Source organism: Neomonachus schauinslandi, chromosome 1 (genome assembly GCF_002201575.2).
Source record: "Neomonachus schauinslandi chromosome 1, ASM220157v2, whole genome shotgun sequence".
NCBI lineage: Eukaryota > Metazoa > Chordata > Mammalia > Carnivora > Phocidae > Neomonachus > Neomonachus schauinslandi.
Window position 1 is genome coordinate 12,769,010 of NC_058403.1, and position 144,179 is coordinate 12,913,188.

At 40.8% G+C, this 144,179-nt stretch overlaps 2 protein-coding genes and 1 pseudogene across 4 annotated transcripts; 2 read left to right on the top strand and 1 right to left on the bottom strand.

Annotated features, from left to right (window-relative positions):
* The first annotated feature begins 27,013 nt into the window (after positions 1 to 27,013).
* Positions 27,014 to 85,075, top strand: SCAF4 (SR-related CTD associated factor 4). Of its 2 annotated transcripts, none has more exons than XM_021678084.1 (20): positions 27,014 to 27,249; positions 49,125 to 49,208; positions 50,315 to 50,359; positions 51,870 to 52,031; positions 53,114 to 53,249; positions 53,528 to 53,667; positions 54,291 to 54,467; positions 59,321 to 59,508; positions 60,170 to 60,278; positions 62,024 to 62,188; positions 62,722 to 62,807; positions 63,695 to 63,885; positions 64,787 to 64,887; positions 65,316 to 65,429; positions 66,588 to 66,744; positions 67,897 to 68,054; positions 69,592 to 69,757; positions 69,845 to 69,931; positions 70,085 to 70,276; positions 83,750 to 85,075. In XM_021678084.1, exons 1-20 carry the CDS (start codon positions 27,220 to 27,222, stop codon positions 84,676 to 84,678), a joined length of 3,417 nt encoding a protein of 1,138 aa, XP_021533759.1. In that variant the 5' UTR covers positions 27,014 to 27,219; the 3' UTR covers positions 84,679 to 85,075. The 2 variants fall into 2 exon arrangements, with proteins under 2 accessions (XP_021533759.1, XP_021533760.1); XM_021678085.1 differs by having other exon boundaries at positions 70,151 to 70,276.
* Positions 85,076 to 87,208: 2,133 nt separating this feature from the next.
* On the bottom strand, positions 87,209 to 95,896 carry SOD1 (superoxide dismutase 1). 2 transcript variants are annotated; one of them, XM_044919472.1, is made up of 5 exons: positions 95,669 to 95,896; positions 91,435 to 91,530; positions 89,689 to 89,758; positions 88,742 to 88,859; positions 87,209 to 87,647 (listed from the first exon to the last, which is right to left on the bottom strand). In XM_044919472.1, exons 1-5 carry the CDS (start codon positions 95,739 to 95,741, stop codon positions 87,540 to 87,542), a joined length of 465 nt encoding a protein of 154 aa, XP_044775407.1. In that variant the 5' UTR covers positions 95,742 to 95,896; the 3' UTR covers positions 87,209 to 87,539. The 2 variants fall into 2 exon arrangements, with proteins under 2 accessions (XP_044775407.1, XP_021533761.2); XM_021678086.2 differs by lacking the exon at positions 87,209 to 87,647 and having other exon boundaries at positions 88,009 to 88,859; positions 91,435 to 91,528; positions 95,670 to 95,896.
* Positions 95,897 to 117,796: 21,900 nt separating this feature from the next.
* LOC123326941 lies at positions 117,797 to 117,897 on the top strand (annotated as a pseudogene).
* The last annotated feature ends 26,282 nt before the right edge of the window (positions 117,898 to 144,179 follow it).

Here is a 144,179-nt window from a genome sequence, read left to right on the forward strand (position 1 = left end):
TCGGGCCAAGGGTAAATCACAGCCAATCACAGCCTCTGCATCACACATGAGGGTCACTGTGGCTGTGTCTAGTCACCCCAGCTCAGAGATCAGTCCCTCAGTTCAGCTTGACCTTGGTCAAGGGCAAGATTTTCTTTCTGCCTCGCCCACCTCTTTTCACACAAGGAGTGTCCACAGTTGTCCACCATCGTTAGACTTTGGGGAGCCCACACGTCGATCCCAGCGTGTCCCCTCTGCTCTAGGGACCCCGCTCCCTCCACACCTGCCCCTTGCATCCTACACACTCTCTGCTGCCACTTCTTCCTGCTCCCAGCCCCCAGCTGTATCTGCTCGTTGGAGCAAGCATCCAGATCTTTCTCTCATCCAGGAATCTGTTCGTGCTCCTGAGTGACCTGGGGACAACCCCAGCAGAGAGGAAGGAAAATGCACAGAAAACTGTTTCTCTGCTCTGGTAGAAAACTCTCTTCCCTGTCCATTAGCTGCGTTGATCCTTCCACACTTTGAGACGTGGACTTTGCTGTTACTGCTACTTGGCAGGCGAGGGAACCAGGGCTTTGACTCTACCCCATGTCTGTAATCACTAAGGAAAATTCCCATCTCTTTCCTTCCTCCTCCCTACAAGGAGAATCTGTTGGGATAGAGACCTGGGAGGATATAGAGAGAGGAGCAGAAAAACGAGAGGTGTGCAGGGGACGGGGCAGGGATGGGAGAAGTCTTTTGGGTGAGGTTTTTTTGAGAACAGTACCTGTGCTGTACCTTTCGGTGAATGGGAGAGAGACAAGCAGGATTTCAAGGGCTCCTGGTAAGTGATTATGGGTTTCCAGGTGTTCGAGAAACAGATGGAAACAAATCTGAGTCGTTTTGAAATTATTTTCGGTTATTTAGACTGTCTTGTCTGAAGACAACAGCATATCGCAGCTGATCCATGAGGGTCACACCTTTATAAGCTTTGTGGTAAAAAGTGAGGGCTGGGATCCAGCCTGAGGCCTGGCGCTGAATCCTTTCCCCTGGTCCTGGGTGCCTGGTCCACTATGTGTGAAGCCTCAAGCCAGCCCCAGGGCAGCGGGCTTGTTGAAGAGTCCATCAGTTCATGTTCTGTCTCTGATATGCAGAACCATGCCAGCAAGGCCCCGGTAACCCCGGCTAGTGCATGGGTGTTCTCCTGCAGGGGTGCGGCTGACCTTTAGCTACAGCATTCTCTCTGCAGGAAGAAATTCTGCCCCTGGGTCCTGAGCCTCGGTCTCCTCTTACACTGCTCTACTTCCCCCTCAAGGCCTCTGCTTGACCAGCCAGGGGCCATGGAACCAGGATAGGGCAGGGACATTTCTCACTGAAACTGGCTAAGCAAAAACAAAACAAAACAAAACAAACAGAAGAGAGTAGAACTTAGACAGGTGTGGAAATAGGAAGCCAAGGACCAAGATGACAGAAGGAGAGTCTGAAGAACCAGAAGCAGGTCCCAAAGCTTACAGTTCCAATAAGCCTTCACCCATCCATCTCTCCATTCATTCACTCATTCCCTCATGCACTCATTCCTTCTACAGTTATGTCAGGCACAGAACTGTGTGCTGGGGACACTATGGAGAACTTCACAACGCCCCTGGTCCTTGAGGGGCTCATATGCCAGTGGAGGGGGCAGACATCAAACAGCTCCTTTTGTGAGAGAAGGTCAAGCGGTGGTAAGGGCTACAAAGAAAAATACATCTGAACAAGGGGGACGAAGAAAGCCTGGAGTGAGGCTGGCTCCTTCAGTTTGGGTGGTGTGGGAAGGCCTCTGAGAAGGTAACATGGCTGCTTGGATAAAGGAGGAGGATGTTCCAGGCAGAAGGAACAGCAAGTGCAAAGGTCCTGAGGCAGGAAGGCACTAAGGGACGCTAAGAAACTAGTGCTGTGGCCTACAGGGAGCAAGGAAAAGAGTGGTGGAAAATGAGAAGAAGAAACAGCAAAGCTTAGGCCACGGAGCCTTTGTCAGTCAAAGGATGGGGATTTTCAGATTCTTTTGTTTTTAAGTGAGATGGTAATCCATTGAACAGTTTTAAGCAGTGGAATAACATGATCTGATTTTTTTTTTTTTAATGTACCGCTAGCCCAGCCACACTCAGGTCAGCTCTCCTCACTCTGGAGTCCCAGAAATGGAACCCACTTCACAGTCCTCCTGCGAATTTCAAATTTTCTACCCCTGCCTTTCAGCTGTTTGCCTTGGGTTCCTTGCGTATTGACTCACACTTCCTGCCCCCGAACCCTGCTCCCTGCCACTCCGGCTCCCACAACTGTTCTGCCTCCTGTCTATCAATTGGGGGCCCAGGCGAAAGGCACATTTGCATCTCACCCGCATTGGTAGAGCAAAAGGGGGGAAGGATAGCTGCAATAAACAAATATTTGGAGTAGGAAGCGCTCAAGCAAAAAGAGAAAGGAAAATTATCCAAACACAACTAAATCAAGATTCCACTGCGGCCCCGTTGCCAAAGTGCAGACATTTAAAGTAAGCGTTCACTTCTGCTTTGGACTCTTTGCAATCATTCTGAAGCCATACAGCAAGGGGGTCCTTAGGGAAAGAGCCCCGCCCTTCACTTTGTAGATGGGGAGCTTGAGAAGCAGGGAGGTGAAAAACTCACCCAAGGTCGCACGGCTGCCAAGTGTGGGGGCTCAGCTCCATCCGGGGCTCGTGACAACCAACCAAGGCTCCTCTCGGCAAAGATCTATGAAAGGCTGGGCAGTAATAAGGACAGCTTGGACCACCCTTCCCCCTAATGCAAATGAAGAAGCTGATTTGAGGAACAGAAACCCGGTTTCTGTTCAAGGCAAGATTTGCCCACCTACAAACAACGCTGAGGAGAAAGTTGAACACCGAAAATAGAAGGAAATACAAGAAGAAAATAGCCTCTCATGTGACAGAGCATGAGTTCTACTCTGAATAATGGAGGGGTTGCCTCTGAGAAGCCATACCCTCAAACCAAGCAAGTTCGAAGTCTGATGCAAGCCTCCCCGAGTTACCATAAAATCATCGATATTTGTAGAGTTCGGTGGTTTGCAAAACGCTAGCATCAGCTTCATCCTTTTATTTACTCTTTGCAACACCTGAGAGGAGATGAAAGTCGGTATCATCATATCCGCATTCTACAAATGAGGGGATTGAGGCTCAGCACAATTAAATGACTTACCAAATCAAGCAAAAGAGCCTTGAACCTTAGGCTGCTGAATTCTTCTGATGAGGTACAGTAGAAGAAAGGAAGGAAGGATGGAAGGAAGGAAGGAAGGAAGGATGGATGGGAGGGAAGGAAGGGGAAAGAAGGAAGTTAGGAAGCCACAGATTGGAATTCCAATTTTGCTACATACTTACCACACCAAGCCTCGGTTGGTTCATCTGTAAAATAGGGAGAATACATAACACCTACATGGCAGCCATTGTGAGGATGAAATGGGGGAATGTGTGAGAAGCACCCAGCTCAGTGCCTGACACAATGTAGGTCCTCATGGTTATTAATATATACAACTTCTTTCTATTAATATTTTGCAGACTTCCCAGCTACCCACTGCCCAACACAGGACTGGAAGACACAAATGGGAGACTCTTTTCCTATGGTGCCACTCCCAGATTCATTGGCCTGGTTTCTTATTGAGAAGGATGTTGGCCTAGTTTAAGCAGAGATTCACTTATCAAAAGAATCCATTGAGGCGGTCACCAGAAAGCAAATGTGCAGGAGAAGATGACCAGAACTTCATTCCTTCATACAATACATATTAATGAAGTGTTTACCAAAGCTGAGCTTTAGGGAGACCACAGTAAACTAGGTGGGCCTCAGGGAACTGAAGTTATAACTTAAGTCATAGATGACAAACGTCAAGCAGGTCATTTGCATCACCAACATGGCTGTCTTCATCTGCTATAACAAAATACAATCTACTGAGTGTCTCATAAACAATAGAAACAATAGAAATTTATTTCTTATACTTGGAGAGGCTGGGAGGTCCAAGATCAAGGCGCTGGCTGATTCTGTGTCTGGTGAGAACCCACTTCCTGGTTCACAGGCAGCCATCTTCTTGCTGGGCCCCTCACGTGGCAGAAGGGGTGAGGCAGCTCTCTAGGGCCCCTTTCATAAGGGTAGTAATTCCATGATCTAATCACCTCCCCAAGTCCCATCCCCTGATACCACCACCTTGAGGATTATGACTTCAACATATGAATTTGAGGGGACATGACCATTCAGACTATAGCAATGACTTAGATATCTCTGGTCTCCCCTGGCTCTTTGAGGGCTCAGAATTAATCAACAAACAGAAGCACCTTCCTTCCCTCTGTTTCCTCCACTTACCTGCAAAATCATCTCCCATTAAGTGAGCATCCAGCCAAAGCAGAGAAAATAATAGTCCTTGGTGATTCCTATCACTGCTGCTCAGCTTCCATTGCTGAGAACTAATCATATGACTGTACCTGGACATCATGTTTTGACTGGGCAGTCACTTTCCACACTAGGGAGGGGGAGCATGACTTTTTGGTGGTCGACTGGCCACCTCTGCTGCAGCCAGAAAGGAGGCTGACCGTACCAGTAATCATAACACCTAATGAAAATAACCCAGGGAAGTCAAATATAAAGACATGGAAAGAGATTGAGAAAAGTATGCCAGGTACATATTAACACTATTCATTTCACACAAAGTAAAATTCAAAATGAAAAGCACTGAAAGGAATATATCATAATTACAAAAGTACAACCTACCAAATGTGTCACAAACCTTGATGCACCTAATATCTTAGCCTCAAAATGTACAAAGCAAACCCTGATAGAAACACAAGCAGACACCGATGAGTTCTCACAACGGTGACTATTTTTTTAAATTAAGTTTTTATTTTAATTCCAGCATAGTTAACATACAGTGTTATATTAGTTTCAGGCATACAATATAGTGATTCAACAATTCCATATGTCACCCAGGACAAGTACACTCCTTAATCCCCATCAACTGTTTCACCCATCCCCCAGCCACCTCCCCTCTGGTGATCATCAGTGTGTTCTCCAGAGTTAAGAGTCTGTTTCTTGGCTTGTGTCTTTATTTTTCCTTTGCTCATTTGTTTGGTTTCTTACATTCCACATGTGAGTGAAATCATATGGTAGTTGTCTTTCTCTGACTGACTTATTTCATAGCCACTGTGGAAAACAGTACAGAGAAAAACTACTATTACACTATACTTCAACTAACTGGAATGTAAATAAAAACTTGAAACTACAAAACAATTAAAAATAAATAAAATTTTAAAAATCTTAAAAAAAACAGCACGAAGTTTCCTCAAAAAGTTAAAAATAGAACTACCCTATGATCCAGTAATCACACTACTGGGTATTTACCCAAAGAAAATGACAACACTAATTCAAAAGGTTATACGAACCCTTATGTTTGTAGCAACATTATTTATTGTAGCCAAACTATGGAAACAGCCTAAATGTCCACCCACAGATGAATGAATATGGAAGAGGTGACATATATATATATATATATAATGTTGATTATATATATAGATAAAAAAGAGGTGATATATATATAATGTTGATTACATATATAATATTATATTATATCTATGTTATATATAATAATAATAATGTTATATATATAATGTGGATACATATAAATGTTGATTATATAAGAGGTGATTCCATAAGAAATGGAATATGATATTCCAATAATAATGGAATATTATTCAGCCATAAAAAAGAATGAAATCTTGCCATTTGCAACAACATGGATGGAGCTAAAGAGTACAATGCTAAGTGAAATAAGTCGTGGTAAGTGGTGGCTTTAAATAATTGGCTGATCAAGTATTACAGAAAGGAATAAGGCTCCAGAAGTCCTGGCTAATAAAATGAACAATTATGATCTAATAATAGATATATGGAGAGAAATAACTTTGCATCCAACAGCGGTTATACACTGTTTTCAAAATCATGAGATTCTCCTGGTCTATTAGGTCACAAAAACACTCACAACAAATCCCCAGAAGGAAAACTCTGCCAGGACATACTCATGAGCTATAATGGAATAACACTGGAAAATAATAGCAAAAGGTGACCAACAAAAATCTATTCTCTTGAGTATTTTACATGACTCATGAGTCATAGGCTTGAAAGAAAATAAAACCAGAAATGACAAACTATTTAGAATCACATTAAGAGCCCTGCATACATACCAAAGCCCATGGGCTATGCTGAGGCAGCATTCAGAAGAAAAATAGATAGCCTTAAATGCTTAGGGTAGAAAACCAGAAGGGTTAAAACTATATGAGTCAACCAAGCTTTCAACTCAAGAAGCTGAGGGCAGAGATGGGGAGGGGGAGAGAGAAAATAAATCTAAAGAAGGTTGAAGGGAGAAATCAAGGAAGATAAAAGTAGAAATTAATAAAAATAGAACACAAAAAGGCAATAGAATTGACAAGTTAAACTGGTTCTTTGGAAGAACTGATGGAAAGACAAACCTTTGTCATACCTGTCAAAAGAAAGAGGACAAAATCACAAGTCGAAAATTGTAAGAATATAAATTACAAAATTATAAAAATTGTAAGAACCTTTATGGCAAGCATTTTGAAAATCACTAGATGAAGTGACTAATTTCCTAGGAAAATATTTGTTATAAAAATTCATTCAAGGAAAAGTAGGAAACTTGAATAGAATCTTAACCATAGGAGGGGGGACCTGGGTGTCTCAGTTGGTTAAGCATCTGACTCTTGATCTCAGCTCAGGTTTTGATCTCAGGGTTGTGAGTTCAAGCCCCATGTTGGGCTCCATGTTGGGTGTGGAGCCTACTTAAAAAAAAAAATAAGCGTCAAGTCCAGAGGGCTTTCCAGAAGGTAGATTCTACCAGAACTTTAGTGAAGAGCTAATTCTTATAAACTATCTCAGAGCCTAGGCAAAAACAGAAAGCCCATCTAAATCATTTTATAGTTTCAATATAATACAGATCCCTGACATATATATCTTTATCTCTATCTCTCTATCCAAACACATATATGTACATTTACTTAAAAACAAAGATGCAAAATTCCATATCCAGAAGTGTATTAAAGGGATAACACAAAATGGTCATTCTAGGAATGTAAAGATGTTTCAATGTTAAGAATCTATTAAAGAGATGAAAGTAGAAAAGCAATATGATTGTATTAACAGATGCTTTAAAGGCATTTGCTGAAATTCAACACCTATTCATGATAGCAACCCAGGAAAAGAAATGCTTTAAACCTGATAAAGTGTGTTAGTAACCTAAATATGTGTCACATATAAATCCCTCCCATAAACGTCATAGATAAGATGAGATTCCTATTCAACATTGTACTGCAGTTACTAGATGTTACATTAAGGGTAAGAAAAGCTAATACTATTCATCTTTTTTCTATTCTTTGGCTTAATGGAAGCAATCCTGTTTGCACTTTACAGTTTACAAGAGTTCCATAAGCCCTATCTTTTGTGACCCTCACAATGACCAGGTGAGACCAGGTCAAGTATTGTCATCCCAACTTTGAGAATGAGAAACCCGAGGATCATAGAATTTTTAGATTTCCCTAAAGACACATAGCTAGGAAGCAGTGATGGGGAATAGACCCCAGGTTTTCTTATTCTTAATCAAGTTCAATTAGGAATAAGAAATCAAACTTTAAATACAATACAGTTGACCCTTGAACAACGTGGGTTCGAACTGCACAGGTCCACTTACATGCAGATTTTTTTTTGATAAATACAGTACAGTACTTTAAGTGTATTTTCTCTTTCTTAGGATTTTCTCCTGTTTATTGTAAGGATGCAGTATATAATACATATAACATACAAACTATGTGTTACTCCACTGTTTATGTTATCAGTCAGGCTTCTGGTCAACAATAGGCTATTAGTAGTTAAGTTTGGGGGGAGTCAAAAGCTATGCATGGATTTTCGACTGTGTGGAGGTCAGCACCCCTAACCCCCGTGTTGTTGTAGGGTCAACTGTGTATCTCATTGCTACCAGTGACTGACCCTGAGCAGGTCATTGTCCCTCTAAGCAAACTAAATCAGAGCCCCGGGAGCTGACTGGGGTGAGGATGGGGGGTGGGGCATGCACAGTGAGTAAAACAGAAGGAAGAGAGAGAGCACTGAAGACAAACTTCTTGGTGTCAGGGCGTATGTCCCTGGTTGCCACCTGATAGATGGGGCTGGCCAACACTCAGTTTCGTTCCCATGATGCTCCAGGTACTCTTCTGAGCATCTATGTATGTCTACCCGTTGATCCTCATAAAAACTCTCATGAGGAGGCGCCTGGGTGGCTCAGTTGGTTAAGCGTCTGCCCTCCGCTCAGATCGTGATCCCAGGGTCCTGGGATCAAACCCTGCATTGGGCTCCCTGCTCAGCAGAGAGCCTGCTTCTCCTTCTTCCTCTGCCCCTCCCCCATTCACGCACGTGGGTGCGCCTACACACTCTCTCACTCTCTCTCTCTCTGTCAAATAAATCAATAAAATCTTTAAAAAAAAAAAACTCTCATGAGGTTGGCACTATTACTATTACCTTCATTTTACAGATGATAAAACTGAGTAATGTTCCCCAATTTATAGATTTAATAAGTAGTAGTGTCAGGATTTGAACCCAGGCAGCCTGGCTCCAGAGTCTTTGCTTATAATCACTACATTACAGTGTCTTTAAGCCAGTCTCCTGGTTCTGGGAGTGTGAGTAGAAACCAACCTTTCACAGGTGTGTTTTAGATATAAAAACAAAAATCACTGAAAGAAAAAAGCCTTAATTTGCTCACTCAATTTTTTCAATATTTCATGAGACCTGGAGAAAAAAAGTTCACACACACACACACACACACACACACACACGATCTGCTTAGAAACACCCGTTTTTATTAAGTATCTGTTTCGCTGCTTCCTAAAATTAGACTTAACCCAAAAAGAAAGGAAGAAATGTTCTCCTTGGCTTGTTTCCTTCAGTCTGTAGACCTGTATGCTAAGAGTCTTACTCAATAGAACTGTAAAAGAAAATCAGGAAAAAAAAATATGATTGCCCAGTTAAGAATCAAGACAGGGACCATAAAGAAGTGTTATTCTAAATAATTACCTACATAATTATAATTCATTGCTCTAAACTTCTTTTATCTTCCACTACACTTGCTTTTTTATATCAGAGGTCCTTGTTTTCTTTCTTGGCCCTGAAACCTGTTCTAGACCTTGCTACATCTCCCAGAGAAAGTGTGTAAGCACATATGAGTGCAGAGTTAGATAGTCTGTGTTCATGTGGACCTGCTGGAGATTACCCAAACAGAATTACTTTACTTTGCACAACCTGTTCCTTTATCCTGGGATACCTGTCCCAATCCAGCAACATCCTATGCTTCCTTTAGGACCTGGTTCACCTCTTCCAGGAAGCCCTCCCTGATGATGTCATCACACCAGTAAAACCTATAGAACTCACCCGGAACAGTAGCTTCTTTAGCACTTCCCATTTTGCTAATTTTTTTAAAACTTGTCAGACTCTCACGTGAAATTATGAACTCCATGAGGGTAGGGACTCTGCTCTATTCAGATCTGGGTCTCCACTGCCTTTGGATTAGGAAATAAATTAGTATTTCAAACTTAACAATTTGTTGTGAAAATTGAAGATCAGTGCTTTCAAGATATGAAAAATATATTATAGGAGCGTCTGGGTGGTTCTTTCGGTTAAGCGACTGCCTTAGGCTCACGTCATGATCCCGGGGTCCTGGGATTGAGCCCCATGTCAGGCTCTCAGCTCAGTAGGGAGCCTGCTTCTCCCTCTCTCTCTGCCTGCCACTCCCCCACTTGTGCTCTCTCTCTCTCTGTCAAATAAATAAATAAAATCTTAAAAAAGCAAAGAAAAATACATTATAGTCTTTTTTACAAATGGGCTTTAAAGTTTTAAATTTCCACAAATATTAAACTTTAGATAGAGGCACCTTGGAAACAATTTAAAATGCTTCTAATAGGGACATTATAAATAATATTTATAAGAAAATAATAAACAATGGTCCTTTATCATTAGCCGTATTTTTGGATACTTCCTTAAAAGTTTGTTATAAAAGCCCATAAACTATCTCAATAAATCAGAATGCAGACAGGGATTGGGACAGCTACTGTCCCTTAGGTAAAAGCATTTCTTTACCAAAGTAGTGATTAGAGAAAAATACACAAGGAAATAGGTTAAAAAGAAAAATCTCTGAATTTAAACTTTGCATGGAGAGAGGGGGAAACTTTGCATCTATCTTCTGATAGATGGATGGAGGGAAGATCAGGTATTTGGGGCGCCTGGGTGGCTCAATAAGTTGGACAGCTGCCTTCAGCTCAGGTCATGGTCCCGGGGTCCTGGGATCAAGTCCCACATCGGGCTCCTTGCTCAGCGGGGAGCCTGCTTTTCCCTCTGCCTCTGCTCTCCCCTTGCTTGTGCTCTGTCTCTCTCTCTCTGACAAATAAATAAAATCTTAAAAAAAAAAAAAAGATCAGGTATTAAATCTTCCCCAGGCTGGGATGGCAATAATGTCACTTTGCAAAAGAAGTCAATGAAAATGTCACAGATATTAAGTACAAAATCTGTCAATCTGATTAGTAACATACATTAAAGATTTATGAAGCAATGTCATTGTGTTACAGAATGATAGGAATTATGTCTAGGGGAGGCAGATTCTCAGAGTCGCAGGTCCTGCAGAATACCAAGATAAATCTAAGAAGCTTTAAAGACAAATTGCTGAAAATGATCTGTGAAAAGCAATTCAACTAAAAGAACCAGCGTGGGATGATTTTCCCGCAGCCACTGTCTAATAGATCACTTTAAGCCATGAAACATTGAAACCTTAAAAATACACAATGATACAACCACATGCCAGGCACTTACCGTGGGTCTGTTTATGCAAGAGACACATGTCACGTGCCCCAAACTAGTTTCCCAGGGGAAAAATCAGAAGGGATTTGGCCTGATCCACCCCAATTCTTGTTGAAGCTCTTCTAAGCACAGATTGAGAAGACCAATACCCAAGATGAAGGGGGTGGCTGCAATCATAAGAGAGCAGAAAGTTGACTGGTATAGCCCAGGATCAAACTTGGGAACTGCTCTGCTCCAGGAAGTATGAGTGAAGTGAGGGGTGGGGAGGGCAGGAGACCTAGCCCACACTCTGGCTTTGATCTGATCTCAGGGGGAAATGAATCACTCCTTTGATCTCAAGGGAGAGCCTCTGATCATAAGACATGTTTAAGGAGGGATATAAGCCTCCCCAAATATGGAAGACCTGAATCCACAAGCTTCTTGGCAGGCATGAGCTGGGCAATGACAATCTGTACTTGATATAATAATAACAGATTGATGATAATGATAATAATAATAATTGCCGCTTATCTGTGATATAGGAAAGGTGGGTGAAGTTTTGTGGGAATCATTTATATTTGTAATCCAATTGGAAGAAAAAGGAAATATTTACTTTTTTATTTTATTTAAAATGTGTGAGATTTCCTCTCTCAAAGGCTTTTAACACTTTAAGTGTGTCTCTAAAAAAATATGTATCTAAAACAGGGGTTGGCAAATGTTTTATGTAAAGGGTCAGATAATAAATATTTTAGGCTTTCTGAGCCATACTGTCTCTGCTGAACTACCCACCTATGTCACTGTAGCTTGAAAGCTGCCATTGGTGATATGCAAATGAACTGGCCTGGTTGTGTTCCAATAAAACTTTATTTATAAAAACCTGCAGTGGGGGGTGCCTGGGTGGCTCAGTTGTTAAGCGTCTGCCTTCGGCTCAGGTCATGATCCCAGCGTCCTGGGATCAAACCCTATATCGGGCTCCCCGCTCAGCGGGAAGCCTGCTTCTCCCTCTCCCACTCCCCCTGCTTGTGTTCCCTCTCTCGCTGTGTCTCTCTCTGTCAAATAAATAAATAAAATCTTAAAAAAAAAAAAAAAACCTGCAGTGGGCCTGTTCCAGATAAGGAAACTAACGCATGAAGAGGCTAAGTCCCTTGCCCAAGGTCACACAGCTAATCATCATAGAAATATTATCAGAAGACAGAATTAAAATTCTCCTTTCCTGAGTAACTGGACAAACTAGTCTGCACACTTCTCCAAGTACCAGTTTTCTTCTCAGAAAGTTTTGATCATAACACTGCCCTCCCTCCCAACTCCACAGAGTTTCTGCACCGCTGAAATGTGATTAGGCATTTGAAAGTGCTTCATTCCTTCTGTTTACCCTCCCAAAATATTAGTTATTATCAACCTTCCGTTATCTAACAAAAATAGAGAGAGAATATCAATTAGGAAGCACCGGGATATACAACACACACCAATAGACCCGCTACCTTTTTCAAATATACAAATCAGCAACCAAAATATGAAATGAAGTGTGTATACTCGAACTAACATTCATGGATGAAGAGTGTGACGTAACAGCCCTCCAGGATCCAGACAACCATAAAACCTGCCTTTTCACTGCCCTTTGCTCTATAACAATTTTTCACCTATATGAATTAATTTGATACTAACAATTGTTTTTGCAGACTAGAAATCTAAGATTCAAAGGACCAAATTCACCTGCCTAAGGTCATATTACAAACCAGTTCCCTGGACTCTTTCCAATGACTCGTAATAATAAAGTAGCTCAGTGGGAGAGAACGGGTATGGTAAGGCATAAGTAGGTTTCTTATTTTCCTTTCATAAGTGTTTTCTAAATGCTTAGGGGTGCCTCATTTATTTATATTACTTGGAACTGAATTGTCAATACCCTTCAAATTTTGGGTAACTAAAGCTTCTCTCTTTCATTATAAAAACTATACATCTCAATCTTCCTTCAATCAATATTTACTTCCTTTCCTATCAATATTCACATTTTTTATATTGCCCTCTTAGTCCAGATTTCAGCCACCCCCATCTTGCAGGACAGTAGTGATTATTATAAAAGAATATCAATTCTGGAGCATGCCATTAGGAGTTATAAACAGAAGATTCTATATTGGATCAATTTGGATCTTTTTAATCACTGAGAACAGAAAACCCAACTCAAACTTAAACAATAAGGAAATGGATTGGCTTTCAAAACCCCAAGACCAGAAGTGCAGGCTTCAGGGTTGGTTTCATTCAGCAGATCTAGTTCAGTTTCTCTTGGACAATCTGCTTATCGCCCGATGGCAGCTTCATACTCAGGCGAGTATCAGGATGGTCGCAGGCATCCCATAAAGAAGATACTACTATCTTTTTTTTTTTAAGATTTTATTTATTTATTTGAGAGAGAGAGAATGAGAGACAGAGAGCACAAGAGAGAAGAGGGCAGAGGGAGAAGCAGACCCCCTGCTGAGCAGGGAGCCCGATGTGGGACTCGATCCCGGGACTCCAGGATCATGACCTGAGCCGAAGGCAGTCGCTCAACCAACTGAGCCACCCAGGCACCCAAGATACTACTGTCTTATCTAGCTCTCTGGAACACAAGAAACTTTTCCCTCAAAATCCCCCAGAACACATCATTTTGCATCTAATTAGATCAAAATGTGTCAGATGCCTATATATAAACCAACCTTTGAGGTCAGAGGAATGCCCTGTGCTATCTAGCTTAGGTCTGAGTTTGTGAACAAATCAAGGAAGGTTACATTATTAAACTTGGCTTGGATAAAGCATGGAGTACATTTGGAGCTGGGATTAATCTTCTAAGCCTCGTTGTTGTTAAACAATAGTGGGGTGAAATAGATTAGGGAAAGCATTTGTCATTGTTTTTGGCTGAGCAAGCTCTGAACCTCCTTCTTATGTTTGGGATAAAAATCTGGATTTATTTCCCCAGATTATAAAAAGCAGACTCTACTTCCCACAACTGAAACTGAAAAACAGATCTGTGACTCCCCAGTTGCCCACTAGTGGGCAAGTGACCCAGGTTTGACCAACTTAATACCTCCCTTCACCCAAAGCCACCCTTAGAGAATCAAGAGAAAGTGACCCAAAGAAGCGGGCCAAAATAGAATCAGAATGGTCTGCCTTGCAGGGATCTTTCACCATGGCTAACTGACCATAGAATCTCTAGGACCAAAATCGTAAGGAGCTCACTCAGGTCTGATAAAGAGAGGCATGATCTGAGCACTGCAATAGAGATTCTCAAATCCTGGGCTTGAATAAGTTCACAGATGCAGAACCTCTTGAATGGAGGAAAGACCAGAAACTCTTGCTGAAGAATACTACAATAAGATCACAAATATATATTGTAAATCTTCATCCTGATCTTCCTCCAGAACAGATACCATCATTAATCAGGATAAATGTGTGCTACAGAAAAGGAAATACCTAGATCTTTGGAGAATTAATGGAAACTGGGTCTATTACTAATGCTAATTCCTGTGGACCCAGAATGCTACTGTTGTCCTCCAGTCAGAGAGGAAATTTATAGGGAATAAGGTAGTAAATTGAGTTTTGATTTAAGTTTATCTTCAGTAGGCTTAAGGAGCCCCCAAATCTGTGTTTATGTCCTCAGTTCATGAAAGTATAAGTAGAAGAGATACACAGAACAAACAGCAAATCCCCACATTGACTCTCTACCCCATGGAGTAAGGGCCATTATGATAGGAATGGCCCCATTTGAGCTCATAGAGCTCTCCTTAGGTGAAACAGCACATCACAATGGATACCACATCCCTCATAGAATTTCAAAGATTAAAAGACTGAAAGATCCAGAGGTGATGACTGCTATCATATTCCCATTTAACTCTCTAGTTTGGCTGGTGAAGAAAACCAGATGGGTCTTGGAGAGGACAATGGATTATCATAAACCTAATCAGTTACATCTGCTGTTCCAGCTGGCTTCAGTTGACAAACACAAATATACAGAGCCCCTGGCACATGGTATGCATCTACGGATTTGCCGAAGTCATGTTTTCTCTGTCCCAACACAAAGAACACTGAAAGCAAGTTGTTTGTTTGTTTGTTGTTTGTTTGTTTGTTTTACCTGGCAAAGACAATAGCAGGCCTTTATTGTCTTACCTGAGTCTCTGGTGCTCTGCCACAGTTTGGTCTGTGGGCACCGGGTCATCTCACAGGACATCCAGCTGATAGACGCCAAGGAGCTGAAGTAGCAGACATGCAGGATGCCTGGATAAGAAAGTTCACCTCGAAGCGTGGGAAATAAATCTCACAAAGTGGCAGTGGATGTGGGGCAGAAATGGGGGAAGGTTTCCAATAACGCAGGGCAGGCAGGGCTCTGTCTCCAAAATGAACAGGAGGCTGCTCTACCTTGCATGTCCTATCACTAGGAATCAGGTGCAATGTTTGTGGGCTTCTACAGGATTGTAGACCTGCATAATCCATTTGGGTGTGCCATCTGAGTCCATGGGGGACTCAGCTGACTCTCGGCTTGGAGAGTGAGAAGGTCCAGAGCTGGTCCAGGCTGCAGGGCAAGCAAGCAACACTCTGCTGTTTAACACTTGTGATCCAGCGGATCCAATATGGCCTGAGTATCTCTGGCCCACTGGGATGCAGCAGAGCCCGTGGCAGGTGCCAAGAGGAGAACCCAAGTAGGAGACCCTATAGTTCCAGGGAAAGTCAAGACCCCTCAGCAAATAACAAACCTTTAGAGAACCAGCTCTTGGGGTGCTGTGCTGGGCAGCCTCACATAGTGACTGAGAGCTTCTCAGCTCTGAGCTGCCCAAGTTTGAATCTCTTCTCTGCTACTCACTAGCTCTGAGGCTGTGGACCATAGCTTATCTTTCCTTTATCTTGATTCCCCATCTGTAAAACTGGCTTAGTACTAGAAACTTGATGGGAAGATTAAACATGCTAACGCCAAGTGCTTGGTGTCTGGCACATGTGAGTGCTCAATAAATATTATTGTACCCAGTATGTTGAACAAGCATGAATCATGCCACAAATAAAACCTTAGTTCTATGTTTTTCCCCTCACCCTTCAAGCTTTCTTCTGCGGAGGTCGTCTTTTCTGAGCCTGGATGAAACTCTAGCAGGTCCCGTAGCTTATCAACTCATTTCTGGGCAATACATGAGTCACATTAAGTCATAAACAATTTTGATTTAGTCATTAGAATCTCAGAGCACTGAATGTGACAGTGTTAAAACTTCCTTCCCTGACTTTTTGGCTGGGAGCTTGCAGTGGGGAAGAGTGGTGGCCCTCTGCCCCTTCTCACCCCCCTGCTCACGTTCTCCTCCACTTGCCACTGGTTGACAGGCCCACCCGGGTGAAGCATTCGTGGAGAAGATGGAGAGGGAAGGGTCTAGACCAGCTCTACAGCTTTACCTTGGCAGGTGGCTTCATGCTGAGGCTCGGGGCTAGCAAGATGATTAGTGCTAGCACTTTCTCAAGGATGCTTTGGTGGGCTCTTCAGAGATCCTCTTCTGGATCCTTTCCTCCCCCACTTCCTTTGACCACAGAGGGCACACCAATTCTGTGTGGTCTCTTATAATTCTTCCTTTAATCCCTGCACATGCAATCCCTGGTCAATTCCAGGCTCTTCCTCCTCAGGTCTCCAGGTGGCCTATCCAGTAAGACCCAAGATGAACCATATCACTGCTGTCTCCCAGTCAGTCCTGAATGGGCCTCAGGAAACAGTCAGTCACTTCCCCTACTTATCCTGGCTCCCACTGTCATAGCACCTGCCACCAAAGTAGGTATTCAGCCCATTGCTCACCCTCTGGATTTCCTAGGAGTCAGACCCCAGCCCAGAGGCTGCCTTAGCCACCTTAGACATGGCTTAGGCACCAGTACTCTCTCTCTCTCACTACAGAGAACACATTTCAAAACCCTCCTAATGACACCTAAAGTCTTTCTCATGAGTCATGAGGTTAGAATAGAAGTCAGAAAACTTTTTTCTCAAGATAGCCAGTTGGTAAATATTTTAGGCTTTGTGGACTATCTGTCTCTGTCATAACTAGTCAACTCTGCCTTGTAGCTTGAAAAAGCCACAGACAACACACAATCTAATCAGTGTGGCTGTGTCTCAATAAAACTTTATTTATGAAAACAGGCAGTGACCAGATTTGGCCTGCAGGCCAAATGTTTGCCAACCCCTGGGTTAGAGGTAGTGTTCCTCCACCCCTTCATTTCATGTCCCATTCAGGGGAGGGATAGGAGCCTGAGACAGGCAACCACTTTCTCATGAGCAGCCTCCTTACACCAATTCCTCCTGCTCTGTGCTCTGGCCATTTTATTATCTGAAAGTGGGGGAGGGTGTTTCAGAGTGGCGAAACACTTCCTCAGACCCTTCCCTTGAAAACCTGCATTTATGGATGTCCCTCACAATCACTTTTGTAACTGATAAGAAATGGGCACCTGAATTGAAAATGAGGCAGGGAAGAGTTTCAAGTGTGTTGAGCCTGAAGTAGCTGGGGACCCGCGCCGGGGCATCTGGTAGAGAGCTGGAATCTCTGCCTTAAAAGTCACAAGGGTGACCTGGGCATAGTTCGTTTCTTGCAAAAGGCGTAGCCATCATCCTCCCTTCTAGCACAGGCTGTCTTGCTGTCTTAAACAGAGAATGCAGTGCATACCCTCAACTTCTTTGTTAACTGGGATCTGACATCACAGCAGCCTTGCTGTGACTTTGCTGTAAAAAACATGCCACCCAGGGGTGTGGCGGCTCCTAGAACGAGTTGCCTTTAAACCCAATGGCCCCGACAGCTTTGCTTTGTGCGTTCTTGCAGCTACTGTCCAGATTTCTCTCTCCTCTCTCGCTGTCAGCCTGTCAGCAGCCGCTTCTGGATGCTGCAGTCTGCCTATCTCCAGCAGCCTCCTTCCCTGTTTTGCTACTTTTAATGTGTTTGTACTTAAAAGACTCAAGGGGTTAGAATTGTTAGATAATTATTCTAGGAGTGAGTGCTGAGTGTCCACTGGGTGGCATGTGTGACCTTAATATATGGACAATATCTATTTTGGCTGTTTACAGACTTGATTTCATTTATTTGTTTGTTTAGATGGAACATGTACTATGGCTGCTTACAGACTTACTGATTTATTCATTCCCTCATCTTTTGTGTATTTATTTTTTGCTTGAATTCAGGTACTCAGCCATGTTGCTGATATGTTGCCCCAAAAAGGACCTAAGGACCTCTGTGTTGGAGGGGGTTGGGATCCCCTTTCTAATCTTTTGTTGTTGTTGTTGTTAAGTTTTTGTTTATTTATTTGTGAAAGAGAGCACACATGAGCACAAGCAGGGGAAGCAGCAGGCAGAGGGAGAAGCAGGCTCCCCGAGGAATAAGGAGCTTAGTGTGGGACTCGATCCCAGGACCCTGGGATCATGACCTGAGCTGAAGGCAGATGCTTAACCAACTGAGACACCGAGGTGTTCCCCTTTCTAATCTTCTAATTGATGTATATATTCACATACGTACAGAATTTTATATAAATGCATACATGTGATCTATGTATTTTTAAGGCACTTTTTTTTTCATTTTTGCTTGTCTCCCCTCCTGCTTTCACTTGCATTAAGGCGTCCCTTTCCCCACTGTGATGTAGCATGCCAACAACTGGGTATCTATCCTTTCAAATTTTCTGCATGCTTATACAATCACAAACACACCCTCACACGCATAGGATGTCTTTGTTTACATGGGATTCAATCTTGCCCACTCAACAGCCATACTTTTGCTCCTTTCCTCCCCCTCCTTCCTTGCAGACATAATTTATTTGTTCACATGTAGGCAATTATCTCTTGGTCTGACGGAAAGGCACCCATATTTTAGCCAACAAATCCTGGTTTGGCTTTAAATAGACAATCCCATTCTTCTTTTCATTTGTTTAGGGATGGGCATGTGGCTCAGTTCTGGTCAATAAGAAGTAAGGAGAACTCTGGAATAGCTTCCTTTCCTTACATAAGGAAATGTAGTGTGACTGCTGGATTTCACAATGGGCCCACTTGAGATTCATGGTCATGAATATCAATTGAGAATCAGATATGTCCATTAAAATACCAATGGATTTTGTTTTTTCTCGAAAACTGACAAGTGTAAGCTAAAATATATATGGAAAGGCAAATGAACTAGAATAGCCGAGATAATCTTGAATAAAAAAAATTGGAGGACGTACACTTCCAGATTTCAAAACTTTAACTATAAAGTATTATTAATCAACTGTGGTATTAGTGATCAAAGGAACAGAATAATGATTTCAGAAATACAACCCTACATATGCAGCCATTTAATTTTTGACAAAGGTGCCAATGCAACTCAATGGAGAAAGAAAGCTTTACAGTAAATGGGGACAGAAGAACTTTTTTAAAAAGTGAAACTTGAACCCTATCTTCCATATATACAAAAGTTAATTTAAAATGGACCATAGAGGGGCGCCTGGGTGGCTCAGTCCGTTAAGTGTCTGCCTTCAGCTCAGGTCATGATCCCAGAGCCCCACATCAGGCTCCTGGCTCAGCGAGGGGCCTGCTTCTCTCCCCCCCCCCGCCTCTCCCCCTGCTCATGCTCTCTCTCTGTCTCTGTATCTCTGTGTCTCAAATGAATAAATAAAATCTTTAAAAAATAAATAAATAAATAAAATAAAATGGACCACAGACCCAATATGAGCACTACAACTTCCAATAAAGCTTCCAAAAGGAAACAAGAAGGATATCTTCATGATTTCAAGGCAGGCAAAAATTTCTTAGGCAGAATACAAAGAACTATAAAAGAAAAAATTAACAAATTTTACTCCATAATAATTTAAAACTTCTGGAAACTTCTAATCATGAGGTAGTAACAAGGTCCAGAATTACCCTTCCACCATAAAACAAACAAACAAAAAACCCAGAAAACTGGAAAACATACAGGAAACAGTACTAATACTAATAAATTGTGGGTTTATAAAACATATGTAGAAGTAAAATATAAAACAACAATAAGCACAAGGATTGGAGAGGACACAGACAGGTTAAAAGAAAAAGGATGGAAAACATATGTCATGCAAATACAAATCATAAGGCCAGAGTGGTTATATCAATATCAGATGAAACAGATTTCAGGGTAAGGACTATTACCAGACAAAAAAAGGAAATTTTCCTAATGAAAACAGGGTCAATTCATCAAGGAAAAATAATAATCCTAAATTTGTACAAACCGAATAACAAAGATTCACCAAAATACATGAAGAAACTACTGACAGAACTGAAAAGAGAAATTGAAGGGGCGCCTGGGTGGCTCAGTTGGTTGAGCGACCAACTCTTGATTTTGGCTCAGGTCATGATCTCAGGGTTGTGAGATTGAGCCCAGTGTAAAGTCAGGGCCTACTTAAGATTTTCTCTCTCCCTTTCCCTCCGCCCCTTCCCCCACCCCACTGGCACTCACTCGTGCTCTCTCTCTCAAAAAAAATAAATAAAAATAAAATACATTAACAAAAAAAAAATAGATCCATAATCACAGCAAAAGATATCTAAGTAACTGAGAATAAGTAGAAAATGAAGAGATAAATACTTAAATAATACTATCAACCATCCTGACCTAATTGACATTAATAGAACATTCCACACAACAACAGCAGAATAAACATTATTTTCAAGTGCACATGGAACAATCATCCAGAGAGACCATAGGCTGAGGAATAAAACAAGTCTTAGTAAAGTCAAAAGAGAAATCACACAAAGTCTGATCTCTGACCACAATGGAATTAAATTATAAATCAATAACAGAAAGGTATTTTTTAAATCCCCAAATATTTGGAATTTAAACAATACATTTCTAAGTAAATGTGGGATAAAAGAAGAAATTATAAAGGAAATTACAAGATATTTTGAAGTAAATGGAAATGAAAGCACAATGTTTTGAGAGGGAAATTTAATGCTTTAAATGCTTATATTACAAAAGAAAAAAATGCCTCAAATCAATGATCTAGGCCTCCACTTTAAGAAACTAGAAAAGCAAATTAAATACAAAGCAAGCAGAAGGAAGAAAATAATAAAGGTAATAGTGAAAATTAATGAACCAGAAGCACATAAGCAATAGGATTAATCAATAAAACGAAAAGCTGTTTCTTTGAAAAGATCAACAGAATAGACAAACTTCCAACTACACTGAATAAGAAAATTTTTAAAAGAACATACAAATTACCAACATCAGGAATGAAAAAGGAGACATCACTACAGACATAAAAAGGGCAATAAGAGGGCGCCTGGGTGGCTCAGTTGGTTAGGCAGCTGCCTTCGGCTCAGGTCATGATCCTGGAGTCCCTGGATCGAGTCCCGCATCGGGCTCCCCGCTTGGCGGAGAGTCTGCTTCTCCCTCTGACCCTCCCCCCTCTCATGTACTCTCTCTCATTCTCGCTCTCTCAAATAAATAAATAAAATCTTAAAAAAAAAAAAAGGGGCAATAAGAGACTATCATAAAAAACTGTATGGCAGTAAGTTGTCAACCTTTAAGCAGACGGATTTCACAAAAGATACCAATTATCAAAATTGACACAAGAAATAGAACATCTAAAGAGCCCTGTATCAATTTTAAAAATTGAATTATGAATATAAAACCTTCTCATAAAGAAAGCATTAGGCCCAGATGACTTCACTGGTGAATTCTACCAAAATCTTAATGAGGAAATAATACGGATTCTACACAAACTCTTCCAGAAAATAGAGAAGGAAGGAAACTGCTCTCAATTCATTTGATGAAAACAGGCTGCTCAGATACCAGAACCAGTACAAGAAAGGAAACTACAGACCAATATCACTCATAAACATAGAGGAAATATTCTTGACAGAATCTCTACAAATTGAATTCAGCAAAACATATAAAGGGTAATACTCCATGACCAGTGGGGTTTATTCAAGAATGCCAAGTTGGTTTAATATTCAAAAACCAATCACTAGAATTCATATTAACAATAAAATAGAAAAACCATATGTGTATCTCAGTAGATGGAAACAACATCTGACAAAATTCAACACCAATCCATGATTTAAAAACAAAACAAGGGCGCCTGGGTGGTTCAGTTGGTTAAGCGACGGCCTTCCGCTCAGGTCATGATCCTGGAGTCCCGGGATCGAGTCCCGCATCGGGCTCCCTGCTCGGCGGGGAGTCTGCTTCTCCCTCTGACCCTCCCTTTCTCATGTTCTCTCTCTCTCATTCTCTCTCTCAAATAAATAAATAAAATCTTTAAAAACAAACAAACAAAAAACAAAACAGGGGCACCTGGGTGGCTCAGTTGCTTAAGCGGCTGCCTCTTGATTTTGGCTCAGCGTAAGATTTCAGGATTCTTTCTCTCTTCCTCTGCCCCTCTCCCTGCTCGCGTGCTCTCTCTCTCTCTAAACCAAATAAATAAATCTTTAAAAATAAATAAGTAAATAATAAAAAATAAAAACAAACAAAACAACCTCTCAAGAAACTAATAGAAGGGAACTTCCTCCACCTGTTGTTATAGAGCATCTATGGAAAACCATTAGACAACAACCTAGGTAATGGGGAAAGAATGTCTGCCTCTGAGATCAGACACAAGGTACACTCACTACTTTTATTCAACATTGTGCTGGAGGACTAGTGATTGCAGGGAAGAAAAACACATAAAAGACATACACAGTGGTTAGGAAAAAATAAATAAACTGTATTTTCACAAGACATGATCATCAGCAAATGACCAACATGCAAAAGAAAAAAAAAAAGCTCAACCTCAGGGCCAGGTGTTAGACTCTGGGGGAGTAGTTCCAGGAGAAAGGAACTTCTGTTTTTGTTTACCATAGTATCCTAAACACCTAGCACAGTGCCCATCCATAGAAGCAGTCATATTTATTTTGTGAATGAATGAATGAATGAATGGGCAAATATTAGATTGGGGTGGCTCAGTCCTGGAAGGTGACATTTCACTTCAGCCAAGATTTGATTTTAATAACTTTCAATTTTGGAAAAAGTATCTTAGATCTCAATCTTAAGTCAAATCGGAAATTGCCAAAAGAAGCTGTCTTCCTTTATCAGTTACCTGTGATGGTTAATTTTACGTGTCAACTTGACTGGGCCATAGGATGCCCAGGTTAAATGTTACTTCTGGGTGTGCCTGTGAAGGTGTTCCTGGGTGAGATCAGCATTTTAACTGATGGAATCAGTAGAGTGGATTGCCCTCTCCAGTACTGGTAGGCATCATCCGGATCTGTTGATGGCCTGAACAGGACAGAAGGTGTAAAAAGGAGGGATGAGCTTCTTTTCTCCTGCCTTAGTGCTGAAGCTGGGACATCTCATCTCGTTTTCTCCTGCCCTTGGATTGGAATTTATACCACTGGCTTCCCTGGTTTTCAGGCCTTTGGTCTGGGACTGACTGCTAGTTTTCTTGATTCTCCAGCTTGCAGATGGCAGATTCTATACACACACACACTAAGGGTATATATATATATACACACACACACACACACATAGAGATATTAGAATATATATATTCTCTCTCTATATCCCAATATATATATGTACAGAGAGAATATATACCAGAATATGAGAATTAGAATATATTATTATAAATTATATAATTATATAATTATACATGATTATAGTTGTATATTATTAAATATAACAATTATATTTGTATATAATTCTAAATTATATTAAAATTATATTAGATATATTAGAATATATACATAAATATATTCTGTGTGTTTGTGTTTAGTCTAATAGTTCTGTTTCTCTGGAGAACCCTGATTAATACATTACTCATACGCTCACTCATATGCTCCTATGCTTACAGTCATAGCTAAGATTATCAATCCAAAACATTATAGGTTTGCTGCACACTTATCTATATTTCCTTTTTTAAGGAGCTCATGCCTTCTGATTACAAAAGTAATACATGCCTTCTTTTGGGAATCTAAAAAATGCTGAAAAATTAAGAAGGAAATGAAAATTCCCTAAAATCCCATTGCCCCAACTGCCACTGAGCTCTTCCTCCTTCCGGTTCCTGTTTTCCTCATAATCTGTTCCACTAATTTGGCACCAAAGGCTACAGGCATGGAGATAGAGGTTGATATGAAAAGGAATCAGGTGGGTACCTTGGGGACAGAGGGGGACATCCATGTGGAATTTTCCAGCAGGAAATGCTGTCGTAAACCAGGAGAGATTTCCAGTCCCTATGTGGGGAGGGAGAGGGATCCCACTGGTGTCGGGTGAAATCTCAGGAAGGGAAGGAGGCTAGCCAGAGAAGAGAAGCAGACCAAGGAGAAAGGAAGAATCTCTTACAATATAATTAGTTTATACTTGCTCCAGAAAGTATATGGAATAAAGCATTAGAAAGAACTTACTTTCTCTTGAATTCTTATCTATAAAGGTTTTCCTAAGCTCTTCAAGAGTGAGATGCTTTCTGTATTTTCTACACCTGTGGAATGTGGCCAGCATTCCTTTCACAAAAGAACAATTTGACATGTGAAGGACACAGAATTAACCAGACTATTACTTCCTAAATGCCATCTTTTCCTTCCTCTGAATATTGATTTCACCTACTCTTTATAAACACGAATTTGTTTGGAATGGCTTTTCAGAACTGTCTATTTTCACACCCACATTAAGAACAATGAATCTGCTTAAATCTATGTTCCCTGAGAGAAGGCAAGTTTGCAAGTCGATCAAATGCCTTGCTGAGTTTTATCAGTTGCATGTATTTATCATCTTCCAGCCATCTTCTTAATAGGCTGCATTCCTACTGCTTCAAGGTCTGCTCACAAAGGACAGCCCTCCTGAGTTTTTGTCACTTGCCAAAAATTTCCTATTGGAAGATCTGACTTGTCTGCCCAGACAGAGACAGAAGTCCAGCCGTAGCTGTACGAATGGTTGCCACATGTCCCCTAGCAGACAGAGGAGATGCCATCTTCCGAACAGAAAAATGGGAGAAAATACCACCAAGGCACCCACGATCTAGCTGATAACCCGTTCCCCCAAACAACCTGTTTAAAAGACTTCCCGAACAAAAGCAACATAAACACGAACAACCCTATCCAAAAAGAACCTTCTAAATGTAAATTGTCTACCTCAAACACAAGAATCATAGAAGCCAAATCTTCCCCCTTATACGTTCAAATCTCAGTAGGAACACAGAAAACGTTCTCCTTCAGGCCCTCAATCCAACAGTCATTCTAGGGCCCAATCTCCACAATGTGTTGGATCCCAAAACAACATGCTTTTTTTTTTTTTTAAGATTTTATTTATTTATTTGACACACACAGAGAGACAGGGAGGGCATAAGCATGGGGAGCTGCAGAGGGACAGGGTGAAGCAGGCTCATGACACGAAGGCAGACACTTCACTTATCTGCCCCAGGGGCCCCTCGAACTCCACAGGCCCCAGAAGCAAATCATCTGGCTCTGGGCATGTTAGTTAACGGAATTGGGCCTCCCTTCCTCAGCTATAAAACAGGGCATTACTGATAGCCACCTCATACAGAAGTCTGTTACAGAGATGAAATGAAGTAACACAGAATTGTATATTGCATAGACTCTAGCACAGGGTGAAGAATCTACAAGTGTTTACCATTATTATACCTTCACTCAAACCCATTCCTTCCTCCCCATATAGTCCCCAAACTGACTCACAAATCCACCACCCTCTCATCAAACTAGAACCTTGAGCATTCTCCTTGACACCTCCCCCTCCCTTAACCTCAGTCATTCTGTCCCAGCTGGTTCATTCCACTTCTTAAAGATCTAACCTTGTCTTTCCCTTTCTACTCTATTGCCTTAAGTCCTCGGCATCCCCTGGGACTTAGAGCCATTCTTTCCCTGACCTCACTCTTGCTGCTGTACACCTTTGTTCTAAAGAGCACATTGCATGACACCACTCTCCTCTTAAAATCTTTCAATGTCCCCCCACTGCCCCGGGGCCAAAATCCGAACTCCTTGGAAGGGCACAGAGGCTCTGCAGGACCTGGTCTCAGTCACTCCCTCTCAGTCCACCCCACTTCCTAAGCTCCAGCTGGTCCTCCTTGGGGGAAGGTGATGCCAAAGTACTCATCGGCCTCAGTCAGTCCACAACTTCTCCAACAGCTGCTGCTTCTTCCAGATGTAGCTTGGGTGCCACTTCCTCTGACAAGCCTTCCTGGACTTCTAGTCGGATGAGTATCTTTCTTCTTTGTTCCGCCTGGGTCTCTGCCCTAACATTTATCATGCTTTAGTTCTTATCTGCTCATTTGTCTGTCCTCCCCACTAAACGGAGTTGTCTGCGGCACAAAGATCGCCTTTTATTTCCATATCCCCAGAACGTAGCACAGTGGCCAGCAGACAGTTGGTACTCAAGGTACGTGAACCAGGGCAAAGTGTTTCCACCAAAAAGGAAACGTCTGGGGGAATCTGTATCAAGGGTTAGCGAATCTTCACAGGGGTTCCTTCGGGCCTGTGTGGGTAGCCACTGCCTGCACGTCCTTCTCAGTGCTCCACTCTCGCACAGTTAGAGCAGACACAGGGCGGCACAGGCGGAGGCTGCCCCGGCGCCTGCAAATGCACGCTAAGCGGGCTGAGGTTAAATCTTGCGCCCTTTGTTCCAGGCAGCGGAGAGTGAGTGGGTCCGTGCCCGCCCGCCCGGCCCGCTCTGGCCGGGTGCAGGGCCTGCTTGGGCAGAATGGCACGAAAATGCACGGGGGAACGCCGCGTCGGGCAGGGGCGCGCGTGTGCGCGGGCCCTCTCCGTGCCAGCCTCCCGACTTCGGGGTGCCGCGCTCTCCGGCGCCCTCGCCGGGGCCCAGCCTCAGTGCCAGGCAATCTCCCGGGCCCGCCGCCACCGCCGGCGGGAAAGCGCCCGGCGTCCCGGCGTCACGCGCCAGCACCCGGGCGCGCGGCGCGCGGGACGGGGGCGGGATGGGGGCGGGGCCAGCGCGCCCGAGGCTGGGCGGGGCGGGGCGGGGCGGGGCGGGAGCCGGGCACAGGAAGCGCTGGGAGGCCCGAGCCGTCCCAGGGTGCCCCGCGCGGCGTGGACTCGGGCCGCTGCCGCCATCCCGCTGGCGAGAGGGAGAGAGAGGCCCGCCCGCTCGCCGGTCGGGCCAGTGTGGGCCAGTGCGTGAGGGCGCGGGGGGCCGTGTCAGCGAGACGCAGAGCGCAGCCGCCACCAGCAAACGGACATGTTGGAGCCCAGCGCCACCGCCGCCTCCTTTTCCTCATCCTCCGAACGGGACTGAGAGGGGGCCCGCCACCCTCCGCCTCTGCCGCCCGCCCCGCCGCCTCGGCCTCAGCCTCTTCCTGCCCGGCCTCTGGCTCCACCGCTCGTCGCTTCCCCCCCGCCCCTCAGGCCCGGCCGGTTCCCCGGCCCCGCTCCGCCGCGGCGCGAGGTCTATGTGACCGGCGGGCCCGGAGCAGCCGCCGCCGCAGCGCGAACATGGACGCCGTCAACGCCTTCAACCAGGAGGTGAGGAGTGCTCGGGGCTAGGGGGTGCCGGGCCTGCCGCGGGAGCCGGGGCTCCGTTTCTCCCGCCGCCGGAGGTTTAAAGCTTTGGTCGGGGTGGGGACGCTTCCTGCCCGGGTTCCGGGGCAGCGGGGCCTGCGCGGAGCGGCCTGTGGTCCGGGAGAGGTCGCGGCGGCCACGGGAACCGACCCCACACCCCTCCCCCATCGCCCACCCCCGGGCGGCGACCTCGGGCTGCCCCCCTCGCCCCCTTCCGGCCTTCTCCAGCCGCGTCTGCGCCGGTGCCTCTAACTTCGCCCTCTTTCAGGTCCGGGCGCTCTCGCTCTCTGCTCCCAGCCCCGTTACTGGCTTCGCAGTGCCGGGAGCCCGCAAGGGGCTAAGAAAGAAGCGCGGGCGGGCGTGTGGGGTTGGGGGCGGGGGAGCGGGAGCATCTGCCGGTCGCTGGGCTGGCGGAGCAGCGGCCTCGGCTCTCCTGTTGCTCAGGCCGCGGCGCGGCAGCGGCTGGACTCTGATCCCGGGTCGGGGAGGAGTTGGAGAGGGTGTTCATCCCCTTCTCCCGGGATTCACATACTTGGGAAATGGGGTTCCCAAATGAAGAGGGGTGGCTCCTTATCATTTCCAGTCATGAACACAATCCTCTTAATGGGCTCGGTGGCCCCAACGTGACACCTAAAAAGTTGAATGGGAGAGGAGTACTTGCTCCGCCTCAGTCCGGTAGAAAGCCGGCTTTGGCCTCCAGTCTCCCACCCTCGCACTCCTCCCGCGGTAGTTAATCCGCGGCTCCCTTCTAGGGGAACATTTACATGTGAAAACCTCCCAAAACCGGGAACAAAGCTGCCTGCCGCCTTAAAGCTCTATAGTTTTATCTCAAGTCTGATTCCAGGTGCTGTTTTTGGAGCGTAGAGTCCACACGTCCTCTTCATCAGAATCGATTTGGGGAGAGGGGACTTGACCATTGGTGATTTAAAATACAGTTACAGAATGGAAACTTGTCATATGTTGAGTTGGATTATTTTCCTTTTCCAAACACTGAAGATAAACCCAACATTGAAAAAGTGAGATGTAGTGCTGTAGCTCTAGATGTCTTGATACGGCGTTAAAAACTTGCATCTCACAGTAAGGTTTTGTAATTTCACTTGTAACAGAATTAACGTGCGATAACTTTCCTTTAGATTTGCAGTCCCGTAATATGGGATCCTCCAGTAACACGGCAGTTAGGATCTTTTATTGCCTTACAGATTATCCTAGAAATGATTTGTCTTTAACCGATGGGTGCATAAAATGTCTTAACTGGAGTAGCAACTGGTGTTGGACAGTGTGATGATTTTCAAAATAACCAAATAACATTTCCTAATATTTGATGGCTAGAGAATTTCTGATATTGCTCCAAAGATTTCAGGTCTGGAAGTTGACTTGGTTTCTTGAAGGCGAAGTTTACTTGGAATGTTGGCTCCATGAGGGCAGGGAGTTTCTGTTCTTTCCTCCTCCTCTCACCATAGGAGGCCAATACGTGTTGAATGCATGAGAATTTTACAAATGGTACAACAGTTTTTAAAAATTATAAGTACATTTCTTTCCCAAGATAAAACCTTATTGACTCTTTTTAATGTCAACTTTTAATGAAGAAGGGGATTTTTAGAGTATTCTTAAGATCAGAAGTATTTAATTCTGAGTTAAGCAGTGTGGAAGTTGACAGTAAGCACATTAAGCAAAATATCTTATGTTCTGGAAAAGTATGATCAGGAGTTTTTACTTTGAAAAACAAAAATAAGGTAGGATACTGATTTCTCAAAAAAGGGAAATGGTATTTTAACCTTTTTAAAATGTACAAAATGAGAGTTTTCCTGTCATTATTCACCTTTCTGCTCAAATTTTTATTTCCATTCCTACTCTTTATGAACTGCAAATTACATTATGTTAGGTGTGTGTTGCCAGTTCTGATTTCTGAAGAAACTTTCTTCTGGAGAAATTAGTCTGACTTTAAAATTCATCTTCTTGTGGTGTTTGATTTGTAGTCCTTCTCGGTTATAACTCCCCATTCATGAAATGTTATTGGTTAGTTTCTTGTAACCTCAAATCTCCCAAGTCTTACTTTAATTTTATAAACTTTTAAATGCGTGCTCAGCTACAAAGCTGTGTCCTGAATACTGTGGTGTACTACCAAGGATCTCTCTCCCCTAGGAGCCTGATCTAATAGAGGACACAAGACTTAGGCAAATAACTTTAACATGTGATAGAACAACTTCCTTTGGGGCTCTTAAAAAATACCCTGGGATGGCTATGGGGGATCAGTGAAGACTTGGGAAGAGAAGGTGGAGTCAGTTTTAGGATTTCAGAAGGTGTAGAAAGCAGTGATTGAAGGGCAACAGTGCTGAGGGGTGAACAGTAGTTTGATTCCAAAGGCTACTGGAAAGTAAAGATGGTTAAGTAATTCGGGGCCTGACAAGTTTCATGTCTGTCTAATGTGTTTAAATTCCACTTTTAGGCTCTGGATAAACTGAAGGCTTTAAGTAGTGGGGTGATATAATCAAGAAAACTGCTTGATTTGTATATATTGTAGAAGGCAGAGATTTGAGGAAGATTGGCATTTTGAGGACTGAGGTAGAATTGAGTAAAATCTGAACTTGGCCTGTCTGTAGTGGTAGGGAGAGGAGGGATCTGTGGACCTGCCATCTGAAAGGCTAATAAGCTCCTTTTGCCCCCACATTCTAGGTGCTGGGAAAGTGGTGATGCTGCTCGCACAAGTCAGGCAGTCAGCATAAGCATATTTAGTGGAAGAGGAAATATGTTTGGTTTTTTAACAGGTTGAGATTGAGTGGAAAAGTCACGTGGAAATTTTTGGCAAGCAGTTGGGCATGTAGGACTCAAACTTGGAAGCAACCAAGAAATAGAGGAAGACATATGGGAGTCACTCTCAGATGTGCCTTGGAGAAAATTGAGGGGGGGGAGAAAAGGAATTAATATTTAATAAGCATCTGTGGCGTATCAGGCATTTTATAAATACATGTCTGATATTCCCACAACCTTGCACAGACATCCATTTATAGATGAGGAAACTGATTTTCAAAGAAGTTAAATAACTGGCCCAGGGGCATACTGTTAGCTAATGGTAGCGCTGGGATTTGAATGCACATCTCCCCATCTTAATTGCTGCCTAAGGATAATATTTTGTATAATACAGTTACAGGTTACAGGTTAAGACTTAAGAAAAAAGCTACTAAAATTTGAGAGTAATGGGATCTGAAGTTTAAGGTTGAGTGGTGATGAAGGAGATAAGGAAATAAAGGTCACAAATGTAGTCTTTTTTTAGAAGTTTGGTTGTGAGGGATTTAAGGACAAAGTTCCCCTCAAGAATGAAGGGAAAGAAGAGCAGTTAACAGGGTAGTAGGCACTAGTGGTAGGCCATTTGTATGTTTGTATAGCATATATGTGATCTTAGCCTTAATAAGTGATGTTGAAGCCCTGGTCTCAGGAGTAGAAGTTTGAGCATGTTGGGGGAGGGGAAGTGTAGAGAAGCACAGTTTAAAAATAAAAGGGCTTGCTTGGAACACAGTTGTGGCTAAAAGGAAGGGTACAGATCAGCACAGGTAAAAGAGGTCAGTATCTCTGATACAGGAAGGAAGATAAAAAGAATGAAGTTATTAAAGACACCCTTTAAACAGGAGTTTTATGGTGAGACGCTTTGTTAAGTGTTGTAAAAAGATGAGTGAAATAAATGAGTGACTAATTATAGCCAATACTTGTTTTCTGCTATGTTTATGTATTCCTTAATGTGAAGAGTTTGGTATTTTGTAAGTTTGTTGAATGAATGAAAGTTATAGATTGGTTAATCCATTGATTTCATTTTTAGCCTTTAACCAATCTTTTCTAATCCCAACAGATTGTATCTTCCCACACTTTTGGGAGGGGAGCAGCATTTATGATTTTAAGACTTTTAATTAGGGGCAGCTGGGTGGCTCAGTCGGTTAAGCATCAGACTCGATTTTGGCTCAGTCCTGAGATCAAGCAGGTTGGGCTCAGAGCTCAACATGGAGTCTGCTTGAAATTCTCCCTTTCCTGGGCGCCTGGGTGGCTCAGTTGGTTAAGCGACTGCCTTCAGCTCAGGTCATGATCCTGGAGTCCCAGGATCGAGTCCCGCATCGGGCTCCCTGCTCGGCAGGGAGCTTGCTTCTGCCTCTGACCCTCCCCCCTCTCATGTGCTCTCTGTCTCTCTCATTCTCTCTCTCAAATAAATAAATAAAATCTTTTAAAAAAAAAAAAAAAAGAAAAGAAATTCTCCCTTTCCCTCTGCCCCTCCCCGCATGAGCACAGGACACCTGTACTTCCTTGCTCTCTCTAAAATAAAATCTTTTTTTAAAAAAAGACTTAAAGTATAAGAAAGTGCAGAGAAGATATAACAAGAATGGACAGTTGTTACTATTATAAGTGTTTTTAATTTAAGCTTAAAGTATTACAAGTTAAAGTCCTTTCCTCCCACAGAGGCAATCAAAATGCATTTAGTATCAATCTCTGTGGTACATAAGCAGTATATAATCTGTATTTTGATATGCATAAGTGGTATATATACTTGTGGGTTTTTTTTTCTCAAACGTTGTTAATATTAAGATTTCATTCTAATGCTGGGTAGTATACCATCATTTGAATAAACCATATTTTACTTATCTGGTTCCCCAGTTGATGAACATTTAAGTTGCTTCTCAGTTATTGCTGACAAACACTGCATGAACTTTCTCAAACATATCTCCATTGTATAAGAGTCTCTCTGGGGCAGCTGTTCTCAAACTTTGGATTTTGACTCCTTTAACTTTTTTTTTTTTTTTTTTAAGATTTTATTTATTTATTTGACAGAGAGAGACACAGCGAGAGAGGGAACACAAGCAGGGGGAGTGGGAGAGGGAGAAGCAGGCTTCCCGCCGAGCAGGGAGCCCGACGCGGGGGCTCGATCCCAGGACCCTGGGATCATGACCTGAGCCGAAGGCAGATGCTTAACGACTGAGCCACCCAGGCGCCCCTTGACTCCTTTAACTCTTAAAGGTTAAGGACTACAGAGAGCTTTTGTATCTGTGGATGATACCATATATATATAATATGTCTTTGGGATATTTATCATCTTAGAAATTTAATCTGAGAAATACATTTATTGAAAATAACAAATCCATTATATTTTAACATAAATAACATTTTAAATGAAAAATAATGTTCCCCCCCCAAAAGTGAGAAGAGTGACATTGTTTTATATTTTTGCAAATCTCATTTAAACTTTGGTTTGTAAACCTGGATTCTCATATCTACTTCTTTATTCAATCTCTTGTAATTAGACACATCAGGTAGCCTCTGGAAAACTTTGCTGTACACTTGTGAGAAAATGAATGAAAGGGGCAAGAAATGTTTTAGTATTAAAATGAAAACAATTTTTACCTCACAGACCACTGAAAGGAACTCAGACTCCCAGGGATCCTCAGATTATTTTTAGAGAACTACAGCGCTGAGATACTGAGGTGGTGTACATACAATGTTATGTTGAAATGCAGGAAGAAAATACAAGAACTTTAACATTCATTTTTATTTTTAAACTCAGATTAAGCTTTATGAATATTTTATGTATGAATTTATGTTGGTACACTTACCACTGGGCTGTCAGTCTTGAACCACCATATTATCCTGAAGGAAGAGTTGTGTTCCACATATCAGCGGGCAACTTGCCACCCCTTTCTTTTCCCACTGGAAATTTTTGTGTATGGACTATCGTATGTTTTACCTCTTGATTACTAGGTATGGTTATCTTCCAGAATTTAAATCAGATGATGAAGATACTTTAAGTATTTTTTTCTAAACCTGTTAATGTTCGTCTTTAGTTGTTCTTGATCATTTCCTTCCAAGTCTATCTAAACCAGTGGACAAAGAGTTGACACAAGATTCTTAACTGTGTGAAAGAGATGTAGAGGACCAGGCCACAGTTGAAGTAAAATTGAAGGTTTTTTTCTTGCCTCATTTGACCATGTTATGCTGTTACCACAGGAGTTTTAGATACTAAAAGTTATCATGGTATTCCTCTGCTCTTTCTCGACTCTCGGAGAATTGCTTATCTCCAACAACAGTAGAGGTCTGGCCTTATGGTGAATGTAATAATGCTGGCTCTTCAGAGCTTTCTGTTGCAGCATTTATCACTGATGTTCTTGTTGAAAATATCCTCTACCCTAGAAGTCTCGCATTTCATTTAGTATTTTGTTTCAGAAGAAATTACATGGACACATGATAAGGAACTAATTCAGAGAAAAATTGGAATAATGGAAAAGTTGGCTTATAAATCTTGTGAAACAGGGTTCAGGACATAAAACTACCTGGCAGAAAGTTGACAAATGGTAGTTGGTATTGGGGCAGGGTGTTTTTTTTGCCAGATATAAATTGTAGGTTCTCTGCCATGGAACCCAAGTGAATATAATTACTTCAGCATTCCAGGTAACTTGTGTAGATATCTGCACACATTGAAGTCTTGTTTTAAAATATGTTTTGGTAACATGGTAGGAAAAAAGTTCTTACATAAATGATGGACCCTTAGTATTGTTCATAACATTTGTTGAGATAATATGCCAGATTTTTTTTTTAAGCATACTTCAGAGCAACGGCATACATCTTTAATGATGAGCTAAAAACAAGCTACATGACGTTATCAGCTATGTAGAATAAGCAGTTTGCCCATTATTCAGATTTTTGGTAACATTAGTTGATTAATACTCTTTCTATGGAACAGCAAAAAGTAGAGTTTGGTAGTAGTTCAGCTTGCCTTAGGACTAGGCCTTGAAAAGATCTGTTGAAAGCTTAGACTTGAAGAGACGTGTCTGCATTTCTCTGTTAATATTATGTGTGATTAGCAGTGTACTATCACGATTTTTTGTTTCTTGTTTTGTTTTTTTTGAGAACTATTAAGATTTCACAAACAGTATTATAATTTATTATACCCTGGTCACCTTCGTCCTATTAAGTATTTGCATGGTTTATTGATTACATTTCATTGCTTTATAGCTAGAGCTCTTTATTGGTCCACAATTGTGAAGGCATAAATATAGAAACTTTGATATTCCAATGAAGCACATTGTACTGATTAGTAGTGAATTTGCAAGAAATCCAATGTAACTCTGGAGTGTAGTTAAGAATTAGAAGCTAAAGTTTTGATGGAGTCACGGGGTGGGTAGTGGGGGAGACGGCAGGGCTCAGTGAAAAGTAGAGGGCCATCCAAGTTCTTCTGAAAGTTATAATTTGTGTTTGGATAATTGGTGATTTTGGTATAAACCTATGTGGGTCAGTAATCCTAGTTGGAAGAGACTGTAGAGCAGGGGCACACCTTGCATATTTGACATCCAGAGCACAATTTTTCTTTTTAATACTTGCCTCTGCTACAACAAAATTAATTCCAGAAATAATCATGAGAATGGCCAAGAAAGAAACCTGAACCTTATGCGGGTTGCAAATATATATATACAACAGTGGAAAAAAGTTAATATTTTTAAATTGCATTGGTTCTTTTTTTGAAAAGCTTACCTACATACTGGTCTGTCATATTGACTTACTATGATATTCCAGTTTCTTTTCAAGCCTTACCTTCTGCATATTTGTCAGTGATTGTCAAGATGATCTTCACACATTTGTGTTCCGTAGACAGTTATAGCCCGCTTGATCAGTCTTTACCCATAATTGATTAAAGAACACTTTTTATTAGTTTTAATTATGAAAAGCTGTATATAAAGCAACAGACATACACTAGTTAGGGAGCCTTAAATATAAGTTAACCTTTGGTTAGAAATTTAGGAAAAAACCACTTCACAATAAATCTAAAAATCTAGAATGTCTTTCCACATTGATTGTAGTGACTTTCAAATGTCTCCTCACTAAAAAAAAAAAAATTCACTGAAATGTTTCCACCGAAAAATTCAGTATAGATTTCTATTAAACATTCTTTAAATTATGTGTAAATGTCTACTTCCTTACATTTTGTAGAGTAGTAATGGCATTCTCCATGATTTTTATTCATGGATCTTCAAGCTCTGTGTTCCACTATACCGTTGCTCAGGGCTGATTCTGGCTGTTTGTAAATATTTATACCAGAAAAATAGATTTCAGAAAGAAGAATTGCACTCAGCTATCGTATTTTGAATGTACTCTTTAAACACATACACACACGTATATTGGAACCACAGGATTGGAGAAAGAAACAGCCTAAGTGCAGGCTATCCTAAATCTCTTTGTAGTGACTCTCCAGATGAACAGGTATGGTGAATCTGCATATTTTGGGCACTCACCACATAACTGGAGGATTTCTTAATGAATTTCCACTTAGAATAGATGGCTTAATAGAGGATATGTAGTAAAAGTGTATAGATTTGATGCTTATATATTGTTAAAACTTAAGTCACCACAGCAATAGATTAAAACTTAAGCATCTCAGTCAACAACATATTTTAGGGGAAGGAATATTTTATACCTGATATTATTTAGAATTGCCAGTGCTTAGTGATGCTAAAAGGATTTCAGTTTTATTAATTGTATTTAGAGTCTTTAGAGACAATTTACCCACTGATTGCCTGACCTGTATTTGCTTCTCCCATTGTCCCACTGTTACCTTAGAGAGCAGTAGTTGACCAACTCTATAGTCTGTAAATCTCCTTCTGCAATATTTATTATATATCTTTATGCATTTTATCATGATTATTCTACTTTTTTCCCCCTTTTGACTTTGTCAGAGCTGAGTTTTAGCTGAAGTAGAATTATACCCTGCTGAAAAGAAAATTTACAGTAATACGCCTTTTAAGCCTTTAGGAAATATAAAATATTCTTTAGACTTTAATGGCCATATATCACCTCGTTCACCTTAATTAAGAGATGCTGAATAATAAATCACTTTGGAAAGGACAGCCAGGTTTGGGGTTCATTGGAGATATGTTCAAATCTTTATAGAGGCTTTAATTATTGTTTAATGTCAAAAATAGGCAAATCCATGGAGACAGTAGATTATTGGTTGGTGGCAGGGAGGAATGGGCATGGAATTTTTTGGAGGGGATTAAAGTATTCTAAAACAAAATAGTGCTGATGGCTGCCCAACTCTAAATATAATAAAAAAAAAAAACAAAAACAAAAAAACACTGAATTGTATACTTTTAAAGGGGTGAGCTTTATGGTATATGAATTATATCTCAAACCTGTTTAAAAAATAGGAAAACGTTAGTTTTTAGCACATCATTTCCATTGTTTTGTTGCTTAATCTGATTTTCTTTCCATTGAAAACAGTATCTAGTAGCTACCGAGAGGCACCGTAAATTATTTTGTTGATCCTGAATCGTAAGTTTGTTTTATAGGGTATCTTTAGTTTTTACATGCTATTTTAAGTAATCCAATGGGGACAGTTCAGGGGAAGGACAGGAAAGGAATCCTGCATTTGCTCCTTAACCCACCAGCCAGATGCAGCTAATGGGCTAAGAGTTTTATATAGGTGTGTCTTTCCATTCTTTTCATTTTAAAGGTAAGGAAACCGAAGAGGTGGTGTGAATTGACCAAGGTCACACCGTGTAGAAATGGCAGTTCGGAGATTTGACTGAGTACTCTGAGTACCCATCTGAGCCCAGTCCATAGCCCCACACGGTTGTGCTGAAGGTTTTTGAGCAGTGGATCTTTGTCTGCTGGAGTGTTTATGAGAGGAGAGGGCTCACTAACAACTTTTGTACATCTGAAGCATGGTTGCAAGTGCCCCAAAATGTATACTTTTGGAAGGATTTGTAGAAGTTTAAGAATAATGAAGTTTGGTAAGTTTTTAAGTCATGCATAGATAATCCATATTTAAAACTTAAATGCACTTTTAGGCCTTTATATTTCTTTCACTAATTTATATTCACAATTAAAATTTTAAATTGAGGATTTAATAAATGCTAACATTTTCAATTTTAGTCCCATACTTGCACATAAATCCATTCATGACAACTTTGTGGAAATAACTGGTTATAAATGAGATACATTAAGTATGGGATAATTTTTCTTTTTTCTTCTAATCAAACAGTTTTATATCCAGGAGCTGATTTTTCTTTTTTCTTTTTTTTTTTAAGATTTTATTTATTTATTTGACAGAGACATAGCGAGAGGGAACACAAGCAGGGGGAGTGGGAGAGGGAGAAGCATGCTTCCCACTGAGCAGGGAGCCTGATGCGGAGCTCGATCCCAGGATCCTGGGATCATGACCTGAGCCAAAGGCAGACACTTAACGACTGAGCCACCCAGGCGCCCCTAATTTTTATTTCTTCTATTGAAGTCTAGGAGGAAATATTTAATTCACAATTTTTTGTTTGTTTTGTTTTTAAGATTTTATGTATTAGAGAGAGAGCACAGGCAGGGGCAGAGGGAGAAGAAGCAGGCTCCCTACTGAGCAAGGAGCCCAATGCAGGGCTCCATCCTAGGATCCCGGGATCATGACCCAAGCTGAAGGCAGACGCCCTTCACAAAAATGTTTTGTAGCCAATTTTGGGGGACGTAAAGTTCACTAGTGAGGCACAGTAAAAGTAATTTTGCAATCTGGAATCTGCTGGTAGAGCAATGGCACAGATAAAATATTTGCCATTTCTTAAAATCACCTGCCTATTTCTTGATCAAGTGAAAAGAAAGAAGTGGAGGATTGATTGCAATTCAGTGAACCAAAATGTAGCTAAGGAATAGAAAAATCGTTGTCCTAAGCTGGAACTGAATGGGTTAAAAGCCCTACTAAAGAGAGGCAGCCTTGGTTCTTTTTTTTTTTTTTTTTTAAAGATTTTGTTTATTTTTATTTATTTGACAGAGAGAAACAGCATGAGAGGGGATAGGGTCAGAGGGAGAAGCAGGCTCCCCGCCGAGCCGGGAGCCCGATGCGGGACTCGATCCCAGGACTCCGGGATCATGACCTGAGCCGAAGGCAGTCGCTTAACCAACTGAGCCACCCAGGCTCCCGAGGCAGCCTTGGTTCTAAAGTGAAAAGTTTTGAGTGAGGGGCGCCTGGTTGGCTGGGTGAGTAGAACATGGGACTCTGGATCCTGGAGTTGTGAGTTTGAGCCCCAGCTTGGGTGTACAGATTATTTTTTAAAAAAATTTTGGGTAAAGGGTAGATTCTTGGAAATGATAGGAGAGTTAGTTTTAAGTGAAGAATAAGTTAAGGACATAGTTTACAGAGTAAGTTGTGAGAAATTAACTGCTTAGAAAATTAGTTCTGCCAGCAGCAAATGGTGACAAATAGGGCTTGATGATATAATTAAGAAGTGGGAATAATGCAGATGATGTTTAAACTGTTGTTTGCCATATTCTCTTTCTTTCCTTTTTTTTTTTTTTTTAGGTTTGTTTATTTATTTTAGAGAACTCCAGAGCGCTGGCGGGAGGGGCAAAGGGAGAGGGAGACAGAGTTCCAGGTGGACTCCCCGCTGAGTGCAGAGCAGACTCAAGACCCTGAGATCACGCCCCGAGCCAAAACCAAGAGTTGGGCGCTCAACCAACTGTACCACCCAGACGCCCCTGCCATATTCTATTTTCTTAATGTACATAGAAATATAAGTAGTTAACTCAAAAGTAGTTTCGTATTTAATGTTTTTTATTTGCACTTATAGATGTGTATTTTGTAAAGCATTACTCCAAATTCTGGAACTAGGAGAAAAGTTGGAGAGTTTGTAGGAGGATGTAGTAAGGTAAAGCAATGTAGGAAAAGTATGAAATTTTTTTTTTAACTTGAGAATATTCTGTGCAGCTGTGTTGCTTGTAAAAATATCTGGTTAGGGATCTTTAGAAATCTGAAAAGTGAATTTTGTGGAGAAATAAATGGAACTATTTTCTAGTGTTTAAGTCAAATGAAAGACTGCTCAGTAGGAGCAGGGAGACAATGGTTTCTTTTTCCTCACTCTTTGTTTTAAAAGGCCTTGTACATTTGCTCCATCTTAGGAATATTTCATATTAATGCCAGACTGTCTTGTCTCTTTAGACCTTCGTCTAAGCAAGTTTTGAAAATTGGTTAAAACATGTGGGTTTCAAAGGACTTTTGACTCTATGGAAGTCAGAATTTGCTTGGCAGTAAAGTATGTCAGTAATTAAAGGGACTCTTTAATGTGCAGAGGTCAGCAAAATACAAAGATAGTGATTTCTCAAATTTGGGTTTTATATCCACAAGGGCATCAGTTATTATAAGGATTTAAAGGGGCAAAATTTTAAATTTATTTTAAAAAATATGTTTAATAATTTTGAAAAATTTTGGTAATTGTTAACTTCAAAGACAAGGTTTAATCCATGAATAAGATATATCTGATAATGATGGTTCTGTGTATTTATTATATTTATTTTATTATATTTATAATCAAAAGTTGAGAAATGCATTTTTGTCTCAGACACAAAGTTTTTGATTTTTAAAATCAATGGATTTTAATTTTTTTCCTTTTAAAATTAGTGCAAGTTATGTAAAATTAAATTAGGAAATAAAAGAAAATACCATCCCACTGAATAGCATTAACATTTTATAGTGTTTTAGTCTTTTTCCCCTTCCACTTGTGTTTGGAAATTTTTATATGGCTACCAGATCTTTTTAATAACAAGAAATTATTTTCTAATTTTAAAATAGTCATGGAAGATTTGAGCACATACGATTATTGTTTTAGATAAACTTCTGGAAGTGGAATTGTTGGCTTAAAAGATAAGTTGTTTTTGTTTTGTTTTGTTTGTTTTTAGTTCTTGATATATAGCTTTAAATTTCCTTCTGAAATTAAAACTCCCCAATTAGGTCTCATCAGCAGAGGGCTCTCTTTGCTTGATGCTAATCTACATTCATGCAGGTTAGACAATTGAAGAATTGTATCTCGTTTTAGTTTGTACTTCTTTGATTATTGGTAAGGATGAACTTTTTTTCCTGTTAATTGGCTATTGGGGTTTCCTTTGTTAATTGAGTTACTTTTCTGTACATATTTTTCAATTTTACTGTCTTTTACTGTTTGTACATGTTCTACTTTCAGGTAAAACGGCATAGTTGGTAGAATGGCATTGTTCATGTGATTGGTTTGCAATTGTCTGTACCTCCCACCCCATCCCCCATCATGTCAAATTGCCCAGTATTAAGAAAGTATTAGTTTGAACAAACATTTGGTAAAGTGTATTTAAGGCATAAAGTGAAATGCCATGTAAAAGGAGCTGTTAACTATCCCTTCCCTAATTGTTCTAGCAATATTTTATGGAGTTGTCTTCAGGCTGTAATTAGATGGACAAAAGCATCTTTGCAGAAAAAATGATCTTAATTTTTTTTCCTAATTGTTTCCTTTTGTTAAGAAATGCAATGTGTACTTTTATAAAGTGTTTATATGTTAATAAACATTAAAGTTATGTTGGATTTAATTCCTTGATTTGGTTGAAACCCATGTGTCTGATATATTGAGTCAAATGAATGAAACAGGAAGAAAGACTAGAATTAATTGCTCTGATATTTGCATCTATCAGTAGGGAGATTTGAGTACCAGCATGTCATTGTCAATGTACATATTTCCTTTTGGAAGCATTCATATCTTTTCTTTAAAGTTTGTAAATAAGTATTAATAACACCAGCTTAAGGCAGAATTTGTCATCTTGGAGGTAGTAATAGCAAGGAAGGAGTACTGCGTATATTATATAATCAGTATAATTCGTTATAAAATAAATTCAGGAAAGCAAATTTTTTAAAGTTTAGGGGGGGAAAAGGTAGATGTAAGTATTCCATTGAAAGATTCCTAAAGGAAACATTGAGGGATTAGGTAGGGGTTAGAAGAATTATTTAGACTAATATGGTCTTCTAATTCTTTTCACTGCTTTTCCTATTTCAAAGAATAGGAAATGGCACATTCCAGAAATCGAAGACTCAATGCTAATAACTTTTATCTTTGCTGGTTCTGTTTGTTTGTTTTATGAACTTCTAGAAATTTCTAATCTAGGAGCCAGAACAAATTCATTAACAACTCCATAGCAGACCAAATTAAACTTTTTTCTTTTGTGAAGTGTTTTATCTAGGTAAGGACTATAAACCAAATATTTCAGAAAGATGTTTGTCATTATTTCATCATGAATAAGTTAGAAAAATATAGGCAGGATGAGAGTATTAAATGAATTTGAGCTGACAGGCAGTGTCCAAGGAATATCCAGGTCATCCCACAAGTAGGTCCTGTTCTTACTAATTTTTAAAAAACCATTGAGTTGGAAGAAGGCATATAAAGCACATTCATGAAAGTTCATGAAATTTATAAGCTGATCAGAGTAGCTGCTACATCAAGTAGCAGAAAATTATTTCCAGATGACCTAAGTAGATTGAAAGGACTGTCAGAAAACAACATAAAGTCAACATGAAGATCTAGTTTTGATAGAGATTCCGTTGAAAACAGTTTGAAGGTTTTGGTTCATTATAGGTGTGAGTTAACAATGAATTAAGCACTGTTTTGTTTTGTTTTTTAAATAATGTTCCAGGGGCCCTGGGTGGCACAGTAGGTTAAGCGCCCAACCCTTGGTTTCGGCTCAGGTCATGATCTCAGGGTTGTGAGATGGAGCCCTGTGTTTGGGCTCCGAGCTCAGCGAAGTCTACTAAAGTTTCTCTCTCCCTCTTCCTCTGCCCATTCCTGCCCACACGCGCTCTTTCTCTCTCTCAAATAAATAAATCTTTTAAAGAAAGAAGGAAAGAAAAAGTTCTTCCCTATCCACTTCAGACTCCTAGAACTTATTATATGTTGCCTTACTTTGCAGATCTGATTGGGTTAAAGATCTTGGAAGGGGTTAATTATCCTGAATTATCTAGATGAGCACAATGTAATCCCAAGGGTCCTTAAACGAAAGAGGGAGGAGAGTCAGAAAGTGATGTGACAGCAGAAGCACAAAGGTAAGGGAGGAGAAGATGCTACCCTGTTGGCTTTGAAGATGGAGGAAGAGACAGACCAAGAGCCAAAGGAATGTAGGCACCCTGTAGAAGCTGGAAAAGCCAAGGAATGTATTCTGCCCTAGCGCCTCCAGAAGGAATATAATAGCCCTGCCGGCACCTTGAATTCAGACTAGCGAGATTCTGACCTCCAAAACTGTAAGATAAGTTTGTGTTGTTTTTAAGCTAAGTTTGTGGTAATGTGTTATTGCAGAAATAGGAAACATTAAAAAAAAAACCAATTCACTAGATTCCATTAACACAGTAATACATCTGGACGATGTCCATTTGGGGATATCATACTTAAAAGGAATAGCCAGGGTAGATGTAGAAATACCATTTCACTAATAGTTGAAGAAGATAGTTGAGTGGGAAACATGTTTAGTTATCTTTAAATATTTTATTGTGTAGGAGAGATCACTATTCAGAATTGGAACAGGAGAGAAGGTATCAGAAGGGAGATTGGGGGTTAGTACACAGGAGGCTTCTGTGACCATTGGAGCTGATTAGTTATGAGTTATTAAGCCTTATGTCATTTGGCAGAAGCTGTAGATATAAAAGTAGTTGTAAATTTGGTTTAAGTACCAGATTAGGTACAAAGGTGCTATACGGCTTTAAGGGTTTTTGATACTATGGTATTGTCACTGTAGAGAAGATTTCTCTAAATGCAGTGTTTGAAAAGTAGATGTAATACAAAAAAGATTATTATGGTAAGGCATAACAAAAAATTAAGCTCAATGTGTGTGTAAAGATTCTCAGGGCGTTGTATAGCTTTATTTAGTGAGTCACTTAGATGTCAGGTACTAGGCTGAGATTTATGTGTATTACCTCATTTAATCCTAATAGCCTTATGAAATATATACTGTTAATCCCCCTTTTCATATTTAAAAGATCCTTGAAATTTAGAGAGGTTAACTAAACTTCTCAAAGTTTGTACTGTTAGTAAATAGCAGATTATCATGTTAACTTTGACTACCTCAAGCTATGAATGCAATAGGTGTCACAGGCCAAATATTCTCATTCTTTACCTTCTCTTGAAACTATTCCTTATTGATATAAGGGATCGTGAGGAATGATCCTTTTGTGTATCAGCCTTCTCTATATGTCATATAGCAAGACTGTGTTCACATTTATACTTTCTGTAGTCATTCAGCTAGTGACAGAGCAAAAAGCCAAACACATCTGTTCCTGGCAAGTATATTTTTTCTACTAATGCCTTCCAAGGGGGTCTTGTACCTTTTTCGGCCTACTGCTGGTTCTGCTATTTTGTATGAGAATTGCACGGGTTTCTCTGACTGCTTTGACATACTTGCTTTCATCGACAGATTACACTAATTGTGACTAGAGGCTGTAATAGTAGCGAGAGTGCTGCTTCTAGTGATATTTATTGAGCACTTGCAGGTGATACACTAGTCATTCCATCTGCAGAAACTAACTCAGTTCTCATTGAAACCTCTGAAGTAGATAACTACCATGTCTTTTTTACATTTGAGGACACTGCATCCTACAGTGTTATGTGATTTGTCCAGAATTGTGTACATGGCTGGACCCAGAATCAAAACCAGGTCTTTCTGACTCTTTCCAGAATACCCAAATATCTGATTTTTTTTTTTCACTAGTAGAGCTTGTTGGAATTATATTAAATTTTATGGTTCTCACGCTTTTATATAAAGCCAATAGGTTTTTTTCCTTGAGGTTTGTTGGCTGAGATTGGATGTTGGTCAGAAATAACTAGAGCCCAAATTATCTTTACCCCTCTTTCGTCTCTATATGTACTATGTATTCTAAACTTGATTGAAAAATATGAAATTTTTTTCTGACTCGATGGTGCTTTTTTCCCCACAGTTTGTTCATAAGAAATATGTTAATGGCTTAAAGAATCTACTCATTATTGAAAGTTGACAGCAGTTAGTTTGGGCTTTATTTCCCTCATTTCTAAAACAAAAGAATTTTTCTCTGAGTCAGTGCCTTTGACTGTCACCCCTACAGTAAGATTTATAATTTTACATAGGTGTTTTTGCATACATACCCACACACAAAACTGAGAAATTTCACCAAACAGTACTTACCCTTGCTGTGTACAGTGCTGTTTATTTAATTTTTTTACTCTATTCCACTAAAAAAGTTCCATCACACCCATTAAGCTCATTTTTATATTCTAATGTATCTCAGCCCACAGTTTGAAAAACACTTACCTGGATTATTTCCAGGATTCTTTCTCCTTTCAACAAAATTATGTGTGGTGGTAATAATAGGTAATGTCTATTGTGTACTTACTCTGTACTAGGTGCTGCATTAAGTGCTTTTTATATGTGTTGTTTGTATTAAACTTCCCTTAATATAAGTAGGGGCTATTATTTTCATTTTACAGATGAAGAAACAACTTCTCATCGCTAGCAGGTGAGGGAGTCAGGATTTCCCAGACAGTTGATTATTGATCTTGTGTTCTTATCATTACTTTAACAGAAATTTATTGTTTTTAAAAGTTCAGGAACTATAATCTGAGTCTTAGAGCACCACAAAGTTGTATACTTCTGAGAGATTCCTCAGCCAACATGTCAATTAACTCTTTCTTATCTAAGCTTATTAAATTTTAGCTTTGCTCTAGATCCAGTTAAGGACTTAGTATATTACCTCTAACTTACTGCTTGGCTGGACATAGCACTCTACCTCTATGTCACTTATGTTTTGTTATTAAAAAATCTTTGGGTTCAGTCCCTCCCTAACAGTTACGTATTGGTATACTTTCTTATTTGGATCTACATGCATACATATATGTGTATATATAAAACTTTTTTATACTCTATCGTCTTTAATGTCTGTGTGCTATTCATTCCTCCAGGATAATGTATTATAGTATTAATGAAATAATTTCTTTATTGTTAGATAGTTATTGGAAAGAACTTGAGCTTTGGGTAGTGGTGGACCACAGATTAAATTTACCACCTAATTAGCTTTATGATTTTGAGCAGATTCTTAAGCTTTTATGCCTCAGTGTTCTCATCTGTAAAATGGAATTATAATATCTAACTACCACAAAGGCTATTAGTGTTTCTATTTAAACAGGTAGTGTCAGTGCACATAATTACAGTAAGATATATCAATTTCAACATAATTTCTGGGTCTCTATATCCAGTGAAGGTATTGATCTAGATATCTGGGAACCTTTTTGCCTTGCGAAAGGTAAGGACTGATGAATTTGTACTTTGAAGAAGTCAATAAAATATTAGTAACATTCATTGAGCTTTTAAAAGGTAATTTTTTAAACCTCCAGATTTGAAACTTCCTCTACCTGCCTATAGTGTGGTTTTTCTTTATAAATTATATCAAATACAGATTTTCAGCTTTAAGATTTAAGAAAGGCATTTGTAAAGGAAAGTAAAGAACATCTAAAAAGAAACTTAAATGTGATAGAAACATCGCAGTGCTCGCAAGTTAGAGGTGTTTTAAGGGTCGTCATCTCTAAAGCACTGAAACACGGCTCTGCCTCCCCTATGTACCAGTCACTGAGCTTGACACTTCCTAAGCGCTCAGAAATTTGTTAAATTAATGAAAAATGATCCAAAACTGCATTTCTACCTCCTCACCTGCCACTTCTTTACCAGTTGGACTTTGAAATCACTTTCAAAAGCTGGTATCTGTTCAGCCACCTAATAGTCAAACCAAACAAGGTTTGGTTTGCACCTCTTACCACATTTGACCATGCCAAATGCCTTTAATTTCTGGTATTTGTCCTCATATTATTCATTTGTGCAACCCCTTTCTCTATACCACAGTGGCATTTTTTATATACCCTCGGTTATATGTTCTTGGCTTTCTTCTTACTACAAATTTCTTCTCACGCATACTCATGGCTTTGACTCTTTTTTCTAGCCTGGACCTTTTCTGTGTTCAAGATCCATTTTCTCATGTCTGCCTGAATTTCAGTAGGCATCCCAAATTAAATTCAGTATGTTTAGTCATTATCCCTGAGTCAATACTATACATATATATATATATATATATATATATATGTATATATATATGGCACAGATGCCTGCTTGATATTTTGATATTTCCCCATCATAGTTAATGGTTCTCATATGTATTTAATCAATAAGCAGCATTGTATTAAGGATATGAATGTGCTGTTAGGCACTGTGAACCTATTATAGGGGCGCCTGGGTATCTCAGTTGGTTAAGCAGCTGCCTCAGGTCCCAGGGTCCTGGAATCGAGCCCCATGTCAGGCTCCCTGACCTGCAGGGAGCCTGCTTCTCCCTCTCCCTCTGCCTGCCAGTGCCCCTGCTTGTGCTCACTCTCTCTGTCAAATAAATAAATAAAATCTTAAAAAAAAAAAAAGGAATTGTGAACTATAAAATCTACAAATTATGGTTTCAAGCCCATTCCCTGGGCATCATCCAAAACAGATGTAAGTAACCCTTTTGAGTATCATCTCAAACAGGTGGAAGAGAATCTGTGTTAAGTTGTTAGTATGATTTTTTTTTTCTCCCATGTTTTTATTTAAATTCTAGTTAACACATATGGTAAAATGGGTTTCAGGTGTAGAATTTAGTGATTCCACACTTCCATATAACACCTAGTGCTCATCACAACAAGTGCCCTCTTTAATACCCATCACCCATTTAACCCATCCCCCTCCCTCCTCCCTCCAGTTGTTAATATGATTAAATAAAATTATATACCACTAGATTTAATTCTTCCTTATACATCGTAGGCCCTCAGATGTTGATTCCCTCCTCTCTTCCCAAGTGATCCTTTCTTCATGAAATGTTTAATACCCTTTTTACTGTCTCTTAGATAATAGTACTTGAGGGTTCTCTTGCTGGTATTTTGCATGAATGGTTATACTGCTATATGATATAGGCTGTATTTTAATTTTTTTAACAAGTTGTGATTTAAATACAGACTGTGGAGTATTTTATCCGATGATACATTGGTCTGTTTTGTGTGCTCAGTTGGCTGAGGTTTTTTAATATGGCAGGTTGCCTCCTGCTGAAGTAATCAAGAAGTGCTATTTGATACATTAAATGAATAGTTTTTGCTTAGGCTTCATGAAAATATGATTCTCTAAGCTTTTAATGACCAGGGAAATAGTTCTCACTGTTGTTCATTCTTAAAGATCATGTATAAACTTTTTTGCATCCCCTTTCTCTACATTAAGGTACAGAGAAGGAAATAGAACAAGTAAGTCTTAATAAATTAAGAACAAGTCTTAATAAATTTTCTAACATAAATGGTAATATATCCTTCTAAATGCATGCTATATATTTCATGCAGTGTTTACATTTTTAGAATTTGTATTTAAGTTGTAATATTTTAAATTGTTTTTTCATTTCCCATCAGTTTATATAATCTCAGATTACTGTCTCCTTTCTAATTGTTTTCTGTTAATGAGCATTTATTCTCAAGGATAATTTTTATTACATTGGTAAAGAAATAATAAAGAATCATGACGCTCTTTAGAGAATCACATTTTTAAAAAACAAATTCCTTTGTTAGTATCTGTGTTTCTCCCTTTTTTAAAAAAAAATCTTAATATTACCTATGGAAGAATTCTACCTTTCTCTGCTTAAACCAGAGTATCTGGTTCTTGTATTGATTATCTCTGGCGTTCCATGCCTTTTCTAATATTACTGTTACTGTTATCTATAGTCCCATTGTGTCTGTAGTTGTGTGAAAAGCTGTGAAAATTCTCTGAATTTTTAGGATATGTTGCCAAATAGGGCTGTTTACCCTATGAAAAAAGACTTTTGTACTTAGGTTAGCTTCTTAGTGATCTAGTAAAGATCTGTGTCTTAGAGATTACATATTTGGAGTATCAACATTATTTGGAAAGAAATGGAAATATTCATATAAAGCCCCGAAACTTAAATATTTCACAGTATCTTTTTAGGGGTGCCTGGGTGGCACAGTTGGTTAAGCATCCGACTCTTGATCGCAGCTAGGTCTGGATCTCAGGTTGGTGAGTTCAAGCCACACTGCATTGGGCTCCATGTTGGGGGTGGAGCCTACTTAAAAAAAAACCCACAAATTATCTTTTTAGAAGTCCTAGGGTGAGTATGTGCCCGTGATTAAACGAAATGGAAACGGGCACCTGGGTGGCTCAGTTGGTTGAGTTTTGGACTCTTGGTTTAGGCTCAGGTCATGATCTCAGGGTCCTGGGATGGAGCCCCCACATGGGCTTCCCGCTCAGCCAGGAGTCTGCTGGTCTCCCTCGGCCCCCCTCACCCACCCTGTGAGCACATGAGTGCTCTCTCTCAAATAAATCTTTTTTTTTTTTTTAACCAAAACAAAAAAGAGAAGAATTTAAGAAGCTAAATATAAGCTTCTTAATGTCAGGATTTTATCTTTGTAACTCTATGGGCTTTCATTATGTCTTGGTTGGATTTAAACTTTGGAAGAAGTATGCATGTGTGGTTAAATCTCATGGGGAGCACCTGATTGTTGGATTTACTGTCATGAGATGTGTTAAATATGGTGCCATTTTTGTGCCTGACTAAATCAAGAAGTTGTGAATTCCAGCATTTTAAATTTCTTGCCTAATTTAATAAATCTTTCTCCAAATGACCCTTAGAATTATTTGAAGTTCTCCAAAATCTCAGTGAGGTTTGCATTAAATATTGAGTCATACTATTGCTACTTTCGGTCCAGAAACCCCTGGTATGTTTGCATTCAAATTATTTTTGAGTTCCTCAGTAAAATTTTAGTTTTTTCAGTTACAGGTTTTGTAGATTTCTTAATGTTTTTTCTTGTTTTTTCTTTTTTGCTATTTTTAATATCTTTTCCTATTGTATTTTCTTGGTAGTGATGCAGGTATATAGGAAAGTGCTTGGATTTTCTTTACTAGTTGAATTGTTCAACTTAGTTCCAAAAGTTTGTTATTCTTTTACTTGATAAATTGCACTATCTTTGTGGAACTGGGGGGAATTGACCTCTAACTTAATTTTTTAATTATTTTTGTTTTTTAAGCTCTTTTCACTTATGGATATGAAACCTCCCATCTCTCGAGCCAAGATGATTCTTATCACTAAAGCTGCTATTAAAGCTATTAAGGTAAGAATAAAATAAATATATTTAATTCGAAAAATGTTTTTGAGATTTTGAAAATATTGTTAAACATGAGAATTCATCGTATTAGTTTAGGCCTGAATCAGAGAGCTCTAACTTTTGCTGAAGATACATGTTAATACAGTACAGTATATTTGAACTGTAACATATTATTTCAAAACCTGCTTTTTTCCTTTTTTGTTGTTGTTTAGTATCTCCACTTTATATTTTTTCCAGCTTTGTTGAGGTATAATTGACAAATAAAATTGAATGTATTTAAAAATATAATAGAACATGATGGTTTGATACACATACACATTATGAAATGATTAACACAGTCAAGCTAATTAGCACACCTGTTGCCTCACATAGTTGCCAATTTGTGTGTGTGTGTGTGTGTATCAGAAAGTTGAATTAACAGAAGTAGAGAGTTGAATAAAAGGGGTTTTTTCTTTGTTGTAGTTATTTATTTTTTTTATTTGAGAGAGAGAGGGAGAGAGACCTAGAGAGCACGAGCAGGAGGAGGGGCAAAGGGAGAGGGAGAAGCAGACTCTCTGCTGAGTAGGGAGCCTGACGTGGGACTCGATCCCAGGACCCTGGGATCATGACCCGAGCCAAAGGCAGACACTTAACTGACTGAGCCACTCAGGCACCCTGTTTTAGTTAATTCTTTTCGTAAGTCAGCTGAGTATTAGCTTCATACTTTTATTAAAAAGAAGGAAAAAAAACCAACCTCAGACTTCACGAAGTGAAATGTTTTCAAGATCACACCTAAATAGCAGAGTCTCTTTAGAAACTGCATTATTTAGTTCCAGTTCCACTGTTCTTATCGGTCTCATAAAGTTGCCTGAATACACTACTTTATTAACGTTTATTGATTAAAAATCTAAGAAAAGGACCTTCTTTTTGGGGGGATTTTTGTAGTTTCTGTTTTAGTTAATTCACTTCTGATTTATGATTGTTCACTTTTTGACTAGGGATTATTTGTCATGGTTCATTCAATATTTGAGAATTCAGATTGCAATTTTAAGGTTTTAAGTATTTTCTAATTACATTACTGAATATGTAGAAATAAGTAAACTGTACAGTAATTTTCTTTTAATTCTTTTCAGCTTTATAAGCATGTAGTTCAAATAGTAGAAAAGTTCATCAAAAAGGTAACTATCCATTTCATTATTATATCATTTTAGTTATGATTAGTATTTGTAATTTACTTTGTAAATTGTAATTTGGATGCTTGCTTCTAAAGCTATTCTACAAAAAAAAGTTGTCACTAGGTGTTCTTGTTAGTCTCTTGAGTTTGTTTTGAACAAAACAAAAATCTATAGCAATACTGTTGATTGAGTGCTTAGTATGAGGTAGACACTCAACAAGTTTCCTGTGTACTCAACACGATTCTTGCCCGAGTTTGATGTCTTTCCTGTGCCATTTGCCCTGTCTACTTTGTTGACATTTAACTCATCTTGAAGTATTTCAAGTGAAATCACTTTGTAAAGTTATTCCGGATTTTCCCTGCTGCTATCATAATTAAATCATCTTTCAGTTTTACAGTTGTATCTGGTTTTATAACCATGTGATTAGCACACATCTGTCTCACCAGAGGACTAAGAACAGAGACTTAGACATCTCTATCTTCTCCCCCAACCTGGAGCTGTGCCTTGTAGTACATACCAGTAAATGTGTGTGAATGTCTTTGATCCATGGCCTTTGAATACTAGATGAGAGATAGGAGTTAGAATCCCAACAGACCAAAAAAAGGTCAGTAGAAGTTTTTATAGTAGCAAATCAAAGTACAAATAAGTAAAATGGAAAAAAATTAAAATTACCTACATGCTATCACCCCAAATTACTATATTTATATTTAGATCTACTCATTTTTTATTATGTACATGTACATTCATAAAAAAGAAACTGGTGACTGATAACCTGCTTTTCCCACTGAATTTATCATAAAATGTCTGCAAAAAAGTATTCCATTGCTTGATTGTTTCCACATTTACTCAGTTCCTTTTGGACATTTCACTTCAGTGGCTGGCCTTAAGGAAAAAATTAGATGCATCTTAATGGTTTTCCTTACAATAAATTTCTAGATGTAGAATTGTTGGATCAAATAAGGCTTTGCTTTTATTGCTAAATCATCATCGATAAAGGTTGTACCACCAGAAATATATATAGGTGTATGTTTCTCTTTTCTTCTTGTTAATCATTACTGATAGGCCAAAAATGTGATCTCTCCTTAGTTTTTCTTTTCTCTGGTACTCTACTTTAGTAGAATTAAAATTGATGTTAAAATTATCTTTTTGATGACTTTAAAAGGTAGCAATTATTTTTTTAAGTAGGATGAATTGGAGTAGAGAGTATCATAATAAGTGGATTAGTGTGCAAGTGGCTTAGGGATTGGTAACGTAATGTTGATTCTGGGAAATTGTGGGGAGGTAGAGGGATCAGAGGAAAGGAAAATACTGGGGGTCTGAAGTATCAAGAGAATTGGTAGTTCTGTACATGTCTGTGGGAAATTTGACATGCTAGCCAATAAGAGAGCTAAACATTCAAGCGGTTTCTAAATAGAAACAATCACTGGATAATACAGAGTTTTATAAAAGGGAGATTAATGTCAAATTGTGATTTTGCTTTTCTTCTATTAACTTTGCATCTTTATCTTTGTAGTGTAAACCAGAGTACAAGGTTCCAGGATTATATGTAATCGACTCAATTGTGCGACAGTCTCGTCATCAGTTTGGAACCGATAAAGATGTTTTTGGGCCAAGATTCTCTAAAAACATAACCGCCACATTCCAATATTTGTATCTTTGTCCATCTGAAGATAAGGTATAGTTAATTTTTAAATTAAAACTTGTATCATTTCTATATTTAAATCTATTTAAATGTATATTATATATTTGAAAGAGAATTATATGGGGATCTCTGTGAACTTGAAACAAAACCCAGTGTTTTCTGTTGTGGCCATCTCATGTTTATGTATTTTCTTGTGAAATTCTTCTGGAATGTTGTACCGTTGAAAAAGGAGTTGGAAAGATTTACTTGTAGTTGAGTGATAAATTCTGCCATAGAAAAAGGCAGTACTCATCTCATATTGTTGCTTATTCCAGAAAGAAGGGACCAATAATTGATGGCTTTCCCCAGCATTTTAAGAGGCTGGAACATAAATGATATTCATTAGCAATCAGACTACAGTATTTAATTCCTTATATTTATAGCTGATTTTACTATGTACTATAAAAAGGTAGAAGAACATTACAGACATAATAACTGGACTCCCGGTAGGTGGGAGAAATATACTACTAAATCTACTCAGAAGAATGAAGATATTTACAGTAAACAGTATATAAATTTGAGTGTTGTGGATTCTGTATTTATATTCTTGGAGGAGTGTTCTTGTGGGAAAAATAAACAAGAGAAAAGATCATTTCTTGAGTAGGACATGAGTTATTTTTCTTATGAATAACACATCTCTGGATCTCCATCATATTTACTAGGCCATAAAACGACTTACCTATCAGTTACAGACCAGTTTCTTAAATATTTTAACTGTTAATATCATCCTGAAGAAATTCTTCTTCACTTCATTTACTTTTTTAAGACGATTACTTTTTTTGTCAGTGATGGTATTTCTTTGTGATCATAAATATAATGAAAATGTGAAATACATTTTTTGTTATATTTGTTTTGATTATCTAGGTTATATTTCTTTTTTGTTTCTTCCCCCTTTTCTCCCCCTTCTTTGTTCTTTATTCTAGTTTGTACTACTGAAGAAAGGCTGATTAGGGTAGTTTTAACCAGGTCGTAATTCTAAAGATAAATTTTTTTTTCTGTTTATAAAACACTTAGAGATTTATTTCTTTATTTATGCAAATATTTATTGTATATTCATGTTTTGTTACACATAACAGAGTAAAATAGTTCGTGTGCTGAACCTTTGGCAAAAAAATGGAGTATTCAAAATTGAAATTATTCAGCCTCTTTTGGATATGGCTGCAGGAACCAGTAATGCCGCCCCGGTAGCAGAAAATGTTACTAATAATGAAGGTATGGCCAAGTATATCTGTGAACGTAGAAAATGGTTATAACTTTTGTGCATGAGAAGTTTGGAGTCTGTTTATATTGGTGGAACTTTTCCATAGGAAAGACATTTGAATTTACATCTTGGAAGATACGGTTTTCTTTCCACAGCTCTTTCATGTATTTGCTATAGTACAGAGTCTAGTACCACGATCTTTATTTTAGTAAAAAAGCTTAATGGAGTTTAAAAAGGGAAATTTGAAGATTAAAGTTTTCGTAGGTCTTAATGACCTTTTCTTTTTTAGGTTCACCTCCACCTCCAGTTAAAGTTTCTTCTGAACCACCCCAAGCCACTACAAACTCTGTACCAACTGTACCACAGTTGCCTAGCTCTGATGCTTTTGCTGCTGTGGCCCAACTGTTTCAGACAACTCAAGGTCAACAGGTAAACTACCTATCTCAAGATTAAATTCCTTGCAGTTAGGTACTTTTGTCAGTTTTTATTTTCCATTCCTAATGAATGAGCACATTCAAGGGAGGAAATATTTCTACTTTTCACCTAGAAAAGCCTTTACTGGGCAGGTAATGTCATAGGGCTCACAGGGGAAATGTGGGAAAGGTGAGAAATAAGGGAGCCATACACTGAGCAATAGCAATACCCCTGTGAAGAGGACTTCAGAACTGGTGACTGGTTGGTATTGTTGCTCATGATTCTAGCATTTCGGATTAACTTCAAAATTATTTGTATTGGAGATGATTTTTACATTTTTCTAGAAAACATTTCTTTACCTTGTTCACAGTTCAGTGTATTTTCTCTTACTGACCATCATTTTCTGCCCGTTGGGGTATCAGCATACATGTTTAACCTTAAATGACACACATTGTATCCCTGGTATTTACAACAGACTTAACCTTTACCAAAAGGTGTGTTCTTTTTCCAGTTTACTTTGTGCCTGTGCTATTTTGAGTCACCTTTAAGTTTTTTGTTTTTTGTTATTTTAGTAAATCAACCTTTGATACTATGATTGTACTTTGTTATGTGGTTTATCAGTTTTCCCATTCTTTAAGCTTCAGCAGATCCTTCAGACTTTTCAGCAGCCTCCAAAACCACAGTCTCCGGCCCTTGACAATGCTGTGATGGCTCAGGTCCAGGCTATCACAGCTCAGTTAAAGACAGCTCCTGCACAGCCACCTGAACAAAAAGCTGCTTTCCCCCAGCCTGAGCAAAAAACTACATTTGACAAGGTAGGCCAGCTTCTCTTACATAACCCACCTTAACTGTTTATACCACTCAGTTTAGGATATGGAAGTTACTTCTTCTCTACTCACTCTCGGGATTGTTCATTTTGTTGTTTTGTGGTTTAAGGGATTTTCCCCTTGACAACAAAACATTGATTATTTTTCCTGGATATAAGTGTATAATATATACTCACTGCAAAAATTTTCAGTAAATAGGAAGTAGAAAAGTAAACAGGAGAACTTTCACCATTAACCCCCATACTTGGAGATAGCTACTGTAAATTTTTGCTGTGTCTCTCTTCTGAACTAATTTCCTGTGGATATATTTTTCTTTATTTGGTCATGATATGTATATATATTATACATAATACATGCATGTTTTATGCATAATATATAAATACATATACACAGTTTTTAACTTGCTGGTTTTGATCCTAATCCTCTTGTCTGTTGTCATTGTTAAGGTTAATAGATTTAGATCTGCCTTTTTTTTTTTAAAAGATTGATTGATTGATTGATTTGACAGAGAGGGAACACAAGCAGGGGGAGTGGGAGAGGGAGAAGCAGGCCTCCTGCTGAGCAGGGAGCCTGATGTGGGGCTCAATCCCAGGACCCTGGGATCATGACCTGAGCTGAAGGCAGACACTTAACAACTGAGCCACCCAGGCGTCCTTAGATCTACATTTTTACTGAGAGCTTATTATGAGGAGTATTCCATTACATGTACACATCACAGTTTAGCCATTCCCCTATTGACAGACATTTAAGTTACCTTTTGCTTTTTGCTTTTAGAACTTAGTTACCATCTGTATAACTTGAGGGTTTTGTTGGTTCAGTGTCTTCCAACTGCTCTCTTGTAGGCATGTTTAAGGAGCTGCAGCTAAGGATATAGATGTGCTGGATTTGCAGAGCTCAGAGCTTCCTGTAGAAATGTTAACCCAGACAACTCTGTCTTAGCTGTTTTATGTCTTTTCTGTTCATTGGGTTTATGACTATATAAAATTGCATTTTTTCAGTCTCACTGCCAAAAATACAAAAGTTTGAAAACCCTAGAACTAAGTGAAGTCTTTTAGCTTAATCATCTCTAAAATGTTTTATTCTTTCCAGATTTTAATTTTAAGATACGATTTTATTGCTGGTAGTCCAAATTAAGAATCCATTTGGTAAATACTAGTTGTCATTATATCTTAGTGATTTATGAACAACTACTGATTAAAAGAAGTTTGGATAAAATTTCGAGTCGAAAAGGAGTACGTGCTTATAGGGGAAAAAAATACAATACAGGAAGTTCTAAAGTAAAAAGGGAAGCAGTTACCTGCCTGGAACAGATTTGTGTATGTTCTTTCAGAGTTTAGGAAAACTCCCCATGTACGTATTTTTTTAATTTTATATTTTCTTTTGGTAGTTTTATACTTTTGTTTTTTATGTTTGTCTCTTCATTCCATCTGGAGCCTATTTTAGAATATGGTTCAAGAGAGTTGAATCTTGAACCTTTTGGAAATAGCCAGTTCTCACTCACTATTTTTGTCATACATTGAATTCTGAATTCTCCTTTGTTTCTGTGTCTATTTGTGGACATTTGGACTCTGTTTTGCCCCACTAATATAATTATTTCTGCATCGTAATAATTTAAATACTTGCAGCTTATGCACTATATTCTGTATTTCATTTCCAAGTATTACACGCACGCGCGCGCGCACAGAGGAAAACGGGAGAGGGAGAGATTGGTTGATTTTTAAGGAATTGTTTGACACAGTTGTGGAGGCTGGCAAATTTGAAATTTGTAGGGCAGAAAGCAGGCTGGAAATTTAGGTAAGAGTTAATGTTGCAGTTCTGCATCTGAATTCTACAGGGTAAGGTTTCTATGTTGCTGTCTTGAGAATTCCTTCTTCAGGAAACCTAAGTTCTTACCCTTACGGCCTTGGCTGAGTGGTTGAGGCCCACCCACGTTATGGAGGATATTTCTTTATTCAAATTCTATTAATTTAAATGTTAATCACATTTTTAAAAGACCTTCACAGGAACATATAGGTGACTATTTGACCAAACAACTGGGCACTGTAACCTAGCCAAATTGATACAATTAAACATCACAGCATACTTTTCAAGATGAACTTTAACATAAATTTTAGAATTTATAGGTTAATTTAGGAAGTACCAAGAGCTTTACACAGAATCTCTATTAAAATTCCTTTTTATACAGGTCTCATACATTTATTACATCGTTTATTCCTAAGATACTTAGTCATTTTTCCTGTTTGCTTCTTTTATCTTTTAAATGATTATGATACTAAACAGTTGGTTCTCTCAGATTTCTGGGTAGCTATTAAATTTGACATTTCCTCTTCAATGTCTGCCTGTTTCTTTTTCTTTCTTTTTTTTTTTTTTTAAAGATTTTATTTATTTATTTGAGAGAGAATGAGAGAGAGCACATGAGAGGGGGGAGGGTCAGAGGGAGAGGCAGACTCCCTGCCGAGCAGGGAGCCCGATGCCGGACTCGATCCAGGGACTCCAGGATCATGACCTGAGCTGAAGGCAGTCGCTTAACCAACTGAGCCACCCAGGCGCCCTGCCTGTTTGTTTTTCTTATTGTACTGGTGGCTAGGACTTCAAAAAATGTTGAATAACAGTAATGCTAATGGAATCCTTTTTTGTTGCTGTTAATTTGAATTGTAATTCCTCTAGTGTTTTACCTCAAGTGAGTTGGTTGGTCAGTGTTTGTCAGTTACATGAAGTTTAGGAAAAAAAATTCTGCGCTTTTCCTTTGACTAAAAGTCTGTTTTAAGCTAGTAGAACAGCTTGACTGGGAACAATTCATTCGAGCTGCTTCATAGATCTTCAGTTTCCTAAAAAGCAACAAAAATGTCTTTTTGGATCTCAGTTTAATTTTTTAATTTCTTCAAATCATTTTCCAAAGCAATAGGTATAAATCTTAAAACTTTAAAGAACATACCTACGTGTGAAAAACAGCAAAGACAGAGGTTTTGTTTTTTGTAGACAATCTAGACCTGAGTTTTAATTTTGACTCCCATCACTGACTCTGTCTCGATTCTGAGTCGCTTAAATATTCAGTGTGCAGCACTGTAAAATAGTGATGGCGGTGCCTAGGCTTTACTGTTGCTGTGAGGGTTAGATACGCTAACGTGTGTAAGGCAACAAGGTGTCTGGGTCATAATTAGATCGCTCACTTACTCTAAGAACTTTTAATGACATGGCCTAGGATTACAAAGAAACTGTGCTGTCCAAGAAGGGGACTTCCCTTCTTAATTTAGAGATCTCTTTTTTTTTTTTTTTTTTTTTAAAGATTTTATTTATTTGAGAGACAGAGAATGAGAGACAGCAGGAGAGGGAGGAGGGTCAGAGGGAGAAGCAGACTCCCTGCCGAGCAGGGAGCCCGATGTGGGACTCGATCCCAGGACTCCATGATCATGACCTGAGCCGAAGGCAGTCGCTTAACCAACTGAGCCACCCAGGCGCCCAATTTTGAGATCTCTTGTCCAGTAAAGTAGAACCATAATTTCTAGGCAGAACTACCACAGAACAACACAAGTTTAGGAATTTGAAGTTGAAAATCCATGACCAGAATGGGCACAGCTTGAGGGAAAAGACTGCTTATTAAATGTCAGAGACTGAGAGATTTGAAGTCAAAAAGAACAGTGTCCACATTCCAGTTCTACCATTTGCTGGCTGTGCAGTCTTAGTAATGTTTCTTAATCACCTGGGCCGATATTTAAACAGAGTAGATAGTAGTAGAAGTAGTAGGTGTGGTGTTACCTTCCTTCCTTTTTTTTTTTTTTTTTTTTAAGATTTTATTTATTTGACAGAGAGACAGCCAGAGAGGGAACACAAGCAGGGGGGGTGGGAGAGGGAGACGCAGGTGCCCCCCGTGGAGCAGGGAGCCCGATGCGGGGCTCGATCCCAGGACCCCGGGACCACGACCCAAGCCGAAGGTAGACACTTAAGGACAGAGCCACCCCGGCGCCCCCCTTCCTTTCTGAACAAATGTCATCTTATTTTTAAATGGCTCTTCTAGGCATGTGATCTTGTGAAGTGTTGAGCTCCCTCCCTCCCTTCCTCCCTCCCTCCCTCCCTCCTTCCCTTCCATGTTTCTGGTAATCTGACATGAGCTGTGAAGTTTTAAGGAAGAAGCTAGTGCCCAGGTAGTAAGTTCTTTATGGCCCTGTCTATACCATTCTCTTTTTTCTTTGTCCTATTAGTATGTTTTTGAGTAAGCAGCATATGGACATCTTTAGGCATTTATAGTGATTGGATAAGGCAGTCTTGGTACATTTTACAGTTAACTGAAAATGTACACCCATTTTCATGTGTGCAAAGTTCTAAAAGTTTTGAGTGAGTATTTTAATATTTATATTGCTAAATTAACTCTAAAATAAGCATATAGAAAATAGAAAGAAAACACTGCATTTGTAATTGGTGAAGAAAGCAGAGTAAATTCTTTTTCTTTTTTTTTTTTTTTAAAGAATTTATTTATTTGACAGAGAGCGAGAGAGGGAACACAAGCAGGGGGAGTGGGAGAGGGAGAAGCAGGCTTCCCGCAGAGCGGGGAGCCCGATGCGGGGCTCGATCCCAGGACCCTGGGATCATGACCTGAGCCGAAGGCAGATGCTTAACGACTGAGCCACCCAGGCGCCCCAAAAATTCTTTTTCAGATGGCATTTGTGTGGCAGTGGTTTGTCTGTGAACCAGGATCCTAAGGGGCGGGTGGGAAGGTGAAACGGTAGGTACCTGTCGGTGCTGGCATCGTAGATGATAGGAAACGTCTGTTGTTTTTACTAAGTCTTTTGTGTAGTATATCCCAATCCCAGTTTTAAAATGGAATATTCACGTACCTATTCCAGAAGCTCCTTGATAGATTTGATTATGATGATGAGCCAGAAGCTGTGGAAGAAGCAAAGAAGGAAGATGCCGCCGCCGCCGCCACCACCGCCGCCACCACCCCTGCTGTGGCTGTTGCGCCTCCAGCACCCGCTGCCGCCTCCACCGCGCCCGCCGCCGCACCCGCCGCTTCCCCTCCACAGGCACCTTTGTAAGTTTCTTTCCCGCGCTCCTCGGTGGGTACAGTTGCGCATCATTATAAGGCATGAGACAAGTACAGTTGATCCTTGGCATAGCGTGATGATTAGGTAGGGGTGTCCACCTGCCCAGAGTCCAAAATCTGCGTTATAACTTGCCTCCCCCAAAACTTTTATATAGCCTACTCTTCACCAGAAGCCGAACCTGTACACATAGTTTGTATGTTATATGTATTACATGCTATGTTCTTCGGATGAAGTAAGCTAGAGAAAAAACAATGTTAAGAAAATCATAAGAGAAAATATGTTTACAGTACTATACTGTAGCCAAAAAACTGTAAGTGGACTCACAGTTGAAACCCATGTTGTTCGAGGGTCAACTGTAACTTTAGTAGCAAAATCATTTTTCATATAGTCACTGTTTTTTAAAATTAGGATATTTAGGATTTTCTTTTGAAAGGGGCGGGGATCCTATCAGATTTACAGTTAAAAATGGCTTTTATGTTGGGAATAATGCTGAATGTATAAATTAATATAGGCAAGTACATGATTCAGTAAGATATTAATTATTAATGACTCTTGAACAACATTCTTAATGTTTCTGTAGTATAAACGTAGCTTAGAATCGTGTGTGTTTTTGAATGGATAAAATGAAGATTGTTCATCTTTATTTAGTGGGTTTCCTGGGGATGGCATGCAGCAGCCAGCATATACGCAACATCAAAATATGGATCAGTTTCAACCTCGAATGATGACAATACAGCAGGATCCAGTGCACCATCAGGTATATACATTTTTCTTGTGCTGAGTTTCAGTATGTGAAGATCTGTTCATTAGAGCATATGGATTGCACTTCACAGACCACTATTACTTAGCTGTGTGGCTGACTAGTACTGCAGCTGCAGTCAAAGCTATTGAGCATATAATTGACTTGGGTTGTTTTTTTAAAAAGCTTTAATTAAAACAAGCATACTAAATATTACATGCTTATAATTTAATAATAGGTATTTTTGTTAAAATCGTTTAGAGGGAGATTATAGCTCTGTTTCAGGGACCTGGCCTGCTTAGTGGTGCAGCTCTTTCCCTTATGAGGAGCTTTTTTGGGTCAATGTTGTTTGAGATGCTTTAGAGGGTTTTTAGTCTCAGCATTCAGGAGTATAGTTTGAAATCTTCAGTGAAAGGAACATAGCAGTCTGGAAAATTGCAAGAAGTTAGTAGGGATTTGTTTATTGGGTTTATTTTTGCAAATCCTTTATTCAGAGTTTCCTAAACTTTATTGCACAGCTAAATTACAGAGGTAGGGATCTAATGCTAAAGTCAGATCCAAAGAATCTATTTTTTTAAAAAGTGTATAGATTCTGTTTTATAACCAGCCTCAGGAAATACTACTTCATATCCTTGGTTTAGAAAGGTTTCTAAGGGGGCGCCTGGGTGGCTCAGTTGGTTAAGCGACTGCCTTCGGCTCAGGTCATGATCATGGAGTCCCGGGATCGAGTCCCACATCGGGCTCCCTGCTTGGCAGGGAGTCTGCTTCTCCCTCTGACCCTCCTCCCTCTCATGCTCTCTGTCTCTCATTCTCTCTGTCTCAAATAAATAAATAAAAAATCTTAAAAAAAAAAAAAAAAAGGAAAGGTTTCTAAGAAATCTCTTTAGAGTATGTTCATTTTCTTATGTGTATCTGTAATTTGCTAATATTAGAAATTGATATTGTGATTTTAATGACTAATTGATAAGCTTGTTTAAAATATGAAGAAAACCTGTGGACTTATTTCCAAATGTTTAACAGTTACTGAAAGTTTATAAATAAATTAGAAGGAGTACTTCTTTGTGATGTTATAATTGCACTTTTTTTTTTTTTAAAGATTTTATTTATTTGAGAGCACACAAATGGAGGAGAGGGAGAAGGAGAAGCAGGCTCCCCGATGAGCAGGAAGCCTGATGTGGGTGGGGCTTGATCCCAGAACCCTGGGATCATGACCTGAGCCACAGGCAGATATTTAACCAACTGAGTCACCCAGGCTATTATACTTTAACATTGTTGGTATAGGAATGGCACATGCAGAAATATGTTACATTGTGGTTTACTCTCATTGCTATTATGGTATTTTAAACCCTAAAAGTAAGGATGTCAGTTGAAATTCCCCTTGGAGTAAATTTTTAAAAAGTGAACCTGTACGTCAATGCTGTAATTGCCTTTGAAGTTGAAGGGAGACAGTTTGCGGTACAGTACCTCTCTGACAGATATCTAAGTTTATTCTGTCACATTGTTCGCCATATAAATGAAATTAATGTCTTTAAGTATATAAAGTCAAGCCTGTGCATTCATAATTTTAAAAATGAGTTCTAGAATTTTTAACCTATATACTTGGATATGTAAAATTCTTCAGATAAAATACCTATGGAAATTGTTTATCATTGTTAATTTCTTGAAGATATTTTAGTTTTATATCAAGTAACTAAGGGTTTTCCGAATTATTTTTGGTAGCTGTTACTTAAAATCTACTCACATGCTTTCTTTAAAAACAAAAGGTTCCACTTCCTCCGAATGGACAGATGCCAGGATTTGGCCTTCTTCCTACACCTCCATTTCCTCCCATGGCTCAGTCTGTGATTCCTCCAACTCCACCTGTGCAGCAGCCTTTCCAAGCTTCTTTTCAGGCACAAAATGAACCACTTACCCAGAAGGCACATCAGGTAAAACTTTATTCTCAGATTGGTTATCTTTTTGGTTGCTTTGACTTATGTGCAGATTCCTGCCTGTTTGCTTGTTATCTTCATTTTTGAATGTGAAGATAAACTGTTGATTGGGCACATATTCACTGTTTCTGTGCCTAAAGCTTTTCATCTGGAAAGTGAACATAGTAATAACACCAATTTCCGTAGGATTCTGTGAGGATTGAGATAAGAGTATAGAATGCTTAACCAGTGCCTAGTTTACCACTGAAATCAGTGGTTTAGTAAAATCGTATGTAACTTATATGAAATTCCAGAATTAGAGAAGTGTTTCTTCTAAACTTGTAAACCATACAAAAAATTTTTTTCTCACCAGTGGACAGTCATTATTAAACTAGTAACTTGGTGTCAAGTAACCAGAATAAAACTGCCAAGGCAAGAGATTTGTAACTTAGCATTTTTTTAGTTTTTGTCATCTTCCCTCCATAATTTCCAGTTCTCTCATTTAATGATGGGTGGTTATTTTTTGTTGTTGTTTTTTATTGATTTTAAAGGAAATGGAAGTAGAACAACCTTGTATTCAAGAGGTTAAACGGCACATGTCTGATAACAGAAAGTCAAGATCTAGGTCAGCATCCAGGTAATTGACAGAAAATGTTTTTCCAATCCTGTATGTCTTAGGAGACAGATTAAAATCAAACTGGACTATTTTTAGATATGCAGTGTTAATAAAATAACATTTGGTGTATTTGTATGTCTGTATGTGTAAAGTGGGAGCAGAAGTAGTAATTTAAAAAACTAAGGTCAGTCATCTTGCCCATGCTTTTCTCCTTAGTTGTTCCAGTGCCTGCACGCATATATGCATAGAAGGATAGGAATTATGTATTCACAGTTCCTTTACAAGTTTATCAGCAAACATGGGGTGCCTGGGTGGCTCAGTTGGTTAAGCGACTGCCTTCGGCTCAGGTCATGATCCTGGAGTCCCGGGATCGAGTCCCGCATTGGGCTTCCTGCTCAGCGGGGAGTCTTCTCCCTCTGACCCTCCTCCCTCTCATGCTCTCTGTCTCTCATTCTCTCTCTCTCAAATAAATAAATAAAATCTTTAAAAAAAAAAAAAAGTTTATCAGCAAACAAAAGTGAAAAGTTAATAAATAATACTATAATCGGATAACATTTTTAATTGCTGCAGAAAAGAAGTTAACTGATAGATACTAGTAGTAGCAGTCTGTCTTGGTAATGACAGCTTCTTACACTCTCAAGTACATGATTTAGTTATAGTACCGAGTTATCAAAGATGAGAGACATTTTTATAAGCTAGCAACCTTATTTATCTCATTTAAAATATGTGCATGGTTTTTAACTTGCAACATATTAAGATTTTTTAAAATGAATTCCCTGCTATTCAGTTATTATGTATCCAAACATTAAACTACCTAGTTCTATTTTTTCTTTTTCAGATTAATACCTGCTTACATTTTCAGTTTTTTCTTTATGTTCTGTCCATTCTCCCCCTCATGAAAATGTTAGGTCACCAAAAAGAAGGCGATCTCGATCTGGTTCTAGATCTCGAAGGTCCCGTCATCGACGTTCTCGATCACGGTCCAGAGATAGACGCCGACATTCTCCTAGATCTCGGTCCCAAGAAAGGCGAGATCGAGAAAAAGAAAGAGAACGCCGACAAAAAGGCCTTCCTCAAATCAAACCAGAAACTGCGAGTGGTAAATTAACCTTTACATTCAAACTTCTTGCATTATTTTTTTCGTATCCTCAGTATAATGTTTTATAACTGTTAGCAAAATACAGCTTTATTGTCTCTTGTTTGTGCTTTGGCGTACACCCTTGAGTTTGCTTTGATATGTTAAACTAGCTGTAAAACAGCAATAAGGAGTGAACCCAACTAATAGTGATGAGGAATAAAGTGATAGCATGTCTTGAATTTAATGTGTGGAATGGAAAGCAATTAACTAGCTCTCCTGTACATGGAAAGGTTCCCCCCCCCCCCCGGATTAACTCTTTTTTTAAGTATTTACAGTTTACAGAATATATTAGCTTGCATTGTCTCCTGAATCTCATCATGCATTTAGAATATGTTTAATAAGGTATCTAGACACATTCATGATATAAGTTTGTAGTTACTATTGAAATTTTAATTTATAATACAAGTAGGGCATATGTAGAGCTTCTGCTTCTGGGAGGCTTATAGGATACAACATAAGAGAAGAACCATCCATGTACACTCAACAGTCAGAAAGGGACAGCTGTATTAGTGGACAAAAATGCTGGACTGCTTGTTGATCAAGAGAGTTGGGATCGGGTCTTCTTCTCATTTGCCAAGGGTGGCCTTGGACAGGTTATTGCTTCTCTGTCCCCAGTTTAGATCTATCCACAAAAGGGCCAGATTTTTTTTAAGTCTTATGTTGTTCACTATCCTATTCCATTTCTGGAAGTACTACCACAATTTTCTAGAATATTTTTAGTTGTATATGGGATTTGCTACTTAACCTTATGGTATCGTGTGACTTGTGCTTTTTTCCTATAATGATTTTTTTATTGTAGAAAAGTACAGTGCTGCTCATTATCAAAATATATATATTTTTATGATTATAATTTTATTTTAAGTTTGTAGTACTACACTCTGGGTGGGACAGCTGGACAAAAGGACTACTCAACAGGATGTTGCCAGTCTATTAGAAGAGTTTGGTCCAATTGAATCAATTAATGTGAGTATTTATTAAATTATGTAATGACAGTGGACAGTGATTAATGTCACTTTATGAAATTATGGACTTGAGACCCAAGTTAAAATTTGCCCAGCTTTGTAGAAGATGTGGCTAGTGTAGGTGTGGAGTCCATGTTTAGCACTCTGCATTTAACCACATTTCTTAGATAACCAAATTTAATTTGAAACCATTTTCTAGAAAAGTCTATATTAACAAAGCTTGGAGAACTGTAAGTTTATTAAAAACTGGTAGTTGAGACCAAATTTGAATTGCCCATTTATGATACCTTAATCTCAGATTATAGAACCTGGCTTGGTAGGATGGGTAGGGGCCAGGGGAGTTGGGGTTGTTGGAGTTGGTTATTTAGTATTTATTTTATTTTATTGCTCTTTGATTTTATTATATTTTATTAAAATGTTTTGGAGCAGATGATTCCTCCCAGAGGTTGTGCCTATATTGTTATGGTTCATAGGCAAGATGCTTATCGTGCCTTGCAGAAACTGAGCCGAGGAAACTATAAAGTGAACCAGAAATCCATAAAGGTACAGTTTTATACCTTGTAATTCACTTTTTAAAAATTTTACACATAATATTACTTGGCTTTTTAAAAACTAATTTTGGACACTGAGACATTTCGTATATGTCTTCTTAAAGAGGTTATCTCCTAAATGTTAACATAAAATTTTAAATGTTGGATTCATGTAGAATTTCATTTTTTAACAAAAAATGTAGATAGGTTCAAGGTATTTTTAATTGGTGCTTTAAATATAATGTTGTTTAGTAAAAGATATTGTCATTCAAGATTTTTTGGATTTTATACATTTAAAAAAATTTTTTTTAAGTTTTATTTATTTTGGGTGCCTGTGTCGCTCAGTTGACTAAGCGTCTGCCTTTGGCTCGGGTCCTGGATTCGAGTCCTGAATCGGACCCCTTGCTCAGCGGGGAACCTGCTTCTCCCTCTGCCTGCCGTTCCCCCTGCTTGTGCTCTCTCTCGCTCTCTCCGTCTGACAAATAAAATCTTAAAAAAAAAAAAAAAGTTTTATTTATTTAAGTAATCTCTACACCCAACATGGGGCTTGAAAACTCACGACCCTGACATCAAGAGTCACCTGCTCTTTCCGAATGAGTCAGCCAGGTGCCCCTGGATTTTACACATTTTTAAAGTTTGCCATCTCGTTCTTAGAATAAACTATTAAAAATACTCAACAGAGATAGAGAAAAAGATGTAGTAGGTACATGGGTATTCTTCCCATAAGGGGCCAGAGTCAGCATTTCCTCAGTGTCATAACACTCTACCCTTTGATTGCATTGCAAAAGGATTTTGTCTAATGTTGAATAATTCCAAGGTACTCAAGACTTTGGAAAGTGGTCCCCAATATGCTAGACTGTACAGGGAACTTCATTCAGATTTTCCCTGATAAACATTATTTTCCTTTTCTCTAAGTTTTATGTTGGCTAAATTGAGAAGTGAGTGGTTGGAAGAGTGAAGAAGGAGGTAATGCCAGTTAAATTTGTACAAAGTGGGAGAAAAGGTTAACCAGTTTCCTGGCATCAAAGTGAAATCCGGGGATAGCAGGCCCAGATTGTTCCCCTCTTGCCCCCGAGTCTGAGTGATTAGAAATTCGAGAAACAGTTAAACTCTCAAAACTGATATTCTTCTCCCTTCCTTTCTTTTTATATTTTGACTGATGGTGATACAGATTGCCTGGGCTTTAAACAAAGGAATAAAGGCAGATTATAAGCAGTATTGGGATGTAGAACTGGGTGTTACTTATATTCCGTGGGACAAAGTCAAGCCTGAAGAACTAGAGAGTTTTTGTGAAGGAGGAATGTTGGACAGTGATACACTTAATCCAGGTAAAGCAGTATTTAATTTCTTTTAAAATTCATCTATTTTCTTGATTGTACATAGGAAAAATGTTTCTTCACAGTAGGAAGTGGTTTTTGAAATTTTTCAAGTACCCACCATGTGCCAATCTCTCCATTATAAACTGAGGAAAGAATGGTAGATAAGACAGCTGTGGTCTTTGCCCTTAAGGCAACTTCTGTTTAGTGGGGCAGATTCAGACGTAAATGAAATACTACTGATTGTGGGGTTAATCATTAATTACAGTAGAATTTTTCACTGTGAAAATCTAATAGATCAAATGAGTCTTAGACTGAACATTATGAGGTATTGTGTTTTAATCCAGTGCTTTGTAATAATTTCTTTGAAAGCATTTACTAGTCCAGAGAAGCAGTCGAAAGTAAACATGTAGACAAGGAGGTGCGTGAGCTGTGCCATGAATATTAAAAATGCAAGCTTGACAGTAGGATTACAGTGGGGAAAATAGCAGGTGTGGTCACGATCTGGAGATTGATAGATAGCTGGATAAAGAGGAGTGCAGGGTGGTATGGCAAAATAGTAAGTGATTAAAGGAGTTTCAAGCAAGCAGAGTTGGTTTGAGAGCCAAAAAGAGGTGAAACAAGGCTCGGCCATTCCCATACCTTGACCTCTTTCCCCTCGGTGCGTGGTGGCTTCACCTAGGTTTCTGTTCAGGCACATAGGGCTCGACTGTGTGCCAGGCATTCTGGGTCAGGGTAAAAAGAATCTTGCCCCTCCCTCCTGGGATCTTTATTCCAGACAGTACACTATTGTGGTTAAGAACATAGACCCTAGAGCCAGATGTGTGTTGAATCCTGCCTCTGCCCCTTATTGGTATGTGTGACGTTGTTTTCCTTAATTTCCAAATTGTTTTCCTCATTTATAAAATGGGAATAATACTGGGACCTACTTACAGATGGTATGAGAATTCACTGAATTAATACATGTTACTTTGGACTGTAGGCATTCTTTTGCATGTTTGTTATTGTGGTCCATTCACTTAAGTAATATAAGATTAGCATAGACATTTCTTTAATGATCATACTGCTGAGTTTTTTATATAATCAGCATTTTAAAAATAATTTCTAGATTTAAAGTTATAAACTGAAAATGGTAAACTTGTTAAATTTCTTTCACTCTCATAGATTGGAAAGGAATCCCCAAGAAGCATGAAAATGAAGTTGCTCAAAACGGAGGGGCGGAAACCTCACATACAGAACCAGTATCACCCATTCCTAAACCTTTACCAGTGCCTGTCCCTCCGATTCCTGTCCCTGCACCTATAACAGTGCCACCTCCACAGGTAAGAATATTTGGGGCACTATTTAAACTTGTGTCTGAAAGATAAGCCTTTCTGAATCTTACTTGTTTAGATACATGTCTAGATTAATGTTCGAAGACATGAATACATAAATGTGCTTATTCAGATTTTGGTATGTCAGACCTACTTTTTACAAACTCTAACACATTTTTCATAAACATCAACAAAATCAAAATAAATTCACCTGTCTACATTATTCAGTGTCTTTATAATGTTTCAGACTTGAGATGCAAACCTAATAGCATTTTATATTTGGCTTCCTCTTGTTTTCTTTTATTGGATCTTTATTCTTTGGGGACTTTATGTTCTGAGGGAACCTAAAGTATATATCCCAACAAGCCGCTGATTTGAGGGAAAGAGAGTTTCTTAATTTTCAATTTGTGTGGTGCTGTCATGAAATTTTTTAATGGATGAGCTATTTAATAAATTGAGTGCCACTTAACATGAAGGTATATTCTTAAACGTCTGCTGTCTGGTCAGTCAGTGCATTACTTCAGAAGAGAGAATCTGGAATTCTAACAGGACATAGTTTGAATCCCAGCTCCATTGTTTATTCTCCACAGTGTGACTTTGGGCAAGTCACCTAATCTAAGCTTTAATTTCCTATCTATAAATGCGCGAATTCCCTTTCTTGGCTTTGGCTCTGGTGCTCTTCCTAGGTCAGAGTTGTTTTGAGGATTAAATGACATAATATGTGTTAAATACTCAGCATGTTTCCTGTACCTTTTTCAATATCTCACATTAAATCTGAATCAAATAAATCTGAACTATCACAAAAAGTGAGTTACCTAGCCTTTTGATTTTCCCTCCCTAAGGAGAAAATTACATGCTTTGATACATACTTAGCTGTGATATTTTATAAATGGATTTCCTAAATTGGCAAACTGTTTTGCTGATCTTTTGGACATGCCCATTCAGCACAGGTTCTAAACAGGATTCAATGTATATCCCCACTTATTTAAAGAAACCTGACCAATCTGTTAAAATTGATCATACTTTTTTTTTTTTTTTTAAATAGTAGCTAACATATGTTTGGTGTTTATTAAGTGACAGGCACTAGCACTTAACATGTATTACCTCTTTAATCCCCATAACTATGTGAGGTTGGCACTTTTCCATTTTATAGATGAGTAAACTGAGGTCTAGAGATTGTAAATAGCTTACTCAGGGTCACAAAGCTAGTTAAAAGGGGAGAGGGGATAGGCAGTTTGACACCAGAACCTGGGATCTTAATCATTGTAAATTGCCAGGTAGCTTTTCTTAGAGTTGTATTTCTCAGGCTTACCTGTCCATACTCATGAGATAAAATGTGAATTTGCTATTTTAGAGAAGCGAACAAAAATTTGAATTCTGTCATTTATAGTAGGTACTAATTACTATCTGTTAATAGATAAATTGATTCACACAGTAAGCACAAGTTTAGAAATAGCTTTTTCAACAAGATCTTTTCATCTCTACTTACCATATGGATGGGAAGGTGGCTAGATACGTGGCTTCATTATTCTTTGTTTGTTTTTAGGTCCCACCACATCAGCCTGGTCCTCCTGTAGTTGGTGCTCTCCAGCCACCCACGTTCACACCTCCCTTGGGCATTCCGCCTCCGGGTTTTGGTCCTGGTGTTCCTCCTCCGCCGCCTCCTCCACCATTTTTGCGCCCAGGATTTAATCCGATGCATTTACCACCAGGTACGCTAAGTTGTTAAAGAAGACATTCTTTTTAGAGCCCAAAATAAGGTGACACAACATAAGTTGACATTATTTTTCTTATTCTAGGTTTTCTTCCTCCTGGACCCCCACCTCCTATAACTCCACCAGTATCCATTCCTCCTCCTCACACTCCACCAATAAGCATCCCAAACTGTAAGCATGTTTTTCTTTCGTGTTCACTCGTCCTCTTGGAGTTGGGAGTAGGAGGGAGAATGGACCAGTAATAGGGTCTATAGTATGGCAAAAGAATGTTGACTGGGGAGATAATTATTCAGCTTCACATGTTGATGTAATTATATTCCTTAGCTACTATCGCTGGTATAAATGAAGACACTACAAAAGACTTATCTATTGGAAATCCCATTCCAACAGTGGTGTCTGGGGCTAGAGGAAACGCCGAGTCTGGTGACAGTGTGAAAATGTATGGCTCTGCCGTGCCACCTGCTGCACCCACGAGTCTGCCCACCCCTCCCGTAACCCAGCCTGTTTCACTTCTTGGTAAGTTAATTTTTTTATCATTAGTTTTTTTTTTCCCCACCCAAGTTAGGTGTTTGTTTTGTTTTGTTTTAAACAATGCTAATTTTGGTAAAATGTTCTCTGAGACTGATACTTTTCTTTGAGGAAGATCTTTCTCTTAAATATGTGCACTTGCTCTTTACCAAGGAGTAGGCCAAGAGACAACCTCAAAGATGAAGTCATGTGTTGTCCTGAATAAAAGTGTGGATTTGTACATCTTAATTTGGTATAGGGAAGCGATTAATCTCTGTGAGCGGGAATTGGTACAAAGTCCATAATTGATACAACCCCAGACATCCAGCTTTATAAGAGATAGCTTTTCTTTGACAGCCTAGAATTTTTTCCTGTCTGGACCAATTTTTACAAAACCCTGGGCTGTGATAACCTTCTCTGTTGGCTAGCAAAGAAATTACCTTTGATACATTTTAATAAAATGGCTTTATTGTCTGAGTGACAGTTGCACAGCCTGGGGCAATGCTTTCTCACCCCTCAGTTTTCTCCTGCTAGTTTATCTATTGTACTCTTAATGCACAATTTTACTACTGCGATCAAGGAAGTAAGATTTAGATTGTTTACATCTTTAAGGGGCTTACTTGAATTATAAATGATCATTTCATATACTTGTTATGGTGACCATCTTTTAAATTAATAAATTGTTGTATTTTGAGGTGGTTTTGCCAAGTATAATTAACACTTGATTCTCCTAATGGGTATTCATCCTTAGTATTACAACATTATAGTCCTGGAAGCCCATTGTATTTTTCAGAGGTATATGTATGTGCACATATGTGCTTTCATAATCTTAGATTTTTTTTTTTAAGGAGAGAGCACATTAGTTGCCTCTGAAATGTAGGACTGTGGAACATTAGTTTGTGATACAGGACTTTTACTTTTCACCTACACCTTTCAGTGCTGTTGGAAATTTTTACTTTGTGCATATACTACATTTGTAATAAAAATCAATTTGTTTTCAAATAGCATGCTGTCTTCTGCCCTCTCTAAGACTGAGCTTAGTCTGATAATAAACTTGATTTTTATTTCCTTTAGTACACAGACTGGGTAATGGTAAAAGAGCATTTGGGATTAAAATTTGTCACCGGTAATGTAGCAGTAGTCATCATAACGGTGGGAAGTAGCTTGTTTAATGAGGAAGTTGCTTTAAGAGGTCTACATCATAATGAAAATCATGCAGTAGAAGGAACATTGTTCTAGGAGCCAGGAAACCTTAAAATCTTTGGATCTCAGTTTTGGTATGCATTTTGTTTTTCATATTTGTACTAAGATCGTTGCATAAGAATCACAGAATCTGAGTTGGATAGTATTTTCTGATCCACCCCTTTCCTCTGCCTCACACTGACACCCCTGATTGTGAATTCTCTTTGTAATGAAATTTCCTAGTCTACTAGCAATCCATGGATATTAGGCCGCCCGAGACTATTTACAAAGTGGCATGCATTTGTGCTTTTTTTTGGTGTTAGTAAATCCACTGAATGAAAGCTTTCTTCATCCTCAAGGGTTTAATAACCACTACTTTCAAACAGCCTTGAAGACTAAGTAGCCTGCCACTGATTTAACATTTAGGTCTTGAAGACTACACCCTTTATTTCTTACCACTGCGGAGGTGCATAATTTAAACTCTGCATCCGACATGTGAAACAAAGCACAGATCAAAAGTTGGTGAGCTTGAAAAACAAACTTAGTAAGTTAAGCACTGCTAGAAAAATAATTACATTTCTTAGCATTTTTTCATTGCCTGACATGCCTCTGTATGTCTTCCCTCCTTCTCCCTCCCAAATACACACTAGAATAGAAACTCCATGAGAGAGGGACATTTGTTACTTGAGGATGTGGAGAGATGGATGGTTTTCAATGCAGGGCTGTTTATACTTTATCTCTGATGATGATCTTTGTAACTTGCAAAACAAAATTTAGAAATTGAAGGCTGTTCCAAATCTGGAAACATCAAAATGTGACATAACATAAAAATGAAAACTGTTTTGTCAAAATAAGTACTTTTAACTAAAATGCAGTAGTTTAGTTCTAGTCACAAGAAAGAAAGCCTTTCATATTCCTTCAGTTAGAAATCTTGAAAAGAATACCCCATAAATTTTGACCTTTAGAAAAAGGAGACTTTTTAATGTGTATGCAAATAAAGGAGAATTTACCCAAAAGAGGAATCACAGTTCCATCATTCTGATAAAGAAATGCAATAATCACATGTAATACTGCAGCACTGAAGGATTGCTAATTAGGTTGGGATATTGTTGATGTTGACCAAGTAATAGAATATTAGAACTAAGATGCTTTCAACTTTCTTCTTGGTGCTCTAATGTTTCTCTTACGATAATAAAAAGAAATGCTATGCTGTACCAGGAAACTTAAAGCCTAGAAGGTGATATGAAACTCCAGTTTCTTCATCTGTTTAAAAAAAAAAGAAAAAAAAAGAATAAAAATGACACACTAGGTGTTGTGGTGATTCAATGGGCTAATGTATATAAAATGACTGACATGTGGGGCCTGCCACAGGGTAGGCCATCTGTGAATGGTGGGTGCTTATTACAGAGGTAAGGAGTGTCCTAGGAGATTTAGAATACCTAGACAAGATCTATACTTTGTAATTCTAAAATTATATTACTTTAGCTGTGATTTGTAAACTGTTCTATTTGTTGGCAAAGGAAGCAAGCTTTTTAGGGAAAAAAATGGATCTTGACATATTTTGCCTCAGATACTTTCATGGTGGATTAGACCAGGTCATAAGTTCACACATTTTCAAGTTCCATCACTTGGCCTAATGAGGAAGTATGTTAGTTCATAGTGGTATTTCACTGAAACAGCATAATATGATATTTGTATTCTTCTCATTAATGATAGGTAGTTTTCTTACAAGGGAAGGTGAACCTATTCTTGGGAGTTAACTAAGTTCTTGGATCTTACTTTCTGAAACATGGCAATAATAATTTAAAGTGGCAGGGGCCAAACAACTGTCCCATCACATCTCCCAACATTCAGTAGTTAAAACCTGATTATTATGGAGAGGAGGCAGTGCAGTGCTGCAAGGATTGGCTTAAAGAATTTTCTGAATGATCAGATGTAAGTGTGGGCATTAGTTTGGAAGTGTTAACTGCTTATTTCTGGAGTTGGGCTGAGGTAGCCCACACTACCAGATTTGTAGAGAACTAAACCTCCATCTTGTAGAAATTCTGATTATTTTAGTAACTGGTAATCTGAAAATATGAAGTTATATGATGCACAGTAATAATTCATTATCACTTGATTTGGAAGAAGTCCATTCTTCGTATCTCACACTCCAAAATAGCTAGTTAGGACAGTGGTGGTTTCATAAAAGCTATTGGTAACAGTTGTTGATCATTTAGGAGAGAAGGAATATTAATGATAATAGCAATTCAGTTTATTCTCTTTACTGTATTAAGTGTATGTGTTTACTTTTCAAAAACTTGTATAACATGTATCTCTAATATGTATAGCATATTTTTATTAAAAAGTTCATTGTAAATGTGAAATTTGGGTTCCTTTGGTGTTGCAGACAATAAAAAAAATACACAAAAAAATGTTTGTTTGTGTTACATATCTCTACTGTGTTACCAGTATATCCAAAATATCTTTTCAAGGAAAAATTATACTAACTTGGACTCTTTCCTTTTGTGGAAAATGAAAGCCTTTTCTCTTGTCAGATACATTTATTCATTAATTGTTAATATGCAAATTCTCCCTAGTTTTGTCACACTGCTATAGATGATGGTGAAATTTATAAATAGGAATTGGGTATTTCTAAGATTGCTTCCTATTTACTGATAATTTTGGTTACCAAAGATCTAAAGCAGAAGTCACAAATTGGTGGCCTCTAGGCTGAATTGCTAGGCAGTGGTGTGATGCCCTTCAGACTTGGTTTCTACACATCCCTGCGTGAATTCAATAAGCATTTGAGTCGATGTTTCCCAAATTTGGACACTTCAAGAAATTATGTGTACAGAATTGGTTTGTGAATTATTACATACTTAAATGGGTGTGTTTGCTTTTATGCAATAGTTATGATCCTTAAAACTGCCTAGAAGAATAGTTTTACCATCACATTCAGTAATTACTTTAAAATTGATACTTGATTTGTGGTGATTTCACTTAGCTTGGATTTCTCTGCCCAGAATTTTAATTTTTTTTATAGTTAGTAATTTTTAACATTTAAATTAGAACATTAGAGCACCAATCTAGTGTGAATAACATTCAAAGGAAACCTGAAGAAAATTCTAGAAAGCAGTTTCTTTAATGGTAATATTTAATTTTTAATATAACTTTTATGTTTTAATATTTTTTTTCTTACTGTGAACTTCACTATAATGTTTGGTTATTTTTAATTATAAGCTAGAGGGATCTATGAGGTATTTGATTTGGTACCCCAAAAAGCCTGTTGACTCTGTCCTGTAAAATGTTCCCTTTGAAAGCTTTAAAATATCCGAATTGGAACTCTAAATATTACATTGGTAATTATTTCACTAGTGTTACATAGTAGAAATGGTTCCCATATACTCATCACAATACCTTCAATTTAGTATATAACATTGTTCGGTGGATACAGTAGATAATTAATAGCTATTAATCCACAACAAATACTTGTCTTGGATATGAGTTGATGCATGAATACACTATTATTTTCTCAGAAGGTGAAGTATTTCAAATGAAAAACACAGGGAAGGTCTTGTACAAAAACTGGAAAGCTGCTTATCACATTTGTCCCCATGTCCCTCTGTGCTTCCTAGGCTATAGAACTCCAGCCTAAAGTCTTTCTTAAGTTTAAATCTTTCTGACATATATCACTTTGGGCTTGAGGAAGGTGGGAGGGGCAGACACTCTGGGCTCTAGATTGATTTTGGTAGACAATGATGTTGCTGTGAAGAATTTCAGGTAAGATTTTTTTTTTTTCCCCCCCCAGCTAATGTTGAAAGTAAAATTCCCTAGGGAAATCTCATTCAGTGATAAGTTAGTTGTTTATTCCACACTTCTTGACTCTCATAGTGCAACTCTTAACTCTAAGTCAGAGCTGTTGTACTTTGCCAGTTATATAAAATAGCAATTTGTGTGCAAATTCTAAAAAGCTACTATAAATAAACTATAGGAAATTGACCAGAGCCTATTGCACATTATTTTGCAAAAAGCCAAGGAGTCATTTTAAAATAATCTGTGTCTGATTTCTCTTCATTTGAAATTGTGGTTTTCATGTATTGGATTTCATCAAAACATACTGTACTCCTGTGCTAAAAATAGATCCACCTCTCAGTATACCTGCTTATGTATTATTGAAAACTCACATTTCTCTTAAAGATCTCTGATTAACATTCTAGGCACGATCTGTTTTTGGTATAATCTTAATGTGTAATAATATCTAAATGTGCTTTCTCATTCTTTGAAAACTAGCTCCTTATTCTTTTGTTCTCCCCAGCTCCCAACATAACAACTGCTATAAGAATTGCCTGGGAGTCTTTACAAAATAGTTATGCTCTAAATGTTACTAAATGGTAAATCTAAGCAAAGGAAAGACATGTATGAGTTGTACTAGAATTTTCATTTTCTGAAGGTCTGGAATGAAAAAGACATTTAGTGATTTTTTTAAATTACATATATATATATTATATATATGCACATGCCTAGGGCTTTCAGGGTATTGGTGGGAGAGAGAACGGTTGATAAATTTTTTTCCTTGTGGGAAAATTTCATTCTAGGTTCATGCAAATGGCACAGTAACATTCATTTTATTGGGATCAGATCAAAAAAGGTGGAACTGCAACTAGGAACAGAAAAGGAGGTTGTGTGCAGCTTTTCTCAAAATAAATTTCAGATCTTTGTAGGTTAACAGCGGAAAGACACTCCGCGCCTGGGAGAGAAACCTGGACTTAAAGCCTCTGCTCTGGCACCCTGAGAGAGATTTTCTCCTTGATAAGTTTGGTCATCACCTCTGCCACCACCATTCATTCGTACATTCAGCATGTGTTTATTCAGTACCTAATGTGTGCCAGGCACCCTTCTGGGTACTAGAGATACCTGAACGAACAAGACAAAAGCCTGTCTTTATAGAGCTTATATTCTAGTAGGGACTTCGATAATAAATAGTTATGAACTAATAATTTCACATGGAGATAATCCTACAAAGAGTGAAGCAGAGAACACTTAGGGATTTGAGGAGTGTCGCATGGGATGTGCTATTTTAAATAGGATGGCTCAGGAGGGCATCTAAGGAGGTAATATGGAGAGAAATGATGGGGAAGAACCACAGAAATAGAGAAAAGACATTTCAGGTAGAAGACCAAAAGGAGGCCAGGATTGAGAATGAATTTGGCTTATTTGAGGGACCACAGTGAGCTAGTGTGGCTGGAGCAGGGTGAACAAAGAAAAGAGTGGCAGGCTATCAGTTTAGAGAGGGTGGTCAAGGGCCTGGTTATGAGTGCAGTGGGGAATGTGGTTCTAATCCGATGTATATTTTATAAAGGATGATGGCTATTACATAGAAAACACTATAGGAGTTGGTAAAAGTGGAAAGAAGACACTAGTTTGGATGCTGTTGGAGTCGCTGAGATGCAGGCTAACCACTTGCATTGGGGTGGTACAGCGGAGGAAATGAATTAGTTGGACACGGAATTTATCTTGAAGATAGGGCCTCCCTATTGCCTTATTAAATATGGGATATGAGAGAAGGGAGTCAAGAATGAGTGAGTATTGGACCTGAGCAATCAGTAGGGAGTAATTTCCATTCCTGAGATGGGCAGATGTCAAAGAGGAGTGGATTTGCAGAGAGGGTATCAAGTGAAAATGTTGGGTATTTTAACTATGAAATTTAGGTGCAGATGGTAAGTAAACAATTTGGTGAATAAAGTCTAGAGATATAATTTTGGATGTCATCCGCAAACACATCAGCAAAGCCACAGGAACCTGTGAGAGTACCTACGGAGGGAATGTAGAGACATAAAGGGATGAGCCCAGGAACACTTCAACACCTAGCACTTGAGAATACAATACTGAGAACTAAGATAGGCATAGTTTCATATGCCAGGAACTCTTCTGAAGAGTTTGTATCAGTCATTTGAGCCTTACCGTCCTAAGAGGTAGTTACCCCATTTTATAGATAAGGAGGCTGAAGCGTACAGAGAGGAGGTAGCCTGGCCAAGTCAACAGCTACAAGTGGTGGGTCCAGAATTGAAGCCAGCATTGCTCCAACACCTGTGGTTTTTAACTGCTGTTCTGTACTGTTCTATTCAGCAGAGGATACTGGAAGGTGCAGCCAGTGGGCTAGGAGGCAAAGTAGAGGGGGTATTCTGGAAGCCAAGTAGAGTTCCCAGGAAGACGGGAGGGATCGACTATCAGTTGTATTGATGGGTCAAGGAAGGACACTGAAGCTTGCTGCCTGGATTTAGCAAAATAAAGGCTCCTGGATAACCTTAGGAATGTGGTTTCCTCAGAATGAAGGATCCAAAAGCCCAATTATGTAGGGTCAGGGGAGAATGAGAGCTGAAGAAATGGGTACAGTGATTTTGGACATCTTTGAGGATATTTGTTATATAGAGGAACGGTGAAATGGGGTGATAGTTGATAGGAGATGCAAGGTAAGGGAGGGTTCTTGTTTTTTGTTTTTTTAATTTCTAAAAGGTGGATGAAACTAAAGCATCTTTATTGGAAATCAACAGAGGGGAAGTTTTTGGTGCAAGAAGAGGTGTTTGCTGAGGGCATGCATGGATTCAGGGTTTGAATAAAGGGCTTAGCCCTTGGAGCATAATGTTCTTGGAGTAATAGGGGTACAAGTAAATTGGTAGATGTGGTGGTAGGTAGGTGAGTGAAAAAGTCTTCTTCCAACGACCTTTATTTTCATGATAAAGCCTAATATACATATATATATATTTATATATGGTTTCCATTTCAAACAATATAATGGAATAGTACTTGGTAATTTAAAAAAAAAATGAAGCCCTTAAACGTGCTACAAGGTGGGTGAACCTTGAAAAGATAGACTAAGTGAAAAGTCAGTCACAGAAGATCACATATTGTGTGATTCCATTTATATAGAATGTTCAGAATAGGCAGATCTATAGAGACAGAAACCGGAGTATGTGGTTGCTTGGGGGTTGGGGGGCGGGGGGAGTGGCGCAGCAATTGCCCGGAAATGGGGGTGATAGAGTTTGGGTTTTTTGAGGTGATGATAATATCCTGAAGTTGATTGTGATGGTTTCCCAGCTCTGGATATACTAAAAACCATTGAATTACACACTTTTATGTGGATGAATTGTGAACTATATGAATTTATCTCACTGAATTTGGTATAAAACAAACCCCCTAAGAGTAGACAGGATTAAGGAGAAACAGGAGCAGGTGAATTAGATATCTAGGGAAATGAGAATGCCAACAGACTAGGAGAATTAGGATCACTAACCAGAATTAAGGAAGCACTTGTGGTTGCAGTTGTAAACTTAAAATGAGACCAGTGGGCATGTTGGGGGTGGGGTGACCCCCCAGGCCTGTACAGATTAGGTAGAAGAGTTGCATTCAGAACCATCGAGGTTTTTCCAGGCAATTGTGAGGGGGGACCATGGACTCCAAGGCAGGTAAGGAGGGGAAGGTAAAGACAATGAAGGGCATTGTGGGGGCCTGACCTTCATGAGATCAAAAATTATTCTGAGAAGGGGGTCAGAGAGTGGGATGCTTGCAGATGAGAAATTGGAAGTAATACAGGTATTTGTAATGAAAGGTCCAGGACTTGAAAGAAGCAGTGATTTTGGTAGGATGGAGGACAAGCTCGTTGGTGTAGAGGTAGAACTGCCTTGCTTTTTAGATGTTTCCTTCTCATACTTTTCCTCCCTCCCCTTTTCACCTAGCAAGTCCTTGCTTTCCTTAAAGGATCCCCCTTAAATTTACATCCTTTTTAAAGGCATCCAGCTAACTGATGCGTTTGGGTCACGCCCGCAGTATTTAATTCAAACCTTTAGTAACTTTTTATGTGTCTCCCTGTCCTCCCCCCCCCCACCACCAGTCCTTAGCAGAAAGCTACTTGTTAGGCAGAAAGACTGTTTGTGTCCCTTATTTATGTTCTCCTGAGATTTCAAGGTCCACATTGGACTCCAGCCGTGATACCAACTTCCCCTTCCTCGCTGCCCCTTTAGCCTTTAACATACCTGTTCTTTATGTCACATAATTCTGTACAGCTTTGTGCTATATAGCAATGGCATCTCCCCTTTAAATTTGACTTATTTTTTAATTGTGAAGTGTCTGGTTTTTTACTCATAGGAATATTCACAGTTAAGTCTTGGTTATTTTGAGTTAAACTCCAACGTATTTCTTATACTTACCAAATTTGAATACAGACGTTTGGGGCTGTCCTTTTCCTGCATTAAAATCTGCTGTATTAAAATTTCGGAGACTTTAAGGTAGTGTTTCCTCAGGTCTGAACTCTTCGCTTTTCTCACCTGAACTGTGGGTAACACTGGGACTTCTCTTGCGAGCTCTAGCTATACATACCAGTTTCTTCTGTACATTTCTACCAGGTCTAACTCAGTCTCCTCTGGCTCTCAGTAGAAATTTGTCCTCTGTCTCCCCAAAAATAGCTTTTTTCCTAAATTCCTGCACTGTGTTGATGCTTCCGTCTACTCATTCAGAGCAGAAAGCTGTGCTCCTCATCTCTGTCCCTTCTGTCTCCGTCCAGTCTCTCGTTTCTGTCCCCTGGATTCTGGGGATAAGAGTCCCCCTGCTCTCCGCTGTCTTTCCCTTCCTGGCTCTCCTGTACACTGCTGGCTAGGAAGCTCTTTCAAAAATGGACACAGGATCATCCCTGCAAATAATGCCTTGGTCCTCGCCCCATCACTTTTGAGTCAGAGTCCAGCTTTCCTCTTGCGGCATAACACACCTCTGAATTGCCCTAGCCCGTCTGCTCAGCCTCAGGAACCTCTTTCAGTTTAGCTGATAGTAAGTTTGTATTCGCACAAATTCCTTCTCGCTTCAGTAATAAACCTCATCTTGTGTATTTGTTTTCTCTCTCTTGTCAGAAGACATTCTGTTGCAGTTCTCTTGACTGGTGCTGTCCTTCCTTCCTTCCTTCCTTTCGAGACCCCATTCAGACACGCTAAGCCCCGCACTCAGATCCATGCACACCAGCTTCCTCAGCTCCACCTTTGCCACCATACTAGCTTGTGCCATCTCTTCCAACAGTTGGCATGTTCCTTTCTACTTAGGCTGTATCCTGTTCGAAGGAAGGGACTAGGTTTTATTTATCTTTGTATCTGTAGCACATGAAATGAATTAATAATGTAAAGTTCAGGTGTTCAGTATGTGTGAGTTAATTTTTTCTTAATCTGTAACTCTAGAAGACTTGTCAGTGGCATTGCATGTCATACTTCCAGATCAGATGAATAATTGCTTTGAATGCCCTTTAGACCAGAGTAACTCATGATACAGTCCATTGATGTATGTATAATGTGAACTTTCCTAATTAAAAATGAAATTCAGCTAGCATGCCTGTCGAGGGCTTATGCCACCTGGTGTATTTTTAGTTAAATATAGCTTTCATTATAAAAACAACACATGTTGACTGCCAAAAAAACAAAACAAACAATAATCCACAATTTTATTACTTCTCTGGCCTGAAGGTCAACATTTAGGACTATGGGAATAGTCTGTCAGGGGAATCTAAATGTTGGTCCATGAAGGATTAAATGGAAATCTGCTTATTTACAAATGAGAGAAGGGATTTGAGCATGTAGTATAATAGGCAAATACAAATATCCACACATACAGAATCAATGAATAAGGCAACATTTTTGCTTTATAAAAATATTATGCTTTGTAGGTAGTTTAAATATATGATTACTGTAAATGTTAACCCTATTAAAGCAATCTCTGTACTCTCATATGCATGTTATAAAGGACTTAAGAGATATCTTCCTAGAGACAGGTTTGTATTTTAAAGAGTATCATTGCCAGTTTATCTGTTGTGTGCAAGGGTGAGGTGGCCTTGCATCCTTTGGCCACTGTCAGATTGGTAGTTGAGGAAGCCAGTGTTGGGTAAATCAGGAAATGGGACCTTTCCATTATCCTGGAAGAGTCACTGTTTCCTTTTAAAGATTCATCTGAACCTAATTCTTTTGTTATTATAAGATGCTTTGAACCTCTTTCCCATTTTTCTATTGTTATTTAAAATTTTGGCCTTGGCCTCTTGAGCCTATAAAGTACTCGAATGTGCCACACAGTTTGAACTCCAGAACAGAGTAAACAGTGGTCATTTTAAAGGCTGGTGGGAAAGTAAAGCTCAGTTTGTGTGTTATCTCCATTGAAAGGGCAGTAACTTGGGTACATACATTTTATGTTGTTTGAGTTACAGTCCACAAATGTTGGGACTAATTTCTTTTAAAAGTGAGAGAAAGGAGGTATCTTAGGTTCTTTTGTTGCCCTGCTGTATGGTATATATACACTGAGGGTTTACTAAGTGATAGGAACAGCGTTTGCCATTGTGAATTCATTTCAATCTGAAATATGGGTAGGTTCTGTATATGTTCATTGGGATTTTCAAGGAGAGTCTGAAGAGTGTGTGAAGAGACAAGGTCTGTGCTTCATTTGTCCATTTCATAATTTCTAGCTTTTTCCTGTGGTATTTAGCATATTTTACCTTTAGACCTGACAGGTGGAAGGCTCAGTGCGTTCACATTTTTCCCAACTACCAAAGTGCTTGACTTTAAATTGTGGTGGATGTTGGGGGGGGGCCACAAGTGGTTCATAAGATCCAAATCGGAAATGGAAAATGCATTCATTTTAGTGGAGTCAGATATTTAATGTTAGGATATTTATCACCTGTCGAATAGATGTTATTTCAGCATTTAACTGTAGACAAGGCCCTGAGCTCACTCTTAGTATTTTATCCCATTTAATCTCAGCAAGAGGCAGGTGTTATTCTCATTTCTGAGGCACATGTCCAAGGTCATTCCTAAGTGAGATTATATTTCACCATACTTCTTTTTAAGCATTTGAAGGAAGGTGTTGTGTGTAAGTAAATACCAAGGCTGTTGAGTCTTCATGTTAAAAGTTAAAACTGCTGTACCTATATTTTCAGGTCCACTCTATTTAGTCCTTAAGTCTGACAGAACAGTATTGGACCACACGTTGTGAGGAGCAGAAACTGAAGTTAGACTTTTGTTTCGTATTTCTTATACAAAAAATTTAGGAGCGAGCAGGACTTGGTAAATGTTTGCTGAAGCACGTGGGAGGAAGTGGTTCAAGCTGATGTTAGGGTGGGGGGAAGTACTTAGTATTAAAGTATTGGGTTTGCTCTTGGGTTTTTTTTTTTATCAGTGTCACCCAAGCATTTCTCTTACCATTTTTGGTCAAGAATCATAACCCATAACTTGCTCAGAGGCCTTTCTGCAGTACATGGGTAAATAGTACATATTCCAACATCTGGAATATTTTCCAGTGTTAACAGTTACAGTGTTACAGTAATGAGTTACTCCTGTTGGTCATTGTATTTGGCTTGTGATGCTGATATTTGCAGAGAGAGAGATGATGCCTTTCTGTTACTTAAGTGGTGAGCTGAAACAAATCCATACTGTTTGCCATATCATTTTAAATGCTGGATTATTGAATTTGTATGACTTAAACCAAAGTGTGAGCAAACCCTCATGTAAATGGGAAATGAAACCAGTATGTCCTTGTTGCTGTCAACAGCACCAACTTCGTCTTGCCGCCTTAGGAAGAATGAATAGAAGATGAATGGCTGAACTTTGAACATACTTCCGTCATTGTGGCCTAGCAAGTTACACCTTATGCTGTGCTTTGAAAAAGAACCTGTAAAAATAAACTCTCCACTGGTGTATCAATCTTTATTTTATAAGCATTACTGTTCAAGTGATGCTTACTGTATAGTAAGGCATCTAAACGACATGGAATCAAAGAGACCTCCCTCTTCAGTGGATTTTCTGGGTCAGTGACCCCATTTGTTTCTCGTATTAAGACTTTAAAGTGTAAAATTTCCTAAGAGTACACCTGAGCTGGCTTTCAGAATTGGCTCAGATAGTTCAGCCTTTTCTCATTAGGCCTAGTCCATTGTTCTCTCTCAAATGCTTTAAGTATTTTACCAAAGAGCTGCTGGTGAAGGCTATAGGAGACTTTCCAAAATTGGTATGTTGTAATTTCCTTTTCCAGCTTATTTTGACCTCCACCAACGTTAGATACGAATTATCCGTACACTAATTCTATAGACATATATCTTCATAGAATATATAGTATGTATCTGTAAGACTGTGCCATGGTTGTTACTGGGCCATCACATTGAGTCACAGGTAGACTGGCAAACAACACAAAATTGGAAGATTCTGGATTGAACTTCATTTTGATTCAGGCTCCACAGGAAACAGGTGAAAACAGAATGCCATCTTCTCTGTTCCTTTACATCCTTTTTTCTTTTTTACTTTCTCTTAGGTACCCAAGGAGTTGCACCTGGTCCTGTGATTGGGCTCCAGGCACCATCCACTGGTCTTCTTGGTGCCCGCCCTGGCCTGATCCCACTTCAGCGCCCTCCAGGAATGCCTCCACCTCACTTACAGCGGTTTCCTCTGATGCCACCTCGCCCCATGCCGCCGCATATGATGCACAGAGGCCCCCCTCCAGGACCGGGGGGCTTTGGAATGCCTCCACCTCATGGAATGAAAGGCCCCTTTCCACCGCATGGCCCCTTTGTTAGGCCTGGCGGAATGCCAGGGCTTGGGGGCCCAGGGCCAGGCCCAGGGGGCCCCGAGGACAGAGACGGCAGGCAGCAACCCACCCAGCCGCCACCGCCGCCCCAGCCGCAGCCGCAGCAGCAGCCGCCGCCCGCCCAGCCGCCGCCGTCTGCGCAGCCGCCGCCACAGCCGTTTAGAAATGATAACAGGCAGCAGTTCAATTCAGGTAGAGACCAAGAGAGGTTTGGAAGAAGATCTTTTGGAAATAGGGTGGAAAATGACCGGGAACGGTATGGGAGCCGTAACGATGATAGAGAGAATAGTAATCGTGAGAGGAGAGAGTGGGGAAGAAGGAGCCCTGACCGGGACAGGCACAGAGACTTGGAAGAGAGGAATAGACGCTCTAGTGGGCATCGAGACAGAGAGAGAGATTCGAGAGATAGAGAGTCTCGTAGAGAGAAGGAAGAAAACCGAGGAAAGGAGAAGCCTGAGGTCACAGACAGGGCAGGTGGTAACAAAACCGTTGAACCTCCCATTAGCCAAGTGGGAAATGTAGACACTGTTTCAGAACTTGATAAGGGGGAGTCTGAGTCTGCAGTTGTAAAATCTTCTGAAGAGCTACCTGCTGAGGCTACCTCATCCGTTGAACCCGAAAAGGATTCTGGCTCAGCAGCAGAGGCTCCTCGTTAGAGACTGGAATTTGTCGAAATGTGACAGTGACACTTCTGGAGTGTAGAGCTTGAGGTGTACAGACGCTGTATTATATTTGCTCCTGCTATATCACAGCCCCGCAGTAGTTGGTGGGGTCTTGTAAGCAATTTGATTGCTTCCCTTCTATTTAAAAATAGCCACAAAATAACAAAAAATACTGAAAATATGAATAAATATTACCCTTTTTGCTGTAACTTTTTAAAAGTTTTGACTTTAAAAAGTTTACAAATCGTAATTAGAAGTGCTCTCTATTTTTTTTTTTTAATTTAAGACAAGGTAACGGTGAAAGCTCCTCAAAACAATAGGGATGTTTTTAATAAACTCTATTTTCATAACAAACTTTAATGTGTGCTATTCTTCCTACACTGCATTAAGGTGGAAAAGGATTGTTCACCATCAAAGTTTGAGCTGTTAATACTGTATTGGAGTCTAAATTAGACTTGTTTATTTGATGGAAATAGACATCTTTATGTAGTTATTCTCAAACACTTTCATTTGTAATACTTTTGAATTTCAGCATTTCAATCACAAGGTGTAAAGGTTAGTTGTTTTAATGTTAATCGAAAAGCTTGTTAGTTTGCAGTTCAATCACGGTTTTCTTTTTTGCCATTGGATTTGTGGTAAATGTTGCCCTAATTAATTTGTAAAGAGAAATTTTGCTGGGGGAAAAACTGGATCCCAAAGTACCCGACTGTACTACAGAATTATCTGATTGCCTGGGTATTACTTACTAGAAATAAGTTTGAGTGTTTTCTTAACATCCCATTAAATTTTTCAGAAGGGTGAAAGAAATCAAGGTTAACATTTGCAACCTAAAAGCTTTTTGTCTTATTTTATATGTTTAAGGACTTAAATGCAACCTATTGTTTCCTTACAAGCCTTGACTGTTGCCTTTCTTTAACATTTTTTAAACTCCCCTGCTGGGCAGAGGTAGACTGAACTTTTTGTCACATATAAGAACATATAAAGTATTTTCTTTGTTTAAATTGTCGGGTTAACTAGGAAAAATAGATGTAGGTTATCCAAGAACTATTACTTGAAGACGTCCAAAGCCAAATCAAACCTGTATCTAAAATAGTACAGAAAAGCAGTTCCATAAAACTGCTTTCCCCAGTGCCAAGGAAAAGACCTGTCGTTACACAGTCCAAGTATTTATGGCCTTGTTGAAGCTTTTTTTTTCTTAAATTACCTTTTTAAACTGTCCTAGTTTTAGCATTCTGAGCAGGTAACTTTTTCTTTGCCCTCATCCCCAGGTGAAGCTACTTTATTACTTTGGTTTTTAAATAGTACTCTGCAGCAAGACCTTTGTTTTGATGGGGAGAATGTATCTAGGACAATGTTCTTGTGTTCCTGACTTTAGAAAAGGAGAGAAAATCCAAGTTGATATCTGCACTTGAATTATAAAACTTGTCCTTCGTTTGATGTTGGCCCACCTGAGAGGTTTAAAAGTCCTAACTGAAACTGCTTCTGGAAAGAAATATACATCTGATTAGTGTTCAGATTTCAAGGACTTAAAACCCGTATATCCAATTGTAAGGTACTGGAACCATCCTATTTGCACATGACTACACCCTCCCCCCCCAAGTACTAAGTGGTAGTGATTACATTTGAGGCTCACAAGTGAGGCCCTATATGTGAGTCTTATCCCACGTATGTACACCAAAACTGTACATTAGTGAAATCTGTTACTGTTTTTCAATTCTGACAGTGATTTTAACCACTTCTTCTGAGCATGATGTTCTTTTTTCACCAATTTTAAAACTTTGAGAACACTACAAATTGTCCTTTTCCACGCTGGCTTTTCCTCTCCTAACCAATATCTTACACATTTGATAAAAGTATATCATATATTTATGATCAATCAGAACTATACAATTTTCAGAAAACTGTAAACCAGAGTCAAACCTGAATTAGGTTAACATTTCATTTAAAAGCAGTTTCTCTATAGGTACATAATTAAGTATTTACAATAAGAGAACGACTTAAATTTACTAACTGGATGTGTAAATTCTTAAACAGACATAACCCACATTCAAACATTTCCTTGGTCCCATCTTAAAATGCTATGGTATCTTTCTTTCAATGGCTAACTTGGAAGCAGATTGTGCCAATCTCTACTTAAAACTAAATGTTCATAGGTGTATAAAACGTGGAATATGTGCCATTTTGGCAGGTAGGTAAATTTACTCTTAGCTGAGACTATAACTTGCTGTTCACAATTTATCAAAGCGTTCTCTCAAACCGTAACATCTTGTTTAAAATAAACAAGTACTTTTTAAACTGACAAACGATATCTGTCCAACCAAGACTCCAGTTGAGGTTATTAGTGTTAGCTAAAAGACCAGCTGCTAAAAATTTAAACATCTTATTTAAAACACTCCGAAAAGCGACCTCTATGAAACAAGTAGTATCTGTCAACATATTACTAAATCCGTTCCATTCAAGCTCTATGTATGAGTATCAAGAGCTAATTTAGAGTTTCAATTTGGATACTTTAATAGGTTCAAAATTCAGTGCCATATGGTGTATTTATTGCGGGCTTGAATGAGAATTGAAGAAATTCAGACAATTAAGTTTAATACCCATATATGATTATTAAGCCTGGCAAAATACAGAGATCGTTGAAACAGACATTTTAACTGAATAGGAGTTTTATAAAATTATACAAATCTTCCAAGTGATCATAAATCAATTCTCATTACAGGTACTTAAAGCAATTAAAAAGTCACACAAATTACACTTTTAAGGTTACAGTGTTTAATGTTTATCAAGTTAAATTTCTACAACTAGCAAGATAACAGAGGAGCTACTTAGGACTCAGATCACATCCTAGGGAATATTTACTTGGCGATCCCAATGACACCACAAGCCAAACGACTCCCAGCGTTTCCCGTCTGTGTACTTTCTTCATTGCCACCTTTGCCCAAGTCATCTCGTTTCTCGTGGACCTTTAAAAAGTTTTAAGAACATTAACACAGCACTGTCAAATAATTACCACCTATTCCCAACAATACCCAAAAGACTTTTAAGAACCACTTAATATTAGAAAAGATCATGTTAAGATAATCCTAGCAAGGAAATATGCTAATATTTGATCTAGTGCTAAACAATAGAAACTACTACTCAAAGCTTTTTCTTCATGATACAGACTAAGTTCGTTGTAAACACTAGGTAAGTGTTGCTATCTAAACAAAATACTAAAAACCCAAGACAAGTGTTACAGGCTGCCATGGGCCAGTTTGAATCCTCTGGGAGAAATTTTAGTAGCCTGAGTAAATAGCCTTCTTTTATAATAAACACTTTGGGGAAAAAAAAGGGGGGGGGGGAATGAAAGTGAATTTCTAAAGAAATTCAAAAATGTGCCTCATGAACTATGAGTCTGTAAATAAGAAGTATCTTCAACTATTTAAATAGTATTTTAGATTTGGCTCCTCAAACATTGATCAATGATTTTTCTGCTTCGCAACTATAGCTGAAGAAAACTCTAGGGTCACCTGGAAGGAAAGGACTACAGAACGTTAACTGTCCTCTGGGGCAGGCAACACAGAGCCTACGCTACTTGGTGTCTGCGAGAACCAGATGCAGCTCCCGTGGGTAACTCAGGGCAATCGTTTCCCACACGTTAAACAAGTGATGGTGACCTGCAGACATGAATAAATACTAACGCTGAGGTCCGTCTCAGATTTTAGACTTAACAAAATGTTCTGTTTAACTACAAGGGGGACACTCAATTGTGGCAGGAAAATCTGGCCATTTTAAAACTAGACAAAGACTACTGCTGTTTCCACAGTACACATCTAATATGACCAAATGTAACCTACTTAACGACCACAGTTCCACAGAAGAGTGTCATAACCACCTACATCATTAATTCACCTTCACTGTAATCATCATATAAAGTAATTGCTTTTCCTAATCTGAACTAAAGGTACAATGTACATGGATCCTTAGAAACCAGGATTAATAATCATGAACTCGTGAAAAGATACATGTCTGTGTATTAGAAGAAATGGTACGCATATCCTAGCATATGAAAACTCACCACCATTGTGCGGCCAATGATGGAATGGTCTCCTGAGAGTGCGATCAGAGAATCTTCCAAGGACACGGTGGCCACACCATCCTTGCCAGCAGTCACATTGCCCAGGTCTCCAACATGCCTAACAGTTTTGAAAAAGCATCAGGAATTAGGACTGACTTCCATTTGACATCAGGCTATTTGGTGAGTCACATATATAAGGGTGGTCACTAAGAGGTGGATATGGAATGTATCAGGACCCACTCTTCCAGACTGACAGAATTTTGGAACATACACACACAACTAGAAACGACTTGACATTCTAGACACATTGCTCTTCAAACAAAACTTAAAATCTACAAAGTAATGCTCTGGGAAGAATCGTGGGATGGGGGCACATCTCTAATGTCAGAGGTAAAGTACCAAAAGGGTAAACTCGGGAGTTACTGAGTTAAACCTGTTAATACTTGGCATGGCTAAGAATGCTATGTGCCAGGCCTCTCTTATTAAAATAAGTTAATCCCTGTCCTTAAATTTAATATTTTCCTGAAAGGCTCTCAGGAAACACACAAATGGACTCACTGAATTTTCAGTATCAAATTTTTATCTACAAGGCTTCCTGTGTTTCACAATGATGGTTTATGTTGCTAGTGGTTGACAGTACTGTTTGTTATTCATGACATTTCCTGTATTAGTTCCCTTTGGCACTTGTATTAGTTCTATATTCAATAAATGCTACAAAACCAAATCGTCTTAATTGTCCCCATTTGTCAATTCCTCAGCCCAGAGAGTAAGCCGCTCTAGCACCCGGGGCCAAGGGGTTACTTGGGGGGGGCAACAAATTCAAGAGCAGAGGTGGGGAGGCCTACTCACAGTTCCATCAGCATGCAATCTGCAAGTAGTATACCCATACTGACCCCAACAAGCCATCGCCATAATTTTAGTAAGCATTAAAGCGCTTTGTCACTCACCTCTCTTGATCTTTTGGCCCACCGTGTTTTTTGGATAGAGGATTAAAGTGAGGACCTGCACTGGTACAGCCTATTTGCCAAAAACAAAAACAAAGGTAGCCAAATTATGAATCAGAATTTCAAAATAAATTCTAAAAAGAAACTGGTCATTGCTAAAACCTCAAATACAGAAAATACTGACGTACCATCATGACTTCTAGGTTCATAAAAACAGGAAGCAACAACTTAGTATAAACAAAATAGGCAAGCAGTAGAAACAAATTCTAACTAGTGTGTAACACCAGTAAAGGTAATACCCTTCTCTGGGCTTTGGCTTCTTCACTGCCGTGTAAAATAAGAGGGCCAGGACTTGATCTTCATGGTTCTTCTATTATTAAAATCCCATGATTATGATCCTGGTTTATAAGGTAGCGAACCTTAACTACAAGAAACTTATCTCCCCAGCAACATACTACCAGCAACTACTGTTGGTGGCCTTTACTCGGTACAAGCAGAATATAAATGGCACCTTCTATCTATGAGCCAAGGCTGTTGCCTCACAGAATTCCAAGGGCGGCATTCAGAATATATTCTGGAAAAATGGCGCTCCTGTGCTTCAGGGAAAGCCATTCTCACAGAACCACCACCACAGTGCAGGAGGTTCTTTAGTGACAGGCTTTCTTCGCTCAGCAGGTGACCGAGAGTTTCCATTGTTTACAGCTTCAACCCAGCTTTCCCAGGGAGAAGACACACAGGTTAAGGGAAGTAGCACAGTAAATCAAAGACACAGGGCAAATGCCTCCCAAAGCAGAGGCAGTAAAAAAAAGAGCAACCTGAGGAATTTCAATTGGCAAAATGGATCAAAGCTGGTCATTAAATCACAATTTTTATAGGAACCAAATTACAGAACATAAAAACAAATCCAGCAAGACGAATGAATCAGGTTCTCATCATAAAAAGTAAACAATGAGTTCAGGTTACTCGAATATAGTAAAAGATGACTAAATGGATTTAACCCATAAGCTTTTGTTAACTTGCTTCTAATCCGAAACTGAGAAAATGAAACTCAATCAAAAGCACCAATAGTTTACATTCTTTTTTTTCAGATTTTACCTTCTGTCCCACTAAGGCTCTTGTGTTGGAGGGATGGAGCTATTCTTACAGAGTAATGCAAATAAATGCAGACCCTGTGCTTGATGCATCCACCCTCAACCCCAGCTCACAAACACCTGAGATTACTATGGAAGGTAAGAAAGTAGGTTAATTTTTTGTTTTTTATTGTTTTCTTAAAAAATACTTGAAACTCTTTTTATAATCAAGGTATAAACATGTTTAAAAAACATCAACTTCGGGGCGCCGGGGTGGCTCAGTCATTAAGCATCTGCCTTCAGCTCAGGTCATGATCCCGGAGTCCTGGGATCGAGCCCTGCATTGGGCTCCCTGCTTAGCGGGAAGCCTGCTTCTCCTTCTCCCACTCCCCCTGCTTGTGTTCCCTCTCTCGCCGTGTCTCTCTGTCAAATAAATAAAATCTTAAAAAAAAAAAACCACACACAAAAAAACATCAACTTCTTCCCCTCCTTTCCACACTTAAGAGTCACAAACCAGTTTTTTGGCTCATTTCCCTAAGGTTAACCTTAGTAATCCTACTGACTTTATTTTTTTTTCCTGCATGTTGAGGGTTTTTAATGTTTAGGGGTAGCTCTACCCGGTCCTATTTATCTTACTAGCTGAAACAAGTAGGAGTCACTAGACCAACACAATACTCACCTTGAGTATTATCTCCAAATTGATGGACGTGAAATCCATGCTCGCCTTCAGTCAATCCTGTAATGGTTCCTGACACCACAACAGGCCCATTTCCCTTTAGTCAAAGAAAAGTGCAAAAAGTTTGAGAGAGCAAGCGCGTCTGAACAAAGAAAACAGTTGAATTACCTTTACCAACCACAGGAAAATGGAAGGAACATGGACGTGGGAGTCGAAAGATCTGTGTCCAAATCCCAGGCCTACCACTTTCTAGCAAGCTATTTAACTGTTCTAGGCTGGGGACCAACACAAGGGAGATGTGACCTTGTTCTAACAGAGCGCAGGAGCCATGCAGCAGGTATCACAATAGCACAGAAAACGCACCTAGCAGAGGGGCGAGTGAGCACAAAAATGGTGGATTTATAGACTTTGTAGGCTTGACTCCCTTACAATGGATATGTAACAAGAATAAGTTCTTCTTTATTTTGTAAATGCTTTTGAATACATTATATTTGCACCTGCTGAATACATGAGTATATATCAAACTTTTTAACACAAATGGTAGCACATCATAGCACCTCGTTTTCTTCATGCAGACATTCTTCCGAGCAAACATACAGATTTGCCATCAAAAAAAGAAAAGAAAAAGACACCTTGGAAATGTCCAACTAGTTGTCGTAGGATCCCTGTTCTCCACTCACCCACGAGGGGGGGTATTTATCAGTCTCCAGCATAGATATTTTTTATTAATAGACAGAAAATATTCTATCCCACTTTCCCTGGGTGACTGATTCTGGTCTAAGCAACGGTATTGTTTTCCAAAGTCATTTTAGGCCTTCAAACCTAGATAACCTTTCCACTGGAGACCAAAAAGAAAGGGCAATAAAAACACTACAGCAGAAAAACACACAGGTATTGCCATGCAGGCAATGGTAATAGGTAATAGTGCTGCAGGGTGCATACAGAAATAAAGGAAGTTAACTTTTACAGCTAAGAGATCTTAGGAACAAAAACAAAATGCACACAGCATCCATACCACACAGTTATACACATGATGGTATCTTTGTTTTTAGCTAGGTTTTTTTTTTTTTTTTAAGATTTCATTTATTTATTTGAGAGAGAGAGAATGAGAGAGAGCACATGAGAGGGGTTAGGGTCAGAGGGAGAAGCAGACTCCCCGCTGGGCAGCGAGCCCGATGCGGGACTCGATCCAGGGACTCCAGGATCATGACCTGAGCCGAAGGCAGTCGCTTAACCAACTGAGCCACCCAGGCGCCCTTTAGCTAGGTTTTTTAACTGCCAGGGCCAACAGTTACAAGAGGTGTTAGTCTTGGATATTTGACTTTCCACTGGATAAATACCACTGCTCAAAGGAAGTAGTATGTCAACTCCCGCCCCCTTCTTTGCTTTTCTTTTTGAGAAGAGACTAGGATTCTTCTAAGCTTTAATTCTGGAAAAACTAAAACATGAATGTTTCTCCCCAAAACGCACTGTGTTATCAACAGCATAGAGACAAAAGAGCAGGTTCTTCCAAGCCTCCATTAATGGGTAATGGGTAATGCACAGAGCACATATGAGCATTTCAACAGTAAGCTGCCTGGGTACAACCCTATAGGGGCCAGGCTGTTATTTTGACTGAAACAGGTCAGGGAAGCAAAAAGGAATATAAACTCAGTCCTGCAGGGTGCTGCCCTGAGCTAATGAGGGCTCAGTGTGGGCAGATCTCCAAATTTTTCAAGAAAAGCTAGTAATTTGGACTCACAGGTGAAAATTTGATTTTTAAAAATTGGAAATTAATCCAAAATTTTAACACTCTAGGCCAAACAAATACAGTTTATTTCCAATTTAACATTCCTGCAGAGCCGTAGAGCTATAATGCTTAACTACACAAGGATCTTTTATCAGGTACAAACAGCACCACCAAAATGAAGTTTGGAACTTAAAAGAGGGAGCCACACCCGCAACTCAGGGAAGGTGGAAAAACTCAATTATGTATGGATTCACAGCTTGGCTTCTGAAGGTTAACACCCAAGCCATTTCTCCATGGCCAGAGGGAAGGTATCCCTCAGAGGCTTCTTCGATTCTCTAGTACTGGCGAAATTACATAAGGAAAGAAGAGGAGCAAAACAAAGTCTGGCAACTGAAAACAGCAAAATTTAGTCAAATGACAAAGCCTTTTCCAGAAAATTTGGAAACCACTTAAAGGAAAAAATTAAGCTCCCTCGCATAAATTTCAAAGATTACTTTTCATGTCCTCTCACATTTCTGTAAGCCACTTTAAAGATTAAATCTCATTCGTATATTAAATATTGTTATGATTATCAAGGCAAGTACAACAATTTTCCATCAGTTCCTAACCTCACTAAGATTTCGGGGACAGTCTTATCACAAGCACCTTCCTTGTAAAACATGTGTTTTGCAATATTTTTTTTTTTTTAAGATTTTATTTGACAGAGAGATAGAGAGTATAAGTAGGCAGAGAGGCAGGCAGAGGGAGAGGGAGAAGCAGGCTCTCCGCTGAGCAGGGAGCGCGATGCAGGGCTCGATCCCAGGACCCTGGGATCATGACCTGAGCCGAAGGCAGCCGCTTAACCGACTGAGCCACCCAGGCGCCCCATGTTTTGCAATATTATTGAGTACTTCTGTATAGTTTATTTTTTGACCATTTCAGCAATGGGCCTATTGGTAGAGCAATTTCAAAACCACTTTACAGAGAATTTGGTTAAATGAATGCCCCAACAACAGAGTTAAGTGAAACTCTCCACATCTGACTTCCAACTCCCAAACCCTATCCACTACCCTCTGCCAACAGTTCTCAATTCTTGATGCAAACTAGTACTACTGTGGAAACTTTAAAAACAGCAATGGTCAGACTGCACCCTGACAGATTTTGATATAACTGATCTGGAGTTGGGCTCTGGAATCAACATTTTTTTTAAAAGCTCCCCAAATGGGCCTACTGTGCACCCAGGGTTTAAAAAAAAAAAAAAAAATCACAGGTTTGGAAAACAACCAACAAGGGAGTCGATTAGATCTCCGGAGGTGGAAAAGGAGCTTTGTCCAAGGCCATCTTCTCTGCCTTTACGGCCTGACCATGACCTACAGCAAGGGTCAGCAAACTTTTCTGTAAGGGGCCACATAAGGTCTCTGTCCTGCTAAAGTCAAAAACAAATGGAAACCAGCCTTGAAAATTCCCCGATCAGACAAAACGAATTTAGTCATACAAGCATAGCTTAATTGGCTTATTTTGCAAGACTAACTTGACCCCGGTCATTTCTTATTTATGCTTCTGGAAATCCTAAGCAAAAGCTAATACTGTTTGAATCCCTAGGCCGGTATGTGGTAACCACTAACCAATTTCCCACCGTTTAAGAAAACTATCATGACCCATCACTGTGAAAAATAAACAGTCCCTGCCTTCTCACTATGTAAGCCGCTTTATGACCATATACCCCTCATCCTCATTCCATGGTTTGGTCTGAGTGCTCCCGGTTCACGACTATCTTCCGGTGTCTGTGCACATTAAGCTTTTACTAATAATTACTACTTCAGGGACTCAAGGCTTTCATTTCTGCCTCGACAGTCACATGATTCTTATTTTTCAGGACCCTCAGAACTAACCAAGTACCAGCCATCCTCTTAGCTCCGGGCCTGTACAACACCCGCCCCGGGACCGGCTGTGCCCACAGGCTGCACGCTGCAGACCCCTGAGCGGAAAGGAAGCCCCAAAGTGGGCTAACGGATGCGACTGTGCCCAGGTGGCCCTGCCGCACTCCCCGCCCCCGTCCCCGCCCCCAAGGGCGGGCCAGGCCCGGGACTGCGCAACTCGAGTCCGCAGGAGCCTCAAGACCCAGAAAACGACCCCGCAAGGGAAGGGCCACAGCCTCTTCAAAAACGTCACGTCTCCGCCCCGGCCTACAGACGCCACGGAGGCGGCCCAGGCCCACGGGCCAGCCGGCCTCCGCCCTCCTTCCCAGGCCCGCGCTCCGAGAAACCCCCCCAGGGTCGGCCGCTGCTCCTTCCCTGCACCCGCGCCCAGGCCTCGCCACGCACGGCCGCCCCCGCCCGGCCCGCCCGGTGACTCAGCATTCGGCCGCCGCACCGCCGCGGGGCAGAGGCCTCGGGCGGCGCGAACCCGTAGACCCGACGCGGCGGGGGCGTGACGAGGGCGGCGCGAGGCCCGGCCGGCCGCCGCTCGGGGGCACAGGTGCGCGGGCACGGCCTCGCCGCCGGCCTCCGGCCGCCGCCCCAGCCCTTGCCTTCTGCACGAAGTGGATGGTGCCCTCCACCGGGCCCTGGCCCTTCAGCACGCACACGGCCTTCATCTCCATGACTCGCGAGGCCGCGCTCCGGTCCGGCTTCCGAAGGCTGTGAGGACTCCGAAGGCTGTGAGGACTCCGAAGACAGCGGAGGACGCCGCAGAAGACGCCGACGCAAACCGAGGTGGTCGCGCCGCGCGCCCTTATAGGCCGGAGCTCCGCGCCCCGCCCACCCTGGCCCGGAACCAATCGCCGCCCGCGCGCTCAGCCCGCTCCCCACGAGGCGTCGGCACGCGAGTGGCCCGGAGTGACCGACCGGGGGCGGGACCAAGGGGCCGCGTGGGGATTCTTGCGTCCCACGCCGCCGGCTCCCTCCGCCCCGCGGCTCTAAAACGCCCAGAAACATGGAATTGTGGAAAAATCCGGCCTTTCCCTTCCAATCCGTAGATGACAGTACGCGAAATTGGGAAAATGAGGTATACGTGGCACGCCTTTATTAAGTCACTTTGTGTGGAAATGTCATTGGTTATAAGAACATTGTCTCATCTGTTTCTTAGAAATTGGCTCATCTGTTAAATTGGGACGCGTCGAGCTGGGTGCTTTTTGTCGTTTCATTTCTTGTGTTTTGGGTTTCCGAGGGTGTGTTGAGTCGGCGCATCTCAGTCCCTGCCCTCGCGTTTTCTTCCCTGCAGTTTTTTTTTTTAGTCCTTGGCACACAGCGTTACCAATTTGGTTCGCGGAATTCTGTGTTCTTGTCACCTTTTCCCTGTTTGACAAGGCCCACAACCGTAAAAATACCAAATCGTCAGCACACTGACTTCTGCACCTCTCTCGGGTGTTGTCGGGCTCTCCTGCCTCAGCAGTCAGGGAGAAGGGCAGAGTGGGTACACAAGTTATACCCCCAGACGCGGAATCTTACTTAGCCTTCTAGGGAGCTATTTCTTTTCTTTTCTTTTTAAAGATTTTATTTATTCACTTTAGAGAGAGAGACAGAGAGAGAGCGTGAGCAGGGGAGAGAAGCAGAGGCAGAGGGAGAAGCCGGCTCCCTGCTGAGCTGGGAGCCAGGACCTGAGCTGAAGGCGGACGCTTAACCATCTGGGCCACCCAGGCTCCCCCAAGGGAGATATTTCAAAAACATGAAATGAGCAAACAGTACAAACTATTTTTGTGTATTTTAAGGATAAACATATTCACTGTGTGCTCTGAAATGTCTACAAAGATGTACAGGAGACTGTAGCACCTTTTATTAAGTTCTCTTAGAATTTTTTTCACAAGGGCCATGAATTTGTTTGCACAGATAGGGCTTTGAGACTCCTACCCGCCCTCCACCCCCTCCACACACACTTCTGTTCCGAGAATAATTTGATAAGCCATGGGGGCTGGGGGTATGGAGGGGAGTAGAGTCTTCATCTTCCATCCCCACAGGGCATGCCTGATGGAATGCCAACAAAGGTGGCTGAACTTTTTTTGGAGGAAGGGGTGAGTTTACCTTCACATGGAAGTGTGCATTAGACTCACCCAAAGGGCTCGTTAAACTGCAGGTTGCTGTGTTTGACTCGGTGGGCCTGGGATGGGAACCCAGAACTTGCATTCCTAACTTGTTCCCAGGTAGCACTGGTGCTGCTGGCCTGCGACCTCACTTTGAGAACCTGACTTGCAGGTGTTTTTCTTGCCCAGTGAAGCAGGCAAGTTGGGGCCAAGAGCTGGACCTACTCGACTCCAAAGAAGAGATGGGGAAAGTGTCCTGAAAAGAAAAGTGGAAACAAAGAGACCAGGACAGGGACCAAGAAGGGACAGACCTAAAGGAGAACAGCTCTGCCTGCTGGGGATTTCTGTTCTGTTTGCTTTGTGGGATTTTTAAATCCTCCCCATTTCCTGAGAACTCTTCACCACAATCTGTATTTCCTTCTAATGCTCATTCAGGAGGATTCAGTTGTAAGGATGACAAAATACTGAGGCCTAATTCAACGCCAGAGTGAAACAAGGACAGGGGCTGCTTCAGCCGCATGTGGGCTACACTTTATCCTATTTACTTATTTAGACCCTTGGATTCTAAGGCGTCCTCTATCAAACATACACAATCCACATTTTTTATCAGCCTCTAGAAAGTGCACATGTTTGTAATTTTCCTGCTTGTACTTACTAGTATTCGCCAGATAATTGGTGTATGCTAGTAAGTTGCATAAATGTGCAAATGCTAGCCAAAGGGCCTTTGCCCAAGGTCTAATTTTCTTTGGGTTCTAGGAAGTTAGAGAGTCAGGTGTCAGTTCATTAGAGCTTGCCAGGGGACCAGCCCAGGGACCAACCCCTGGATACAAAGAGCAGCCCTGGGACAGGGAGTTGGTCCTCTTTTGAGATATTCAGATGAAGCCTGGACAGCCCCCTGTTTTGGTCAGTGGAAGGGCTTTGTCTCCTACAGGTTTAGAGGACCCCAGAGGGTACTCTAAATTCATTCCCAGTACTGCCCTCCCACCTGCACAGTGGAGTCCCTGGCCCTGGGCCCGTACTTTAGAAGGCTCTGTTCTGTCCCTCCCCAAGCCAGATATCCTGTGAGGGAGAGTCTGTGGAGCCAAGAGGGTATTCCCACCCAGAATCTTAGCCCTCCTTCTAGAACAGGATTAAGGAATTTAAATACAGGCATACCCCATTTTATTGTGCTTCACTTTATTGCACTTTGCAGATGTATTTTTTATGAACTGAAGGTTTGTGGCAACCCTGATTGAGCAAGTCTGTGGGCACCATTTTTCTTTTCTTTCTTTTTTTTCCCCAAAGATTTTATTTTTTAATCATCTGTATACCCAATGTGGGGCTCAAACTCACAACCCTGACATCAAGAGTCACACACTCCACTGACTGAGCCAGCCAGGCACCCACTGGCACCATTTTTCCAGCAGCCTTTGCTCACTTCATGTCTCTGTGTCACGTTTTTGGTAATTCTCGCAATAGTTCAAACTTTTTTATTATCCATTATATTTGTTATGATGATCTGTGATCAGTGATTATGAACTGGCTGAAAGCTCAGGTGATGGTTAGCATTTTTTAGCAATAAGATATTTTTAAATTAAGGTATATACATTTTTTTAGACATAATGCTATTGCACATTTACTATTGTGTGTGTAAACATAACTTTTACATGCACTGGGAAACCAAAAATTTCACCCAACTTACTTTATTGCAATATTTACTTTATTGTGGTGGTCTGGAACCAAACCCACAATATGTCCAAGGTATCTTGTGATCTTGAACGGTATTTGTGTCCGACCTACAGCAGGATATCTCAGTCTTGGCACTGTTAACATTTTGGGTCAGATAACTACTTGTGGTGGCCATCCTGTACCTTGTAGGATCTTTAGTAGCATCCCTGGCCTCTATCCACTAGATGCTCCTAACACCCCCCTCCTCAAGCTGTGACAAACAAAATGTCTCCAGAAATTGCCAAATGTTCCCTGAGGGGCAAAATTGCCCCCAGTTGAGAACTGCTGTTCTAGAACATTCACTGAATACTTAAGACATTGGAATTTCTTGGCATCCTCGGTCTGTTTCCAGGGCCTACACAGGCTAAAGATGGACTGTGCCACCATGGGTATACACCTAAGTTTGACCATAGGCCCCCTCAGTGCAACGTGGAGCCTGCAGTGGGGAAAGAAGGAAAGACCAGGGACAGGGGGCTGGCTCTCATTCTATCGCCACCTTCCTCCATAGAACTCAAGAAGTCCAAGAATGCCATATTTGAACCTGCCTTCCAGGTCTTTATTAAGATATATTTGCTAAACCAGAAGATAGGATATATTTTATCTGGCTGTTATCTTGATTTATATCATTTAAATATCTAGTGTATGGTGTGAGGGCCTCCATTTTTGCTCTTGCCCCAGTCTAGTAAATATTAGGGCAGGCCTATTCATTTTGACCTTGAGATTCCGTGGTGGCTTTGGAGTGCTCCTGCCCCAAAATTTTGTGCCCCAGAGTTCATGTGTTTCAAACTGCAGTGTGACCAGAGTACTCAGGTAATTTTGAAAAGTTCACTTTTGTACCAGGCCAATCCTATTGAGAGTCATTATCTCCAAGAAGCCAAAAAAATCCAAAAGTAGGTTGGGTTGTCTTGAGGCCCAGAATGTGGCCAGAATCTGACAGTCAGAATGGGGCACGAGTAATCCAGAGAGACTTGATTTTATAGGGAATGATGAGGAGGGATAGATGTCTCAGATACCACTGCAGCCTGAGTGGATGACTGAGCAGCTTACGGCGTGTCTTTCTGGCATTCCTGAGAATATAAAGTCAATGTTTGGGGACCTCTGTAGTTAGGATGTGAGTGAGAAGAATGTAGACCAGAAGTTCAGTCTTATATTTCTTTTCTTTTCCCCTTCCTCCTCTTCTTTTCCTAGGGTTCATTTTTCTATTTTTCTCCTTTATCTCTTCTTTCTCTTTCCCTAAATCATTTTTATTTCTGTGACTCAAGGCATTTTTCCCTTTATACCTTCATCATTCTCAGTAAATGTGTAGTTTTCTATTAATCTCCTTCACATCACACATCACAAAGGGATTATTACCACGGCCTTTGCTTATGAAAGACATATTTTTTTAAGATTTATTTATTTATTTATTTTAGAGAGAGAAAGGGAGGGAGGGGCAGAGGGAGAGGGAGAGAGAGCATCTCAAGCAGACTCCCCGCTGAGCATGGAGCCGACATGGGGCTCAATCTCAGGATCCTGAGATCATGACCTGAGCAGAAATCAAGAGTTAGGTGCTCAACTGACTGAGCCACCTAGCGCCCCCCAAAAGACATATTTTTATGTGATTTGTAGGAAAATGCCAGAGTTAGGGAAAATTCAAAAGAAGCAAAGTACAAAGAGAGGTTTTTAAACGCTAAGAAACAAATGCACTAACAATTAGGAAGCAAAGGAGAAACAAGAAGTGGCATTAGCTAGTTCTGCCTGCAGCTACTAAAATGCAGATGTCACTAATCCCCAAAACTGAAACCTATTACCAATAAACCCTGTAGGAAGATTATATCACAGAATCATGAAGTATCTGAGGCATTCTCAAAAGTTGGAAAGTGAAAAGTGTAAAAATTAATGTAGATCGCTAGTAAGCAGGAGTGAACAGTCTACGATTAGAAGTTTGCAAACTGTAATTGCGAGTTAGCTGTATATTTAATAATCTTGTCGATAACCTATGTCATAGGCTATATTTTTAGCAGTTCCAGCCTGGGCTCTGGCTCAGTCTGGCCCACTGTATCTTCCTGGATAATCCTCTCTAGACTTCAGCTGTAAATCACAGGTACCTGGGCTGCACATTAGAACTACCTAGGAGCTTTTTTGAAAACACTGGGCTTGGGCCCGATTACATTCAAATCTTCAAATTGTATATATATATATAAGCTATAAATGCACATTATGTTCCTGTAAGACATAAGAAACTAACAATGATTTGGGGTGCCTGGGTGGCTCAATTACCTGACTGCCTTCAAGTCGGGCTCCCTGCTCAGCAGAGAGTCTGCTTCTCCCTCTGCCCCACCCCCTCCGCTCGTGCATGTGCACTCTCTCACAAATAAATAAATAATCTTAAAAAAAAAAAAAGAAGAAACTAACAATGGTTTGCATTGGGAATATGCCACTTACCTTGGCACTTCACGTAAGAAAAATGCACCTTTATTTGGTTAAACAAGCATAACCAGGTTTCTGTTACATGTAGTCAAAAGCAGTTTCTAACTGATAAAGATGAGAAGCCACCAAAGAAGTTTTAGCAGGAAGCAGTATCAGTATGTCCATGTGTAAGAATGATCCCTGGGGGCGCCTGGGTGGCTCAGATGGTTGGGCGTCTGCCTTCGGCTCAGGTCATGATCCCAGGGTCCTGGGATCGAGTCCCACATCGGGCTCCCGGCTCAGCGGGGAGCCTGCTTCTCCCTCTGACCCTCTCCCCTCTCATGCTGTTTCTCTCTCACTCGCTCTCTAAAAAATAAATAAAATCTTTAAAAAAAAAAAAAAAAAAGAATGATCCCTGGGCGGTGTGGTGGGGGGGGCGGCTGCCTGGGCGGCTCAGTCGGTTGAGTGTTGGACTCTTGATTTCGGCTCAGGTCATGATCTCAGGACTGTGGGATCAAGCACTGTGTGGGTTCTGCACAGAGTCTGCTTATCCCTCTCCCACTGCTCCGCCCCCCCCCCCAACTAGCATGCCCTTTCTCTCTCTCTCAAATAAATAAATAAATAAAATCTTAAAAAAAAATGATCCCTAGAATATCTTGAGTGTGGACTGACAGGGGATGGGGTGGGACTGAAGGCAGTGAGTCCATTTGGGAGTCATGATAAGGTCCTGGCGTAAGGCCATTACTGGGAAGAAAGGGGGAGAGATAATGGAAATGGAATGCAAGCCTCAGTGACTATCTAAAGTGCAGGATGAGGGAGGGGGAAGGCAAATGTAGTTCACCTGTTTCAGGCTTGGGCCACCGGGTGGATGGTGGTGCCATTTACCAAGGAAAGCAAGTAGAGGGATAAAGAGCCTCATTCAGGAAAGGGTGCATCTGGGGTGCCTGAGGGACCTAGAAGTGCCAAGCTTGAATTGTCAACTTGGATATGAGTCTGAATCTCAGGGTCACTTCTAAGTCTGGACTCTATGTCAAATTTAACACACATGCTATTCAGATTTGTAAAGAAAATGTAGTTATTTATTCCCTCTAGGGGATGTAATTGTCTTCATGAACCTCTGCCACTTTGGATGGGTAAGAATCAGGTAAGACTTGGATGGGCCAATGATGTTATGTCAAGTTCATTTGGTTTAAACAGTCTCTTTAGAGCAGTGATTTGCATACCTTAGTATAAGAATTAGCTGGAAGGCTTATTAAAACCCAGATTGCTGGTCCCCACCCCCAGAAACTTTTAAAAAAGAAATAGCTTTATTAATATATAATTAAATACTATAAAAAAATTCACCCATTGTAAGTGTACACTTTGGTGATTTTTTTTTTTTTTAGTAAATTTACGTAGTTGGCCATCATTATCAAAATGCAGTTTTAGAACATTTCCATCAACCCGATTAAGTTTCCTCCTGCTGGTTTTTGCTTAATCCCTTCTCCTATCCCAAGCCCTTGGCAACCACTGATCTGCATTTTTCTCTATAAATTTGCCTTTTCTGTATGTTTCTTATAAATGGAACCATACAATATGTAGTCTTTGCATCTGGCTTCTTTCATTTAGTATGTTTTAGAGCTTAATCTATGTTGTAGCATGCATCAGTAGATCATTCCTTTTTATGTCTAAATAGTATTTTATTATATGGATATACCACAAATTGTTTTTCCACTCACAAATTGCTGGACATTTGGATTTGTTGTGGTTTGAATTGTGACCCCTCCAAAATTCGTTACTTGAAGTCGAACCCCATGTGACCTTTTTTGGAAATTGGGTTTTGTAGATTCTTGATCTATTGACTCTTTTATCACTATGAAACATCTGTCTTGTCTCTAGTAATATTTCTTATCTTTACATCTATTTTAGCTAATATCCACATAAGCCACTTCACCTTTCTTATGGTTGCTGTTTTCATGGTATATCTTTTTTCATCTTTTTACTTTCAGCCTATTTGTGTCTCTGAATCTAAGTGTGTCTCTTGCATATAGCATATATTTGGATCTTGCTTTTTGTATCCGATCTGAATATCTCTACTCTTTGATTGGGAGAGTTAGGCCATTCACATTTAGTGTAATTCATAATATGTATGGATTTACATTTGCCATTTGCTATTTGTCTCCTATATGTCTCCTCTCTTCTTTGTTTCTTTGTACCTCTTTTATTGCTTTCTTTTGTGTTAAATAAGTATTTTTTGGTATATCATTTAAGTTCCTCTGTTAACTTTTCTTACTATCTTAAAATGTATTTTCTTAATGGTTGCTCCCTAGAGTACAGCATCTTAACTTACCAAAATCTAGTTGAGACTAAAACTAATTTAATTCTGGTAAAATAATAGAAACTTTACTGCAATATAGCTCAATTTTCTCCCCTCTCCTTTGTATTATTATTGTTATACATATTACATTTATATATGCTGTAAACCCAACAATAGAGTGTTTTGAGTATTGCTGTACACAATCTTATGTCTTGTAAAGAAATTAAGAGGAGAAATGAGGCAAATATACTTATAGAGTCTTTTATATTAACCCACATATTTACCTTTTCCAGTGCTTTTCATTCTCCCTTGTGCATCCAATTGCCATCTGATGTCACTTCCTTTCCGTCTGAAGGACTTCCTGTAGTATTTTCTGAAAGGCAAGGCTGTCATTACTTCCACTGACAGTGCCATTGGCCATGGGCATCACCCACTACACCAAATCCTGTGAGCCCACAGTGGCATAGCTGCCAGCCCTCATGACCTGTCCTGCCCTAGCAGAACCCCTCCACCCACTGGGCTGGAGGAGATGGAAGAAGTGCTAGGCCCGAATGCCTCAGACATCTACTATTCTTACTCACAGTTCAGCAGTTTTCAAGCATAAACACCTCTCAAATTGTCATCTGCCTTTTGTTGGTTTCCAGAGCACTGAAATGGTCATTCTTGTCAATTTTGTCTAGCTTTATATTATAGTTGCATTCTGGGAAGAGGATTTGCTGACCTTTTCACTTGACCATAGCCAGAAGTCAGCTTTCTCCCCCTGTGTCTCTGATTCATTAGGACCTGGGTGTAGTTGGAGAATTTACATTTTAGTGAGTTCTCAGGTAATGCTGCTGGCCCAGAGACCGCACTTTGAAAACCACTGCTTTAGCTTAACTCAGAGTCTTTTAGATACTGAAACAACTTTCTTATGAACTCATTATGAGCACACATAAGATTTTATTTAAAATTGCTGTAGGGTTGTGCACCTGCCTGTCTCAGTCGGTAGAGTATGTGACTTGATCTCAGGGTTGTGAGTTCAAGACCCATGTTGGGCATGGAGCCTGCTTAAAAAAAAAAAAAGCTCCAGGGGAACAAGGCCTGAAATAAAGCCAGTTCAGAGATTTCTTTTTAGTAGAAACTTTTGATAGAAGTAAGGTGACTAAATAATATTGTTAATATTAGGTTCAAAAAGGCCTGTCAGGTGAACGATGGTCTATTCAGTGCCAGCCTGATGGTTAGCAGTTCAGGTGATTCATAACAAGACAATATAGGTAAATCTAACTGCCCACAGAGGCTCTTAATCTCATCAGAGTCTATGAGAAAATTGCTCAATTATTTTCTCATAAATACTAGTCACTTTCCAGAGGAGGCTGTAATTATCCCAAACACCACAGTGCTCCAAACTGCCTTCGTTAGACTGTGGACAGTTTCCTGTCTCACTGGTAGATGCTGAGTTTCCTCCCATTCCTGTGATTGCACTCCAGGATAGACTCTGGACATCTCTGGCAGCATTGGAGGAGAGCACCTCCTATCCATGTGATGTCACTGGGATCCTTGTTGGTTTCAGCTGTAGAGCAGCTGGTCCAGTCTGGTTCTGGACTGGTGACAGCCATAGTGTGACTGATCCCACCACTGTTGTCTGTGGTTCAGACCATTTGCTTTGTCACCAAGTGCCCACTTCTTTGCACTGCTCCCAGTCTTCTGCTAGTCTACCAGTTGACTCGGTTTTTTTGTAATCCAATACTGGGCCCACAGAAACTTCTGGGTGCTGTAGGTGCTAGGCATAGGTGATGTGAAGCTCTTCAGACTTCCCTCTCCAGACATCACCCTCCACACCCAGCTGTGCTGGCCTGGCGCCATGTTGAAATCTCTCCCTATGGACCCTCTCCAAGACCTTTGATCTTCTACTCAGTATTGTATGCAGGCCACTAGCACTCTTAAAGTTCTCAAGATCTTCCATTTCTATCTAGGTGTTTCTACCTCTGCCCTCAGAACTCACAGGGAGGGGCGCCTGAGTGGCTCACTTGGTTAAGCGTCTGCCTTCGGCTCAGGTCATGATCCCAGGGTCCTGGGATGGAGCTCTACATGTGGCTCCCTGCTCAGGGGGAGTCTGCTTCTTCGTCTCCCTCTCCCTCTGCTCCTGCTCCCGTGCTCGCTCTCTCAAATAAATAAATAAAATCTTAAAAAAAAGAAAAGAACTCACAGGGAAAGAGGAAGTAAGGACCCATGTGGCTCACACCACTTATCTCCTCTATAGCTCTCCTTTTCCCTCTCTTCCCACAATATTGAAGAAAAAGTGTTCCACTTGTTCCACCTCAGAGGATCTCACACTTTCTCTGAATCAGAACTCCCTGGAGAGCTTGTTAAAGCACAGATAACTCAGCCCCACCCTCCAGAGTTCCTGATTCAGCAGGTCTGAGATGGGGCCTGAGAATGTGCATTTCTATCAAGTGCCCAGGAGGTGCTGCTGCTGCTGGTCTGCTAACCACACTTTAAGAACCACTGATCTCTACCTTCAATGCTGATTTCTTGCTACCGCTGATTTATAGTAAAATTCTAAACTCTTTTTATAAGGGTTGACTTTTGATTTGTTAATGGATGCTAAGGAACTTAGAAAATCCTTTTCTCTCAAGAAAAGGTTTTCAAACTATTATCTTCTAAAGTGGGGTGATTCTATAGTTTACTGTCCAAACTGGGACACCTCTGATAGTAAAATGGATTGATACTTAAAATAATGCTAAGACCACAAGTGTAGATGGGACTGTGCTAGACAAACCAGGATGGCTGGTCACCCCATGCTACAGCCTGAGGAAAATCTACTTTGGCACTCAAAGCAATTACATCCTTGTTCTGGGGGTGAACAGCCTCCCCTTTTCTGGGACAAAAAGGCCCATGACTCAAACTTCCAAGTGGGAGGCTACCAGGGAATGTGATTTCAGAGAGAAACAAAAACACAGTAGTTTATATATTTTCACAATGCCATCTCCATCATACATATTTGTAGTTATCCACCTGTAGTCCCAAAGAGCCTGATTAGCCTGTAGCCACAAATAAAGGCAGTTTGCATTTTCCTCCTGGCACAAGTCCCCACCAGCCCTTCTCCTCATCCCCAGGTGTCCTTAGTTATTTCCGGGCATATCCAAAGTAGCAGCTCACATGTCCGCAAATCAGAGTATCAGCTACAGCTTTCACATGCTCTGGCTCCTTGTCCCCATCCATAGTCCACAGAGCTACCTGGAGAAGTTTCATCCCTGCTACTGCCCGTCATGAGGACACCCAATTCCATGCCAAGGATGCTGCCTCCAGATGCTCCTTAGTCTGATGCTGGAGCATAGGTGGGTTTTATGCAAGCCTTCCCCCAAAATCCCTGTTTCCTGGGCCCCAAGTTGGATATATTTTTGAAGGCAGTGTCAATAGGATTTGCTGATGGTTGGGATGTTGGGTGCAAGAGGAGAGAGGTCCAGCATGATTCCAGAGTTTTGGCCCAATGCATGAAGTTGTTAATAATTAAGATGGTTGGGAAGACTGTAAGTGGAGCAGGTTTGAAGGAAAATGTTCCACCTCCAACGTGGTTTCATTTTGGATATAGTTAAGTTCATGATGTCCTTTGGTTATCTAAGACAAGAAAGGTAATAATGGACCTTCCTTTTCAATGTCTAAGCAATTACTGTAGACAGAGTTGAACTGAACCATAAAGATTATTTTCCAGTGGTGCCTGGGTGGCTCAGTCGGTTAAGCGTCCGATTCTTGATTTCAACTGAGGTCATCATGTCAAGGTCATGAGATCAAGCCCTGAGTCTCTCTCCCTCTCCCTCCAGCCCTCCCTACCCCCCTTAAAAAAAAAAAGATAATTTTCCAGTTCCAGCAGGCACTATTGATCACCAGCCCAATAGCCCAGATTTTGTTTCAGAGTCTGCCCTCCCCTGTGACTGGAGGAAATCGGAAATCTTGATTGTCTAAACCAGCCAGGGTCACCCCATTCTGTAGGTCAGTGATGAGTTTAGGGGTAAGCCTGACACCTACCCAGTCCTGGTCAGTGAGACATGAGGGGCATGCATTTGGAGGCTTCTGGGAAATGTTCCCCTTCTTTAAAAAAGATCTGCAAAATGAATTGGTCAGCTTCTTCTGGATGTCCTGGGCAACGATCTTTCAAATGTGACGGGAGCTGAACTGAGTAAAACAAGCTGAGGGTGATCAGGCTGAAAGATGGCATCTTCTAGCCTGTTGATTAACTAGCTGGAACCACTGATCTCCAGAACTCTTCTTCAATATACCTCTTCTTCATCCGTTAAGCCATTTCTAGATGAGTTTTCCTCACTTGTTAAAGCATCCTAACAAAAAGAGCAGAGTGGCGCAGCGGAAGCGTGCTGGGCCCATAAAGCATCCTAACACAACATATGAGGGGAAGGTCATCCTAAGGAGGAAACCACAGAAAGTTCCAGGCAGTAGATTAAGAGGCCCCGTTAATTACTGGCAAGGTCAGGCCAGTGCAGCAGCAGGAGGATTTCTAGTGCAAGGACCTGACTTGCTCATGAACTTCCCCAAGAAACTGCTTGTTTGCTCATAGATCCGTACTTTTCTTTTGCCAGTAAGGGCAGGAGTTCCACAAGTGAGGGTATCTGCACCAGTGGCCCTTGTGGGATGAGGCCTCCCGTCTACTCCTAGCTTGCCTCTCATGCACAGGACTTTTCCTCGGCACCCGGAGTAGAGTCTGAATTGTTCTCGTGCTCCTTATTCCATGCTGTACTCACAAGCACCTGTTAGAAGGCCAGGATGGTATCATAATTTCCATTTATTTATTTATTTATTTATTTATTCATTCATTCATTCATTCATTTTAGTGAGGGTTTTTTGTTGTTGTTTTTTTTTTGACAGAGAGAGAGAGAGCAGGAGAGCACAAGCAGTGGGAGTGACCGAGAGAGAGGGAGAAGCAGGCCCCCTGCCGAGCAGGGAGCCCGATGTGGGGCTCGATCCCAGCACCCCGGGATCATGACCTGAGCCGAAGGCAGTTGCTTAACCGACTGAGCCACCCAGGCGCCCCGTAATTCCCATTTTATAAATTGGGGATTAAGACTCAGGGAGGTAGTCATAGCCTTGAAAGGGTAAAACCCAGACTTGAACCCAGATTTTCTGAATTCTAGGCCAGCACCCTTCAACAATACCATGGAATTTGTTTTAAAGTCTAAAATAACATCACATCATTGTCCTTGCTTGATTACTCTAATTTACATATTAAGCATGATTAACTAAAGATTCCCATGAGTCTTGATTCAAACAAAACACACACTGAGTACCTAAGGTCTGTAGGGTATGTTTGGTTTTACCACACTGTCCAAAAATAACCGTAATCTTTTTTTTTAAGATTTTATTTTTATTTTTGTTTAATCTCTATACCCAACGTGGGGTTGAACCCACAACCCTGAGATGAAGAGTTGCACGCTCCACTGACTGAGCCAGCCAGGTGCCCCTCATTCCCCAGAATAACAGTAATCTTCCTTCATATGCCACTTGATCAGGACTCTTTTTCCCCTTACAGTTTTCTTAAAACATGTGCTTTCTGTTAACCTTTTAGTGCCTTAGAGAACAGGGCTCAGAATCACATTAATTCTAGAAGCGATCTTTTTATTACTCTTGACAGTGAGCAGGGATTTAAATTTATAGCAATCCTGTTGCATATGCATTAACTGTACGTGCAGTGGCATGATAGGTTTTTCTTCTTGCAAAGCTCTTCATGTGCATGGTACTGAAAACCCTGAATTGGCTTGAAGTGAGAAATCTAGTCCAGTTTTACCAAGGAAGATAAGTCAAGCCAGTTCAGCTGGGTGAAAAAATGGTTCTTAATAAATTGGTTTGAGAGTGAGTATGGAATATCCTTATTGTTTATTTTTGTTTTTAAGATGAGAAATGTTCCAGAAATGTTAATAAGCTGAACTTTTCAAAGAACAATTCATATTTTAAATGTTCCAGAGAAGTCGATTATAACAAAACATGTTTGACTTGAAAGGATGTTTATCTTCTAAGTTATTATTTGTGTAACACATTTTATAGTGAAAACACCCTTATTTTTTTTTTTTAAAGATTTTATTTATTTATTTGAGACAGAAAGAGAGAGACAGAGAGCACATGAGAGGGGGGAGGGTCAGAGGGAGAAGCAGGCTCCCTGCTGAGCAGGGAGCCCGATGCGGGACTCGATCCTGGGACTCCAGGGATCATGACCTGAGCCGAAGGCAGTTGCTTAACCAACTGAGCCACCCAGGCGCCCTGAAAACACCCTTATTAACCAGGAGATCTGGGGTTGAGTGTTGATTCTTCTCTCTGGTGTTCCTGGATCTCAGTTTCTTCCTCTGGAAAAGGAGGAGTTGACAAGATGTCTGTTTCCTAAGGCTGCTATCACAAATTACCACAGACTTACTGGTTTAAAACAACACACTTATACTGTCTTATATTTCTGGAGGTCAGAAGTCTGATGGGGATCCCACTGGGCTAAAATCAAAGTGTCAGCAGATCCATGTTCCTTTTTTTTTTTTTTTTAAAGATTTTATTTATTTATTTGACAGAGAGAGACACAGCGAGAGAGGGCACACAAGCAGGGGGAGTGGGAGAGGGAGAAGCAGGCTCCCCGCCGAGCAGGGAGCCCGATGCGGGGCTCGATCCCAGGACCCTGGGATCATGACCTGAGCCGAAGGCAGACGCTTAACCATCTGAGCCACCCAGGCGCCCCATTTTTTTTTTTAAAGATTTTATTTATTTATTTGCGAGAGAGAATGAGAGACAGAGAGCACGAGAGGGAGGAGGGTCAGAGGGAGAAGCAGACTCCCCGCTGAGCAGGGAGCCCGATGCGGGACTCGATCCCGGGACTCCAGAATCGTGACCTGAGCCGAAGGCAGTCGCTTAACCTACTGAGCCACCCAGGCGCCCCTCCATGTTCTTTTTTGAAGTCTCTTAGAGTGAATCCATTTCCTTGTCTTTTCTGGTATCTAGAGGCTGCCTGTCTTCCTTGGCTTCTGGCCACTTCCTCCATCCAAAGGCAGCAATGACCAGTTGAATCTTTCTCACATGGCGTCACTCTGACACTGCTTTCCTGCCTCACTGTCTGATTTTTAAAGGGATAGCACTGAGCCTACTTTTATGATTATATCAATCCGGCTCATCCAGAGTCATCCATCTTTGGGAGCCATTATTCTTTTTTTTTTTTTTTTTTTAGGATTTTATTTATTTATTTGACAGAGAGATAGAGCCAGAGAGCACAAGTGGAGGGAATGGCAGAGGGAGAGGGAGAAGCAGGCTCCCCACTGAGCAGGGAGCCCAACACAGGGCTCAGTCCCAGGACCTCGGGATCATGACCTGAGCCAAAGGCAGACGCTTAACCATCTGACCCACCCAGGCGCCCCTGGGAGCCATTATTCTGCCTACTACACTAGGCAATCTCTTAGCTCTTTCCAGCTCAAAATTTTATAGAAAAGAATCAATATAATTGTCCGCTATTATTTAAAGCAGACTGCTTTAAAGGGCAAAAAAAATAGGGGTGCCGGAGTGGCTCAGTTAGTTAAGTGTCCGACTCTTGATTTCGGCTCAGTCATATCTCAGGGTATAAGTTCAAGCCCCACATCGGGTTCCATGCTCAGCAGGGAGTCTGCTTGGGGTTCTCTCTCCCTCTCCCTCTGCCCCTCCCCCTGCTCATGCACACACACGCACACACACTCTCTTGCTCTCTCTCTCTCAAATAAATCTTTTTAAAAAATAAAAAAGCGCAATAAGTAAAACTCAAATAACTAGGTTATAGAGAAAGAAATAGAATCGTATTTTATTTATTGTTTGAATTTTATTTTTTAAAAGGAACTATATTCACGTAGTTCAAAAACCAGAACATAATAAGGAATAGCTCGAGGGTCTCACTCCCATCCCCAGTCATGTGTATATACCATCATTTATTGAACTGATCCCTTTTGTATCAATCTCCTATGTCTGCCATAACAAATCACCACAAACTGGGTGGGTCAAAATAACAGAAATTTATACTCCTACAGTTCTGGAGGACAGAGGTCTAAAATCAAGGCGTCAACAGAGTTGTGATTCCTCCAAAGGCTCTGGGGGAGAACACTTCCTTGCCTCTTCCATCTTCTGGTGGCTTCAGGCATTTCTTGGCTTGTGGCTACATCCCTCCAATCTCTGCCTGTGTGGTCACCGCTTTCTTCCCTGTGTGTATGTCTGTGTGTCCTCTCTTCTTATAAGGATACCAGTCACTGGATTTAGGGCCCACTCTAATCCAGTATGATACCATCTTAACTAATTACATCTGCAAAGACCCTATTTCCAAATAAGGTCATGTTCACAGGTACTAAGGGTTTGGACTTACCTTATCTTTTGGGGGACATATTTCAACCCATTACACCTATGGGTGAACTTATGGATATTTCCCATGATTTGCTGTTAGAACAGATGCTGCGTATTTTCTTATGGACTTCCATTCATATTCTCGTGAACTTGCAAAATGTCTCTGAAATCCGAATTCCTACAAGTGTACATGCTGAGTCATAGGTTTTTGCCAAATTGTACTTGAAAAAGGTTGCATTGGGGTGCCTGGGTGGCTCAGTCAGTTCAGCAGCCAACTCTTGATTTCAGCTCAGGTCACAATCTCAGGGTCGTGAGATCGAGCCCCTTGTCTGACTCCACAGTCAGGGGAGTCTGCTTGGGATTCTCTCTTTCCCTTTCCCTCTGTCCCTCCACCTGTTCCCACGCTCTCTCTCTCTCAAATAAATAAATAAATCATTTTAAAGTAATTTTTAAAAGATTTTTTATTTATTTATGAGAGAGAGAAACGCATGAGCAGGGGGAGGGGCAAAAGGAGAGGGCAAAGCAGACTCACCGCTGAGCAGGGAGCCTAACTCGGGGCTCAGCCCCAGGACCCTGAGATCATGACCTGAGCTGAAAACAGTTGCTTCACCAACTGAGCCACCCAGGCGTCCCCATAAATAAATCTTTAAAAAGAAAAAAGGTTGCGTTTATTTTCATTCCCACCCTCAGCGTTTGTTTCCCTGCAGCCTCACCAGACCTTCATAGGACCAGTCTCTTTATCTACCAGTCTGAGAGCTTAAAAATAAAATCTCATTTTTAATTTCCATTTCTTTGATTATTCACGCAAATGAGCACACACCTTCCTGTGTTCATTGTCTCCGTAAGTCTGTGAATTGCTAGGTGTTTCCTATACCCCTTTGAGCTGCTGGTCTGCTTTTTATTTACTCCATTTCAGACACTTTAAGTGCTTATTTTTTTAGGTCACCATCCTTTCTTTGTTCTGTCACTTGAATGGAACTTGATCTTTTACATAAACCTAAGGCAAGAGATTGTGTGAAAGAATGTATCTCCAGCGAAGGGGTATTAGCTTCTCAGTGTTGAAATTGTTTGATACAGCTGTGATGTGGGTATGCAAAGCACCAATAAGATTATGGATCTGGGCTGGGTGCAGTTTCTGGACACACACACACAGAGCATAAACAGTTACACCAGAAACAAGGTACGTTTGGAAGTATGTCAGTGAGTGGGACTTTCTGTGAATCTGTGAGAAGGCAAAAATCCCTCTCTCCTTAAATGAGAGGGCTTCAGCTGGGTTATCAAACTGGTGGTGAACATCCAGCAGACTACCTGTGCATCCTGACTTTCTCTTGCAACAGAGTCATTTAGTCTGTAATTAAGAAAAGCAAGGAGGGCAACTCTACTTCCGGGCATATACACAAAGGAATTGAAAGCAGGACCTTAACGGCTGTCTGTACACCCAGGTTTATAAAATAGCCTTATGTGCAATAGCCAAAAGGTGGAATCAACCCAAGTCTCCACGGACTGATGATTGGGTAAACACAACACAGTATAGATTACGGTGGAATATTATTCAGTCTTAAAAAGGAAGAAAGGAAATCCGTACACTTGCTACAACATGAATGAACCATGAAGTGATATAGGCCAGACACAAAAGGACAAATACTGTATGATTCCACCTATATGAGGGACCTAGAGTAGTCAAGTCGTAGACACAGAAAGTAGAATGGTAGGTGCCAGGGGCCGGGGGTCAGAGGAATGGGAGCTGTTGTTAAATGGGTACAAAGTTTCAGTTTTGCAGGATGAAAAAAAATCTGGAGATGGATGGTGGTTATGGTTACACAAGTATGAATTCACTTGGTACCACTCAACTGTGTACTTAAAAATGGCTCAGGTAGGGGCGCCTGGGTGTCTCAGATGGTTAAGCGTCTGCCTTTGGTTCAGGTCATGATCCCAGGGTCCTGGGATTGAGCCCTGCATCGGGCTCCCTGCTCAGCGGGGAGTCTGCTTCTCCCCCTCCCTCTGCTTCTCCCCCTGCTCATGCTCTCTCTCTCTCTCTGTATCTCTGTGTCTCGAATGAAAAAATAAAAATAAAAAATAAATCAATAAATGGCTCAGGTAGGGGGTTGCCCAGGTGGCTCAGTTGGTTAACTGTCGGACTTTGGCTCAGGTCATGATCTCAGGGTCCTGGGGTTGAGTCCCCACGTTGAGCCCCCACCTCTGGCTCTGCGCTCATCGGGGAGTCTGCTTGTCCCTCTCCCTCTGCTCCAACCCACTGGCTACAAGAAGTCTTCCTGGAAACCAGAGATAGCTCCTTGTCCAGAAGTGACAGTGCAGAGCACTGCTTGGAGACAAAAAATGGGTGACTCACTGGACCCCTGTGTTGTGAGGTCTTGTTTCATTTTTGTTGTTGAAGGAACGCACAGTAGAACATTGTTCAGGATCGCTTGTTTATGTTAGAGGCATCGGCGGTGGCCACAGATCCCTTGCACTGCAGAAGACTAAGGAAGGAGGGTACTTAAAGCTCTTTAGTTTTCGGTTAGAGTAGTGAGAAGGGGGATCTTTTTGCCCTGGTTCTCACACCAGGCCCTCATCCTCCCAGCCCTCCCCCGCTCTCCACCTCCAACAAGGAGAGATGGCTAATTCCCGTAATTTACTTTTTATGTTTATTTTTCACTCTGTCCTCCCATGTTAGAAAGTAAGCTCTCATTAGTGCAGAGACTTTTGTCTGTTCTACTAGCTGGTATATTCCAAATGTCTGGATCAGTGTCTGGCAATCAAGCATTTGAGAATGAGTGACTTCTCTCTACTCCAAACAGCTGGTTGGATGTGAGAACTCAAGGCCTCATGGGGATTGGGGACTTGTCTTCACCCTTGCCCCCTTTGTCCAGCAAGCCAAGACCCTCTGGTCCAAAGATCTCAGATCGGTCTGTGGAAGAAGGAGAGCTGGCTAGGAGGCCCCACCTGGGCATTAAGCCCAAACGTCACCCACCAACCCTGGGGGTGGGAGCTGGAGCTGGGGTTGGGAGAGGAGGGACGGGCTGACTTTTATCCGTGTCCCCTTTAGGGCCATTTGATTTTGCTATGTTCATGTACTGTGTTAATTTTCCCAAAATTATTATAGTTTTTAAAAATGCTTAACTTTTAAAAATACTACTAAGCAAATTCTTGTAAGAGATAAAATTCACCTTTGGTTGGGACTTAAAAACAAGGCAACCAGTCCAAAATTGGGGTGCTTATGTTAAACCCCACATCACCAAACTGAGACTTACCTGAATTACAGTTTTGGCTCTCTCAGAAAGGGAGTCTTAAACCAGTCAGTCAGGAATCAGCACTAGTTAGGTATTCCGCCTGATAGACCCCCTGCCATCCCCTAAAGGAAAGTAACCTTGCAGTAACCAACCCGCTTTTTTGTCTAGTCTAAAACTTCCTTCTTCCTGCTCCCTTCTGACTAGAAGTCTTTCATTCTGTACAGCTCCTCAGGGCTCCTATCTGTTAGATTGGATGCTGTCTGATTCCAGTCGATTTTTGCTGAAAGTCTTAAAATGTTTAATATGCCTCCATTTACTTTCAACTAGACAGAGGTAAACTTTTCAGTTCTCAGAGAGTTTTTTCCTCCAGAATTAAAAATAACTGAAAGCCTCTCATAGGGGTGTCTTTCTTTGACTTTGCCTTTGCCTGTCTTGTTCATCATTAAATCTCTCTCTCTAGTGCCGGCATGGCATTGCCACAGAGTAAGCCCTTAATAAATATTTGATGAATAAATTAGTTTGGTATCAAAAGAAAATTCAAGCTGCTTATATTCCTCAATTCTGCATTTTGCTAAGGAAAGGATGTATGTGTCAAGTGTGATACTGTGATTAAATATGTATTTGTTCTTCTTCCATGTCTGGCCCAGAGCTCCTTAAGCCCTTGGAATTCCCTCAGTGGTAAGAACATTAATGAGGTGACTTTTGGAAGCACCTGAGGATGGGAACTGGTTGCCTGAGAACCAGCCATGTGATTAGGGGGTTAGAACTGGAAATCCCTGACCTATGTTAGGGGCAAGACCTGGAGATTGGATCAATCACCAGTGGCCAGTGGTTTAACCAGTCAAGCCTATCCGATGATGTATCCATAAAAACCCAAAAGGACTGGTTTAGAGAGCTTGTGGGTTGGTGAACACGTGGAGATTTGGGGAGAGTGGTGCCTCTGGAGAGGGCGTGGAAGCTCCACACCCTTTCCCCAAGCTTTGCCCTGTGCCTCTCTTCCACCTGGCTGTTCCTGAGTTATATCCTCTTATAAAATGAACCAGAAATCCAGTAAGTAACATGTTCCTCTTAAGTTCTGTGAGCTGCTCTAACAAATTAAGCCCAAGGAGGGGGTCATTGGAACTTCCAATCTATATCTGGTCAGTCAGAAGACCAGGTAATAAACTGGGCATGTGACAGGCTTCCGAGGTTGGGGGGTGGGGAGACAGTCTTAGAGGACTGAGGCCTTCACCTGTGGCATCTGTTGCTCTCTCTGGCACTTTCCCATAGTGTCAGAACTGAGTCAAACCGTAGGACACCCAGCTGGTGTCCAGAAACCTGTTGAACAGCATGGGTAGCACCCACCCCCAACACACACACATTGGGATTGCTACTAGAATCATTTTACATAGAAATTAGCAGAGTATATAATATTTATTGTTCATTAACTGAGATGATGGGTGAGAACCTCAAATTTTAGGTTGGACCAAGATGCCCAGACTCTTAAAACTAGAGAAAGATGGAATCTGAGTAGTCATGGAATCCCAAGATGCTGGTTGATTCCCTTTAGAGCAGCTGGGATGGCCCACATGAAGGGAAGTCCTATTTCAGTCATGTCGCATTCATACTGAAGGAGCTGACTATGAAATGATCATTGAGACAGATCAGGTCTCTGGGATCAATCCACGGACTGCCAGATTTGGAAGACTGTAACAAACCCCTGTCCGGGAATATCAGCTGAAGCCCCAAACCAAGAATAGCAGTGACATGTGACAAGACCCTAACATTCTTTTTTTTTTTTTTAAGATTTTATTTATTTCTTTGAGAGAGCAAGAGCACGAGTAGGGGAGAAGGGCAGAGGGTTCCCTTGCTTCTCAGGGAACCTGACGCAGGGCTCCATTCCAGGACCCCGAGATCATGACTTGAGCCAAAGGCAGCTGCTTAACCAACTGAGCCACCCTGGCGCCCCAAGACCCTAACATTCTTAAGAGAGGTGTAGGGATCTCCCCTCATAACTTGCTAGGAGGTGGCTAGACCAGTTTTTGACCTGAAACCATGCCCTCCTGTGGGCTCAGTAGGAGAAAGGGAGGAATCTGTCAGCCTGGATCAGAGTGAGCATTTCTTTGAAGAGCATGTTGGCTTGTAGGAAAGAAGGGTGATTTTCCACTGCTACCCCCCAAACTCAAGACAAATAATGCCTAGAGTGTGGGGGTTGCCTGCCTGCAAAGGAGAAAGACCCAATACTAGGCCAAGCTGGAGGAAGTTCAGAGAGTGGCTAGTGGGGCAAGAGTTATAGGGTATTGTGGGATGAGAAGGAGTTGGGGGATGGAGGAGGACTTTGTTTTTCATTTCACTTTCTGTTCTGCTTAAATTTTTTTTAAGATTTTACTAAGTTTGGGGCACCTGGGTGGCTCAGTCTGATAAGCATCTGCCTTCGGCTCAGGTCATGATCTTGGGGTCCTTGGATCAAGCCCCACATTGGGGTCCCTGCTCAGCGAAGAGCCTGCTTCTCCCTCTCCCTCTGCCCCTCCCCCTCACTCATGCGCTCTTTCTCTCTCTCTCTCTCAAATAAATCTTTAAAAAAAAAAAAAGATTTTATTAAGTAATCTCTACACCCAACATGGGGCTCAAACTTACATCAAGAGTCACATGCTCCAAAACTGAAACAGCCAGGAGCCCCCTGCTTAATTTTTAATTGTTAAAAAGCTGGTTATATTTATTGCTTGCTTTGGCAGCACATATACTAAAGTTGGAACTATACAGAGAAGATTAGTATGACCCCTACACAAGGATGACACGCAGATATGTGGTGTTACATATTTTGATTTTGATGAGCACTAATTATAGAATTGTTGAATCATTATATTGTACACCTGAAATTAATGTAGCACTGCATATTAATTAAACTTGAATAAAAAATGAAAAGACTGAATAAATGTAGAGACAGCCCATGTTCTTGGATAGGAAGAACAAATATTATAAAGATATCAATTCTCAAATTATTTTATATTTTTAATGCAGTTCTACTGAGAATTCCAGTGGGTTTTGGTTTTTTTTGGTGGCGTGCTGACAAAGGATTTGAAAGCTTCTTTGGAAGAATAAATTGATGAGAATGACTTAGCAAATAAAAAAAAAAAGCTGGTTATATTTATATTTAATTTGTTTAAAAGCCACTTAAGCCCCTCTCTTAGGAGAGTGACGTTCGGAGATGTTAAATCAATGCTTCCCCAGTCTTTTTTTTTTGGCTTTTTAAGTTTTCATTTAATTCCACCTAGGTAAGGAGTTGGGTCATTAGGGAAAGCCTACAACTCTTGATCCTGGGGTTGTGAGTTCAAGCCCCACGTTGGGCATAGAGCTTACTTAAAAAATATAACAATAATAATAATCATAATTCCAGTTAGTTAAAATCCAGTGTTATATTAGTTTCAGATATGCAATAAAATGAATGCTTCCCCAGCTCTCACGTGCATAAAATCACCTGGAGATCTGGTAAATACAGGCTCTGATTCAGCAAATCTGGGGTGGAGCCTGAAGTTGTACATTCCCATCTAGCTCCCAGGCATCCCTATACTGCTGGCATGGGGACCACACTCTGAGTAGCAAGGGGTAAGCAGCTTGCCCAAGGCTACCCAACCAGCACTGGAATTCTGATCTATTGTGTCCCAAAACCCTAACTAAAATTGACATTTACTCTTGACAAATAAAATGTATCTACCTTTTTAAAAAAAAAAAAAAAAAAAAAAGGCTCACTCTCGTCTTTTTCTTTCTGTTTATCTTGACAACCCCTAGAAATCAGAACGTTATAGATAGTCGCAAGCCACCTGCATTGCCTGTTATGCTGGCTGTTTCCATGTTGGTATGGGGAAATGGTTTATTTTAAAACAATTACAAATGATTCTGTTAAATTGCAGCCTTCCATAGAGTTATGTGTCCCCTTAAGCAGTTATGTAACCAGTTACACAACCAGCAGCTTGAGATAGTGCTCTTTGTGCTTTGCTAGGAGTTTGCTGGAAAAAAGCCCACCAGACAGTAAAGGCATTCCTTACTCCTTTACTAACCCTACGCTTGGGCCACCAAAGGGAACCCTGCTTATCCCACTGAGCTGTCCTCCTGGGCCACCCCAAGGATCCTTGATGTGTGGGCGTGCATCACCCTGTGGGGTCCTGGGTGCCAGGCCATTGCACTGAGCCCTCCTGGCCTCCCTCAGTGGGAGGGTTCATTATACCCCTTTTAGAGATGAGGAAACGGAGGCTACAGCTCATTAAATTTTTGCCTAAGGTCACACACCCAGGACTCAAAGATTTGTCCCTCTGATGCCGGAGTTCCTGCTCATTACCACTTTGCTCTGCCAGTTCAGTTCACCTTAGTTGATTGCATATTTTCTGGGGCAAGTCAGGGCTTCTTCATCAAGTCAAGGTTGTTTCCCTTTTCTTTTCCCACAGAAGTTCTTAACATTGCTGACTCATTCTTGTCTTTCAAGTCTTTATTTCAATGTCACTTTTTTTTTTTAATTTGTTTAAGTAATCTCTACACCCAATGTGGGGCCTGAACTCACAACCCCAAGATCAAGGGTTACATGCTCTTCCAGCTGAGCCAGGCAGGCGCCCCTTAATGTCACCTTCTTAAAGAGACCATTTCTGACCACAGGAAAACCACCCCAATACTGTTTTACCCCCCTATAAACAATGGCCACCAGCTGGTATTTTTCTGGTTTGTTTATTTTTGTCATTTGTGTCTGCCCATCATCATTCCTACCAATGCTTGGCATTAATAGATGTTCAGTAAATATTTGTTAATCAATAAGTAAAGTATCCCTGGGAGGAACCTTCTGGTTCCTTTGCAGGAATGAGACAGGGAAGAAGAAGGGGGCAGGTGGGGAGCAAAATCATTAATGACAAGGCTTCTCATCATTTTAGTCTTGTGCCCCAAATAAGCACCCACCAAGGCTTTGGTAACCCAGGTGTTGGGTTTGGGTCTTTCCAAGCTTTTGTCTGTGTTATGAAGAAATAAACCAGTTGCCTATGGCTGTGGCTTCCTATCCAAGGAAGGCTGGAAGAGAATGGAAATCCTGAAAACAGCTGGGATGGGCTTGGGAAACTGGAGAGAAGGTCTCCTGTGCTCCTTCAGGACACGCCAGTGCCCTTAGAGAAAGCTCTGAGGTAAGGTGAACAAGACTTTTCTCTGCACTCCCAGCTCCCTGCCAGCCCCTCCTCCCCATCCTCACCTCTGTTGTAAGGCTTGGCCTCATCTCTATTGAACTTTGTCCTATTTGGGGATAGAATACTTTTCCAAGTGTCAACAACATTCCCACGGCTAAGATTTAAAAAGCGAATAAAGAGGTGAACTTAACACCTTTTGCACAAATTGCAAGCCAGTTTTCATTAACAGTACCTTACTGGGAAATGTAATTTGATAGAAGAATGAGGTTTGTTATTCTTTTGGATTCCTTTTTTTTTTTCTTCTTTCTTTTTTGCTGCCTAAACTGAAAATGTGTGCCACCTAGAGGTCCTGGATGTGCTCAATCAGAAAATGATACTGAGGCCAGCTGGGCCTGACCCCAGAGACAAGTGGGCTCAAACTAGCACTTCTCTTCCCCCCTTGATGAGCAGAGAAAAGTATGGGACGCAATTCCCAACCACCAGAATCGACTGTACTTTTTCTTGCAGAGGGCTGTCATTAAATTCACTTCTGGGCTCTCCTGTGCCACTCCTCCCTTCTGTTCTGCTCAGTTTCCATTCTCCAGTCCTGCTGTTCAGCCAGGTGGGATTTCTCCATCACAGTTGTGCGGGTGCGGAGGCTGAGCATTTCTCTGACAGTGAGCAGGTAACCCGACTTGTCATAAGGGAGCACAAAGAAAGGGCATTGCATAATAAAGATTTAACCTTGCCCAAAGAGAGTTCTGGTCTTTGCCCTCAACCCCCAGGAGGTGATCTCTAAACCCTGAGAATGTCCTGCCTGATAAGAGTGATTTTGTTTACTTGGATGCTTCGTGCCATGCCAGGTAGTCTAACAATGCGATTTGTGGTGAGGGCTTTGGTTCTGCAGGATCAGCTCAGCTCTGGGATAGACTGGAGACTGAGGTCAGCCATGTGGGCAGCTGACCACATCCTGGAGATCAAGCCCCAGTAAAAATTGAGTAAATTTTCCTGGTTGGCAATACTCCATGCATATTGTCGTGCATTGTTTCTGTCCATGACTTTGCTGGGAGAGGACATCTGGAGGCTTTGTGTATGTATGGAACTCTCCTGGACCCCACCCTATGTGTCTCTTCCCTTGGCTGATTTTAATCTGTATGCATTCACTGTAATAAATCATAACAGTGAGTACAATAGGTTTCAGCAAGTTCTGAGAGTCCTTCTTGTGAATTCTTGAACTTAAGGTGGTTGTGGGGATCCCTGGACTTGCCATGGGTGTCAGAAGGGAGGGTAGTCTTGGGAACTGTTCTGTAACTTTATAGGCACTTATTAGGAATCTGAACATGTGATCTCCAGTCCTGGATTCTCCATTACTGGCTGGATAAGTCACTTCATCTGCTTGAACCTCCTTTTCCTCATTCAGTGGGAAGGTATTGTCTATGTGCCCTCTGGAGGAGACTGTTGTGTGGATTGAGATGGAAGCAAAATGGCTGTGCAAGTTGTCCAGGTCCATGCAAATGCACCACTGACACAAATGTATTGAGTGCCCTTTCTCGCCAAGGCAAATTTGATAATGATGATGATGACCGTGAGGACCCCATTCCTACAATCTGACTAACCGTATCTGTCTAGACAGGGAGGAAAGAGGGGTTGGGGTTGAATAAGTACCTGGAGCCTGAGTGGAAGCCATTTCTCTGAAATAAGGTCTTAGGAGCCACTTACCTGGTAGAAGACTGCAAGCTCTATGTGCTTCACAAGACACGGATTGAAGCCACAGTGCACCTGTCATCAGGACAAAAACTCAAAAGCTTGACAAACTACTCTGTGGCGAGGCTGTGAGGAAGTGGGCACTCACACATGACTGGTGGGAATACAAAGTAGTACATCCCCTGATGCAGGGAATTGAGCAATATCTAACAAAAGTACATAGTATTTACCTTTGACCTAGAAATATAACTTCTGGGTACTATCCTGAATCACACCCCCCCATATATATCTTCTTTATATCTTTCATCTAGATTCGCCAGTTGTTAACATTTTTGTCACATTTGCTCATGAACACTCTCTCCATATATGTACATGTTTGTGTCTAGATGTACATGTATATATATGTATATGTCTGTACCTATGTGTTTAATATAGAGACATTTTTGCTGAATCATTAAGACTAATGTGTACCCTTTACACCTAAATAATTCAGAGTATGTCTCTTTTTTAAAAAATTTTATTTATTTATTAGAGAGAGAGAGAGAACAAGCAAGGGAGCTGCAGGCAGAGGGAGAGGGAGAAGCAGGCTCCTGCTGAGCAAGGAGCCCGATGCGGGGCTCAATCCCAGGACCCTGGGATCATGACCTGAGCCGTAGGCAGCTGCCCAACCGACTGAGCCACCCAGGCACCCCAAGAGTATATCTCCCAAGAACAAAGACATTCTCTTGTATAGTCTTAGAAAAATCGTCAAATTCAAAAAATTAATGTAATATTATTGTTTAATATATTTTTCATGTTCACATGTTGCCAATTGTCCAAATAATATCCTTTATAAACCTTTGTTTTCAAGCTTGGCTCCAGTCATGGATTAAGCAAGACATTTAAGTGTCAAAACTCTTTAATCTCCCATATTCTGGAAGCGCTCCTCCACCTCACTTTGTCATGCCATGTACATTTCTGAAGAGGAAAATGCCTAGTTTTGTAGAGGGCCCCTCAATTGGGGCTTATCTGATTGCTTCCTTGAGATTATTCTGGTTCCACATTTTGGTCTAGAGTAATGTGATTTCAGTTTGTCCTGTTATTAGTGTTTGAATGTTGGACACTTGCTGTGGTGGTCAACATGAAGATGTCTGGGATAGCTCTCCACTATCAAGGTACTCTTTCCTCTAGTTAATTAATGAATCACCTGTGGGGAGGTACATAGAGCCTTCGTTAATATCCTACTCCAAACTGTCTCACCCAAAAGAATCAGTTAATGAACTCAGATTTTGTAAAGAAGATGGAGTCTCCCCTGACTTCGGCAAGATCCCAGAAATATACCCATCAGTGCAGATTCTAGTTTCAGGGTAAACAGGACAGCCTCAAGCTCAGGAGTCTTCACCCGGTCTCCCCAAGGGGTCCTTGGATAGAATTCAAGGGGTTCTTAAACTTGGCTGGGAAAGCAATTAGGTTGATATTTTCACCACCCTCTTAGTAAAATTCATTATTCTTTTCGATTATGAATGAGACAACAAAGCATAGCAGTAGCAATGGCTATGTCACCCATGGAAATTCCAGATGTTTTTATATCACATTACAACTGACACAGAATATTATTTACATTCATCATTCCTTTGAAATCCTCACAGTTATTAGACTCACCACTAGATCTTGTTATCCAATATATTAATAAGGAAAGCACCTATATTACATACCAGATTTTAAATACATTTTGGTGTTAGGATTTCAACAGTATTTCCTTTGTAAACCTGTGTATTTTATTTTCTGTACTTGTATTAATGTGTTTGGGCTGTTGCAACAAAATACTAGAGGCTGGGTAGTTTATAAACAACAGATATTTATTTATTACAGTTCTGGAGGCTGCAAGTCTGAGATCAGGGGGCCGGCAAGGTCAGGTGCTGATGAAGGCCATCTTCTGTGGGCTGCATCCTCACACGGTGGAGGGGGCCCCTGCCTGGTCTCTTTTATAAGAGCACTAATCCCATTTGTGGGGGCTCCACTTTCCTGACCTAAGCAACGCCCAGAGGCCTTGTTTCCTAATTACCATCACATTGGGCGTTAGGAATTCAACATATGAATTTGTGGGGGACACAACCAACCAGACCATAGCAGCACTTAGGAACATTATCCTGAGCAGGAGTCCATGGCACAGAAAAGGTTAACAACCCTTGCCTCTGTCCTCTCCAGTCTCCAGCTGGTCCTCATTACTTGTTCAGGATCACCTTTTGAAAACACCAGCCTTTCAGGTTTTCCTCCTTTCCTCCGTGACTCTCGAACATTTGCTGGTTTGGGCACCAGCATAAAGAAACTGCTTGGAAGTTTGCCACAATCTGGTCTCAGGGTTCTCATCTGCCACTCCCATTAATCTGGCCTCACCCAAACACCACTTTGTTCTGTTGCTCAGGATGTGGCCTGTGGGGCAGGGGCGGGGGCGCGGGGGTGGGGGGTGGGGGGGTCTTCTCTACCGCTTAAAAAAAAAAACCTGCTGCTCTTCCAAGACCCCAGACTAAATCATTCCTTCCCTTTGTGTTTGTTTGGTGCTTTGTTTGCCTCAATAGCCCTCATCAGCACCTGTAAGTGTGTGAACTTTACCTGTCTCTACTGTCTTTCCTGTCTATCTCTTCTACTGGATGGGAAGCCCCTTAGGGACGTCCTTCTTCCTAGCAGCTCCTAACCACGTTCTGGAGTACTGCACATGGTTTTAAGTTAGATTTGTGTGGTTGAATAGATGCAAATCCCCACTTTGGAGTAAGAACAGGCAGTCCCAGGTGAGAAGCCCCAGGGTTGGAACCTAAGGCTTCTGGTCCCTGGCCTGTAGTCCCCAGTCCACTATAGAGCACCAAGGGTCTGGCCAGTTTCACCATTTCCGACCCAGAATTTCTCTCAAACAGCCGTGACTTCTGTAGTCTTACTGGATTGAGGAAACAATCTTTCTGAGGCTTAACGCAAAGATAAATATGTCAGCAAGAATTTCTATTCGGATGTGACATTTGCACATGAAATGATACCCCAAACCCCTAAATTTCTTCTTCCCAAGAGCCCCAAGTGGCTCTCTCTAATTTCCATATACGAAAAAATGCCAACTATTCAGAAAAGTACAGAGAAGGATTTAATGAGCTCATCACCTACATTCAACAATTATCATTTTGCCTTTTTTTGCTTGGTGCTTTCTTTTATATAATTTCCTGAAGCATTTTAAAGTCAATTACAAACCTTAAATAAAGGACAGTATGTTCCAAGAACCGTAATTCCTTAGTCACACATAAGAAAGTTAAAGTTTGCACAATGGTGACTTTATATTATGATTTTTCTATATTTATTAGCTGGCATCCTCTGTAAAGCAGAGGCTTTTCTCCTCACTCAGGCCTATTTGGTCACCCTGAAATACAATTTCTGTAGGAAAGGCAAGATAAATGTCCACATATCTCCCTTTAATGATCCGTATTCCAAGTAAGGACTTGGAGCAATAGATACCATCGTGGTGACAAAAGCATTATTTTAGGGGAAGCAACTTTCTCTTTTCGTTGACTTATCATAATGAGCTCATGGTTTGCGGGTTTTTTTGCCAGGGGTGTGGGATTTTTTAGGTCTCATTCTAGAGTGTAAAAACAAGTTTGTTTTGTTTTTTACCTTGTTAACTCCTAATTACAGTTTTCCATCTTATCCATATTGTGATATGAGACAATTTCATTGCTCTCAACTGGTCGGCAGTACACTTTATGCTTCCCATTTGCTACACTTTAATTATAAATCCCCTTGTGTCGGGCACCTGTGTTGCTACCCATACTTCATTTGATAGATAATTTTATGTGTCAGCTTGACCGGACCATGGGGTACCCACCAGTCACATTTAGTCAAACATTATTCTGACTATGTCTGTAAGGGGCGGGGAGGTTAAAGAGAATAACACTTGCATGGGTAGACTGAGTAAAGCAGGTTGTCCTCCCTGATATAGGTGGGCCTCATGCCATCCACTGAAGACCTGAATAGAACAAGAAGACTGAACAAGAAGGAACTTCTGCCTGACTCTTTGAGTCAGAACATCCGTCTTCTCCTGCCCTCTGACTACAACTTACACCCGCTCTCCTGGTTCTCCAGCTTGCCGACTGCAGATCTGGGGACTTCTCAGCCTCCATAATCACGTGAGCCAATTCCTTCCCTGACTAATACACTTTGCTACCAAGACGTACCTTCTCATACATATTTCTTTGTGTCCCCATGCAAACGTGCTACGTGATGGGCGGGCACACTCTTAATTTGTCTGTGTTCAGGGCACTTCCCTCCAGACTGGATGAACCTGGTTATACAGCTGCAGCTGCGTGTGAGAGTTTGTGATGCCTCACATTTTCGTTGACACTTTATTTGCATTTTTTTAAGTTTATAGCATCTCCTTTCTGCTCGATAGCCTGACTGGCTTCATTCAGCGGGAAGTCCACACGGATCAGAGGGCCCACAGGAACTCATGTCCCACCTCCTCCATTCCCACCAGCCAGCTCTTTGCCCCATCTCTTACTCGTGAACCACCCTCTCCTGCTTCTAGCCATGTGGGCCTCATGCTGCTCCTCAGCCACACCATTTTTGTCCCACCTCAAGCCCTTCCCGTGGCTGTGTGCTCTGCCTGGACAGCTCCTCCACAGACACGCTCAACTCTACGACTTCGCCTTGAAGAGGTCTGTGATGTTGTGATTTATAATAAGAAATACATATTTCAGGGGCACCTGGGTGGTTCGGTTGAGCGTCTGCCTTCCGCTCAGGTCATGATCTGATATAGAGCCTCACGTTGGGCCCCCTGCTCAGTGGGGAGTCTGCTTCTCCTCCTTCCTCTGCCCCTCCCCCCTCAGATAAATAAATAAAATCTTAAACAAAAAAAAAGAAATACATATTTGGTCTTTGTCCCCACCCCTGACTCAGAGCTTCTAAAAGCCTTGGAATCTCATAAGTGACAATAGCAATAAGGTGTCTTGATATTCATAACAAGCCCCTCTCAGCCACACGTGAGTTTATGTCAATGTGGTGATTTTTGGAAAGCCCCTAAGGTTGATGGCTGGTTGACAGGGAAACAGACATGTGATCAGAGGCTGAAACTTTCAGTCCCATCCCCTGACCTTTGGGGAAGGGAGAGAGGCTAGAGGCTGAATCAATTGCCAATGGCCAGTGATTTCATCAATCATGCCTATGTAATGAAACCTCCGTAAAAACCCAAAAGGATGGGGTTCAGAGAGCTTCCAGGTTGGTGAGTACATGGAGGTTGCTAGGACAGCGGTGCACTCGGAGAGGTCATGGAAGCTCCACACCCCTGCCCACATACCTTGCCCTCCGCATCTCTTCCATCCAACGGTTCCTGAGTTATACTCTTATGTAATAAACTGATAATTTAGTAATGTAAAATGTTCCTCTCAGTTCTATGAGCCTCGCTAGCAAGTTAATTCAACCCCAGGCGGGAGTTGTGGGATCCTCCAATTAATAGACAGTCACCAGAAGCACAGGGAACAGCTTGGACTTTCATTTGGCATCTGAAGGGTGGCAGGGGAGCGAGGGGGAGCCTAGTGGGACTGAGCCCTTAACTATCTGCAGGTAGATAGTGTCAGAATGGAGACAATTGCCCATGGTGGTGGAGAAAACACATATTGGGATTTCATTCCCTTATCTTCGCCTCTGCTGGAAATGAGCATAAGTTCATATGACTTCCATTCACACACGTTTTCCTTCTGTTTGCGGTTTTTTGTATAATCTCCTTGTTCATATAATCCCCTTGTTTCCATCAGTTATGGTCATTAGTCTTTTTCTTTAACACTTACCATATATTTATTAGATTAAGAGAACATCTTTCCTGGTGATAATCATTTCTAAGTATTCTTTTCCTTTTAATTGCAGTAAAATATACATAAATTTACCATTTCTAAGTGTACACTTCAGTGGCATTAAAGTACATTCACATTTGTTATGTAATCATCACTACCATCCATCTCCAGACACAGCTTTCCTGGCTGTAATCATTTCTTTTTATTTATTCATTCATTCATCCATCCATCCATCCATTTATTTATTTGTTTATTGATTTTTTAGTCATCTCTACACCCAACGTGGGGCTCGCACTCACAACCCTGAGATCAAGAGTCACATGCTCTACTGACTGAGCCAGCCAGGCGCCACTCTTTTTTTTTTTAATTGTAGTAAAATACACCACAGTGAAACGCCACTGTGGCATTCCGTACATTCACATTGTTATGTAACCATGGCCACCATCCATCTCCAGAACTTTCTCATCATTCCAAACTGCAATTCTGTACCCATTACACAAGAACTCCCTATTCCCCTCCCCAAGCCCCTGGTACCCACCATTCCACTGTCTCTGTGTATATGGCTACTCTGGTATCTCCTGTAAGTGGAATCACACAGTATTTGTCTTTTTGTGACTGGCTTATTTCATTTAGCGTAAGGTTCATCCATGTTGTGGTATGTGTCAGAATTTCCTTCCTTTTAAAGGTTGAATAATATTCTGTTGCATGTATATAGCACATTTTATTTATCCATTCACCCATCAGTGGACATTTAGGTTGTACATTATTGGTTTTGATGCTCAGATTGATTTGATTCTCACCTTGGAGCGGTGGGAACTCCTTCAAGTTGGTTCTGAGTTTTCATGACAGGACACCACTGGTCTTTGATCTTGCTTTCTGTGGTAGAAATGTCACTCCTCTCCTACATTCCCTGCCAAAGACCTGAGGTTTGGTCTTTCTCAAAGAATCCCAGGTTCCTCTTAGTTGGTAATGGCATTTAGACACCAAAATATGGGCCTGTGTACTACATGTGTCTTAACTTTCCTACTACACTCCATTCCATGAAGAGAACAGCTACATCTTATTCACTTTGGTTTTATCACAGTACTTTACCCCCAGCAGGTATGGAATCAACTTTTGTTCCTTTAGATTAAAAAAATGTCTTCACTCTTGGGGCTCCTGGGTGGCTCAGTTGGTTAAGCATCGGACTTTTGGTTTCAGCTCAGGTCATGATCTCAGGGTCATGAGATCAAGTCCTGTGTCAGGCTCTGTGCTAGGCATGGAGCCTACTTAAGATTCTCTCTCTCCCTCTCCCTCTCCTCCTCCCCTGCCCCCCCGCATGCAAGCTGTCTCTCTGAAAAAAAAAAAAAGTTTTTTTGAGGTATATAATTGACATAGAACATTATATTTGTTTCAGACATACAACATAATGATTCCATATTTGTGTACATTGTGAAATGATCACTACATTTCTAGTTAACATCTGTCACCAAACATAGTTATAAATTTTTTTTCTTGTGATGAGGACTTTAAAGAATCTACTCTCTTAACAACTTTGAAATATGAAACACAGTATTTTTTTAAAGATTTTATTTATTTATTCATGACAGACAGAGAGAGAGAGGCAGAGGCAGAGGGAGAAGCAGGCTCCCCGCTGAGCAGGGAGCCTGATGTGGGACTCGATCCCAGGACCCTGGGATCATGACCTGAGCCAAAGGCAGACGCTTAACAAACTGAGCCAGCCAGGCACCCTATGAAACACAATATTATTAATTATGGTCACCATGCTGTACCTTACATCCCCAAGACTTCTTTATTTTATAGCTGCAAGACTGTACTTTTTGTTCCACTCCACCCATTCCTCCCCTGGCCTGCAACCACCAATCTGTATCTATATCTATCTCTATCTATGGGCTTGTTTTTTTATTTGTTTTGTTTTTTAGATTCCATGTATAAGTGAGATCATATGGTATTTGCCTTTCTCTCTGACTTATTTCACTTAGCTTAATGCTCTCAAGGTCCACCCATGTGTTACAAATAGCAGGATTTCATTGTATACAACATCTTCTTTATCTGGTCATCCATCATGGACACTTAGATTGTTTCCATGTCTTGGCCATTGTAAATAATGCTGCAGGGAACATGGGGGTGCAGATGTCTTTTCAAATTAGTGTTTTCATTTTTTTAGAATAAATACCCAGAAGTGGAATTGCTGCATGATATAATAGTGCTATTTTTAATTTTTTTAAGTAAGCTGTACGTCCAGCATAGGGCTCAAATTCACAACACTGAGATCAAGAGTCACTTGGTCTTCCTACTGAGCCAGCCAGGCACCCCTAAATATACCTGTTTTATCACCAACATGGGGCTTGAATTCATAACCCCAAGGTCAAGAGTTGCATACTCTCCCAACTGAGCCAGACTGGCACCCCTCAATTTTTCTTTGAGGAACTGCCGTTCTATTTTCTACAGTGGCTGCACCAATTTACATTCTTACCAACAGTATACAAGTGTACTCTTTTCTCTGCATCCTCACCAACATTTGTTATTTCATGTCTCTTTGATACTAGCCATTCTGACAGGTGTGAGGTCATAGCTCATTGTGGTTTTGATTTGCATTTCCCCAGTGGTCAGTGATGTTGAGCATCTTTTCATGTGTCTGTTGGCCATCTGTATATCTTCTTGGGGAAGATGTCTATTCAGATCCTCCACCCATTTTTAAATCAGATTGTTTGATTTATTGCTATTGTTGTGTGAGTTCTTTATATATTTTGGATGTGAACCTCTATCAGATAAATGATTTGCAAATATTTTCTTCCATTCAGTAGGTTGCCTTTTCACTTTGTTGATTATTTCCTTTGCTGTGCAGGAGCTTTTTAGTTTGATGTAGTTTAGGTACTTATTTCTGATATAACAAGGCCCTGTATCCTCAAGCGATTATTTCAACTGATGCTCAATTGAAAATAAACATATAAACAGCAATCTGCTTATCTCTGGTGTCAGGGAAGAGGACTGTTTTGGACAGCTAATATGTCACTTATCAGCATATTGTGTAAAGATGATCCCTTACTGAGAACTTAAGATTCATGAAGGTAATTCTGGCAATACTAAATTCTAGCCTTTTATGTAGTCTTTAAAATTAAGTTCCTACAAAAGCAGAGTCTGCTGTTTTTATCCTGCAGAATGGCTGTATCGGTCAGGGTTCTCCAGGGAAATAGAACCAATAGTATGTATGTGTACACACACACACACAAACACACACATATATGCATGCGTATACTTTAAAAGATTGATTTTAAGAAGTCCTTTTAAATTCATTAATTTTAGGAGATTGATTTTAGGGAATTGGCTCATATGATTCTGTGGGCTGGCAAGTCTGAAACATGCAGGGCAGTCTGGAGACCCAGGGAAGAATTGCAGTCTTGAGTCTACAGTCAGGCTGGAGGCAGAATTGCTTCCTCTTCTATGGGCCTCAGTCTTTTCTCTTAAGGTCTTCAATTGATTGGATAAGGTCCACTCACCTTGTGCAGGATAACTGGCTTTACTCAAAGTCTAAAGATACCTTCACCAGCCACATCAAGACTGGTGTTTGACCAAACAACTGGGACCATAGCCTAGCCAGGTTGACCCATAAAATTAACCATCACAATGGATACAATGGGAACCCACTGAGTGAATAAATGCCAAGCTAATTCCTTCATTGACTTCATTCCTTTTCTTTGTCACCAAAAGAAGTAATTTCTGTTTGACAAACTGAAATCTAAATGACGAAGGAAAAATGCCAGCTGCTTTCCCTTAGAATTATCAAGACACAGTCCTTGGAACTCTGCACAGACAGTAACTGTTCCCTGAGAAGTGAGAGTAGAAGAGAAGTTTGAAGATCAGGTTCCCAAGGAGAATCCAAACAGATGGAATCAACAAGATCTATAAAGAACTTATCAAACTCAACACCCAAAGAACAAATATCCAATCAAGAAATGGGCAGAAGACATGAACAGACATTTCTGCAAAGAAGACCTATAAATGGCCAACAGACACATGAAAAAATGCTCAACATCACTCATCATCAGGGAAATACAAATAAAAACCACAATGCCACCTCACAGCCATCAGAATGGCTAAAATTAACAACACAGGAAACAACAGATGTTGGCGAGGATCTGGAGAAAGGGGAACTGGGTGATGGACATTAAGGAGGGCACGTGATGTAATGAGCGCTGGGTGTTATATAATACTGATAAGTCACTGAACTCTACCTCTGAAACTAATACTACACTAAGTGTTAATTAATTGAATTTAAATAAAAACAAAAAACAAAAGAAAAAAATAAAACACACAGTAGTGATAATCTCTTCCAGTCAACTCTTGCCTTGTGGGAATGTGGCATCTAGGGTTGCCACATCATGCATTTTTGTAAGAGAATCTGGAAAGTTAGATTTTATGTGAAATCTCCAGATTTTTTAAAAGCTGAAATAATTGGGGTGCCTGGGTGGCACAGTCAGTTGCACGTCCGATTCTTGATTTCAGCTCAGGTCGTGATCTCAGGGTTGTGAGATCAAGCCCTGCGTTGGGCTCTGTGCTCAGCACATTCTGCTTGGGACGACTCTCTCTGCCTCTGCCCCTCCCCCCCCAAATTAATAAATAAACCTCAAAAAAAAAAACTTAAAAAGATAAACAGATGTAATCAAAGGACACGAGGTCTGCTGACACTGCTTTCAGAAGCTATAGCTTCAGGGATGCAAAGGCAGAAAGCCCCAGGGAAGGAGCTTCCGCCAGGCCAGGGAAACTTCCTGAGGATGGATCCTGGATGCCGTCTTGCATGGAGCCATCTGGCTTAAGGGGTTGCTGAGAAACCCCATAACTAACTTTATTAAACAGAGTTTATCTTTGTAAGAACCAGCAATATAGGGGTAAACCGATGGTCTATTTGTGGATTATTAAGTAGAGCTCCACAGAATGTGGGGCAGAATGGACATTAACTAAATCTGATTTATTTCATTAATTTAATGTATTAATGATTTATATAAATATATTTATTTTATTAAATTTGCTAATCGCATGGTGGAATTTTCTAGATCTCAAAGATTCCACACCAAGCCAGGGACTCTCACCAACAAATAAAAAGGTTGATTCCATTCAGTAGGTTGTCCTTTTGTTTTGTTGATGGTTTCCTTCACTGTGCAAAAGCTTTTTATTTGAGTTTAGTCCCAGTAGTTTTATTTTGCTTTTGTTTCCCTTGCCAAAGGAGACATATCTAGAATAATGTTTCTACAGCTGATGTCATCAACAAAACAAAAAGACAACCTACTGAATGGGAGAAGATATTTGCAGATGACATACCCACCCGATAAGGGTTAATATCCAACATATATAAAGAACTTATAAAACTCAACACCAAAAAAACACAAATAATCCAATTAAAAAATGAGCATAGGACATGGATAGACATTTTTCCAAAGAAGACGTACAGATGGCCACAGACACATGAAAAGATGCTCAACCTCACTTATCTCACTTATCATCAGGAAAATACAAATCAAAACCACAATGAACTATCACCTCACATCTGTCAGAATGGCTAGTATCAAAAATACAAGAAACAAGTATTGGCTAGGATATGGAGAAGAAGGAACACTCATGCACTGTTGTTAGGGATGCAAGCTTGTGCAGCCACTGTGGAAGACAGTATGGCAGTTTGTCAAAAAATTAAAAATAGTATTACCATATGATTCAGTAATTCCACTACGGAGTATTTATTCAAAGAAAATGAAAACACTAATTCAATAAGATATGTACACCCTATGTTTATTGCAGCATTATTTACAATAGCCAAGATATGGAAGCAACCCAAATGTCCATTGACTGATGAATGGATAAAGAAGATGTGGAATGGAATATTACTCAGCCATAAAAAACAAAATCTTGCCATTTGCAACAGTATGAATGGATATAAAGGGTATAATCCTAAGTGAAATAATTCAGAGAAAGACAAATACCATATGATTTCACTCATATGTGGAATTTAAGAATCAAAGCAAATGAACAAAGGAAAAAGAGACAAAAATACAGAACAAACTGAAAAAAAATAGAGAACAAACTGAGGGTCACCAGAGGGGAGGTGGGTAGGAGGATGGGTGAAATAGGTAAGGGGATTAAGAGTACTGAAGGGTGTACTTACCGAGATGAGCACGGAGTAATGTACAGCCTTGTTGAATCACAGTATTACATACCTGAAACTAATATATTATGTTAATTAAACTTGAGTAAAAAATTTTTTTTTAATTTTGGGGTCCCTAACTGGCTCAGTTGGAAGAGCATGTGACTCTTGATCTTGGGATTATGAGTTTGAGCGCCATGTTGGGTGTAGAGATTACTTAAAAAATAAACTAGGGGCACCCGGATGGCTCAGTCGTTAAGTGTCTGCCTTCGGCTCAGGTCATGATCCCAGGGTCCTGGGATCGAGCCCCGCATCGGGCTCCCTGCTCAGCGGGAAGCCTGCTTCTCCCTCTCCCATGCCCCCTGCTTGTGTTCCCTCTCCCGTGTTCTCTTTCTCTGTCAAATAAATAAATAAAATCTTTTAAAAAATAAATAAATAAAAATTTTTTGAAGATACATAAGCTTCAAATTCTGGTAAAAGTGGGTTGTCATTTGCATTTGTTAACCTAGAAACTCCTATACCTAAGGAGGTGTTCATTTCCAAAGATGTGTCCTTAAAAGGTAGGCTGGGCGGGGTAGGGGGGGATAGGGTTGTACCTCAGGGCTCAGTGTCCTGCGGAACTGTGGGGATGCTTCTGCAGTCTGGCCCCACACCAGAGTCATCACACAGGCTTTAACAGGGGAGCCTGTCTGGAGCTGGGGAGGGAGGGAAGCTGATGAGGACCAGGAGATAGTTAAGCCAGAACCTCACCACGGCTGGTTCTGATTCCAACCCCTTGAAGTGCGGGCTGGCATGGAGAACCCCAAAACCTCCCCATAGAGGGGTGCCTGGCTGGCTTAGTTAGTAGAGCATGCAACTCTAGATCTCATGATTGTGAGTTCAAGCCCTACACTGGGTGTAGTGATTACTTAAAAATAAAACCTAAAACAAAACAAAACCTCTGCGTGGAAAATTACGAGTATTGGCGAGGATGTGGAGAAACTGGAACCCTTGTGTGTTACTGGTAGGCATGTGAAATGGAACAGCCATTGTGGAAAACAGTTTCACTTAGAGTTACCATATGATCCAGCAATTCCACTGCTGTGAGTAGAGCCAACAGAACTGAAAACAGGGACTCAAACAGATACTTGTGCGCCATTTACAGCAGTGTTATTCGCAATAGCTAAAGGTGGAAACGACCCAAATGTCCATCAGCAGATGAATGGAGAAGCAGAAGAGGATATATCCATACAATAGAATATTATTCAGCCTTAAGAAAAACGAAGTTCTGATACGCGTTACGTTCTGTCGGTTGTGCTGAGAGAGATGAGCGTGGACCTGGGGCTCTTGCCTTTATTTAGGGTCAGAGGGTGGGGTGCCAAGTGGCTAATGCAAAGCATCAGAGCAGGAATTAGGGCATGGGAAAGTGGAGGCAGGGTCACTCAAGTGGTCAGGTATCTAGGCTGTCCAGGGTTTCCATAAAAGGAACTTCATGGTAGGGAAGGCCTTGCTCCTTATCTGGCCATTTTGCTTGTGGCTGTGTCACACAGCTGGTGACAGGTGTATTCTAAAGGAAGGTCTTTTAAAGTGAACACCTCAGCATCAAAAGCTTCATGTCAGGTATTACAGTACATGCTACAACATGAATGAACCGTGAAGACATGAGGCTAAATGGAGTAAGCCGGTCACAAAAGGACAAATACTGCATGACTCCACTCATATGAGGTACCCAGAATGGGCCAATTTGAAGACCCAGAAAGTAGAATAGAGATTATGGGGGGCTGGGGTACAGGAGATTGAGGAGTCGTTGTTTAAGGGGTATGGAGTTTTGGTTTGGGATGATGCAAAGTTCTAGAGATGGATGTCGGCGACAGTTGTACAATAAGGTGAATGTACTTAATGCCCCTGAAATGTACACTTACAAGTAGTTAAAATGGTAAATATGACGTTGAGTATGTTTTACCACAGGAAAAAAAAGAAAACAAAACCAAATCCCAGCTGCTTCCAAAGTGGATGTGCAGCTGGGATCCTGTCTTCAGGGCAGGAACTGGCCCAGGGTGGGCTTGTCTTGCGCCTAGGGCCTCCGGGCCTAATTACTGAACTGGGTTTCCTTCCTTCCACAGCTCCCAGCCATGTCAGGGAGGCTGAGTCCACTGGGAAGTCATTTGACCACCACCCCCTTGGTGCCCTTTGCTGTCTTGCAACCCTGGCCCCAGCTTCTCCTTCCTCCCAGGCTCTGTCCTCCCAGGCTTCACTCCTTGCTTTCAGGTCCCCACCATGCCAACCAGTTGCCCAGTTAGCTTTTCATCCTTCAGGCTGGCATAGGGCTGCAGAAGGCCTAGCTGAAGTTTTGGTAATGCCTCTGCTCACCCCCCTGGGCGGGGTTTGTGCATCAGGGCTCACTTGGCCTGCTCATAGCTCCCTTGCAGCTCACTGTCAATCCAAAGCTCAGTGGCCACCAAGCCTGGGCCATGCTGCCCTTCCTGGGCCCCTGCAGTCATGAAGGGGGTGGCAGGACAGCACAGAGGATCCAAGTGCCAACTCAGGCCAAATGACTTGGCCCATACCCTGCTCCACTGCTTCCCAGCTGTGCGACTTTCAACAATAATGTAACCTCTCTGTGCCTCAGTGTTCCCATCTGTGACAGTGATTCCATGTGTCACTCAGAGGATCATTGTCAGGACTTTGAGGGTGACTGTGTCACACGTTGCTCTCTGGCGAACTGGGGTCTATCATATGTGTGGCTCTCCTGCCCCCATCCATCTCCTGCCAGAGGTCCACCAATTAACTATAAGCTGTGGGAAAGCACTGACTCCATCACCCCCCCTCGTCTCCCCCGCCCCCAATCATCCAGAGCTTCCCCAACCCTTAGCTCGAGTTCCATTTTTTCCAGAACTTTCTCCTGGCCCTCTCACTGGCCTGCTGAGCTCTCCTCTCCCCGAGGCCCCTCTGCCTTGAGGGTCAGTACTCCATGAGAGACAACGTGGGGCTCTTTGTATTTTACCCCAGTGAAGATGAAATTCCTACATGGAAAACAGGAACTCTTCCTTACTTATCTTCGTCTCCATACCCTCAATAAAAATAATGATTGGAACTGTAGAAGATGCTGTTGATGCCCAGCCTGATTCCCTCGATTAGACCGGCAGCGCTCTGAGTGTTCGCTCCCGCTCACACCTACCCCTTCTCCAGAGCACTGCCCTCCTTGGGCAGGAGCACAGGACCCAGGAGGTTATGGTTCCCCAGCCCACCCCCAGGAGCCCACAGCTGGTGCCTGCCCGACAGAGGCAGACAAAAGGCCAGCCCCCTGCTCTAAGTGGAACCGCTCCATGAAGCACTTCATGCCCCAGAGCTCCCCGTGAGATCGGCCTGAAGTCGGTCTCCTGCTGAAAGCACGCCTTTGCTTAGTTCACCGCCTCCCTACCCCATCCTGCTTCCCTCACTCCCCTTCCCCTGACAGCCGCCCCTCAGCAAATCCCTAGAACACGAATCCCCTGAGGCCCTGCTTCTAGGGAACCTGACCTCAGACACTAGCCATCCCGTACTTGCTCTGTACTAGACACCATTCTGTTCTAAGCGCTTTACCTACATTCATTCATTCAGAACACGTACATTAATAATGAACAAGATCCATGACTGATGTATCTTTCTAACCCCTACAATTCCTGCTGACTGATGATGACGTGGAGCCCTCCATCACGTCGGCGCATCCATTATCCATTCTCCCTTCCGGTAGAATACCGGATCTTCCTCTACTCCCTCACTGTCAGTTCCGGTGGTTTGAGCCCGGCTGGCCCTTTCCCTGGGTTCAGGGGTGGACACATGACCCACAACTATCCAATCAGAGCATTCCATTTCTATGGCCACAGTCATTGGCTTGGGGATGGGCACATGATCCAAGCCAGGCCAATAAGACGCAATTCCTGCAATTCCACCGCACCTATTTGGAAAGAAGTTTTCGTTGTGCTAGGATTGTGAAATGGGGCGGATGGGAGCCCCGGGCAACCCGGGACGGCAGTAGTGTTGCCACCACAAGGGAACGTCTTCCCCTACGTGAAACCGTCAGAGAGGAAACTAGAGCCAGAACAGCTGGAGAGATGGATTTCCAGTTACCAACTGAGCATAGGGATCCGCCACCCCAGCCTCCTAGTTTTTAGGCCAGTAAATTCTCTTTTCAGTTTAATCCAGTATGAGTCAGATTTTGGTTACTCACTGAAACTATCCCAGTACAGATTGGTTTCTTACCAGGATGCCAGGGAACATTTATGGGAATACTATTATATGAGGGCCACCCTGTTCACATCACAGGCATTACCTCATAGTTTCAAAACCACTTTGCCAAAACCATTTGGTGACGGTGATTCACCATTTCTGTTCACCTACATTCTAGAAGAACTTTGGAAAAACTGTGTTCGCCCCATATGCTTTCTAAAGTTTTAACATTTTAAAAATCATTTTTCGTCTTAAGTTTAAGTTGTTACAAAGGACGTCATTTCTCTCATGTTGGAGATACTGACATTTTCAAGTAAAACTCTTAGATCACTTTTTTTGGGTGTAAGGCTTCAGTTACGCAAGAGGAATAAGTTCTAGGGATTTGCAGGACAGCATTGTGCTTATAGCTAAGAGTTCTGTAGTACACATAAGAATTTGTTTAGAGGGTAGATCTCATGTTAAGTGTTCTTACCACAAAACAATCCTCTGGGATCGCTTGCAAATGTGTCTGATGGAACCTAAATACCCCAGAGACTTAATACCCATCTTTATCCATTTACAAAACACTGAACAAACTTTTTTTTTTTTTTAAGATTTTATTTATTTATTTGACAGAGAGACAGCGAGAGCAGGAACACAAGCAGGGGGAGTGGGAGAGGGAGAAGCAGGCTCCCGGCTGAGCAGGGAGCCCGATGCGGGGCTCCATCCCAGGATCCCAGGACCATGACCTGAGCCGAAGGCAGACGCTTAACCACTGAGCCACCCAGGCGCCCCTGAACAAATTCTTTACCAGTCAGAAATTGGCATCATTTCCCCCTTCAACTTCTATCCCATATCCCCTACAGTATTCTTCCTATTACAGTACATGCTTGAAGACCTTTTGTTGATCATCCACCATTTCTAACTAAATTATATAAACTGAAATATTTTCCATTTCCTGTGATCTTAAGTTATAAAGTTTAAATTTTCTTTAATTTGGATTAATCTACAATGATTAGTAATAGAATTGATTAAAAGAACAAAAATATTGACAGCTATTAAATGTAAAAAGTAATTTTATTAGAAGTACATATCTTCATGAAATGGATGATTTTTTGGTGACACTGAGTTTATCTTGTTGGTAATAAAAATTACTGCTACAATGAATCAGGCTTTGGCATCAGTTCTGTCCCCATTCTTCATCTAGAAAGATGTATGCATCAGCATACAAAAACAATTTGATTCATGTGACAACTTGAATGGACCTCAAGGGCATTACGAAGACTAAAAAGAAAAAAGCCAGTCTAGAAAAGTCAGATACTGTATCATTCCATTTATATAACATTCTTGAAATGACAGAATTAGAGTTGGAGAACAGATTAGTGGTTGCCAGGCGTTAACAATGGAGTAGGGGTGGAAGTGACAGCGAGGGGACAGCATAAGGAAGATCTTCATGCTGAGGGAATAGCTCTGGGCCTCGTGTATGAAAATGACACAGAACTACACATACGTTGCACTGGTGTCAATTTCCTGTTTTGATATTGTCCTATAGTTCCATATGATTAATCACTGGGCAAAACTGGGTGCAGGGTACATCAGATCTCTTTGTATCGTCTTTGCAACTGCCTGTGAATCTATAATTATTTACTAATAAGTATAAAAAGGGTACATCTTCTGAGAGACCAGCTTCACGTAGATCAGGAGGTGGTCTGGAAGGAGTTTTATCACACCGATATCATTCAATTCTTTTAATTCCTTCAGCATAATATGTCAGAAATCATTTAGCGATCTCATTAAATTAATTTGAATGATCTAGTAATAAGCAATTCAATTAGGTCCTCTAATTTTGCTTAAGACAACACATGGGAAATGACCTGATTTATCAGGACTGGCTACTCTGTCATTAGTCATTCATGTTCTCACTGCAGGCACAGATATCTCCATTTGTCCCTTTGGTGCCCCAGGATCACCCCCCGCCCCTCCTGGGGCAGGGCACTTTAGTTAGACCAAGCGTAGATGACAGGGATGCCTTCCTTCTGTGAAGTGGGAGAGAGAGCTTTGGAAGAGGGAGGGAGACTGAAAGAAAACCAGCTTGATACTTCATCCACACTCATCAGATCAAGCTGGGAACGAGGGCAGGTGGAAGTTGAGGATCTGGAAACTGTTTCTCCCTTTGCAAAGTTATCCAAACACTCTCCGCCACTCCCAGGCGGGCGTAGCCAGACTCCATTCAAAGACCCTATTAGTAGCTCTATTTTTACAGCAGAGGAAAGGAAGCTAAGAACAGTTAAGTAATTCACCCAAGACCACCAGCGAGTGGCTGAGCTGGGATCGGAACTCAGGTGACTAATTCCAAAATCCGTTTTCTTTCAGCCACACTGTCCTGTGAAAACAAAGTGTGTTTCCCCCAGTTACCAAAGCCGGCTCTGTCCTCACAGAACTGTTGCCTTGTGACCAGCAGGTGGTGCCAGCACCTCATAGTTGTCTTGGTGATCTCGCTGCTTGCTGACTCACTGATTTGAGGAACATTCCATTTTAGTCAGAGATAACGGTGAAATGGGAAAAAAGTTTGCAGCCCTAGTCTTCTCTCCCACTCACTCACATTTTCCCCTTCAAAGATGGGTCGCCTCATTATCTGGCTCTCACTGATAGTGTTTTCCCTGAATTTCACTTCTTCGATACCAGAGAAGATGTTAGCTGGTAGTTTGGGCCATGATTAGGCAAAGAACAAATATATTACTGTATTATCGTAAGAACTTACTTTCTGAGTGCTCACTGTGTACCCAGCGCTTTGCTTGGATTGCCTCATATAATCCTTACAAAAGACAAGGAGGCAAGGGCTGTTTTGATAAGAGTCTTTCAAGTCTGGGGCACCTAGATTCTGTTTTATTATTTTACTCTTCACTAACCAACATGTTTTTGGAGATGTTAATAAAATATTACATCAATTTTTCTCATGGCAGATTTATTATCTATAAACTTTTATTGGATAAAGTGGTCTATTCTGGGTGACTATAATAAAATGTGAGGATAATCAAGTGGTTCGTAAATATTTTGATATTTTTGCTTATAACCATTATGTGTACATGCATTTATATTTACTATATAAATATGTGTGTGTGTGTGTGTGTGTGTGTGTGTATCACTGGGGTAAAGAAGACTGGACAAAGTTTGTAGGTCCCAGTTCTCACCCACTCACCTGGTACCACATCAGCTCCAAGCTTTAGGGAAATATGTACATGGCTCCTTCCCAGATGAAATACTACTACTAAATTTCACTATATTGCGAAAAGATTTCCAAGCCCAAGTCAGTAGCTCACTTAGAATCATTAGATTGACCTGGAATTACCCAGCTAAACCCCTTACCATGCACGGGACAATGTCATGCTCCAGAAAAGTGGTGATTTACTTTGGACACACAGTAGTGACCCTACCACAGAGTTCCTGCCACATGGATAGCTCTGACCTTGTGTGTTAAAAAAAAATTCCTAGGGTCACCTGAGTGGCTCAGTCAGTTAAGGATCCAACTCTTGGTTTTGGCTCAGGTTATGATCTCAGGATCATGAGATCAAGCCCTAGGTAGGGCTCTGCATTCAGTGCAGAGTCTGTTTGTCCTTCTCCCTCCCTCTCTGCCCCTCCCCCCACTCTCTCTCTCTAAAATAAATAAATAAAATCTTAAAAAAAAAAATCCCAAAGACAGGGCTTCTCATTTATCTCTTCTTAAATGTCATCTTGCTTTGGGCTTCATGACTATTTAGATTTCTTTTTAAATATTAAATCTGTCATCTAATTGACAGTATATCAAATTTGGGGCTGTTTACAAATTTCATAATGTTTTCTATGTCCTCTTCTGTGACTTTAAGAAAAATGTTGACTGACCAAGTTTGATGATATAACTTACATACAAATTCCATTTAGGATCACACTGATTCATTAAACCCAGAACTGACTAATTTGTGGGCTCGAGCACCAAATGAAAATGCAGGGGCGCCTGGCTGGCAGAGTCGGTGGAGCATGTGACCCTTGATCTCAGGGTTGTGAGTTCAAGCCCCACATTGGGTGTAGAGATTAAAGATAAATAAAGAAACAAAATTAAAATGCAGGGCCTCTTGTTCAAAAATTATTCAGAATTTCAAGGTAAAGCTAGGAGAGCATTAAACCAAGTGTGGGCCCTTCTCTGTGTGGGTCCCTGTGTAATTGCACAGGTCACACACCCAAGAAACCAGCCCTGATTTAACTTCTTTGGTTCCTTCATCCAACTTGCTACAAATTGGCTTCTCTAAAGTAAGCTGGAATTGCTTCCAGCTGTGAGTAACAGCTATCCCAACAAACAAGGGCTTAAGCAAGTAAGATTTTACTTTTTCCATGTCACTAGAGATCCAGAAGCAGATAACCCAGGATTTCTGCCCTTCTCTACTTTTAGAACCAACTTTCTCTTCCTGACACAGGATAGCTGCAGAATCCCAGGCCATCATATCTACATACCAGGCAGGAAAAATGAGGCATGACAAAATACAAAGAGCAAAAATCCTCGCCTCTTAAATATTTGCCTTCCTGATTGAGAAAGAGAAAATCTCCCTAGGGATTTCTGCCTATATCTCATTGGCCAAAACTGTCACATGGCCACACCTAGCTGTAAGGGAGGCTCGGAATTTGAGCATCCCCCTTTCGAAGCCTCTGGTGTAGGGAAAGACAAATCAGAAAGGAGATAAGATGGTGTGGGAAGTATTTCGATGATCTGCTGCAGAACAAACTGCCCCGAAACTTAGTGGTTTAACAGAAGCATTTTATTATATCCTATGACTTTGGAAGTCAGACATTTGGGCAAGGCTCAATGGGTGATAATTTTGTTTCTCGTGGCATTGGTGGAGGTCACTGGGTAGCTGAGTCTGTGCAGTCCAAAGTAGCTTCATTCACATATCTGGCACATTCTCTCGGGGGCGAAACTTACATGGCAGCTTGGGGCTCCCAGAGGGCTTTCCCAGAGTGCTCCAGCATCAGACTGGGAGTTACACACCTTTATCACTGGCCTTTTGGAATCACTTCCATTGGACTCTTGATTAAAGCTGTCACAAACCTGCCTAGATCCAAAAGAGGAGACATGGACCCAGTAGGGTAGTGGAGCCAGCAAAATTTTCAAAAATTGTATGAGTCCATTGTTAAACACAGGCATCTTTGACATCAGTCATGGTGGGGATATTTACACCACAGGGGCACTCGGCCGGCTCAATCAGTAGAGCGTGTGACTCTTGATCTCAGGGTTGCAAGTTCGAGCCCCATGTTGGATGTAGAGATTACTTAAAAATAAAATCTTTTTGTAAAAAAATGTATCCCATAGAAATTGTCAAATACTACAAATCAGGGCTTTTATCCTCAGAGATGTGGCTGTTAGACATGTAGCAACATGACACTGCATAGACCTCACCTCTCTATAAGAAGGGTATCAAACCTTTGCAGCCATGCTTTAGATCATCCCCAGCAAACCAACCTTACATCCTCCGGATAAACTTTTTTTGGGCCAGCCCACATTTCTGTTTGGTCCACAAGGATATCTTGAGAGCTCTTTCCAGATGCTTTCTACAATCCACGACCCACTAGCCTACTAACTCTATGCAAAACAAAATTCAGATGCTCTTAGCCCAGCTTATTCTTTTTTTTTTTTTTAAAGATTTTATTTATTTATTTACTTGAGAGAGAGAGAGAAACAGCATGAAAGCGGAGAGGGTCAGAGGGAGAAGCAGACTCCCCGCCGAGCAGGGAGCCCGATGCGGGACTCGATCCCAGGACTCCGGGATCATGACCTGAGCCGAAGGCAGTCGCTTAACTGACTGAGCCACCCAGGCGCCCAGCCCAGCTTATTCTAAATAAACCCAACTAGCATCACCACTTTCTTTTCCAAGTACTCACACTGTCCATTTCATCACTTATCCTAGAATTTTTTTTTTCAAGGATTATTTTGGTTTATAATTTCCAGAAGCCTCCATTTATTTGTTTGTTGAAAATTAGGACAAACTATTTTTTAAAGCTTTTAATTGTGTAATACAACACATTACATAAAGGTACATAAAATATAAGTATGTACTAATTGATAAATAACTGTGAGTCCAACATCCCTGGAACTATCCACAATCAGTAATTTGAATGTTGGGAGAATCCCAAA

Bases quoted from the DNA above. Each gene is read 5' to 3' on its own strand.
- SOD1 (XM_044919472.1), bottom strand. From the start codon at position 95,741: ATGGAGATGAAGGCCGTGTGCGTGCTGAAGGGCCAGGGCCCGGTGGAG. The intron at 88,860-89,688 runs GTGAGTGACAAA...CAAAACTGTTAG, and splicing joins GGGCCAAAAGATCAAGAGAG to GCATGTTGGAGACCTGGGCA. The intron at 87,648-88,741 runs GTGAGTTTTCAT...AACTTTTTAAAG, and splicing joins TCATTGGCCGCACAATGGTG to GTCCACGAGAAACGAGATGA.
- SCAF4 (XM_021678084.1), top strand. From the start codon at position 27,220: ATGGACGCCGTCAACGCCTTCAACCAGGAG. The intron at 50,360-51,869 runs GTAACTATCCAT...TTATCTTTGTAG, and splicing joins TAGAAAAGTTCATCAAAAAG to TGTAAACCAGAGTACAAGGT. The intron at 62,189-62,721 runs GTAAAACTTTAT...TTGATTTTAAAG, and splicing joins TTACCCAGAAGGCACATCAG to GAAATGGAAGTAGAACAACC.